Here is a 115,773-nt window from a genome sequence, read left to right as displayed (position 1 = left end):
TCTCCTCACAGCAGCAGTTTAAACCTCTGAAGTGTCTCACTTGGACGAGAACGTAATTGAATCATGGAATCATGGAGATGTTCTGCTTCACTGTTTTGACGTCTCCAATGAAGCTGACACACACACACACACACACACACACACACACACACACACACACACACCTAAAGAGGTAACAAAACAAGTAAACACACACACACACACATGCTTCCTTTCTCGAGATCACAGGTGTGCTCCGGTTGCCTACGTGTGTTACCATGGTTACGTCATGCACATGTGTCCTATATAATTACGTAGGATACCATGACATGGTTTCCTCAACAAAAACAAAGGGGTGTAAATATATCTATGTATTTTTATTTTACCTGAAAGACTTCACTGTCTCTTCCTAATCTGCAACAGTGAGCAGTGAAAACAACTTCTCCTTGTTCTTATATGTACCACAAATGTTCCCTTAAGATTGCTGTGGAACAATATACATGATTAAAACTCTCATGTGGCAAAAGATGGCACTAACTCCTTCACACTGGTTCTCACAACCTTTAACCTTTAAGTCTCAAAATGTCCCTTTTCGCTTATTTTAACCATAAAATGCCCATTTTTACAGAAGAACTTTCCATATCTGGCATTTATTTACAATTCCATGCATGTTAAAATAGTGTATTAACAATTTAAAATGAAGAAAAACAAATATGTACTGTAGTTGTTGTACATGAACACCAGATTTTGGGTGTTAAATTTGAATTTTGAACACTTTAACACAAGTCTTATTGAGTCTTTGTGTCTCAAATGTCCAAAAACAGGCCAAAAAATACAAATGGAAATGGCTTCCTGCAACGGCGTGAGTGGAATTACTGTAATAAGCAAATGTTGTCTTTGACGTGCAACTTTTCAACTTTCAGAACCTGTTTGAGTTTTTCCGATAGCACAAACCGCTGCATAATTACGATCAAACGTGTTGTCAGTCAGTGATTTCATGGTGTCTTATGATTTTTTTACGTGAAACTTTTTTTTTTAATCAAATCGCAATTTCCAAAATCTATTTTGAATATTTTCCCCAAATGGTTCACACACCGTGTTTGACAGTCATGGACATTGTTGTGTTCATCTTCACAGATCAGATTTACTGTCATCAGGGTAGTTTTCAGTGAGTGTCATGATGTGAAACACGTGCTACAGGTTTTCTGTGATCCACCTACTCTAATCTCATCAGTGCAGCAGCAGCAGTTTGTGTCCCTGAAGACACAGGAAACGGTGAGCAACGCGAAGATTAATGCCGACTAAACCGCTTAATAATTTTAAACAAACCAGATAAGAACATCTCGAACTGCGACATGTACACAGTGTCACAGCTGAACTTCTTTCTCTGTGTCACAAACACTGTAATTGATTTAGAAAACGATCTCTTTAAAAAACCCTTAAATACTTATTGTTGAAAAACTTATAATAAAAAAATAGCAACACCCATATAAATAATTAAAATTTAGCAATCGCAAACTTTCGTTTTGAGTTAATTTGGGTGTTACCAATGTAAGTAGAGACCAAAACCTGGTCCTAATGAGGCAGGAACTGTGGTTAGGGTTATTTCTCCAGGAAATGGCAATTGCGAACTTTCGTTGGAGTTCATTTAATTAATTTGGGTGTTAGCAATGTAATTTTCCACGTTTGTAGGTTTAAATCCAGGGAGATCGGTCAGTTTATCGCAGAACCTGACAGATATATACTGTAACTATATTTTAACCTGATACTGCCCCCCGGTGCTTTTCACAACTACGGAAACAGCCATATCGGACTACGGATTATTCCAGACCTGCAGTAATCTGATATTGTCAACTTTTCTGGTTCATTTATCTTTCGTCCAACTCTTTAGAGAAACCGTCAGGTTCAGGCCTTGTTGACCCGGTGACGGATCAGAACTGCGGCGTCAGTTACCTGCGGTGGCCTCTCACGTCCCATCGCGTCCCCTCGCGTCCCCTCAGGTCACTGTGACACAGAGAAAGCATTGTGAAGAGCTCACTCCTGGACGTGGAGGTTGTTTGTGATTAAGTAAAGAGTTCTCAATCAAATAGAGGATCTGTAGAGGGCAGACGGAGTTCAACTGTAACTCAGTTTGTGAGATGATGATGTCCCTGTGCAACTTATGTCCTTAATCCACAATCATTGGATCAGCAGCAACTGGACTTTTTTTTTTGTTAAAGACGTTTCACTTGAAGACGCTTTTTCTGAACGTCTGTGGTGACACAAACAGTCACTGTATCATCACTCACTCTGCTTTATCCTCCACATGACAGATAAACAATCTTTTTTGTGGATTAGTAAGGACGGGAATCGCCAGAGACACCATGATACAATATATCAAGATATTGCAATATACTAAGTATTTGTATCGTAATGAAATTGTATCGTGACTTAAATATCGTGATAGAATTGTATCGTGACTTAAATATCGTGATAGAATCGTATCGTGACTTAACTTTTGTGATATCATATCGTGACTTAAATATCGTGATAGAATCGTATCGTGACTTAAATATCGTGATAAAATCATATCATGATATTGTATCGTGACTTAAATATCATGATAAAATCATATTGTGATGATATTGTATTGTGACTTAAATATCGTGATAGAATCGTATTGTGACATAGACATTGTATTGTGACTCAAATATTGTGATAATACTGTACCGTGACTTAAATATCCTGATAATATCGTATCATGACTCAAATGTCGTGATAATATCGTGTATCGTTGCGATTCCTACCCCTAATGTTTCCAGAAAACTTTTTATACTGAAAAAGAAAAGTTGTGTTACCTGAGAATAAAGTCGATCCGTCCACCTACACAGACGTCTCATGTCTCAGTCTGACACTGAGGAACATCTCAGGAGAGAAAAGTACTTTTTCTTTTACACTTGACGTCGACAGTACACATTAACACGCAGACTTCGACTGACAGTCGCACGACTGAGTCCCTCCCACATATCTCACACTAAATTAACAGTTATCAATTACAATCAAACCACCGCAGCTTCATTCTCTCCTCTTGACACTCGGGGGCGGAGCTAAAGTGTGATTGACAAACTTCAGAAGTGGACCTGAAAGCGTCGGTGCCGAGGTCGTGTGTTAGTGAGTAATAGGCGCTATTAATAAAGCTAAACCATGCGTGACTCACACACTTTCTCTCTCTCTCGCTCTCTCTCTCCGCGGCCGCCTCTCATGGTTGACTTCTTACCCGGGATTCACATGTGTGTGAGTTTGGATCAGTCTAATCACATTTGTTTAATTAAGCACAGCTAATAAACTCTCCAGGAGATTTGGTGTCTCTCGCTGTGACGGCGGCGGCGGTCGCGTCGCAGCCTGGTTGTCGCTGCAGCTTCTCTGGTAACATCACTGACCAACATCTGAGCTCAGGGACACACTGAGAAGAACGTCTCACAAGACACTTACATGTTGTTGCTTTGCTGGAGGTTAATAACGTCATGTATGTGTTTTTTCTGACATCATGGCAGGAAATGTGACTGGCTAAAGTCGACTCTTTTTACCCTTATCGTAAACAATCTGTGCTACTAACATATAAGGATGATATTCTCAATCATAAAGCACTACATACATTATATTGTTTATTACTTTTACCATAATTTGAGTTACTGTGTAGCAATATTCAACCAATATACTGTGCATAATGCTATCTATCTATCTCAAAATGTCTGGTTTGTGTGGATAAAAAGCTTTTTGCAAATTTCCCGATACTCGTACGTTACGTTCACGCCAAAGCGCAAATTTGCACATTCTTCTTGTCCCGGTACGGTACGTTGTAACTTGTGTCGTAGAGTTCCGCATATCAGCGACGTCATCCAGAGAATCTCGACATTTTTCGAGTCGCACTGTTTTGCACAATTTGCTTTGCGAGGCGCGGCTGAGCAGAAATTAGCATCTGCTGACACCCGTGCACTCGACCTTTGCAAAAAATCGCAACGACGACGTGGCTACAGCTGTACGACGCTTTATCTCTTGTGGAAACGTCTGCAGAGAAGAAAACGGTCGTTGTTGTGAAACCGCACAAGACGTCGGTTTCTTCTCTGTAGAGTTTAACATTTCTGCGATGTGTACTCATGAGCGCTGCTGCTGTGGGTCAGCGTTTCTTATCCTGACTCTGTCTCATCTCCACAAATGGAGGAATTAATAGTGTTTCATTTGAAAGGTGAATTTCAGCTCTGATTCAAAACACAAAAGCACTCACTTGAACCCCCCCCCCCCCCCCCCCCCCCCCGGTTAAAGCCTCAGTTGACTATCGAGTCAACTGAGGCTCGGGAATCCTTGTTAATCTTTGAAAAGGTGAAACGATAATAAAAGAGCGAGTGAAGAAAGTTTGCACAGTCTAACCACAGAAACCAGGGGGGGACAAAAAGTGGCTGCGCATTCCAGATTTTCCACGAGACGTCTGTCTTTTAGCTCTCGGGCTTCTTTCTGAGACAAATTACTTTTGAGTCGTCAATAGCCTGTAATTAAAATATACCCACTTGATGGAGAGGCAAGCGTTTCTCTCTGTATTTAGTTATGGGTTGGAAAGATTAATTCTGGGGTGTGTAACCCTTGTAATTTTCCAAGTGCTGTTTATTGTTTTTCAGAGGCGACGATTGAATCGTCTCCGCTCAAGGTCTGCTTTGATTTCTCTGCACTTCACTCACACACACACACACACACTCGTCTTCTTTCTTTCTTTCTTTCTTTCCTCGTGGCCTTTTCATACTTCAGCGACATAGACGACGACGCACATTAGCAAATTTGCATTAGCGCTCTGGAACCGGTCCACGGAATAATCCTCGACGTGTTTGAATGCAGAGGTCAGGGTTTGATGCTGAATCTTAACGCTGCATTCAAACCTTTAAAAGTATAAATAAAACGTCTCACACGGACATTATTTTCCGTAAAATGTCACAGTTTCCCCAAACCTCGGTATGATGACGTCCTCAAATGTCTTGTTTTGTCCACAAACTAAAAAATGACTCGGTTTTAATGATTTCTTTGTGATATGGAGAAAAAATATTCACATTTAAAGCGACGCTAGAGCTTGAAATGGGCCACGACACTTCTTAAAGCCGACTCAGATGGAACTACGGTGGCCTAGACATGCCAGAAAAGATTGTCTCTTTTCTTCTTTTTATGGAGTAAAAGGACGCTCTCGCCTGGTTTGAGATCAACATATACAGCCTAGAAGCACATCAGAGGAGATAATATAGTGCATCGCTACTCTCAGACCTGACAGAGGGAGCGTTTGTGTGTATACAGCAGCAACACAGGGGCGGGCGGGGACATAAAACAATCTATTATTTGTAGAAAACGTTGATTTTAAGTTTCTCAGAACAATCTTTTTATTCTACTATCTATCTTTATTATTTTCGTCTACTGTCTTACTCGTCACCATGACGATGATGATGCTTCACTTTCTGGTAAATGTTCAGGACATTTAAGGCCTATTAAGGACTATCTTATCTTATCTTATTCTGGACTTACACTTAAATCTCTACTTATAAATTCAAATTAAAAAATATTGAGTGATGTTCAAGTGGCAGCCAGTTGGTCTCAAACTTGTGGTCCGCGGGCCTCATGTGTAATCAAAGCTATTTGTCCATGTTTTTATTTATTCATAAATCAATTTTGCATCAGAAATACGTTTATATTGTGAACTAGTCATCGTTCCGTGTCAAAACAAGCACTTTTATTTGAAATTATTGTTAAATATCATCCTAAACATTGTTATTTCGATATCTTTCATCAAAAAGTTTGACTAGTTGACCCATTACTGACCAAAGGGAAATCAGGGAAACACATCACACATCATATACCTCCAAAAACTATGACATTCACCCATTTACCTCTGATATATTGCTATTATATAGTATCATTAGTACTCATTTTAATACATATTATTGATATCTTAAGTTATAACACTTGTCTTCCCTGAGTTTACTTTGTTTCCAGTGAAGCTATTGTCATTTATCTTTCTGTTTCTCACACATATTATTTGGCTTATCTTAAATTATCTTTATCTTATCTTAAAAAAACAACAACCACTTAAAAGTGCTTACGCCTGAAAACAACACGAATAAAGACGCAGCGTCTTCATTTATTAATTACTCTTCACTGTCTCTGTGCTCTCTCTCCTCAACATGAGGCTCACTCGTCCCCCCTTGTGGTGTCAAGTGTCAACTGCAGCAGCTCATTTGGGGGCGACAGAGGATGAATTGTTGAATAAAAACACAAACGCACACACACACACACAGACACAGACACACACACACACACACACAGAGAAATCAGCAGCTGTTTGTCCGTAATGATGAAAACATCCTCAACACAGCGTGAATTTATAATGATGCTGAGAAAAGAAAGAAAAGAAAAGAAAGAAAGTATTTGAATTTATGTGTGTTTTTTATTTTTTTTTTAACTGGGAACTTTTCTCCACGTTCAGGTTCCCAGGAGAGTGTCTGTGTGTGTGTGTGTGTGTGTGTGTTACTGTGTGTGTCACTGTGTGTCTGTTTGAAATGCAGATCTCGGTCGCCTCATAATGAAACTTTTGTGGAGTACTGAAACCACAACAAACAAACTTTTCGGAGAAGTACGCAAACGTATGGGCTTACAATAAAGACTCGGACTGTGTCTGCGTTCACTCATCGATACGTCCCAGAGGAAGAAAATAAATACTTAAAAATAAATACCTCAAATGTCAGCGTAATCAGTGTCAAACACAACACGAGTGAATTTCTCCACTTTAAGATGTAAATATGAGTTTTACGAGTATTTTATGATCCTTTAACAAAAGAAAGTAAGTTTTTATGAGTTGTTTTAACTCCGAGCATCAAATTAAAACATTAAACTCATCATTTAGTTATAAAATAGTGTAGAAATATAACTTAACTAAATAAACTTAACTAACTACTTAACTGAACTAACTGCAACTTAAAATACATAATCTATAGTTCATTCCACTGGGATTATTCTCACTTAAACAACTTGTACAACTTAATTTATCTTAAATGTAAATGACATTCCCTTAAATGGTTAATCTACGTTCTACGTAATTCAACTCAGATTATTAAGTACCAGGAAAAGGAATTGTCAGTTTAAGAACTTTTTAGTAACTTAATGAGTCGAAATATTACATTAATATATAACAAGATTATTCTATTTTCCAAGTAATTCTCACTTTGATTTATACAATTTGAGTTAAGGTATTGAAATAATCTATACATGTAAATGACTTTGACATTTCCTTGGGATTGGATTGGATTGGAACTTGGATTAATTTAACTCAAATGTAAATTCAATTGACTCAAAAAGAGTAAGTTTACTTAAATGCTTAATATATTTTACTTCATTTAACTCAGTAAAGTAAAAAAAAAGTTACTTTAACGTATTGTCCATTAAAGGAAACTTGTAATGTGTGTTAATTTGACACAAAAAGAGTTAAGTTTTTCTTAAACGGTTAATGTGTTTTAGTTCATTTAACGCAGATTATTAAGAACAAAATCTAATTACCGAGTTAACAGCTTGTACAAATGAACTTATTGAGTTGAAATTGTGTATAAATGTAAGTTAATTTGACACAAATTATCTCTGTTTTTTAATGAAACAGAGATAATATCATTAAAAGTTGAGTTTACTCTCATTTTGAAGTTGAATTAAATCAATTTATCCTGAATTTTATTTGTAAAAACTCTTGTGTGTGTCTAAAAACACACTTGTTCTATTTTTTAAGCAAAAAAATGTATCAGTGTGTTATTATTTAGTGACACACGCACACACACACACACACTGTGAGTAAACAGCTGCGTTACCTGTGGGCTCCTGCACACCTGCCACTGCAGAGACAGTTAGTGTGTGAGTGCACAGATGTAAACTGTCAATCATGACACACACACACACACACACACACGACCAAATGAGAATACATTTGTGTAAATGGAGCTCACGAGTTCATGCACACGTTTAAAAATATGCACGGAAAAAAACCACAATCGACATAAAAATCCAGCTTTAAATGATCATTCATGCAGAAAGATGATTATATAAGATTATATATAATATATATGTAATTAAATTTGTAATAAATCTGTGAGGAAACATTTATATAAGAACACATGGACAAATAACAGGAATCTCTCATCCTTCATTTACTCAAAACTCTGAAAGTTGATATATATACATATATACTGTATACCTCAATCTCTCTCTCTCTCTTTATATATATATATATATATATATATATATAGAGAGAGAGAGAGAGCGAGGAAAAAGCTGCTCATTAACTCTGTAGGTCAGTTGTTTTAATGTAGTTCCAGCTTCTAATTTTTTTTAAAAGAAAAGTCAATTAAAAACAAACACATGAAGACAGTGTGTAAATAAAAGCTCGGTCTCTGCTGTTTGTTCTTAAACGTGTCCAAAAAAATCAAAATGATCCCATAAATATTTTTAATTTAAGTCTGTTTTTCTCTGATTGGCCTTCACTCTGAGTCTTACATGCCATAATGTGTGTCTGTGTGTGTAGATATGAAGTGATGAAATTTAACGTGTTCACTGCAGACACACACACACACACACACACTCGTGTCTCCTGGTGTTTGGAGAAACAACGGCACGCACGCAGCGCGCGTCTCTTTTCCGTCCCCGCAGCAAACCTCTCATCATTTTTGGAGAACTTTCCCGCCACTAATCACGACCACCTGCTTTAATAAACAGCTCGCACGTGAAGCGCTTTGATATTCGGCTCAGGTGTGCAGCAGGGAGCACGGCTTGGCTCGGCGCCCTTTGCTGTTAAAACAACGCGCTACAGCCACCGCTGCCGCGGTTGCCGCCGCTGCTGCCGCTGCGCGTAAAGGACTTTGTTTCTCTTCCACTTCCTCTTCTTGACATGCAAACATGTGGCGTATAAATATGAAAATGAATGAGTGTGAGGGCTCTTCTCCTCCTCTCGCTCTCTCTCTCTCTCTCCCCCTCTGTCCCCGGAGATGAGCGCGTAAGAGAAGGAGCGGCTGTAAAAACCAAAGTGGGGCAATGAGACAAGCTGCGCCACAGCTGGCAAATCATCGATTTGAGCATCAGAAAACGGGGAGGGGCGGTTCGTTTACCTGCCACCCTCTCAGAGCAGCCCTCCTCACATGCCGCCACTCTCCTCTCTCCTCCTCTCTTCTCCTCTTCACCCCCGCAGCGCACGCTTCTCTCTCTGCGCTCTCGCTCGCATCCACGGGTCTGTGCGCTCCCGCAGCTCCAGCCTCCTCCGCCTGTGTGCGGTTTCTTCCACCTCCTTCTCCTCCTCCTCCTCCTCCTCCTTCCTTCTCTTCAGGACTTTTGACTTCTTCTGTTTTTGTGACCACACAGAGACAGCCACACACACACACACACGCGCAGACTTTTGACTATTTTTGGATCTGTCGTCGTGGCGCAGAGACGAGAAGAAGAAGAGGAGGCTCAACTTTTCATGGAAAACAAGAGGTCGCGCTGACTGTTGACTTTAAAAGGTACGAGCTCCTTCATCTCCCTCACCCTGTCATCACCACATCACTACATCATTTCCTTCCTCTTAACGCTTTTATTAAAACCGTGCGTAATTTACGTGTAAATACGTGTTTTTATGGCCGGATTTCATATTTCAGACGCAGAAATGTCTTAAAAAGCGGCCGCGCGAGTCCAAATAAAGATTTAATAATTCACTTCAACAAAAAACTAAGAATATGACGCTTTATTGCACTTATTAATGTTAAAAATGTAATTAGTCATTATTTTACTTGTTTTGTGCACCAAATGTTCCCCAAACCTCAAAATAATCATATCCTCTTATTCATATAAACTGAAAATAATTGACTTTTTAATGATTCTAATGTGTTAAAGGGCAACAAATGAGACAACTATTCTAATTTAATCACGTTTAATAAGCGTAATCCAGAAAACTAATATAAATTCTAGAATGATATAAAAAAAAAATCACCGTGTTTACTGTTGAACAAACTTAAGAAGTGATGAGCTGATGCCTCACCGCTGCACTGACCCGATGAGTTTAGCAACAAGGTGATAAAAGCTTTAAAGTTCACTATTTTCTTATTTTCTGAATCCTAATCGGACCTTTTTTTGTAATTAAATGTATAATAATTAAATTGTGTGTATACACACAGTATATATATGTGTGTGTGTATATATAGTTGTAGATGGTGCAGCCTGAACTGCCCGCCGTCTACTTTTTACTACTTTTTTATTAGGGGCCATTAGAGCCACTTCATTTATTCTCTCCATATACTTACTATTTAATTACGTGTCAACTCGCCTCAGGACTTTTATGGCGACGGCACACACACACACACACTTGTGTGCACCGACGTTGGTGCAAATAAGGTTATTTAAAATATATATATATATATATATGTATATATATATATATAAACAATAACAAGAAGAAGAAGAACAGGAAATAGAGAGAAATATTTTGAGTTGTGACGGAGGAGAAGTCGACTTGTGGCTTTTTTGTTACTGCTGATGAAGTAATTTCAGGTAGATGAGTGTGTGAGTGTGAATGTGTGTGTGTGTGTCACTTGTGAGAAGATGTATCGCCTCCGTAAACGTGTGTGTGTGTGTGTGTGGGCACTCTGTGTCCTGTGGTTTCACTTGCACATTTTCATACACACACAAACACACACACACGCGTCTTATTTACACCAATCACACGTAACATTAAAGAATAATATCTGTTTAAGGGTCTTAGTGTACACTCAAATTGACAACAGCAACAAAACCCAACAAAAACAATTAATTATAGTAAAAAATGCACTAAAAACTGAGACAATATGAGCATTTTTGTCCATTTGTGCCTTATTTTATTGTTTGAAGTCATTCCTCCGTGCATGCTGCTTTAGATTTAAACATATACAGTGTGCAGGTCGCAGCACCAGCAAATAAACAGAGAATTTAAGTCAAAAGTAAACACATAAATGCATTATTTTTACTTAATATTAACATAATCTCACTAGATTTCAGGGTTTATTTTGTTGATTTTATGCAGAAATCAGCGCTTTGTGTTGGAAATGAATAACAGAAAAATGAAAATATAGATAGAAATGACCTGGAAAAGTTAGAATGTGTATTATTTCATTTAATAAGTTAGTTTTTAGTGAAAGAAACCTTAATATCTGCTTTAATGCTGTGGCTGAGCATAACACGTGTGACGGCGTGTCAACACAGTGCAGAGGTCAGAGGTCGTGACCTGAGACAAATAACAGATAAATTGTGATTCATTTCAACAAAATCTCATGAGTTTGTGTCGTTTTTGGCCTGAAAATCAGCGTTTTGTTGTTTTCTTATGCAGAAATAATCCAACAAACGTCATAAATGTTGTAGATTATGTGAAGAAAATGTTTTAAGTGGAAAACTCAAGTTTATAGAGGGAGATAAACTCGTTTGTGTTCGTCAATCAAACGACAATAAATAAACAAATGTACATAATAGGAGACGAGGGGATTATAGTGTTGGCGTAATCTGACCTGTTTAGGGTTAAAGTAGATTAAATGTGGGCAAAGACGATGTGTTTTAATCCCACGAATTAAAGATCACTTTCTCCTTAAATCACACGTCTTCCTTCCTTCACTCACTCAGTCACGAGGTCAAGCGTGGAGGTCGGAAACAAACAACAACAACAACAGTAACAAAAACCAGGTTTACAACGACTTGATTCACCGCAGCCGCTGTTTTCTTTTAATCTTTTGCTAAATCTGTTGTGGCGGTCAACGCTGACACACACACACACACACAGTGACACACACACACAGCGTCCTTCCTGTCTCACGCCGCCTTGTGTCACTTCTTGTAAACGTCTCAGTTTCAGCGTCTCACAGTGTTGTTCTTCCACTGAAAGTGGCACGAATTTAAAAAAAAAGAGATTATTAAGATAAAACTGGGGCTGCCCGTTTTCTGGTGTTTGGCATAAAAATAAAAAAGTAAACTTGTTTGACAGGAATGATAAGAATCAGAGAAACAGCAGCAGCGACGGTGATGTCGGCGGCGTCAGAGTTGGCGTTTACGGCGACGGTGAAGCCGCGCTCTCTCTCTCTCACACACACATCTGTGACATCTTATTAGTGCGTAATGAATTCATTTGAACGTGTTCTGTCGTCGCGCGTTTGCAGCTCTTACGATAAAACACTTAGGAAGAGACAGAGACACAGACCCAGATCTGGGAAAACACCTCCACGTTTCTCTCCTCTCCCCTCTCTCTCCCCTCTCTCCCCTCTTCTGAAATGATGAGTTTCCGTTACAACTCATCGAAACTAGCGTACGCAGCGTTTACTGTACTTGTAGTAAGTGAAGTGGCAGGAAATGAGCGCGTGATGTTGGTAACAGAGTTATTTTTTCTCTCTGTTTTAAATTCAAGAAGAAGAAGAAGAAAGAAAGAAAATAGACGCTCACTTCCGCCGCGCTGGGGTCGAGCGGATGTTTGAAAACACTTTAACTTACGACTTAAGTGTAAAGCAGCAGTCGAGCGTCGGCGGAGTTAGAGTTTGTCACCGTGACCTCGAGAGACCGATTAGTGCGAGAGAAGAGGTCGTGATTTCATTTGTTTTGTCGCCGTCTTCGTCGTTGTCAGGAAATGATATTAATTTTCTCCTCATCATCGTTACTTTTATTGCTTTAAGAAACATTTAAAGTAAAATAATATTTATCCAATGAAGTGAGGTCGTATTTAGAGTCACAGCTTTGAGCCAAAATAAATCCTTTCATATTTTAAATTCAAGTCACATGAACTCAAACTTTTCATTTTTAAGTAGATCTGACTTGATTTAGTTTCAAGTAACTTTAAGGTGAAAAAAATGACCGATTAAAGTTATTTTTTTGATGTTGGATAGAAGTAAATCACTAGTTTGGGTACAATATAAGTAACATTGTCTCAAACCTTTAATTTTTAAGTGTATCTGACTTGATTTACTGCGTTTATGTCACTTTAAGTTGAATAAATGTGATTAAAATGACCGATTAAAGTAGTTTTTTTTTAGGTTGTTGGCGAAAACAAACCTAAATTTAAGTCACAATAACTAAAACCTTGAATTTTTAAGTAGATCTGACTTGATTTACTGCGTTTATGTCACTTTAAGTTGAACAAACTGAAAAAGAAACATAAATCGGTCATTTTAATTAAGTCGGACCAAAGTAAATAAGTAGTTTGGGTACAATTTAAGTCACATTAACACAAACCTTTAATCTTTAAGTGTATTTGACTTGATTTACTGCGTTTATGTCACTTTAAGGTGAATAAATGTCATTAAAAATGACTGATTCATGTCGTTTTTTTTAAGTGTAAATTTATATTTCAGTCACATTAACTCAAACCTTTAATTTTTAACTCTGTGTTTATATCACTTTAAGTTGCACAAACTTAAATAAAACTGACCAAATTTGTGCTGCAAAGGATGCGATTAACACATTTTATCGCTCCGATTGTTCACAAGAACATAAAAAACACTCATTTTACTCTTGTACACAGTAAAAAATAGTGAATCTCTTTGATTTTGTTGCCCGATAATTGGTCTTTAAATGAAACCTGTTGTCATATTTTGATATTTCCCTGTAACTCGTCCTTCCCCTTTGCTTTGAATTCCTCCACAGATTATTACAGATGATTAAATAAAAGAAAAAAAGAAACCCTGTCAGTGCACGAGAGACAGAAAGAGAGGAGGAGAGGGAGAAGGGAGTTTGTTTAGATGTGCGCCGCGCCTCCCTCACCTCCCTCGCCTCCCTCGCTCTCTGCAGAGAGACTGATATCTCGCGCTAAAACCATTAATCGTCTTTTCTTTAACCGCCTCGATAATTATCACTGAGGCAAAAATAACAGCTCAGCAAACAGTGAAATTATACCTGTGGTGGAGAGCGGAGTAAATACCTGTTTAGCTGCCAGCAAATGTATTTATTAGACTGTCGCCAGTAAATAAGAGGCCTGTCTCGCTCCCTTTTTCTTTTTTTTTTTTTAATGTGTGGCTCTTTGGGGATTCCACCTCTCTCACACACACACACACACACACACACACAGATAACAATGATTCCCAGTGTTGACGACATGTCGCGACACGTTTTTAGGTGGCGGAGAAAGTAAAGTTGGTGTGTTTTATTTAATAATGACGGCTGCATTCCAGCGCTAAAAAAATTTAAGCCCACCCCCCGTCTCCGCCCCTGTGCCACCCTGTGTGTGTGTGTGTGTTACAGCTCATTTTGTCATTATCTGTAAACTCCTTTATTTAAAATAATAAAAAGAGGAGGAGGAGGAGGAGGACGGTGGTGGTGCTGGGAGTTATGTTGTCCCAGCATGTTGGACTGCTTTGAGTCTGGCACATGCTTTGCATACTGTTGATCCAGATTCCTTGGCTTAGTGATAAAAGCATCACATTGGATTTTTTTTGTTTGTGTTTTTTTTTTTACCCTCTCACCATCACTCCCAGCAAATTAAAGCACTTTCAAGGTCCTTTTTCCACACTTCCAGGTTGATAAAGCTGTTAAAATGAAGAAATACACGCTCAGAAATGATTATTTCACTCATTTTATGGCAATAAACGAGATGATGTTGCGCCGTAATGATTAAAAAACATGTTTTTTATATAAAAATCTAATAATTGAACTAGGAAACCTTGAAAAAACGTTTTTAAGAATGTCAAGCACCTTGAAAATCCATCGTGTCTTTGACAAAATAACGCCCCTTCCTTATGTTTGACTTTCTGTCAAATTCAAGCACTTTCCAGGTCCTTTTTCCACACTTTTCCTTCATCTAATAAGCAAACTATTTCATCCATTAGCTGCTTGTCTAAAAAACAGAATACAGTCACTGTTTCAAGCACCTTTTCCAAACCTTGAAAACATGTAAAATTGTGAAGAACCTTGAAAAACAAACGAAACAACAAATGACGTACGTCCTTATGTTCGTTGTTGTTTTTCCCCCTCACTATCAGCCCTGTCAAATTCAAGCACTTTCCAGGTCCTTTTTCCACACTTTTCCAATAAAAAACCAAGTTTTTTTGAATAATATATATAAAATAGCCAATTAGTTGTTGTTTGAAGCACTTTCCAAACGTGATGAAAACGTGATGAAAGTGCAGGCATTTTTCAAGCACTTTATCCAAAATCCAAGCACCTTTTTCCTAACCTTTTTAACATGAAATTAAAACTGTGAAAACAAACTGACGTCCATCACGTCTGTGACAATATGGCGTCCTTCCTTATGTTTGTTGTTGTTTTTTTCTCCCTCAATATCAGCCCTGTTACATTCAAGCACTTTCCAGGTACTTTTCCAGCACCTTAAGGCACACACATGCTTGAAAATATTATTATTTTTTTTTACAATAATAGAGATTTAGAGCTATACCGAGTAAGAAACGTGTTTTTTTGAATAATATTCATGCAGGTAAAGTCCAAGGGGGACGGGCATTTTTCAAGCACTTTATCCAAAATCCAAGCACCTTTTTCCAAACCTTTAGAAGATGAAATTTAGACGTCCATCATGTTGTGTTGTTTTTTGTATCATTTCAGAAACACACACATATATATATATAACTATAGTTTAAATGACATTATTACGTCTCAGAATGAATGAGTTATTTTTTTATTCAAAATATTTTTGATTTGTGGAGACGACGCTTGTCTTCCAACAATCTGTGCAGGGTGTTTGTGTGTGTGTGAAAATCCTTTTGTTCAGGCGAAAGCAAAAAGAAGCAGCAGCAGCAGCAGCGATTTAAGAAGGAAGCTCACGCCGCTCAGATCAGGTTGTTAATACCCGCCTACAGACACCGAGGAAACTCTTACACACACTCGCCTTATCAACTCTTTTGTTGACTGGATGGGTGGATGACGCCTCCTTTGACGAGGGATTAAAACGTGGAATTCAATACTTCTCTCTTTAAGCCTTGATGATATTTATTCTATTCTTTCCACTTCTCCTTTCATCTCCCTCCATCTTCTCTCACACACACACACACACTGTGAGAGGAAGTCACACCCTCGGCATCACCTTCACGTTCCTCAGGAGGTTCCTCACAGCTCGCTGACCTTCAGCAGCAGGAAGGTGGTGACCTTTCTCACCTCCTCTGTCTCACACACACACACACACACACCACTGTCCTTCTAACTCTGTTAACTGTTTATTTGTCGCGATCCACGAGGCTGAAATTAAGAGTTTAATTATTCGCTCATGTGACGACCGCGGTCCAGCGAGCGCCGATGGAAACAAAAACAGCTCCTGCTTCTGCTGCCGCTGCCTGTTGATTGGTTGTTTGTTTGTTCTTGGGAATAATTGATTTTATAATTTGATAAAGATGGAGATTATGCAACTTCAGCTATTTCTTTTTTTTCTATTGTCAATTCATCCGCTTCTTAAATGTGAATATAATATACAGGGGTTTTGCAACATTTTCTCACATCTTCTGAACCAAACGACGAAACAATTAATCTGGATAATAATCCACAGATTAATTAATGTACATCATCATTAGTTAATGCAGTTTTTGCATTTTCTGACTAAATTGGAATGAAATCACTTTGGTTTTGTTGCAGTTGTTGACACGCTTCATCTGTCTATCGTGGTGGTCTCAAACTCGAGGCTCGCAGACCACATGCGGCCCTCTGAATCGGTTTCACACGGCCCGTCTCTTAAATGCTTGTTTGCGATATTTATCGATTCATTTTAATTCATATCGTCACAAATGTCGCTATAGCGTGATCGTTAAATTAATTTCACCCAACCTGCCTGAAAACAGTTGGTTTTTTTGTCACGTGACCCGCCACCTCCAGTGACCCATGTGACCCCTCAGGTCATTTTAGTTTGAAACACCTGGTCAAGTATAAGGTGAAACTGTCTAATCCACACTTAAAAAGCTTTCTGTAAAAAGAAATAACGTCTTTATGTCAAAAAGATTGTTTTAAGGCTGTAGTTTCTATGCCAGGCCTGTAGGTGGTGCTGCCTTGTGTTATGACAAGAATTATTTTCCAAAAATATTTTCAGTCTTCTGACATATTAGGGCAGAATAAATCGCAATAACACTGTACTTCCGTGCAATATCCAAATCAAAAGTGAAAGAAATTGCTTTAAAAAGGCAACATTTCAACAACTTTATGACGAAATTCTTGAAATTGAATGTAAAATTTTTGATAAATGTCGAAAAGATTACTCTAAACATGCGTTCCAGTTTTGAATCATATCACAATCGCAGTATCTGTCATAAAAATCCCAGTAAGATGATTTCTTCCAAACCATTTCATGCAGTTTAAGAGTAAAATTATCAACAAAATGTTGATATTCAGCCACAAACTACAGTGTTATCTTCTGTAACGTTCGCAGACACAATACTTGTGTCTTAAAATTTTACGTTTCTTTTAAAATCCCCAAAAATTGAAGCTAAGAAAGTCGATGAAGCAGCTGAACTTGCTTGGAGTCACAGAAAATGACAGTTAACCTTAAATTAGTGCTGCCGTTTGTTTTTGTACGAGGTCAGACAACTTATTTACTTTTAAATAAAGTTTTCATGATTTGTTCTGATCTTTGTTTGAAAAATGTGTCTGTGACAGGACAGTTTTCCACGTATGGAAAATGGAAAATTGGCATCCAAATTAAAAGTAGTCGTATTTTGCCAAATGCAGGGCGTGTATGTGACTACACAGTTGCTGAAACAGCTGAAAAAGAGAATATTATTGAGGTTTTTCCCACATATTCTGACTCACGCGAGGCGTCAGATTGACGTAAACATTTGTCTATTTTTACGTCGCGCGTGAAGTAGACGTATGCACGTCTCACGTGAAATTAAAAACATAACGGAACGCAGCAGCCTTGGCATCATGATCTGATGTCCGGATTACGGGACGTGTAATCTGGACAGGGGGCCTTGTGTTTAGGGCTGAATGATTTTTAAAAAAAATATCTTATTGCGATTGCGATACGATTTGCTATAAGAGCGGTGAATGGTTATTTTCTGTGTAATTTTCATTTAAAAATCATATTTACCATGATTACTGTGTGATATTTGTGCAAATCTGTGAGAAACAAAGACAGTTTTCTTTCTTTGTGTATCGATCAGGATGATATTTCATCTAAAATTATTGTAATTGTTGATAATGTGTGATCCTGCGATTTTGATCAAATTCCGATTAATTGTTCAACCCAAACCCTAAGACACTGAATTGACCTTAGAGCTGTCGATCATTTTCTAGAGTAATCGTTAGGTTCATAAAATGTCAGAAAACGTAAGAAAACAATCAGAAATCGTTTTAATCATGAAAAAAAAAGGTTAATTGAGTAATTGTTTCCGCTCTAATTGACTTCCAGTCATTTGAGGCCTAACCCCAACCCTTAACCTTAACCACAATCCAAAACTTAGCTCTAAACTTCACCAATTTCTCAGAAAAATGAGGCTCTGCCTCATTAGGACCAGGTCTTTTGGTCTCCATGAGGACTTACTGGTCCTGCCAGGGTCAGTGAAAAATGTCTTTTCTTTCTACTTTTTTGTCCGTGGGAATTTGTGAGTTAAGTGTAAACGCAGCGATGCTCAGAACCCGGTCGGTCGGTCGTCGTCAGGGTCCACACGTGTCACGCCCTCCTGTCCGTGGCGCGGCCTGAGGTGAGGAGGGAGCGCTCACTCTGCTTCTATTTCCGTCCACTTCATGTGATTATAAAAGAATTAAGCACGTAGGAGCGGCCGACTCTCAGTTCATTACGTCCCCCTGGTTCTTTCTTTTTCTCCTGCCTGCTTTCTTCTCTCTGTCCTCCCACACCGGCGCGGCGTCGAATACGTAGAAACCACCGTATTCCACGAGTAATTGAAAACCACACTCGGTGTATTAGAGGCCGACGGAAAAACGGGGAACTAATTAGATTTGGGTGGACGTGTTTATTACGGAATGTTATGTCTATCTGCATCTATCATGCTTCTCCTCAGACGTTTAGAGGAGCAGTCGACGTTCAACCCCTGAACCTTGTTTGTGCCAAAGTTGAGCAGAAGAAAAAAACAAAAGGTGTCGCTGAGAAACAAACAGTTATTTCAGAGAAATGATGAGCAAAGTGAAACCGACAAATGATGACGCATCTTCAATATTGTTTCTCTCCTTCCTACGAATGTCTATAGTTTTTTCATATATACATATGTTTGTATGTATATATATATACATATATGTATTTGTACATATAAATATATATATATATATATATATACATAAATTCACACAATTCAGTTGACATAGATCTCTGCATTTAAGTCTTTAAGGCAAAAAATGAGAAGAAATGCCACTAATTTAAACTGTAATTTAAACCTTTTCTCATGTATTTGCTAGTGTACTTCACAGGGACAGTGCATTTTATTGCATATCAGCAATAAATACGAGCTAAAAAGCTTATTTGACGCCTAATTTGGTCACAAAATAACATTAGTAGGACATAAAATAATGTTTTTGAAACTTGCTCTTTTATTTGTTTGTATACTTCACAGGGACAGTGTATTGTAATGAATATCGGTAATAAATAAGAGCTAAAATGCTTATTTGATGCCTAATTTGGTCACAAATAACATTAGAGGGACATAAAACACATGTTTTTGTTCCTAATATGAAATCTATCACGATAAATTCCCTCTTCTTTTCATGTGGTTCACCCACACTGACGCAGGCCTGTTTTGACACGATTATTTAATCCTCTAATAACACCATTATATTTACGTGTGTGTGTGTGTGTGTGTGTGTGTATGTATGTGTGTTCATTACGGGGAAGACGAGACGGTTTGCGAGGAAAGAGCTCAGAGAGAGTTGAACCGGTGACAGCTCTCGCAGACGCCCTCTGTTTGTGTTTGTGCGTCTCAGACTCTGACGCGCAGACTAATTTGTATTAGTAATCCAAATAATCGCATTAATGCCCATTAAGGCGCGTCACAACTTAAGTGGCGAGCATGAAGACATCACAACACCTACGTTCTCCCTTTCATTCTCGGCGCGCGGCGCGGGGGCCCTTTGTGTGTGTCGATTATTAGCGTCTTTGATTTAAATTTGAGGGGGGGGGTTATTTTTTTTTTCATTCCTCCTTCATGTAAATGTGTGGTTTAAAAAAAAAAAAAGAAAGCAGCGGTGTTTGATCAGCGTGTGTGTGTGTGTTATGGTGAAAACACCTGAGTGAGGAGATGAAATGCATCTGCGGTGTAAATGCTCTGACTCCTGACATTTAAAAACACACGAGGTGTGCGCCGCTGCAGGTTTAGAGCTCAGCCTGTCATGTTTCCTCGTGTCGTTTTTCATGTTTCCTTTACAAATGTAGCCAACAGGCACAAAACAGCCGCCCTGAACAATCACACTTGTGTGCACGGCGGCACACGGCGGCGGCGGCGGCACACGTATTTTGCGGCGGCACAAAGCCGCATAGGCTTGTTTAAAAAAAAAAAAAAAAACAACAACCTCGAACGGAGCTAAATCTGCATTCAGCGCACGATTACAACAGAACACAGTTAGTATTTTTTAAACAGGCTTTCTGTGCTTCAAAACCCATTTTCCCCCTCTCTCTTTTCTTTGTCGTACAAAACGCTATATGTTAATTGATAATCAGCAGTGTTGATTCAGTGGTGCATTCAGTGCAAATCTGTGCCCTTCTGGATGTCAGAGGGTTTTCACAGCCGCGCCGGTGCCAACCTTGCTGGCAGTTGCCGGCACCTGTTGGCGGTGCCAAGGCCTGGCAGGGGTTATCGATGCTCTCTGATGGCGCCCGCCCGACAATCACAGTGGAAATGACTGCGGCTGACTTGCGTCATGCCAGATAGAAAAGAGCATTTGCCCGACAATGGCTCGCTTTCACCGGCGCTCCTGTTTTTTTTTTTTCCCCGAATGCTGTCTAACCACGGCCAAGGAAGACGAAACGAGAAAAAACAAAAACACACAGTCATAGAGACAGAGAGAGCTGCAGTGAACATCATGTAAAAATCAAACATCTACTCATCTTGCGTGGCGATACGTAAAATAATTGCACATCACAATAAGTCAATTGCTTATCGTGAATGGCGAAAATGTCTATTGGAAAATGTTGTCACGCTCGTCAACATACAGTCCTAGTGTTTGATTGACATTTTCGCCTTCTGTTGGTGCATTGTGTCAAAGCTCCGCCCCCAAAACATGTTTTTCGTAACTTTGGTAATTTGTCCGCGTAACGTTTCGTTAGTTACAACTTTTTGTGACACTTCGGCATTTTGAATTTTAGCATCAAGTGTGACTTCTACACGATACACAACATCCTCGCACAACAAAGTAACGTGAAAATGTTAGTGTCAAGTTTTTGTCCAATTAAGTTTTTGCAACTTTTAAACATTTAGTAAAAAAAAAAAGAATGTTTTTTTTTAAGAATGTTAGTGGCAAGCTTTTATGAGAATACATTTCATCACATTTCTTTATAACAATAGTAACACATATTTATAACATTAGTTAACGTCCATATTTGTGCACATTTTCTGAACACTCAGACGGAAAATTCAACCTGAATCACTTGTGAAATTTCACCCAGTCACTTCACTTTCAAAAGCTTCAGTGCTAAGAATCCTAAAATAGAACGATAACTCCACAGTTGGTGTGTGTGCATTTTTACTCGGACACAGTAACCACACAGCAGCGGCACTGAAACATTTCTATCATTTCCTGTTTAACAACACACACACACACACACACACACATAGATGTGAGACCCTTGTATAAACCCTATCACACTCTTAAAAAACTCACACCCGGTGTGAACTAAGTATGCAAGTATCGCTCAGGCATTTTTTTTTTCGTCTTGAGGTCTCAAACCTGACTTTGACATTGTATTTTTCCATGAAAAGCGTCTTTACTGCGACTAATAGCAACCTTTTGACCTCGCCTGGGTCGGCTGCTGGAACCATGATTTGGTTTCACTATGAATGAGGGGATGAATGAGACATTTTTCATCCAACCACAAGCTTCTTCTTTTTCTTCTAAACCCTCGAACACTGTCTATAAACGTGTTTTTGGTCGTTCTTGTTCTGACTGCGGTTAACGTGGAGTTGAGGACATTACGTCTCTGGTTTTGAATTGTTTGTGAAACAACAGCTTTGTGTGTCGTGTCTATTACTGTATTTACTTTCAGTCTCGCGTTGGATGAATCGTCCTCGCGTGCAAGCATCTCACGCCCACCTGACCTCCACTCTCTGGGCTTTGTCGTCACGATAGGTGTACGACACAACGCGACACACTTCCTGTTTTCTGTTGGTTTCCTGTTATTGTTCTCGCATAACCTGGACAGACGTGTTTGGTGCAGATTTTTTTTTGGTCTGTTACCCAAACAAAATACAAATCCCATTTCCAGAAAGGTTCAGAGACGTTCTAAAAATGCTCATATTGTAATGACTTGAACCTTTATTGAACAGGAAGATAAAATCTTTGCAAGACTGTAAAGGGGACACAAGTTTCCGTGCTATTATCACACCATCTATTATTATTATGTCACCAGACTTTTTCAAAAACACAATGCAGACATTTGCCGCTGTCACTCACGTCCTTGTCACACGGTGGTGCTGTTGAACTCATGACACTGAGTTTAATGCAGTTTTTACATGATTTTTAAGGTTTTTGGACGGTATCAGGTTTTACTTTTTCAATGTTTCTGACGTCATTTAGGCTTATGATGACATTTACGTTACGTGGACATTATAGTGAACATCCGTGGACACACGGATGGAGAATGTTTTGACATAATAACATAATTTGGGGCGGGACTAGAGCTGTAACTAACGATTTTTTCCACGATTAATCGTTTAAAATCGTCCATCGTCCAAAATGTTAAAAAAAACATTGATCAGTGTTTGTCAAACCTGGAAATGATGATGTTCTCAAATGTCTTATTTTGTCCACAAGGTTTTTTTTAAGGATTTCTTTGTTTTATGGAGCAAATACACTCAAAACCGATTAAACAATAAACAATATTGAGTAATTGTTTCAATCCTACTAAATATGGCATAAATGCTTCACTTAAACACGGGCAACATGCTGTAAAGACATATAGCGATGTCATATTACATATATTTTGAATTTATTTGTGCCATTTTGTAATTTTAGCATCAAGTGTGACATCTACACGATACAAAATATCCTCGCACAACGTGATAAAAAGCACTCATGATAAGTTGTCAACATTGAATTGCTCTACAGAATTATCGCAAATGACACAAATTTATTTTTTATCAACAAGTTAAACAAGTTTAAAAAAATTTTAAACAAGTTATGTTAGTTAAAAACTTTTTGTGACATTTCGGCATTTTGTAATTTTAGCCTAACAGTGAAATACCAAATCTATGGGCTACACAATATCCTCGTACATCACAATAAAAGCACTCACAATAAGTTGACGTCGAATTGCTATTCAGAATTATTGCGAATGACGAAAACTGGTCATTTAAAAACAAAAATGGGTCCCCCACATAGAAGGTTTGGGAAGTACTGATTTAGAGAGTAACTTGTGATGATGTGAAGGACGACGCAAAAAACAATTAAAGTCCACCCTTGGTTTTTAATAAAGTGGATTCAGTACCAAAAAGTTACCATACATCAATAAGCAATAATATAACAGTGTAGTGCATTGCTAAGTAATAATATTACCTTTTTAAAGGAGTAATATGAAATAAAATGTATTATATGACACTCCCCCGAGTAATTTAACACTGCTCCTGTTGTTCTTGGACCTAAAGATTGTGAGTTAAATGCACAGCAGTGTGACAACATTTACTGTTATGTCTGTGTGTGTGTGTGTTTCAGCCAGATATTAGTCTGCCCTTTGCTCACAGAGAGCGAAAACCGTTATTAGGCCGCCTTAAGGTTTTAGGGACAAACACCGTATCAGGCCCTATATTGACAGTATCAACAGAGATTAGCTTGTCTTAATATTATTTTTTATATTTGCCCCTGAGGACAAAAAAAAGAAAAAGAAAGGTTCATGAAATAATCACAAAATAATAACAAAGGCGTTGAGAGCTTGCTGTTTGTTGTTTGTAGAGATTGCAGCCTTTCACCATCGCTCCTTTCATTCCCCTCCGTCTATTGTGGCAGTTTAGGGTTTTGTTTGGATATCAACAGATTAGCGTTGTCTAATATTTTTACTTCATACAGTTTGACATCGAAGGCCATGACCCCCGTGTGAAGGTAAAGCAGTAGTCACTCATCTTTTTTAGTCATTATTTGTGTCATAAAAATAAAGCATTAAAGCATTTTTTTTGGCGTTGTACAATCACGCGCGTCATCAAATCGATGTAAGTTACGTGATAATAAAGAGCAGCAACATAAATCAACACTTTATTAAAAAACTAATTTTTTGTTTGTTTAATGATTAAACATATATGTAATATTATGAAGTATGTGTATTAATGCCTTTTAAAACAAATCAAAATAGTCTTAACCCTTAACCCTAATTTCCTTTTTTTACAGTTTTTCCTTCCTTTTTATAATAACGAGTGATTTCTGATTTAAATTCACAACGTATATGATTAAAAATTGAATGTACTGATAGTGTATAGGAGAATGTGGCTTGTGAAAAAATCTCCATTAATTAATCAAACGGTGGAGGTTCAGTCGTTACGCGGCGCGTAAAAGCTTTTATTTTGATTTAATTTGGCGAAATTCTTTTGGTTTGCCACTTTTTTTTCCTCCATATAAAAACTAACTTGTAAATAGAATATAAAATACACCAAGTGTGTGTGTGTGTGTGTGTTTGTGAGCATCTGTGTTTCCCCCCTATAATAAATGCAGGACCGCCTCACTCTAATCAAGCTGATTAAAAATTCCTGCGCGCACAGCCGGAAATCGCACCGCCGTCGCTCCACCCCCCCCCCTCCATTTTGTTTATGTGTGTGTATGTTTGTTTCTCTTACCTCTTAAGGACATTTTCTGATATTAACACTGACCAAAGTGCTGATCTAATGAGGCAAAACCCCTTGTTTTTGAGGCTCTTAGGGATGATGTGAAGATACAGTTATTTTGTCCCAATATTGGACCGATACTGATACTGAGTACCGTATCGGCTCATTTGTAGTCTGCACGCACAAATGCAGACGTGGGCGGATGATGACGTTTATGACACACGGAGTGGACCTCTGTGGACACACAGAGGCAGAATCTATGATTCTGAATCCTGAACACTTCAACAGTCATGGTTCGATTATTCAATACTGACACAAATCACTGGATCAAACGTTTATCGGGGAAAAAGGCATTCTTCGTGAACCGTAAATACCACATCAATGCGTCTCTTAAACACAGGCAACATGTCATGTGACCAGGAAGTGACAGCTGACAAATGTCTTCCATGCATTATGTTTTTACAGTGGCTTGTTATAGCGCAGTCGAGAGTCGCCGCACTGCATTTTGGGCATTATGTTGCGTCGCTTTGCTCACACTGTGTGCAACAATAGTTGAGAAATGTTCAACTTTCCAAGCGTCCGCCAATCAAATCATGTTTAACGTTTAGCTCAAACACTACAAATCCCAAAAAGAGGTTGTTCTCGCCAATACCGATGTTTTTTTTTTAATGTTGGATATTATTAGCAACTCTTGCGGGATAATTGTGACAGAAACTGCTCTGCTAACCTCCGATAGCTACCTCTAGCACCAAGCGTCGGGTGCTAACGTGGCGCGTACATGAGTCGGCACCGACGGCTAAATAATTTTAAAGATGTAAAATACAAAATTGCTTTTTGGGAGATATTCATGGTTGCAATATCAGCATCCACATAACTTCAGGTTTACGCATGTGCTATTAAAGCTACGAATCGCAGAACATTGTGCTAGCAATGTAAGAGTCCTAAGAGTCGTAATTCGAAGCTATTTCCACTAATAACGTAAACAAGGGTAAAGACGACTTTATTCCCGGTATATTACAACTTTTTTTCTCATATTACACATTGTTTTAATATTACAACTTTATTCTCATAATATTGCGACTTTTCAATAATTTTTCCCATAATATTACGACTATTTTCTGATAATATTATGACTTTAATCTCATAATATTACGACTTTTTGCTCTAATATTCCGTTGTACTGCAGCTTCTTTTATTTATTTATTCATTTATCAATGTATTCATTAATTTATTTCTGCATTCATTCATTCGTGTATTATTTTATTTATTCATTCATTTATTTATGTATGCATTCATTTATTTATGTATTTATTCATTCATTCATTCTTGCCTTTATTTATGTCGTGTATGGTACTGCACAGAACTGTGTGAGTGGACACAGCGACATAGAGCAGCTTTGAGTGGTTTATGAAGAACACAAGGACTTTTGCACATTTTTGCTTATTTTCAAGTTTTCTTGCCTCATTTTTCAGTTTTTTATTTTATTTATATATATTTTTTTAAACCCCAGTACAAATGAGGAGGAGAGGGAGAAGCTCAGGCAGCAGGAGGAGAGAGAGAGAGAGAGGAGGAGAAACAGAGTGAGAGAGAGAGAGAGGGGGGAGTGATGAGTCAATACAACTAATAATTTAATGGGGACACAGAGGGAGAGCCGGAGTGAGAGGGGGAGAGACAGAGGAGAGGCAGATAGATAGAAAGAGGAGCTCGGTCCGGACGCCAGGACAGCACCTCCTCCTCCTCCTCCTCCTCTTTTACTATCGCAGCAGGCTTCTCCTCCCTCTCTCTATCTGTCTCTCTGCGTCCGCCGCGAAGCTTCGTTTCGGCTCGACATCGGAAAGTAAACCGCACTTTTTGAACCCCTTCCCGTTTTTCTCCTCCGCTTCTTTCACTGACAGGAGCCTGTCCGTGTTTGTGTCGCTCACGCCGCGGCAGTATCTGCTATTTTTTGTTGTTGTTTTTGTTGTTATTTACCCCCCCTCCTCCTCCGTGTGTGCCGGTCTGTGGGCTGCCGCCGCTCGCTGGGGCGACGCGGGTGCTATTTCTCCTCAGAACGGGGGCTTTTATTAGGTCTCAGCGGCGGTTGTTGTTATTACAAGTGTGTCCGAGCTGCTGTGCTGCTACTGTACTCCACTCTACCGCCGCCTGCCTGCCTCTGTGTGTATGTATGTATGTGTGTGTGAAGGAAGGAGAGAGTGAGTGAGTGTGTGTGTCGACGTTCGCCGGTGTCGCGTGCATGTCGTGCGGCGAACTCGTCGCGCAAGTCGCCTCCACTTGTCCGCGGCTAACAGCTCACTTTCTCGGGCTAAATGTCGCCGGCGCCGCCGTTTTTCCCTCCGTTTTCCCTCCACTTGGACGGAATTAGCTAACATTACGAGCTACACACACACAGAGAGAGAGACAGAGAGAGAAACATCCACACAAACGCTCACCAATGTCCGCCTCTCATCACGGTCCATCTCGACCTCGTCTCCTCCACAGAGCCGCGGGGCTGTCGTTCTCTCTCGCCGCCTCCTGGAGGTGAAGTCGTTTTTTATTTAAAAGAAAAATCGTTATATTTATTTTAATAAAAAAAAAAATCATGTTCACGTAGAGAGGAAAAGAGAGGGAAGAACCTGGAGTTTTTATTTTCTCTCCTGTTTTTAAACTTGAAGAAGACGCTTGTTTTCTCCAGCCTATGCTCTCCTGTGCTCCAGTGCTGCGTTCAAGGTTGGTTGGGATTTTTCTGCTTCTTCTCCACTTGTCCTCCTTTGACTCTCTGTCCTTTAGGGTCACTGTGTCCATTTGAACTATTGTGTATATGTATGTGTGTGTGTGTGTGATGAACATGTGGTGAATGCTGGAGTTCATTATGTGTTGGATATTTTCTCATGTTCTCATGAGCACCTGCTGGTTCCAAAACTTCTATATGTGGTCACACTTTTGTTTAAAAAAACTATTGCGACCTTATGACAAATTTGTGCACAGTGTGAAATCCTTAGAAATGTCTCTACTCACTCATCTTCTAACTCCTTATCCTCCACATGAGGGTCACAGGGGTCGCTGGTGCCAATCCCAGCTGACATAGGGTGAAAGTTGGGTCGCCAGTCCATCACAAGGACACATATAGAGACACCTACGGTCAATTTAGAGTGTCCTCCACGATGTGTGTGATCCCCACTGGTTCCAAAACTTCTTAAATGTGGTCACACACATACTTTTTTAAAAATGATTAAATGGTCTGTATTTATGTAACACTTGTCTCGTCTGGATGACCCCACTCAAAGCGTCTTTACACTCGTCTTTCATACTCATTCACCCGCTGCCGACACAGCCGTCAGGAGCTACGTGGGGGTTAAGTGTCTCGCCCAAGGACACATGTAGACTAGTGGAGCCGGGAATCAAACCCACAGCCTTCGAAGTTGAAAGACAACTCGCGTCGTGAAGACAAGATGACAAGTGTGCTAACCACTACAGTATCTTTGTCTCTCACAGATCTGCACAAATATCACACAGTAGTCGTTTTAAATATGCTTTTCAAACGAAATAATACATAGACCAAACCAGTGGTCTCAAACATACAGCCCATGGGCCAGAACCGGCCCACCAGAGGGTCCAATCTGGCCCGCAGGATGACTAATCATAATGTTTAATACTCTATTTTTCATTTCCAGATACCTGCGACTAAATGTTCTGTGCCTCCGCAGATCCACTGTGATCTGTACGTTGTAATGCACACATGTAAATGCTAAACGTAAGACCCAATATTGTTGAAATTGCACTTATTTTTCCTCAACAAATTAAAAAAAATTACATGTTTTGTGAAATGATACTTTGTTAAATGTTAAACAAAGGGAAACAATTGGAGTTCTTGTTGCTTATAGGTTATTATGCTACTTTATACTTAATTCTCACGGTGTTTTCGCAGTGTAGCAGCGTTTAGATGTCGTGTCACCGGGTGACATTCCCCTAACCACACACAGGAAGTAATTTTTTTCGTCGTCAGACAAAGACGAAGCAGCCACGAAAAGTTTCAGAAGTTAATGCTCAAAAAACACTTGATTGAGCTGTTTGACAGATGAAGGATGCAACATACAAATAATGTCACATGATTATGAAGACCAAAACAAAAGCAGAATAACAACATAAACAACACAAAACACCACTGCACTTTCAAATAAAGTGCTGGGGAAAATAATAATAATGATAATCGTGTCACCTTACAGGCAGAGTACAAGTAATTCATTACATAAAGAGCAGCTTGAAACAGATGGACAGATAAAAACAAATCAAAGTTTGAGCAGATGCGTTTTCAGACGGGATTTGAAAAGTAAAAACATAGAGATAAAGGTATGGAGGACGGAAAGTGCCAAAATTAAATAAATAAATGCACCATAAAATAAATAATTAAATGTGTCATTATTTAATTAAATGACTGCACCATTAAATAATTAATCAAATTTGTCATTTATTAATTAAATAAATGACTATACCATTAAAAAAATTAAAAAATGTGTCATTAAATAACTACATTAATAAATACACCATCAAATAATTAATTAAATGTGTCACTAATTAAAATACCAATTACTTTTATGTAAAAAAAAAAAATTCACTATTTAATTAATTATTTTGTGGTCCATGTTGCTGTGCATCATTAATTGATTTTAACTGTCAAACTCGGCCATCAAAGTCAGTGGGCGGGGCTAACGCTGATCTAGTCTGATCCATTGCTTGGAGAAGGCACTGAATTGAATTGAATGTATCCCAGAATGCATTTCTGGGTGTTGCAAATGGTGTTGCCCTTATTTTTCTACTGCAGACACACATATTTTAAGAATCAGCTGTCGACCGATGCCAGGTGTCGGACCATGAAAACTTTACCCAACGAGGTTCAGAGCGCTTCAGCCTCAGTTTTTACGTACCAGTAGTTCATGATTCATCATATTTCTGACGCACTGTATGGAAAGGGCTCTGCAGTGACAGTGACAGTAATGCACTGCTAATGTCATGTTTTACGACTTAAACACCGTACATAACACGGAAATCAACACCGAGACTGAGCTTGTTTTCCCAGAGACAGTGTGGGTCAAAGCGTGTTGGTGCTTTGTGTGCGAGTGACAGACGCAGTGTATTTTTCAAAGCCTCATTGTGGTCTGATACTTGTAGATGAATATTAATTCCCTTGTGGTGTTCTGTACAATTACAAAACACAGTATATAAGGCTTGTGTTGTACAGATTTTCTTGGCCTGGTTTGGCCTTTAATTCAAGACCCAGTACTGGTCTTCAAACCTGGGGATTTGACTTTTTAAAGCCAAAGAAATCAACTTACAGGTTCAGTAAAATCAACAAAAATGACTGTTTTTTAATTTCTTTTGTCATATGGAGCCTTCTCCTTGTCTTTGGATGCGAGTCAATAATTTGTCGCACAGTCCGTAAAAAGTCCCAAAAGATTCCAGAACAACATTCTATTCTATCACTCATTATTTGCAGTGTCAATCCTTTCAGAGTCAGCTGTCGACCGATCCAGGTGTCGGACCATGAAAACTTTACACAAGGAGGTTCAGAAATATTGTAAAAGTTGGCTCCAGCCTCAAGTCTGTACGTATCAGGCAGTCTTCGTCATATCTCTGACACACTGGTGGGAGAGAGGCGACTCTACAGTCAGGGTAATGCACTGCTAATGTCATGTTTTACTACTTAAACACTCATATGGAGGAAAGAAACCAGAAGATATTCATACTGAAGAAGCTGGAAAACCCACACAGCTAGTTTTGAGTATTAAATATAACACTCAAACCAATTAATTGATGACCAAAACAAACGTCGACATAGAAGTTGGTCTATTTCCTCGCCCGTTGTCCTGAACAGATGCAGCATCATTTCATTTTTTTTACGTAGACCCAAAATTGGCCCACTTGGGGGTCCTTGAACCCCACTTTGAGGACCACTCTTGGAAATAAGCCGTCTGTCGTTCCTTCCTGTCCATCCTCGCTCTTTTATTTGAACATTTCATCACAGTACAGTGCTTCAAAATCTGCTTGCTTGCGTTGGGGGCAGCCAGGGCCAAGTCGAAAGGAGGCTTGTAATTGGAGGGTTGCCGGTTTCGCTCGTGTAAAAGCCACTGAGTTTGCGTGAACGTGCTGATTGTTCAAAGTGAAAAACTGCCGTTAATTCAAAGCCACAAGAAGTGACTCAGAAGGTGAACTACAGTACGTGAGTTCCCCCTCCTCCCTGTGGTCTCTATGCATCCCTTGTTTCTTGAACTGCACTCGATTCATTCAAGTGGAATCTGCTGTCAAATTTATGTATTTGCACTAAAAACCTTGGGCTTGTTTGCCTCTTCCTCCTCCTCCTCGTCCCCTCGCATGGGAATCTTTGCATACATAATACATGTGTTGAAAAACGGGAACATTACAGCGGCCCCGAGTTGTCATTGGTGAAGCGAAATGACAGTTTTGGTCGTAATGGCTCTGTTCTTGGAGGTTTCAGTCACTTAAAGTACCCTTTTTCCCCGCTCTATAACAACGTCCGCTTGTGTTCTCACATGTTAAGATATCAACTGACTCGCTCTCTCGCTGTCTTCCTCAGGTGATAGTGAGCAGAGGTGCTGAGAATGATGGACCATCTCAGCGAGGCGTGTCTGGGCAAGGACAACTCTGACCTGGTTAACAGCCTGGCAGAGGCCAAGGCGCCGCCGGCCAAGTTGCCCCGGCTGGAGCAGAACGGCAGCCCGCTGGGCCGAGCCAGGCTGGGCAGCACCGGGGCCAAGCTCGCCGGCGTCCCGTACAAACCCACGGGTCACCTGTTGAAGACCTGCCACAAGAGGGGTAAGAGCACCGGCCATGGACACAGTGACACGACTTTAGTTTAGAGTCACATTTTACTCCATTAAAGGCAACATACGCTGCTCCCAGTATCTGAAATGTGAAGATTTACAGATTGGAATCAATCAGTCGATCGTAAATGTTGGAAGTTTTTGGACATTTTATTGGACAGAAGAGAAGAAACGTCACCTTGAAATCCAGGCACTTTCTTATATATGATTAGTGGATTGGAGGGGGGGGATTATTAATCACTCGTTTCCACACATATATACAAAAATGTGACGATTTACTGATGGAAATCAATCAAATTGATCGTAAATGTTTGGGTTTTTGGACACTTTGTTGGACAGAATACTGGAGACACCACCTTCTAAATCTGGGCACTTTTCTCTCTCGTTTGAATTTTAGTTTGACTTGATGTCCCTTTTTTTAAAACAGAATTACCAAAAACGTCGATCGATTAGAAATGTTGAGGTTTATTGGACAGAACAATGGAGATGCCACCTTTAACTCTTCTGATTAGTTGTTTGATGCCATATTGATTCCCTTTTATTGATGATTTCATTGATTCAAATCAGTGAATTGATCATAAATCTATAGGTTTTGGACACTTTATTGGACAGAATAATGGAGACGCAAAAGTCTTGCCATTCTCTTTCTGATGGAACAATAACAATAGGTAGAAAAATATTGATTTGGTGATTAATCACCTATTAGTTTTCAAGGAAAAATACCTTGAAATCAGTGTAAAAATGTGATGATTTATTCATTGAATTTATTGATTTATTGCAAATAATCACCAGATAAATGGCTGTTTTTGAAGAAGAAACACCAAAAGGTGTATTAAGGTGATCATTTACTTATTTGAGTCAATGAATTGCTTGTAAATGCTTGCATTTTGGACAAAATGACCTTGAAATCTGGGCATTTCTTTCTGTTTCTTATCAATGTATTAGTCAATAGTGATGATTTACTGGTTTAAAAATGTTAAAAATAGATTCATTGATTAGTTTATTGACATCAATCAAACCATGTAAAACTCTTAAGGTTTTAAACAGAAATACCAAGTGTGTAAAAAAAGAAAAGGAAACATGGACATTTTATTGGACATAATGGTGGAGACATCACATAAAAGTCTGTCCACTTCCTCTCTCTTTGTTTCTGTTTGAGCGTAAACAACTTTGATAATTGATTAGTTGATTAATGGAGAATTAATCACTGAGTCGTTTTCATGCAGGGAAAAAAAACAAAGTACAAATGTGAGGATTTGGCTTCGTTTGTCAGCTGTGACAGATTGTCAAATATTTCATTACTATTAATGTTTGAACCATTAAAAAGGGACAAAACAAGTCATTTCATTTGTTTGTTTTCTGCTTTTGTGCATTTTTAACTTTTTCTTTTTTCTTTCTTTAATTTTCCCCTCCTGACATTTTATACATGAAACAATTAATTAACCTATGATGAGAATAATCACAAAGTCTCTTAATTTCTGACATTTAATCAACATATAAACCAAGAGGGGAAAAAAAATAACAGCATCTCCTTAAGACAGGTGTGTACAGAGAAACACTGTAATTATTACTTTTAATTTAATCCTTCACTTTTTTGAGAAAATGAGAAGCCATTTAAAAAAAAAGACGTGTGTGAGAGCTGTCATTAGCAAAATAAATGGAATATCGACTATAAAACATGTTTATCATGAATATAAAGTAAATAATAATACATTTTTTTTATTATTTATGAAGCCCAACTGTCTGTGCAGTCTTCTCTCCTGAGACCTTCACGTTGAATGAGGGAAAAATGCCACAAAAACCCTTATTTAAGTGGAAAAATGTGATTAGAGTAACACAAAAAACTTGAAATTTATAAAGAGTCTAATGTAGAAAATAGCTGGAATTGTAACAGAAGCTAATACAAGAGAGAGAGAGGCTGTAAAAATCAATTAATATTAATATTAATATCCCAGGGAAATGGAAACACAATGCAGGTGCAGGTTTTTGTCAGATTGTGGTCTGAATCTGACAAGACTTTTAGAAACCAAAGACGCTGAGCCAACAGAAACTAAACACCACCGGCCACTGTGCAGGTCCACAAGAGGACGTAATAATCATTAAGTGCAACGAATGTTTAGTTTCATCATCGATTAATCTGTCGATTGCTTTTTTTTTGGTCCATAAAATGTCAAATTATGACATTGTTTTGTTATACGGAGCAAAGAAACCAGAAAATACTTAAAAAGCTGAATTATTTTAAAAGAAACGCCCGAATAATTAAACTCAAACCTCTCTCTATAAAATCAATTATTTGAGGAACAGGATCAACGAATCGACAGGCGCCTGTCTTCGTTTTACAAATTCCAAAGATCATCCACTTTTAATGATTTGTTTATTTTATTGTGGAGCAAAGAGTAGAAAGAAGTTCAATCTGAAAAACCTGTTTTTAATTATCTTTTTGTAGGAGCTGTTTTTGTTGTTGTTTTATATTTGGAACCTCCCACCATTTCTAAGATGACAAAGCTCACGTTCATGAAGCGTTTGCAAAAGAAAGTTGTCATTAGAAGATAAATATTAAGATTTTTAGGAACTTTGAAGAATAACCTGCCAGCAACTGGTGTGACCCTATCAGAGTCACTACATATTTAAAAAAAACAACACACAAAAAACACTAAATTAACCCACTTTTTAATCAAAAACGTAGGCGATTAATTTAGTAATAGATTAACGTTGGTATCTTAACTGAAAAACAGAAAATAGGCATAAAGATCAGGGCTTCTTATGTGTTGTTGAGTCAAAGTTATGATTCATTTTATATCAGAGTAGTGATAATTGTGCATAAAATAAAATAAATAATATTCTTTTATTTTTGTTCATTAAAAACATGCCAAGAGAACTCTAAATTTCACAAATTCAATCCGATTAAAAACATTTTGCTTGCTTTATAGTATCTTTTTCATCAGATTGCCTACAGGTTGTGATGGGGATAAAATGGATATAAGACACTCAATGTTGCACATTCTCAGGGTTAATTAATGAAAAATATGTAACACAATAATCCAATCAAGAAGAACTTGTAACAACTTCTGCACATTGTGCGTAAACGAGAGAATAAATGCTCCAAAACTGTTTCTATTGTCACGTCAGCACACACACACACACACACACACACTCCCACTTATTTGCCCAGACAATAGCTAATAGAGTGAGAGAGTGTGAGAATGATTCCTGTGTGTCGTTGTTGCAGCGTCGCTGTGCTGTGTCACCGCTCTCTGAGTGCAGCCCTCCTGCGCCGACATTTGTTTATTAAGGGGAAAGTTTGGAGTCCTTTAAGAGCGGTTGCAGTTCAAAGGGAGCCTTTACTTTGAGATTATGACATAGCTTTTTAATATAACTGCTGTCGTCTCGTGAAATAACACGGCGGTGGGCGAAGAAGCCGTTTAAAATATGAAACCCCCTTTTTATGGGTTTCTGTTTATTTTATTTTTTTGTTGTTGTTGGAAATGAGTTTGAAAACCTGCAGGTTTGGAGCCGTAATGGCGCCCAGGCTCATCTGTTTGTGTAGTGTTCTTTGGCTGCCGCGGTTTCTCTTTGGGCAAGAGGGACTCAGGAACTCTTGGAATGTGGCTGCGCGAGTGTCCTCACATGAGCCGTTTCTCTTATTTGCTCCTTTAATGTACGCGTCGCGCGCCCTCCAGCTGAGCGAGCCTAATTTTTCACCTTCATCATCTCTGCGTCTCTTGGCCTCCTACGACGTTTGCTCCTCCAAGTCGTCGCTCTCCCCTCGCTTCCCCTCCCTGCTCCTCCCATGCTTTCTCTTTTCCTTTTATAAAGTTTCTTCCTGGGTAAAGGCTGAAGCTGCCAGTGGAAGTGGGCGGTCCGCCGCGGAGGATTCGCACAGGGCCCACAGTGGGCATTGTGTCCGAGCCCGAAACAATATTTACAGCAGCCCTCTGCGGGCTCCGTGGAAACAAAGCCGGTATTGATCCCCCAAATGAACCTACACAGCAGTCTTTATTGTTAGATCTTTATCTATTAAAATCGGGGAGGGAGGAGAAAAGCAGCGCTTTCAGCACATTCCCTGGCATCTGTCGGCTTATTGACCGCTTTGCCAGAGCTGTGTACATCTTCTGGGATCCTGGAATTGGAAAATATTAAAGTGTGAATCATTTTATTCAGCGGGGACAGTGAATGCACAGATAACCAGCGCCGTACCTGTTAAATATGGGCCCGTTTTAGCCAGTTTGTACCGATATATCGCCCCAAATTTCAAAGTCGCCACTGCACCCACTGGTGACCTTAGTAAGTCACCTGCCAAGTTTGTCGCCAAGGAGAGCTCCTTTCACTTAAATGCTCCCATACCTCGTTTTTTTGGGTTGTTAGATGTCTCTCCAATATTCACCTGCCGTTTCCCAGCAGAGATAGGTAGAAAGCGTGATGTCTCACTCCGACCAAACAAAAGGGATGTCGTTCAAGTCGTGTCATGACATAACCGACAATTGTCTGCAATTAAATTTGCCGTTGGCTATTATTAGCGTCATGTTTTGTCAAAAGTGTCGACTAATTGTTGCAGTACCACTGTCAGCGTTGGTACCGGTTATGCGAAGAACACGCCATAAATGATGGGCAGGCTTCTCACATTTATAGACAGATGTTTGCAGGTTGATGCTAGTTTGAAGACGTAACTGAGAGCGTAGGGGAAACTGAGTATGATTGTCAGCTATCTGTTTGTCGGCACTGCACGCGATGATGCCCCTTAGCAAGTCACCTGCCAAGCTTGTCAAGTGACCCATTGGGACGTTTGTGCGATTGACAAGGAGACAGAGAGGTTTCTGGCATTTATTGATAGACGTTTCCAGGGGATACTAGTTTGAAGACGTGATGAAAGTGTAGGGACACTTGGAAACTCGGATTTGTACATATTGTCAGCTATTCGTCTGTGTGTTTGTCGCATTTCTACCGATATAGCTTGTATTTCTTGTCCAAACAACGTCAAATTCAGCACTGCACACAGTGGTGCCTGTCACCTTCCAAGCCTTGAAGCCTGTCAAGTGGGATGTTGGGATGTTTATGGAATTAACAAGAGACAGAGAGACATTTCTCGCATTTACTATATATAGGTGTTTCCAGGTGATGCTAGTTTGAAGGCGTGATGAGAGAGTGTAGGGACACTGAGAATCTCATATTCATGGTTGGATTTGTACGTATTGTCAGCTATCTGTCGGTCTGTTTGTCGCATTTCTACCGATATCTCTTGTATTTACAGCGCTAAAGTCAGCACTGCGCACAGTGGTGCCCTCATTAAGTCACCCGCCAAGCGTGTGCCTTGTTGAACAAACCGGTCCATCGATATGTGATTATCAGGTGCTGTGCATGTGTTTGTGAGAGGGAGTGGAGCAGACATTTGTCTACGATGTCGCTTGCATTTCTTACTCAATGTCAAAGTTGGCACTGGACACACTGGTGTCGTCAGTAAGTCACCTACCAAATTGAAGCCAAGCAATCAAGCAAATTGGTGGACAGTTATGCGATTGACAGACAGGTGAGGTGTTTAAAGACGTACTCAAAGCGTAGGGAAACTGAGAATCTCATATTCACTGCTGCTACGCGTACAGTCCTCGTCAACACTTTGAGAAGCGTTCACCTTTGCTGATGTTTCCGCTTAGGCTTGGAAAAAGGCCATGCTGTCCTCATGCCATTACACTCTCAAACTTTCAGGGATGTTATTTTATCGGCTGATATTTGCACAGTTGGGTCCCTTGAATGTTCGGCAGTCTTTGGACAAGGATTGCTCATTTCACCTCTCAGCGGAGCGACTGTTGACACAGAGTCGTAAAACTTGGAGAGGCAACAGTGGCTTGAAATGTGCACGGTAATAATTAGGTTGGAAGGGCTAAAGTGATCCTAACACCTTGACAGTTATTTGTGCCCTAAGAGTCGAAGGATTTTTGCCTCTAAAAATCTGTAGATTTTCTTCTCAAACACAGACATCTGTCAACTGCAAGAAGGAATGGGTTGCCAACCCCTACCTATCAACACTAACTAAAAAAAGTTTGGATGTGAAGAAAAGTTGTGAACGTGTTACTTTTCTCACATCTTCAGGCAACATGCTGCCGGTGTTCTGTGTCGTCGAGCACTACGAGAATCCCATGGATTTCGACAGCAAGGAGGAGCACGCCGAGTTCGTCCTGGTGCGTAAGGACATGCTCTTCAACCAGCTCATTGAGATGGCGCTGCTGTCACTGGGCTACTCCCACAGCTCGGCGGCCCAGGCCAAAGGTAAACCACCGTCATCTCGTCACTGCTGTCCTCTGTTTTTCCTACTTTTATCTCTCTGAGGCTCATTAACATCCTCTCTACAGTAGTCATTCACAAAGATGATATAATATGTATAATAATATGGTTTTAAATGAGTTGCTCTACTATGCACAGATTTGTAAATTTAAGTGATTTGGCTTATGATAGTTTTGCCATCTTTTCAAAATTGTGTCCCCATTAAGGATGAGTGTATTTGATTATTCAGTTACTTAAATTTAGGAGGTTTCTTGAATGCATCTTGAAGCTTCTCCTCGAAGCTCAACATAGTGTAGATCCTGCAGAAGTGTTGACATTTACCACGGTCCTTGAATGCATCCCGTAAGCTCAACCCGCTGTGAACTCTGCATTACATTCACTAGTTATCATGCGCTGGAGTTTAGAATATAATTAATATTTGGGATATAATACAAGATAGGGCTGCAACTAAGGATTATATTCATAATTGATTCATCTGTTGGTTATTTTCTCGATTAATTGTAAGTTGATTGGTCCAGAAAATGTAGAAAAATATGGATTGGTGTGCTAAACCTCAATGATGATGTTCTCAAAAGTCCACAAACCAAAATTATCCAATTTTAGTTTGTTACATGAAACAAAGAAAACTGGAAAAAATACTATAAAAACGTTCACACAAAATAATCAAGTAACAAAATAGTTGGTTCAGCGCAAACAACGTCAAATATTTTAGCATTTTTGCTAGAAATGCCTATACCTCGTCCCCACATAGAACATTTTGGGAAAACACTGCGTTTTCTGACCAAAGCTGTTTCACACACACATTTTTTTTTTTTTTTTTTTTACCTCCCTCACACAATCTGTGACCATAAGAGCACAGAGCGAGCAGATCTGAAGCCACAGTAACACATCCTGACACTGATCTCAGACAGGAGACACTCACACACACACACACACATTCCCACACAGGCTTACCCAGTGAAGTGCTCATAATCACACTCACACTGTACACACACGCACAGATACACACTTGTACTGTATATATTTATATACACATCCACTCAGTGACTCAGCAGGTGGGAGGGGCCGGTGGAGGAAAGGGTCTGCTAATTGCTCTTGAGCACACACACACACAGGCCGAGGGTGGCTGTTTCAAGGTGCCTCTTAGCGTGCTTTTTTATTATAGCCTGTCCATCACACTTCAACATTTACACACACACACACGCTTGCACACATCCCATTTCGCTGCTCCCATGAGCCGTATCCCCGCTCACTTCCTGCTGTGTGGGCTGTGGCTTTTTTTCAAGGTAGTCTCGGGAGAAGTTCCTACGTGGTCGTCGTGATTTCCGTAGCAAATAAAGTTGATACAGGCCGCCTACGTCACCCGGGAAGCCTCTGAAGCAGCTACCTGTGGCTTTTTTTATGGCTGTTTTTAGTGACTTTGTACCTTGGCTAACGCCAGACTGCATCTCTTGTCTCATTTGAGATTGATTACGAGTCTGGAAAAGGGACCAACGTACGTGGACGAAGGTGCCTCTGTACTGCCAATCACTAATAATCTGGATGATGTATGAAGAGCGACGGAAAACATGTCGACAAATGTACTTGTTGTAGTTTTCTGGATGCGAGGGCTATCTAGTAAGAGCAGCTAACGTAGTTCTGCCCGGAGGAGCTGCGTGGAGCAAGAAAATGGAAGCAGCAGCTGAATCGAAAGACAACAAAAGCTGCTAGAAGTCGTGAGTTAAGCCTCTGGCGAGACGGTGCAAAAACCTGTTTTAGATCGGTTCCCCTTCGTTAGGAGATTCTGCAGTTGACGCGTGTCTACGTAACTCACGATGCCACGATACCAATGATATCACGATACAACAATTCTGTGATAAATCAATATATTGCAATACAATCAAATATCAATGCATCGCGATATCTGTCGAACTGAAGAAAACAAAACGTAAACATAACAACATAAAGAACAAAGGTCATAAAGTCTAGGTATTGAACGATACATCACGTCATGACGATATATCACCAAAATCACTGACTTTAATGATCTAAATGAACTCTTCTGTGTGTCATTTATTCCCACAGTTTGTCGACGTTAACCCCGTATATATGTGTTTGTGTCACGCTTCGTCTTTCAGGCATGATTCAGGTGGGGAAGTGGAATCCTCTCCCACTGTCATACGTGACAGACGCACCGGACGCCACAGTGGCGGACATGCTGCAGGATGTCTACCACGTGGTCACGCTTAAGATCCAGCTGCACAGGTAAGATGCACACAGACACACAATAACACACACAGGCATGTAATGTAGGGTTCTATACTACTCCTCAAAAAAAACAAAAGTTTGAAAGGATGTTGTTCTGTAAGACATTTTCTCAACTTGGCATTTTGGTGAGTTTTTTGATAAATAGCGATCATATTGTGCTTATTTTGACAGGCGTTAAGATTGCAATATGATTCATAATTGCTTGGATGGATCATTTGTGTTTTGCATCCTTACTGTCATTTTAATACAAAAGAATTATTAAAATCATGTCAACTTGACATTTTTTCCGTCTGTCAACAGACTGGCAGCACATGCTGTTTTATCTTTATAAAATAAATGCAGCGGCACTGTCAAACATTCATTCAGGATTTTTAAGGACCTATACATTCACCTAAAGGCCAACTTGTGTATATACCTGCTCTAAGAAACCTTAAAAAATTCAAACAAAAACATACCATTAGTCTCATAAATTAAATATCCTACCCTGAATCTAAAGCACAGTAGGAACCTTCTCAAATCAACATTTTGACCCCCATGTTTTGCTTTTTGTTTGTCCCCCTTTGTGTTTCACATGTGGCACAAACTAAAATGTGTGTAAATCTTCATTCCACGTCCTGTATTTCCTGTGATACATAAACCAGAAGTGAACGGCTTTTATTAGAACATATAGCAGGCACAGTTGTACCTATAAATATCCACTTCCAACAAAAGCAGGTGCCAATCTTCTGAAAGCCCTCTGCATGTTTGAGAATAGCTTGATTAGTCACTTACACACACACACACGCACACACACTTCCCTGATGTCATCGAAAGCATTTTGGGATTAGTTCATTTTCAGGTTTGATCGTCATCCGTGTGTCCGTGCTAACAGTTAATTTACACTGTGGTGAGTCATGGAGATGATTCCACCTTCTTTTTTTTTTGGGTGCTCTAAATTAAACTGCTGAGTCATGGTAAATGTACAGTTAGCAGAATTTCTCGGCAGTAATTACATAATAGCCTTTCCGAGAGCAATTCTATTGGCTGATTCAATACGGAGTTCCTCAGGGCTCAGTGTTGGGGCCACTGTCAATTTATCGTATCAATAATATAAGGTTTCCAAAACACAAAAAAATATTTTTATCCAAATCTGTTTTGGGATTATGTGGATTATTAGTGGACACACCAGAAGAAACAACCTGGGTTTGATTTAAAAAATAAATAAACTGACACTAAATTTAAGCAAATCTAAAAAAACAAACAATTGACAATCGACATAAGGGGTAGCCATCTTGAAATTGTATGTCTGGGCTGTAAAGGTACAGTTAGCAGAATTCCTCAGCAATAAATACATAATAACCTTTCAGAGAAGGAGAAAGATAATTTCTATTGGCCGATTCAATATGGTGTTCTTCAAGGTTCAGTGTTGGGGCCACTGTTGCTTTATAGTATATCAATAGTATATAGGTTTCCAGAACACACCAGAAGATACAACTAGGGTTTTATTTAATAAATAAACTGACACTAAATTGAAGAATGAATGACATAAATAATCAATAACACAACTGTTAACGCACTTGTGTCAATCTGCCTGTGCTCGTCATTTATGGATTATGGATTTGGATAACTTAAAAGGCATAATATACTAAAGTAAGTGTTTTTGAACTGAGCTCTTTCATGAGAAAGCGAATGTGGTCGGAACAGCGGCTAAAAATGCCTCTCGCCACACATGAATGCGAGCTTGTTCACCTGAAATAGTACGGCAAATAAACCGGGCTGCAGCGGCGGGCGGCTATTTTCGGACGACTATATTTCTTCAGGAGTCTCCTCCTCCTCCGGGCACATGGCACAAAAGAAAAGAAAAAGAAAAAAGGAAGACGACCAAACAAGCAAAACAAAACGACGAGCCTGCAAACCCTGCGTCGCACACACACACACTGAAGAAACCGTCCTCTGCCATCACTCACCGCACTGCAAGCTAACTGCTGCTCTGTAGGTGTGAGGCTCCGTCGTATTTATACACACTGAGAAGAGCATACAAGCATTTATAGACCCTGCGTGTGCGTGTGTGCATGTGTGTGTGTGTGAGTGGAGGCTTGTGCCAGCTGCACGCTAACCCAGTGTTCTGCAACCCTCTGGAGAGTTGTTCCCACTCTTTCCCCAACCTCTCTCTCTCTACCTCATCCTCTCTTCTCCCTCTTTTTTTTTTTTTTCTCCCCCCACCACCTGCCTCACCAGTGAAGTACACACACACACACAAGGATGCAAAAACACATCCAGCACTCAGGATACAGAAGGTTGTGTTTGTGTTTATTTCCGGCATGCTAGCCCTGAATGCATGGATGGCAGTCTTTCTCCACTACACCGCCCTGTCTCTCTCTCTCTCTTGTTCACTTCCTTCTCCCCAGAGGCTTCTTCGCTGCTGGAGCAGTTTAAGGTGTTCTGGAAAAACCCATTGTTTCCTTGTGTGTGTGTGTGTGTGTGTGTGTGTGTGTGCGCACGCTTCTCCAACAAGCAGATGTTAGCCCCCCGAACGTTCCGCACAATCCTTTTCTGCGCCATCTCCTCGCTCGTAACGCTTTCCAACGCACCAACTGACAGATTTACACACACACACACACACGTATGGAACGGGATGCACTGGATTCTTCATCTCTGTCATACACTCACACACACACACACACACAAAAAGCAGGTTTAAGTCAAACTAATTTGGCGTAACAAGTCAAACGTCCATTTGATCTTTAAATCTATTTTGATTGTTGGCTGTATTGTTATTTGTTTTGTATTTGTTTTTTTTTCCTCCCCCCCAAACCCCCCACCCCTTTCTCTCCCCCCCCCACCAAACCCCCCCTCCATCCCTTTCACACACCCCACCCTCCTCACCCCACACCCACACCCCACAGAAATCTAGCCAGTAACACCTTAAATTGTTTTGCCGAGCACAATGAGCCAGGAAGGTAGAAGTAACACGAAATAATAGTCGCCACATGCAGCTAATGTATAATTCATGCATCAATCCAGCAGATGTGTTGTATAAAGTAATTAACTAATCAGAACAATCAGGAGAGAGAGAGAGAGGGAGAGAGGGAGGATATGAAAGAGGGGGAGACAGAGAGAGAGAGAGAGAGAGAGAGAGACAGAGCAATCTCCAGATGCATCTGCTTGATGCGCCAAATGAAATCTGTCTGTCTTGGAGGGGAGCTTGCAGCAGGAAAAACGAGCAGGGCCCTGTGTGTGTTAATCTCTCTCTCCCTCCCTCTCTCTCTCTCTCTCCCCCTCTCTCTCTCTCTCTCTCTCTGTGTCTCTGTGCTGCTCTACCTATCTGATCGTTCCAGTAATTTAGCTAATTCATCAATACATCCCTCGCACAGGCTTCAACACCACAACCCCAATTTACACCTTTGTTCTAAGGAGAATAAATTGTTCCCAAATTGTAGCAGGACACGGAAATGATTATTCAATTTTATTGGACATGATATTAAAGGAGTAGTTCAGGGTTTTTGTTTTTTTGTCAGACAGAGACAAGGACGCTGGCTCTCAGTGTGAACCAGTGAGGAACACAAGAAAGGCAGATTTTAGCCACACCTGCACGAGTCTACGATCGTCTAAAACCCTCCCACACCAAACCCCAGAGAGAAAACCAGCGATTTTACGTTGTTGATCCACCGCTGCTTCACCTCAGAGTCCAAACGCGTTATGTTGTCACTTCGGTGTTTGGAAAACTTTGTTCGGCGATACGTCAGTGGCACAAAGTGTCCACACGAGGCAGCAGTAGACCAGCAGCCCCTGTGTCCATGTGAGCTACGTTTTTCTCTATGGACTTTGGTGCGGAAGAGGGAGTGGTTTACAGAACTTGAGTTTAGCTGTTTAATGATGAGTTAAAGTTTTAGACGTCGTAGACGTATTAAGTGAGTCTTGAGTTAATTGCTGGACGTGAAAATGTAAGCAGTCGCCGTTTCCGTCTTCTTAAACGTGACAAGTTTTTATTACTCTTTTGGGATCAAATTCATCAGTTTTAGGTTTTCACATTTTTCATTTTGACATTTATTAAAGGAAACTGACTTATAGAAGAAACACAGTGCAGCCGTTTAAAAAAAAACAAAAACAACACCATTGCAACTGCTTAAACGTATGTTATATGTTTTCTGTTTTCAGTTAATTTTAGGAGCAGGCTGTTGTGCCAGATTGAGTCAAAGTCTGTTGTGGATGTTGGACGAGATAGAGACGCAGCATAACTTGTCCCAGTTGTTTCTCCCTCACACACACACACACACACACACGTGCCTCCACACAAATACAGAATTAAAGGTGTTTGCTGAGCACATGAGAAATTCCCAACACTTAGAGTCCGATTGAATGAGTCCAACATTGTGTGCTTTATCGCTGCATTTAAGAAACCATCACGGCTGCCGGCGTTCCTTTTCTATCTCCGTCTCCTCTCCATCTGAATTGTTTCTCATGCTCTCCCTCCACCCCCTCCTCCCCTTTCTGCCTCCCCTATCTCCCCCCGCCCCCCTGTGTATCTCCTCTCTCCCTCTCTCTCTCTGTCCACAGTTGTCCTAAGCTGGAGGACCTGCCACCCGAGCAATGGAGCCACTCTACAGTAAGAAACGCCCTCAAGGAGTTACTCAAAGACATGAATCAGAGCTCTCTGGCAAAAGAATGTCCCTTATCACAGGTGCTGAAGCCCAGTCTGCTTATTAAGAAAAAAAAAGGCAAACCCCCCCCTCCCCCCCACAACCTTTACTGCCTTGCTTCCACATCACACAACTAAACAAACTCTCCTCCTGCCATCACTTCTGTCCTTTTATCCTTGACTTAGCAACTTATCAAATGCCCTGAGTTTGGTCGAGTGGAGAAAGAGAAAACGTGCGTCGGGAATTGGATCGGATTTTATCGCAAATTCTACGTTTCTACGTTGTGTCAGATATCGGGGGTTAGGTTGCTGAGATAAGCAGAAGGAGGATATGAAGGCTGTTGTTGACGTAAAAGACAAAGTCGTGTTTCTTTCATTTATTGTCGTAATATTTGCTTCTCTCCTCCACTGATGGCGCTATTTGGGGTTAGCAGAGTTAACCTCACAGCAAAGAAGGTGCTGGGTTTGATTCCCGGGGGTGTGGGACCATTGCGTGTTCTCCCCCCCGTGTAAGCGTGGGTTTCCTCCCGCCGTCCAAACATGTGTGAACGTTATGCTGCGTTCACACCGGACGCGATGCAAGTTTGTCGCGTGACAAGTTCACACGAGTGCTTTTTTATCGCAAGATTTACGTTCTTTTTTGGCCGAGCAAACTTTCTCGTTTTTTTCACATGCCGTTGCAACAACTAATAACGTTACACCACACCAGATCTAGCTAGACCGGAAACAAAATGACAGGCGCGCTGTGAGCCGGCTAGAGAGTGTAGTAGGCTAATAGCGGATGGCGAGCGTTGTGTGCTTCTCCGTATCCAACGCAGCCTGGATCATTTCTTGACGCACTCCCCACATCCAAGTAACGATGTATATACCAACCAGGCTGGCAGACCCCCGAACCGTAGTAAGAGACCTCAAAAGACCGCTAGCTCCTTTAGCTCGGATTAGCGGCTGATTGTGCGGCTCTCACAATAAGAGGAATAAGTGAAAATATGCAGGGTAACAGGGATATTGTCTCTTTGCACAAAGAAAGCAGATCCACTTTTCTATAGTATGTGAGCATTAAAATGAGAAAGAATACATTTTAGAATAGATAAAAATGTGCGATGAATTGCGATTAATCGCGAGTTAGCTATGACATTAATGCGATTAATCGCAATTAAATATTTTTAATCGTTTGACAGCACTAGTTCATATACAAAGTCAACATACAAAAATTGCGATGATGCGATGGCCAATCGGCGTCGACATTCTCCGGATGACGTCGCAGTTTCACTTGGAGTGATTATTATATCATTCGCACAATCGCGAAACACCATCATTTCACTTTTTCCGCTTCTAATCAAAGGTGAAAAAACTTAAATGCGACATTTCATTCACGCACAAGTCAAAAACAACGCTGATAGAAACCCAGTGGTAATGGCTATTGTCTATTGTTTGCTGCATGATTTTATTTCACTCATCCTCACACACACACACACACACACACACTTACCCAGATTTATATGCGACGCCAGCCAAAAAAAGCAGAAGTGTTGCTGCACGTATGGTCATTGTTGGGTAAACATTGGCCCCAACCCAGAACCATCGGGATTGTTTTTCTTCTTCTTGTAGTTCATTGTCATTATTTCACAGCACGTTCACATGTTAGGTGTTATACTCTGTGTGTGTGTGTGTGTGTGTGTGTGTGTTGTCGGCTGGGAGGCCGTATAGAAAAGCAGCAGCTCTGATATTGTATTAACAGGCAGTGGAGTCAGTATATCACACAGGCAGCTCTGGAGTGAATGGAAGGAAACGGCAGTATATCTCTCACAGGGGGCAATAATGTGTGTGTGTGTCTGTGTGTGTGAAAATGTATATCAACTTCCAGGATGAGTCGTGTGTGTGTGTGTGTTTAGTTCCAAGCATGTGCGTAGGAGCCTCCAGTATGAAGCCAGATCTCCTCCTAGGCCACCGTATGGTCACCTGGAGACCCTCATTTGCAGCGTATGTGTGTGTGTGTGGTGTGTGTGTGTGTCTGTGTTTGTGTGTTTGTGTGTTTAGCCGGGCATGAGCAGTGCGCTGATGATGTAAAGAGTCCCTGGGTGGCGTTCAGGCGGAGCCCAGCCCGGTCTGGTAATCACCCTGTTTACGGTCCATATGTGAAGACGGCTCAGAAGAGAGAGCAAGCGCACACACACACACACACACATTCTGCTCTTTCCACGTACACACACACACACACACACACACGTGCGGCAGTCTCAAATGAGAGCGTAGATTGTTTCAGCTCTCCACTGAGGATGAAAGATGCTCCTGGAAATATCTAACGGAATATGTTTCTGTCTTTATTCACTCTGTTGTAAACCAGACACACATTTAAACGTGTGTGTGTGTGTGTGTGTTGGTTCATTTATTTATTTATTTACCGTTACACAGAATCTGTGAGCAGCCTGCGATACATTTGGTGGCGGCTGAAGTCTTTATTGTTAATAATCAGTGCGGTCGATTGATTTCTGTCTATTTTTATCTAACGTTTGTGTTCTCGGAAACTTAATTATTTCACCATGAAGCGCATTTGACAACATTTTGCTGCCTCTATAGTGTATCTGATATTTAATTTATACATTATTTACTTTAAATTCAAAATATACTGTAGTGTGGACAAATAATAGAGATTGGAGAGTGTCGTTCAACTCGTTCTCTCCAAATTAAACCATTTTATTTATCATTTTTTAATAATTGTTGATAATAATTTTATGAAAATATTTAAAAAACGGTCATAATTAAGTCATAATTACAGAGAGGCCGAATCAGCTGATTATTATTTCTAAATATAAATCACCTTTTTTATTCTTAGAAACTTTATAAATGATGCTACGTCACTCAAACTCTATTTTTTCATCCATTTTTAAAATTGAATCCTTCGTTCATACATTACTTTTTTCCTGAAAATACTGTCAAACACTGACGGGAAGCACAATTATTCATTTTTCTATTATCTCTGATCATTAAAGTCATATTTTACTTATATATAAGTCATATTTTATCAGACGGAGGGAGAATCCGCATCAATTATTGACTGTGAGCTGCCCTGAATCTAAAAAAATCAACATCAGCCAAAGAGAAGAAACGACCTCTCGTCATAATTAATTCATTTTTGCTCAACTCCAGTATTTCTTTCTGTGCATTTACTCGTCAGAGAAATCGTGTTTGTCTCCTCATTCGATGCTGCTGAGCGTCGACATCCGTGTGTGTGTGTGTGTGCGTGCCTTGTTCAAACATGGCTGCCAGGACGGTGTTTGACATCTGTTCCTCGGCGGGGTTCCTCGTGGCCCGCTCTGCCCCCGCGCACACAGACGTTTGTTCCTCTTGAACCCCCGTTGGCTGATGGGGACGTGTCGTCACATGTGAGGTGGCGTCCCCGCGTCCGCCCTGTGTCCACGCGTCTTTCTTTTTCTTCTCTGCGTCTCATGAGAAGGTGAAGACGCAGGGCAGGATTTGGGAGAGTTTCCCTGAGAGTGGGAGGAGGAGGAGGAGGAGGAGGAGGAGAGGGAGGGGGAGGGATTGGCATTTCCTTGATATTCTGCAGCGTAATCCCAGTCGGAAAAGAGAGGTTAACAGATGACAGCGTTACAGTGAGTGAGTGAAAGAGAATTAGCCCACCTCTGAACACAGAGGGGAGGAGTGGAAGAGCCACAGAGAGGGTGAGGGAGGGAGGGCGATTTTGTGAAATGCTGCTTTTGTCCGGCGCCTTGTCAAACACTGAGTTTGATTCTTTTGTCGCGGGGGAGTCCCGTGTGCCTTGTGTGTTTTTGGCCTTACAAACTGCACAAAGACGCTCGCGGCGAGAACGTATTGGAGCGAGGCTCATTGAGATTCACGGTGCTGACCTGCACGCGTGAACACGCACGGTGGTGACGCGGAGAGATTTACGATCATCACATATCGAGATTTTAGTTCACAAATGACGGCGCTGGGCGTACCTCTAGGACGGACTACAACCAACGATTCTTTTTAACGATCGAGTAATCTGTTGGAGTCCTTTTGTCCGTAAATGTAGGAAAATGTTGAAAAATGCCGATCAGTGTTTACCAAACAAAAGAAAGCAAAGAAACCAGAAAATATTCACATTTAAGAAGCTGAAAAACCGGAAAGCTTGTATTGATTGTTGAAAAAACAAACAAAAAAAACTCAAAATAGTCATCGATTAATCGAATAGTTCTTCCAGCCCTAGTGTCCTCCCTCAAATGAATGAGTGAAAGTTACCCCGGCAGAAAAAGAGGGCGTTTACAGCGCGATAATAGCAGAGAAAGTTGCTCCACCCACTTTATGACCTTTGTTCTTTATGTTGTGAATACATTTTAACGCTTCACGTTGTGATGTATCGCGATACGATTGTCTCGCAATATGTTCAAAGAATTGTCGTATCGTGAGGTAATCTGTGGTTCCCGCCCCCTAATCTGGAGGCAGTGTTAGATCATGGGAATCGTCTCGAAAACTAAAATGCGTGGATTGACATATAAACAGCTTTTTAATCGTGTTGGAAAGCAAAAAAACCAGCAAAATGTGGCCCGATCGGTGTCTCTCTCTCTGTGTTTGTTGTGACTGCAGATAAATCAGCTGATAAGCAGTGAAACTGCCGCAGATTAGACGACGTTTGAGGACACGTCTAGTTTGTGTCCACGCGTCCTCAAACCACCTCCAACTGTGGTTTTCTGTGATCTGTTGTCTTCTCGTTTCCTTCCTCTGAGAGTTATCGCTCTTACGGGGGAAAACTTTCGGCAAGTGTTGAACACAACAGCGGAAACGCGAGTTATCCTTCCTCGCCCTCAGGTTTCTCTCGGGCAGTTTGTTAAATGTGGATTTAAAGAACCTTCTGGCTCACGTACGTCCACCGTCGGACAACGTTTCCATGCAGAGACACGGTGGTGACGCATCTTCACAAACTCGCCGCAGTCAGCCAGGATTATTCTGTCTTTTCTTAGGTTGCTACCAAGCTTAGCAACCCCCTTTGCCCATCCACACAGAAACTATGGCAACAAACGACATCTTGCTCCCCCCCCCACACACACACACACACACCCTACCCCACCCCACTCTCCTCTCTCTCCCATTGCCACCACCACCAGCAGCACCACCTCGCTCTCACTGGGCGGCCTCTGATGCACCAGCTGCTGCGTTGCGTAGCAGCAGATAGTCATCAAAATGCCATCTTCACAGGCCTTTCACCACCTCTGCTGCCACAGGCACAACCTGGCTGCCAGGGCGTGTGTGCGTGTGTGTGTCTGTGTGTGTCTGTGTGTGTGTGTTAGAAGGTGGGGAGGAGGTTACCCCTCTTGAGGTGGACGTGCGCCATAATTGAGCTGTGTTTCCATGTTGGCGAGAGAAGAGGAAGTGTTTTTTCTTCTTCTTCTCCCCCAGCTGATTCAAGACATCAGGCTAAGTTGTAATGTGTGTGTGTGTGTGTTTATCTGTCGGGGTTGTACTTTCATGTGTGTTTGCATTTGCTACACTTAAAAGCTGGCAGCTGGGTGCCTACAGTACCTGCCTGCTGCACCGTGATGCTCTCACACACACACACACACTCTCTCGGTGTCTTCCTGTCTCCCATGATGGGGTGTAGAATAGATGTTGGGGACCGATAGTCGCCCAGTGCCACTTCCTGGTCTTGCTGATAAGAGCTCTGTGCTGCAGATGGCTATCACTTAAAGGGTCCACACACACACATGCTCATACACTCTCACACACACACACAGCTGTTCTTCTCAGGACTCTGCGTTTGTCTCGACGGCCTAAACAAAACATGAATCCCTAACCTAATTCAAATCTTAGTCCCTAAACTTAACCAGGTTCTGCGTCATTAGGCCCAGATTTCGGTCTCCGCGAGGACGACTGGTCCTGACAAGGACAGGTTTTTCTTTTCTTTTTTTTGTTTAGTCTTAAAGAGGCAACTAATACGAGACCACACACACACACACACACACACACACTCATGCTACCTGTTGACGAGCCCGAGCTCTGCAGTGGCAGCGGCAGAGACTCTGCTTATTTGCTTGATTTCACTTAGTGCGGATGCATGTGTGTGTGACAGAGCACCGGGGGGGGGGGGGGCAGAGAATAGGGGTGTGTGTGTGTGTGTGTGTTGTTTCGTTCACACATACACTCTGGGCCCCCTGTGAGAGGTAGAGTGATGTATTGAGGGAGAGGGCTGATTAATGAGGAGCGTTTATTAGAACATCTGTGTCAAAGATGGCGGGGAAAAGAGGGAGCGAGGGAGATACGGAGAGAGGGAGAGAGAGAGAGAGGGAGGGAGGCACACCATCTTCTGCAGGCCTCTTGTTTGTTGCCTGGAGCTGCTTTAGCCCAGATATACTGTAAATAAAACATGGCAGGCAGGAGGAGAGGAGTTCATTATCCCCTCGTATTCAAGGAGAATTCTTTGCACTCTTTCAAAATATATGGTTTTCAGACGGATGTTTGGCTCCCGAGAACCTGGTTGAACAGGAATTTGTGGTTTGCTGCTTTTTTCACGAATCAGCATCACCCAAATATTCACCTTTCCCCCCCCCCCTTCCCCCTCCCCCCGCCTCGGGCAGTAAATCAAAAAGCACATCCATCGGGAGTCGACTGTGGGTCTTAAAACTCACATTAATCTTGGAATAAAACAAGCGGCACTTTAAGTATAAATGTTGGTGACCCCATTAACATTTGATTTTTTTCCCCCCTCATAACTTCCTCACGCTCTCACCTGGAGCCCTGTCACTGACTCTGTGAAAGACTGTCGTCTGCAGGGCTCTCACAGACTCCGTCGTGGTGCACCACAGCAGAGTTGGCACACATTCACACCCAGCTGCAGTCGCCAGCGTGACTCCCGCATCACTTTCCTGTATGACTGCGCTAAAAAAAAACCCACACAGGCGTGACAGAAAGCAGCCAAACTCGACCTGGTGGGAGCATGTTCAGGGCGGGGAGGGGGGGTGATGTGTCGACGAGCGTCTGTGTCTGCAGGGATTATTCGCCGCGTGACCGGCGTCTTCCTCGGCCGCATGCTTTTGTTTTGCTGTGAAGTGAAGACTCGCCTTGAAAAGCTCCGTCTCTCTCAGATCCTCCCATTGTTTGTTGTATTCAGGTTAAACGTGTTCGACTTAGGAGTCGCGTTATGTGCGTGCGGTTCCTTGGATAGAGGAGGTCAGGAGTTCAGTGCTCGGTTTTGGGCCCTCTTGTCTCCTGTGAGTGCGTGAGATCAGATCTTGCTTCACTTCACCTTTTATTTTAAAAATGGAACAGCTTCAGAGTCATTGTGATGGTTATGTATGGGCAAACCCATAAACCCAGCCTTGCAAGGTCAGGGCCGCCGACCTGGAGTCCTCAGAATCAGGAGGTCTCACGAGGAGCCAGGTACCAGGTAAGATCAAGGCAGAGAGCGTTAATTTAGATGTTCACTGTGGCAGAACCGGTGAAATAGAAGCAGAGAAAACAACAGTGTTGATAAAGAGGTAGACAATGGATGGATGTTTGCGTTGGTGTTGCAAAATTACGTACTGTTGGGGGAGCTCCTTAGAGGAAGAAGGTGGGGGAAAAGTGACCAGACTGAATTTGTGATGGAATCAGTCAGGACTGGTCTGTTTGTGAGAAGAGCAAAATCCCCGCTTACGCTGCTGTAACATAAAATATCCGGTTTGGATTCGGAGCGTTCGATCTGCACATGATTGGATCCCTGTGGTTGGATGAAAGTCTCACGTTTAAACATGTTCTCACGCCCAGAATACACTGGTTGAGGAACGGTTGCGTCGTGTCTCCGATCCGGCGTCGGAGCTGACACGCATCCATTCTCGTCAGCGCGTCAAAATTCACTGGTTGCGACCGTCTGTGTGTCGGGTCCGCTCAGTCGCAGCAGAGTTGCTTTAATTCAGCAGAATTCAGCACAAGTGGGTGAGGAAGTGGGGAAATAAAACAGCACATCATACTTAGAGCTGCAACTAACCATTATTTTCATAATTGATTAATCTGTCGATTACTTTCTCGATTAATCGTTAATAAAAAATAATAATAAAAAATAATAAAATGTCAGAAAACCTTAGAAATTGTTGATCAGTGTTTGTCAAACCTGGAAATGCTGATGTTCTCAAATGTCTTGTTTTGTCCAGAAACCAAAATGATTCTTTCTTTGTTATCCAGAGTAAGAAATGAAGAAAATTCTCACATTTAAGAAGCTTAAACAATCAGAAATCTTGTTTTAATCATGAAAAAGGCTTCAAACTGATTAATCGAATATCGAAATTTAGTAATCCATTCATTGATTAACTGTTTCAGCTCTAATTGTACTTCACTTAATGGCATCACATCATATTTTACACTTTTCAAAACATACAAAACTTCTTCTCACACGCGGTAAAAGAAGAAAAGAAAGAATCCTTGCAAGCCCAGCGTGCTCCTATATCTTCGCTCGGCAGAAATACGGCTCCGTTTGTTGTGTTTTACGACACATGCAGTTTATATTTCGTGCGAGAAGTACCGCCAGAAAATGCGACTCCTAAATTGGCGGCGTTGTGCGCAGCGCAGCAACTCCCACCGCACGCTTTGCTCCTGGAGCCGCAGAGAAACCAGGATCCTCATTGTGCTCCCACGACCGCGCTGCTCTGCCAGAAGGTTTCCCCTGCCGCCCCGCGTGTGCATAATATTACAGAGAAGTGATAAAGATGGCATACCTGTAATTTGAAAACAGATGGTATGGTTCTTTTGAATATTTATAACAATCAAAAACAATTTCTCCTGCACCAACCTCACAATTCGCCCGGAGGCCGCCAAGGTGTTAAAACATTCATTTTAATGAAACTGGAAGAAGAAGAAGAAAAAAAAAAAGAAGGAAAATGAATCCCCGTGTTTTTCTCAGGCAAAGGAGGTAAATATGGAGAGGGCAAAAAGTCGACTGTAAAGGGAAAATATGGGCGCGCGGAGGACGACATGCCCGGCGCGGCCTCTCAATCTGCTCCTCGTCGCCCTCGTCGTCTTTAACAGATTGTGTAAATAAAGACCTGAGAAATAAAAAAAAAAACCAGCTTTATCTGTTTACATCGCCCCGACTCCCCAGATGCTGATATTCAATAAGCCAGTTTTTTTCCCTTCTCTCCCGTTTGAAGGTAAACATCTCCATGTCAGCAGAGGTAGAGAAATCAGCTGACCTTATTATCTGATTATCTACCCACTCTGAAATTAAGACCATCACACAAACTCAACGGCATTTGATAAAAGAAAGAAAAGGAAAGAAGAAAATAAAGCTTTGTTTGATTTAATTCACCCTTAGACGACAACTTAACGGGAATTTCTGCATGTCTTTTTTTTTTAACTGCTAAACCATATCTCCCCCCCCCCCCCACCCCCCTATCTTTTATTTGTTTTGACAAGCTACACTGTTACCGCATGTTTCACAAGCTTTAATATTATGTCTGCATTTTTTTCCCCACAATGGGAATCTAAAGTCCTCTCTCTCTCTCTCTCTGTCTGTGTCTCCCTCTCTCTCTCTCTCTCTCTCTCTCTCTCTCAATCAATCTCTCTCTTTCAGAGTATGATTTCCTCCATTGTGAACAGCACTTACTATGCAAATGTGTCGGCGGCGAAGTGTCAGGAATTTGGGCGCTGGTATAAACATTTCAAGAAGACAAAAGATATGATGGGTAAGCAAAATGGAGGGGCGCAAAGTATGGCGCTCACTCACACTTTTGTCTCTTCTCTCACACACACACACACACACCATTACAATATGTTCCCTAACCAGCCGATGCTTTGTCTTGCTGCTGCTGCTGCTGCACGAAGCAGAAATACATTTTTATCTTGTTATCTAATAATTCAAGATTGCTCCGCTGAGCACAGTGTTATCTTTGATTTATCCATTATTGCTTTAACTAACGCTAGAATCAAAACCGAGGCCTCTCTCTCTCTCACACGCACATTTATTTCTTTATTTATTTTTGTGTTTGTGTCGAACAAAAACAAAAAAAAAGAAGAACTTCAACTGGCCAAGATTCAATTAAATGTTTCTTATCAACCCTTATACAAAATAAAAAATAAATACCCTTTGACCTGCGGGGAAATGAGGTTATATAACGGCCATGTTGCCCCAGCTGCAGATAATATCTTTTGATGAAGCAGAACCCGCGACTATGTCACAGCGCTCATAATGCAGTTTAATCTGCAGATATTAGCTACCAACAATCGGCTGAAAAAATCTCCCTTTTCTTTACTTTTTTTCCCTCTGCCGCCTGCAGTGATGACACGCGAGATATTATATCAAAAATGTTTTCACTACGTCGATGCAAATAGCGTGTTATGATCATATCTGATGGCTTTTTCTTTTTCCTTAATCTGTTAAAGTGGCAGCGCACACGCTGACAACTTTATTTACTTCTGACCTGCTGCTCCTATGTTTTTCAGACACTTCTTCTGTTTGTTTGTTTTTTTATATACACGATATATATATATATATATATAAAAATAGTTGTGTGTGCATTCTCTTAAAAAAATAGGGACATTTGCAGCTGCAGGTGTTTCAAGTTTTATATTTTTGCCGGAGTGTGTGTCTGTGTTTGTGTGAAGTAATGTAGAAAGAAAATCCTTAACGCTGTGTTGTTTTCTCTGTGTGTGTGTGTGTGTTTGTGTGTGTGTGCGTGTCCTTCCATCCACCTGCGCAGGCATGCGCCAGCCCTCCCAGCTGGAGGGCTACCTGGGTACGTGTGTCCTCCGTGAGAGCCCGCGTGCCAATGCACTAGGTATGTATGTCTATACATAACATGGACACACACACACACACACGCACACACATGCACACAGTTTCCATGACTTCAGAGGACATTGCATTGGCTTAAATTCATTTCCTGGAGACTCACTCTAACCTTAACCATAATTGCTACTGACCCTAATTAGAGGTTAGGGTTAGGACCCTAATCCTAACCTCAACCTAACCTTCAAACATGTATTCACCTTAAAATGTAGTCATTTACATTATAAGGACTTGCTTCAGGAAGACAAGTCCCCATAATGTGAGTGTGTAAACAGATTTAGATCCCCACAACATTAGTAATACCTGTACACACACACACACACACACAGATTAACACAGCTATCCTTGACTTCAGGACATCCTTACTCAAGTGTAATCCCTCACTTTAGGGCCATAATCTTAGACCTAAACTTAACCAGTTTCTCAGAAATGAGCTTCTGCCTCATTAGGACCAAGTTTTGGTCTCCATGAGGACTACTGGTCCTGACTTGGTGTTTTTTTTGCCATAAAAAAAAGGTCCTAAAGAGGCAACAGATTCAAGAAGACGTTGAAAAACACAAGTCACTACATATCTAACCTTATTTAAAACACCTAAACCCTGAATTATACTGCTTTATGTTACTGTAAGATGTGTATTTTTACCCTTAAAGGTCTAATGCCGTGGTTCTCAAGCTGCTGTATACACACAAATGCTCCCTCAGTCAGGTCTAATAGTTTTGCTGTTTTCAAATAAAGTAAACATTGTTACATTTACTCGTTTTTGTTTACAAAGTTAAAACAGAGGCTCGAGAACAACAACAATAATAATAACGGTGCCAGTCAACTCATCGTAGGCACTGGGTCAACTGCATTCATGTGAAACACTTGCATCACATGTCATTCACTGCTAAACTGTTCATCTGAGGAAATCGGGCACTGATAAGAATAAAAAACCACAGCAGCAACGATAGCTTTTGGAGATGTGTTTATACACCCTCACACTGAGTCATGTGTCACGTTAGAACAAACCTCAGATAACAAAACCCTGGCACGAGAGCCTCTGAAGTCTGCTGTGCCCACACGGTCAAATAAAGTGCAAATCAGCGAGGCGGTGTGTCCACGTCGGCCCTTTTTTTGTACGATTTGGCCTCGAGGTCACATGTGACTTTGCTTTTACTTCATTGCTTTGTGTTTAACAGTTTGTAACTCATAGCGTGTTCCATTTAGTGAAGTTGTTACTACTCTATGAGTGGGAAATCTGACTTAAGGATGCGTTCCAGTTAAAACGTACTTGGAATTGGGCAATTTGTACTTCCCACTACAAGAAGTTGTTAGTCGACAGAAGAGTGGCAGCCATATGTGTCGGGGTTTGTGAGATTGTTACTACTTTCTTTGAAAGTTGGACATCTGACTTCAGGAACTGTTCCAGTAGAAAGACCAAGTAGGAACTGGGAAATTTCCAACTTCTGAGAAGCAAATAAGATAGAAGTGCAATTAACAGAAAAAAGTAGTACTATTGACGTAAGTGGCAGCCATCTTGGTGAGGTTTGTGAGGTTGCTCCGACTTTCTGATTTGGAAATCTGACCAAAGGGGGCGTTCCAGTTGAAACTTCCGAATAGAAACTCGGAATTTCTGACTTCCCACTACAAACAAATATGACAAATGTGCAGTTAAGAGTAAAAGTAGCAGAGTGGCAGTCATCTTATAATTCTGTTAGCAAGGTTGTTACAAAGTCATGAGTTGGACATCCGACTTGAAGATGTGTTCCAGTTGAAAGCCTGACTACAAACTGGGAAATTCTGACTTCTGAGTACAAGCAAATAAGTGTCATAAATAGTAAAAGTAGCAATAAGTTTTTTTTATTGTTGATGCAAGTGGCAGCCATCTTTGCAAGGTTTGTGAGGTTGCTCTGACTTTTTATGTTGGAAATCCGACCTGAAGGGCGATCCAGTTGAAACTTCCAACTAGGTACTGGGAAATTCCAACTTCTGAGTACAAAAAAAGTAGTACTATTGACGGAAGTGGCAGCCATCTTGGTGAGGTTTGTGAGGTTGCTCCAACTTTCTCTGTTGGAAATCTGACCTAAGGGGGCTTTCTAGTTTAAACATCCAACTAGGAACTTGGAAATTCTGTTTCCCGACCCCAACTGGAATGCACCATAAGGTCGAGAGTAGTGAAAAAGTGTTTTGATGCACTTTTGATGCAAGTGGTAGCCACGTTGGTGAGGTTTGTGAGGTTGCTCCGACTTTCTGAATTGAAAATCCGACCTGAGCATGCATTCCAGTTGAAATCCCGACTAGCAACTGGGAAATTCCGACTTCTGAGTACAAACAAATACGACAGAAGTGCAATTAAAAGTAAAAGTAGCAAAGTGGGAAAGTTTCCAGTTGAAACCTTCCGACTAGGAATTTGGAAATTTCCGACTTCCGTCTCCAACTGGAACGCAGCATGAAGTCGAGAGGGAGAGAGAAGGACGTGGTCACAGGTACCAGCAGCAGCCTCTTGTGTCTGAACAGCCTGTCAGCGAAAGTAGCGCTGTGTCTCTTGACGTAACAACACAGGAGAGAGTTAGGTCACTTTGAATGTCTCATTTTCCCTCTCTCCACATTGTTACACACACACACACACACACTCCCTCCCTCAGCCCACATCCCATTCCCATTGTGTGTTTAATCCGGGGCTCTTTTGTGGCAGGATTCCACACGAGGACTCCCCGCTTCTGTGGCAGCCTTTTTCTCCCAGGGCCTGCCATGCTCTTCTGTCACCCCTTCTCTTTTCAATTTGCATGGAAATGCCTCCATGTGTGTGTTTGTGTGTCATGAGCATGCCCCCCAGCACTCCGCATACACACACACACATACACGTATGCAAAAAAAACCACATTCACATATGAGTGAATAGGCACGCCATACCATCAGAGACAGGGAATGCCAGGGATTATGGGAAGAGATGTGATTATTACCAAGATTTTTTTTTTGTTTTGTTTTGTTTCTTTCCCACCACCCCCAGAACCCCCCCCACACACACACACATACACCCCCCCGCATCATTTGTTTTCCACAAACACTCAATAGAAGCGCATTGGCCGCGTGTTTTTCTGTCACTTTGACAAACAGGCAGCAGCTCAAACACACGATTATTGAGGGTATTTTTTTTGGACAACATCCATGCACTTAATCTTTCATCTGCTACAAAATTCAGCTTATTGAAGAACACCCCCCCCCCCCCCCCCCCCGCCCTACACTATAAGAGCCATTCACGCTTTTCACAATCTCGCATGACGCTTCTTCAGAAGGTGTTAATGTTGCCATCCCGCTCGGTATACGTAGATTTCCTTAAAGTAGGAAAAAGAAACGTCGACTCGGCCGCTCCCTCCACTTCGCTGTGGGTAGCACTTTGAATGCTAAATCATTGTTTTCGCCCTCTTTTAAGCACATAATTTAAACCTGTGATCAAATATTCCCCAGCAGCCATTACGGACTTAACGATTCCCACAACAAGAGACGCTGCAAAGATCTCTTTTAATGCCATTAAATGGCAGAGATGGTGGTGGATTCTTCTTCTGCTCACTGCACCTCTACATTTATATTTACACCACCAGCCCCTAAAAACATCATGTTGTTGGCTGGTGTTCCTTATTTTAGACTTTCAGTATATAAAGAGAGAGTGAGATTTATCTGCAGAGCCTCTGCCTCACACACACACACACACATTTTTTTTCACATGATAAAACCAGACGGTCTGAACTTAATTTCAAAGGCATGGCTTGTGGAAGACACAGGTCAAACACAATGAAGCCCTTTTATCTGCGTCTCCCATCTTTTTCTCTTTTTTCTTTAAACTGATCAGCTGGAATGTTTTCGCCGACCCACTCAGATTCACTCAAATTTGATCTGATACCGAGAAGATCTGTTTCTTTGCTTGTGATTAGAGACGATAGCGTTTTTAACCGATGGTCATGATTCTGAGATTAGCATTTTTATGACTCTCCCGCAAGTCCTTTTGGTGTTTTTTTTTATTTCCCCACTTTTCTTTTACTGCTACTCAGAACAGCGGTGTTTCAGTCTAGTGTCGCCGGGTGACGTTCAGACGCTGCACACAAGAAGTAGTTTTTTTTTTTATGACAACAGAGGCGACAGCAACACTGTGAGCTAGTAAAGTGGAAATACAACAAAAAGAAGTGTCCTAGAAAAGTTTCAGAAGTGCTAAAGAAACAGTTTCATGGGATATACACTTCTTGTCTCCGCCCCCGCCCTTGCTCTGTGCTCCCTCAGTCAGGTCTGATAGTTTTGCTTGACAGAGCCTGTTTTTTAGCAAACGTCATTTACAGAGGCAAGATAACAACAACGTTAGACACTGTAGCTTTAAGACCAATCTTATTACACTTATTACTTATAATTACTTACTCATTACTTACCTATAACATTAACTGCATACCAGACAGAGGCAGAATACTACGTAGAAATGAACGTAATCTACTGCTTGCAAAACAAACAAATGTTCAGAGAGTTTCAGAAGCTTCTACCAGACCTTCAGTGACACTGGTGGACACTCATATGCGCTGTTATCATCTGTTGTTATCATTATCATCTATTTTCCTGTAAATGGGAGCAATCAGCGACTTTCTCATAAAGATGTTTACTGCCGTGATAGATTGTGAGAATTGGAGGCTAATCTTTCCTTTTCACAGTGGTTGTCAAACTTTTTTACGCCAAGTATCACCCGAGAAAATATATAGAGCCCTTGAAATAACAACATTATCACCAACGTTGAAATAAAATACAGCGTAAATAGACTGTGCAAAGTCACCGGAGGCAGATTTTTATTCAGATCCTCCACTTCCTCACATATGCTTCACACACCGGTGTAGGGTAACGAGCGATAAGGTATCTCCGATCACATACTGATTTTCCTCCGAGTACCACCGGAGGAAACTTGCGTACCACTGGTGGTACACTTACCACAGATTGAGAACCATGGCATAAGGGGGGGAAAAAAATCTTATATTAAACTAAAGTATTAAATGAGGTTAGATATGGAGTGAAATGTAGAAGTCATGTTTTTCAATGTGTTTTTTTTTTGGTATGAACACTGACCTTGTCAGGACCAGTAGTCCTCATGGAGACCAAAACCTGGTCCTAATGAGGCAGAGGAGTTTAGGACAAAGGTTAGGGGATGACACTTTATTTAGGTTGTCCAAACAAACGGAAGTCAACAAGAGATGTGTGAAGTACACGTACCACAGTTTGAGAACCAAGGCCTGAGACAAGATGAGTTCTTTTTGCCTCCATCAAAGGTTTCAAAGTGGGAGACTGAATCACCAGTGTTATCGCCGCAGTTTTCAATGAAACTTGAATAATTCTGGTTTTGTTTCAGCGGAGATCGACAGCCTCGCTGACCTCTCCCCGCCCAGCTCCAACCACACCCACAACCACAACCACAACCACAACCACCTGGGCTTCTCCCAGCAGCAGCAGCCCATCCCCGGCAGCACCGCAGAGCAGACGCCGTCCTCACAAGTGCCGCCGCTGCCCCACGCGCCGCCGTCGCACGGCGGGCAGACGGGCGGCCGGCAGCCGCAGCTGCCCGGTCTGCACCACCCGGGCCTGGTGTCCACGCCCATCAGCCCGCAGCTGGTCAACCAGCAGCTGGTGATGGCGCAGATCCTCAACCAGCAGTACGCGGTGAACCGGCTGCTGGCGCAGCAGTCGCTGTCGCAGCAGTACCTCAACCACCCGCCCGTCAGCCGCAGCTCGCACAACAAGCCCATGGAGCCGCAGGTGGCGTCCAACACAGAGGTGTCGTCCGAGATCTACCAGTGGGTGAGGGACGAGCTGAAGCGAGCGGGCATCTCTCAGGCCGTGTTCGCCCGCGTGGCTTTCAACAGAACCCAGGTGAGCAGAGAACACACATACATTTGTGTCACTAGTAATTATTATCATCATATGTTTGTGTAATCACATTTTTTAATCCTCCTCCATGTGCTTTTGATAAAGAAGCTCAGATTTGGCTGCAGCGCTGGACCAAATACTGTCTAATCAGATTAGGTTCAATGTCGCAGGTCAGTGGCTTTGGGGCTGCAGTGATTTATGGATTATTAACTGTAACTACTCAGTTTGTTTTACTTTTCGATTAAAACAAGTTCACTTGGGTTTTCAGCTTCTTAAATGTGGACATTTGCTCCGTTTAACACGTTTTTATTGGTTTCATAGAAACTAATCGATCAATCGCAGCGCGGCTGACAGATTCATTGATCATAAATAAAGTAAAATTAGCTCCAAACCCCAAATGATCAGTGTGGGAATTATTTTGCATCATCTGAGGTTTGAGTTGAAGATTCAATTTATTTATTTTTCTTAAATGTTAATTTAATTTTAAAAAATTTCCCCCCAAGTCTGACGCAAAAAAAAAAAATTCACAAAGTAATAAAAGGTTTTTTTTTGTGTGTTGCGTATAAACACTACCTTTTTGGAAAATATCATAAAAAGTAAAAAGGGAGCAGGGAGCGACTGCGACGAGAACATTTAAAAGATTTATTAGTTTAGTTGACAGGGACAGTGTGCAGCTTTGTGGCTGCATCAAAGTTGGCAATAAGTTAATTTTCATCTCTCGTCCCCCCGCGGGCAAGAATCAAGAGAATAATATCTCTGTTTGGAAAAAGTCAACAGTTGAATAAAGAATAAGAAAAAAGAAGACACTTAGAGAACAAAACACGATTTGCAACAAACACAAAAACATCACCAGAGACGACGACAACACAGCAAATCACACATCGACACAAGTGTTTGCGTCCGTTTGTGTGTCCGCACATGGTCTGATATCTTATTCATAATTCTCCTACACTCCAGTGATCCAGCACTTCTACTGTACTTGAAGACAGTTGGCAGGCTGCCACGTGGAGAGGAGAGAGACCCAGGCTGGGTCACGGTGTGTGCTTTCCCTCTGCCAAAACATCTCACACACACACACACACACACACGGAAAAGAGAGTGATAATGGCTGAAGATGTACGGCGTGTATTAGAGGGGGTTGAAAGGAGGTGACAGCAAACCTCATTAAGACTCCATTCATTCTGACGGCGGCGCGTATGAAAAAGATGGAAAAGCAAGAAACTGATAGGGATCAATGAGTGTATACAGTGTGTGTGTGTGTTTGCTGGTATAAACACCGACCCTGTGAGGACTAGTAGTCCTCATGGAGACCGAAACCTGGTCCTGTTGAGGCAGAAGCTCATTTTCTGAGGAACTGGTTAAGTTTAGGGCCAAGATTTGGATTGTGGTTCAGGTTAAGGAGAGTGGTTTGGCTTTGGTTTGGTTGTTGAAATGAATGGAAGTCAAGGCGGAGTTTGAGTGTGTGTGTGTGTGTGTGTGTGTGTGTGTGTGTGAATGGCAGGAGGTTTTAAAGTTTCAGTGTGTGTCAAAATGTCATTTTTAGATGAATGAATTGTCTTTGCCTTTTTTTAAGTATGTTTCTCGAATGGAAAATGAGAATAGTGATGTAAAGAATTGACCACTCCCTCTGATATCGCAATCCCAATTCCTGTCAAAATAATCGTAAATTAGATATTTATTCAAAAACAGCCCGAAGAAATTAGGACATTTTGTGAAAGTGAAGATATTCTGTCACACCACCAACGGGCTTAAGACTTGGTTTTAGGGTTAAGGGTTAAAGGTTAAGGGTAGCCTGGCTAACTCTAACCAATCAGACCAATGATCTGGATGAAAACACGTCAGCAAACATGCTCGGTGTAGTTTTAGGAGCGATGGTCCCAAAGTCGTTTCAAATCCAATCCAACTGTATTTCTAAAGCACTTTAAAAACAAAGTGTTGCACATAAAGAACCTAAAAGAGCTAAAAACAGACAATAGTACATTAAAATACTGTAAAGTGGAAGCAACAGCTGAATCCAAAGACAGCTGCTGCTCTTCGGCGAAAAGTATAAATATCAGAAAAAAATAATTGAATGAATGCAGGAATGTGCTGAACGAGTGGAACATTCAATTTAATTGTATGTATTTTTAAAATTGGCTGTAAAAAAAAAAAAAAGTGGGAGGAAATAACGCCAAAAATGGCAGAAACAGTGACTTCTTTTCAGTGAATCTTTCCCAAAAAGTCTATAAAGAGCGTTAAAAAAAATACTAGTATCAGGAATGTGTTAAACGAGCCGAGCGTTCAGATGTGTGAATTGTTGACCAGTGTTGTCCTAATAACAAAAACTGCTGACTTGGCATTCCCAGTGTCCAGATTTAAAGGAATTAGTTAATCTAGGAACGCACGATATTGGACTTTCACACGTACAGCTCATTTAGTGAAACCGATATCTTATATTTTTCATACTCATGTCGCCGCAGATGTAGATGAGCCTGGTTCACACCGGACTGCATGACGTCTGGAAAAGGTGTTCCAACATGTGACCAACAGGTCAAAGGTCAAAGGTCATAATGCCTCTGCAAGCAATCGGATAAACCGACAACCAATCAGACCAATCTTCTCCAGGAGCGTTGGCCTTCTTCGGTGGCCGCCGCGTTGCTCTACGTCGTAACCCCGCCCCAATGTTGTGATTGGTTCCCTAAGAGATTCTGAAGTTGGCCACAGCGCCGTCCTTGGCCAGACGTGTCTGCCGAGATAAATCAAAATCGCTGGCAGATTCAGGGTTAGGGTTAATGCTTTGTTGAGGAACATGAATCTGAGTCGGCAGGGTGGCAGGGTCCTCAGAAAAGTAGCATGTGTGTGTGTGTGTGTGTGTGTGTTACACCGTCCAGTCAGACAGTGGCGTTTTTGTGCAAATGTCTCCCACGCACAGTTATCTACGGCTGATATGAGGAATTAGCCCAATGGAGAGTTGGAGAGTTTGGCCTTCAGAGAATCTTTTATTAGTCGTCGTGTTGTGTTGAGAGGGGGGGTTTTGGTGCTGGTGCTGGTGCTGGTGTTGTCAGGTGCAGTGCACGAGGTGGAGAGGAAACGGATTGACCCACAGATAGACAACACAGTGTGGCGTTGATGGCAAAGACAGATAAGCGCACACACACACACACACACACTCGCAGCTGAAGAATGCAGACACACACACACACACAAACATAAAAAAGAGCCACTAATCTGTTCCCTGAATACTAAACTCTGCACTTGACGTACAGTATATCAAGTGCACAGTCTCCCCTCATCGTAAAAACGTCTGTCTGCGAATCTGTCCACACTCGTCTGAACGCCACAAACCCGCCCAGCGAAGCGTGACACACGCACTTGCATACGTTTTTAATAGCCACTCCAGTGACATCAAGCACATATTTGCTGCATTACTCATTTTCACACACACACACACACACACACACACACACACACACAAGAGCTCCTCGCATAAAAGAAACAAATAAAAAAAAAAAAACCTCCACGATTGCTCCATCACCTTGTTTGATTACCAAATCACACCTATTGATAGCGAGAGAAGCAGCGTGATGGTTAGCACAGTGTGTGGCCAAGAGCTGATGAAAAGGCCCAATCACACGTCTCCGATAATGGAGTCATCGCCGCCTCATAATGACGGAATTGAGGCGCTATTGAAAAGTAAACAGAGGACGCGCTGATTGCTCGCCCATACAAGATCGCAGGCAAGTGAGGGGAAAGCGGCGCTGAGGGCGCTGAGGGCTCTTTATGCCGAGTGACACGCGCTCGCACGTACGTACGGACGGACGGCATCCGAGAAAACGTCCAAGAAGAAGAAAATCTGTTGAGTCGAGGTATCGGTAAAGATCCAGGGATCACGTATCGGTGGGAAAAGGAAAAACTCACACACACACACACACACACACACACAGAAACGAATATTACATAAATGCTTCACTAAGAACAGGCTGTGAGGACAGACGCCAACGTCATGTGACAGGAATGTGAGTGAGGAATGCACACGTCTGCCACGCCGCAGTGATCATGTGACCTCCGTGGACTTTATTGTTAGATAACGTGATGAGTCATTGTAAGAAGTCGTATCAGTATCAGACATGAAAGAGTGGTTCTTTAAATTGGAACTTGTGTTTTTGTGAATGTCGAGAACTTCCGACGATTGTTGATGAAATGCTGAGTCAGCGATTACCAACATTTCTTCCTTCTTCCTCCTGTTCCCGACAAACGTCTTTTTGGGTTGCTAACTACAAGAGTTGAAATGCCGAGTCAGCAATCCCCGATGTTCAGTAATTCCTCTGGATCGTTTGCTGGGAATGCTGAGTCATTATTATGATTTTAATCGTCGTCTTTTTGGTCATTTTTCCAACAGTTCATATCAAGACAAGGCAGACAAAGCTTCCAATCATTTCCAGATTTAAATGTTTTAAAAAAAGTACTTTTCATGGTAGCAGGAATGTCTAAAATTCGGAAAAAGAAGTAGAATATTTTAGAAAGTATAAAGAGCAGGAATAAAACTGACTGGGAATCGCTGACTCCGCATTCCCAATCAAAGAATTTTTTTTAAAAGTATTGGTCGCAGAAACAAGCTGTGAAAAGTAGGAGGAGACAGCGACCAAATAACGGCAGAAATAGGAAAACAAAAACATCTCATTTTGGTGATAAAAGTGATGATCTGACCGACTGTCCTAAATTGTCTGCTGACTCAGCGTTCCTGCTTGGTCGCTGAAACCCTCCGACTCCACCTTCTTCTTCTTCCCCAGCAAAAAAAAGAGGCATAGCTGGAGTAAATATGGAGTCCCTGAAAGGCTTTATTAGTTGAGAGTGTAAGTGGGTGTAAGACAGTCACATCTCCAGTGTCATTAGCGTCTTCATTTACTCTTATGGCTCTTTTACTGTCTTATTTAAGAATCCTCTTAATGTGCTGATTCTCGCTCGCTCCTCTGATGCCCGTCATCCCGGGAGCTGTGGACCTTTTTTTTTTTTTTTGCACCCGGCCGTCTCCATCTCACCAACTCTCCTCCTCCCTCCCTCCTCCCTCGTTCGTTGCTGCAGGGGCTGCTGTCCGAGATCCTGCGCAAAGAGGAGGACCCTAAGACGGCGTCCCAGTCGCTGCTGGTCAACCTGCGCGCCATGCAGAACTTCCTGCAGCTGCCCGAGGCCGAGCGAGACCGCATCTATCAGGAGGAGAGGGAGCGCAGCCTGACAGCCGCCTCCGCCATGGGCTCCGCTCCGCTCATCAGCACTCCGCCCAGCCGCCCTGTCCAGGTTAGACACGTTTGACTTCTCTCTCCACGGTTATTCATTTATAACACGCAGGGGTTTTTAAGTTTCTGAGAGGAAGGACTTGTGCAACGACAGGAAGTACAGCAGAATACACACGGATGTCTTCACAGAGGAGAACAGCGATTTCTGAGCGCTAAAGTCCCAAAACAATCGTCTTCTTGTGTCTTCTCTGGTCTTGCTGTGTTTCTGTGGCAGCGTCACAGCGCCACATACAGGCCTGGCATTTATATTTAGACTACAATCTTGAAAAGATGTCGCGTTTACGGAGCAAAGAAGAAAAATATCGGATCGTGGACGTTTTTTTCCCAGCGTAGGAGCTCGTTTCGACGAGTCAGTCATGGGACGATAGGAAACATTTCTTGCCACAATGACTCCGATACCACTTTTTCATGTTTGATACCATGACGTTATCACAAACTCGAGTGCCTGACGATCCCGATATCGGTCATTTTAGTCCCTTTTGTGTCATTGGGTCATGATTCTCTGAGCCGGACACACACGGTGAAACTCGCGTCCAAAGTTGTGTTTTGGGCGCCGTATGGTGTACAGCTCCGAGTGTCCACAAACTACATGACGTCATTCGGAGAATCTCAACGATTGGCCATCGTGTCGTCGGCAGTTTGTGTTGCACCTTTTGAGGGAAGTGGGTCCTGGAAAGTCCTTGAATTTGATGTCAACCAAGGTGCGGGGAACCCTGTAGTAAATAATCTCAAAACATACTCGTACATATTTAATGTACAATATATTGGCAAAGACATCCTTAAAATAACTTTGTTGCCAACTCGTTGAACAGTTGGCGTAACGTGGTTTACAGTCGTTCATTACACAACAACAACACAACCTGTAACAGAGCGGGCCCTTTGATGACGAGTGGGGGAGAAACTAAATGTCCTGCACAAACAAACTCATATGTACTCATAAGTACAGTACACTGTGTGTGTTTACCTGTGAGTGCGCGGCGGCTCCGCCCCCGCAGCTCCGCCCCCGCAGCACGTTGTCTGGCAACATGCCTCACATTCCCTCTCTTATTGTGCGCGTGTGTGCGCGACCTGTCTGCAAACATGTAGGGGAAATACAGTACATTCCGGCTCACGGTGCATGACTGTGCAGACGCCGTGTGTCCCTGAACGCCTCACAGCTGCTCCCACACACACACACACACACACACACACACACAGGTGAGTGGTAGTGATATTTGTGCTAATTTTGACCTTTTCCTTTGCATCCGGCAGCATTAACAGACGACTGAAGCTCCATAAGAGAGCAAACATAATTATGTCCGTATTTGTTTTAAAATCACTCCACGACCACTTTATTCTCACTGCAAATCACATTTCTTTTGTTTAAAGTTAGAAACTTTCTACCAGTTAAGTGTGGATCTCCCAAAGTGGGGGTCGGGACCCACAGAAGGGTCACGGGAGATTTCTTTGGGGTCCCCAAACAAATTGTCAGAACCTTTCAAACCTTTAACCCTTTAACACGTGTACGTCTGGACTTTTTTGTGCCTATTTTAACCATAAAAGGGCCAGAAAATGTCCTGTTAGTCTTTGTCTCAATGTCCAAAAACGATGCTAAAACGGCGCTGATTCTCCAGCTTCCTGAACTTTTTAAGAGCGAAAAGGAAAAAAAATGTATCGGGAAAGTTGCCTTAAGCCCCGCCCCACACGGGAAGACAATTGGCCAGATTTTGGTCCCGATCTGGCACTCTGGAAAATCGTGGGTGTCTTCTGATTTTAGGATGATTTGATCAGATTATCTGGCCAAATTATCCTGTCGCGTGAGGGATTAACGGACGCGATTTTATTCCAAACCGCAAGGATTAAACATGTTTGATATTTTATGACTTTGAACAGCGATGGAGGGGCGTGACCAGAACCACGTAATAATCAATGAGAGCGAGTGGACCGGGAAACGGACATTACGAACTTTAGTTTAGAACCGTAACTTGCTTCTTAGCCGTGACTTCATCCACAGTTTATATTCTGAAGTCACGTTATATCACGCGGATTTCCGTGAGATCCCAAATCCCTGGAATCTCCTCAGGTGTGTGGTCCTGGTGTCTTGACTGGATCTGGATCGTCTAGTCTTTGCTTTCTCTGGATTTTTTTTTTTAAAACCCTCCAGTGTGGAGCAGATTTAAGAGATGTTGTAACTGACATTACAACATTATTCTCAGTGCAGTCAGCAGCGTGTTGTGAGGTGACAAGTCCTTTTCTGTCGTGTTTTTGTCTTCTGTGAAACAGCTGGAAACACCGACGAAAAATGCCGGCCCACCCAGATTTAAAGAGTCTCATTCAGGCAGGGCGACGTCACACTTCACAGCCCGTCTTTACAACCACAGGTCGTGTGAACGCATGACAGAGATGAGATCAGACGGATGAATAACCCAGTGTTAATGCTTTTATTAGCATTAGCAGCGTAGCAGAGACACGATCAGGTGAATCACCGGGAACAAAAGGAGGCTTTTATATATCGCGCCGCCAGACTCTTGTCGCGCTGATACACAACAAAACCACATATAAATTCTCCCCCCGTTCCAACAGTAAATAATACTGTACGGGGTTTTTTTATGTCGTGTAGTATTTATTTCAAACATGATCAAAAACAGGAGGGGGAGAAAAGAAAAGAAAAGAGAAGCCGCAAGAATATCTGGAGGCCCAGTATACCTTTACCTGTATGACTTTAACCCATTAACATTTATCATGTCAGACATTTATCACGTCAGACCTGTTCCTAGTTGAAGCAGTTCTCTCACACACACACACACACCTGGCCATCTGCCAGCCTCTCCGATGGAGCAATGCGGTGTGAATTTAAGCACATAAATCAGCCAGGGTGGCAATTGAGCCAGAGACAGAGGAGCGTTTTTATTGGCCTCATAAAAACAGATGCAGAGGTATGTTTCTATCACGTGTTACTCATGGGTCGCCTTCACTCTCTCTCTCTCTCTCCTCCTCACCCTCCTCCCACCACCACAAAGCCAGTGAGTGCACGTCCCAGCCTTGACAATTAGCTCGACACGGTTACCCGCCGAGCGCCCGCGCTGACGGGGCCCCGCGACGACGTCAGGAAAAACGAGAAGAAAATGAAAAGCTTGAAAAGGCTCAGAGATACATTCCAGTGACGACTGCGCGGTAAAATAGTGCATTTACAATTTAAAATGAAGGGAAAACGAGACGTTTAATTGAGGGAAAACTCTGTAGTTGTACACAAACACCAGATTTTTGTGTTCAATTTGAAATGTGAACAGTAAAAAACATATTTTTTCTCAATGTTGCAAAAACAGGCCACTAAAAAACTCTCTCCACTTCCTGCAATGGCGCGAGTGAAATTACCGTAGACTTTGGATCTCCCAGAGTGGGGGTCTGGACCCACAGAAGGGTCATGGGATATTTATTTGGGGTCCCCAAACAAATTGGCACAACCTTTCAACATTTGGACTTTTTTTTTGCTTATTTTAACCATAAAAGGACCAGAAGATGTCCTAACTAAGAATAACTTTTAATATCTGGCAGTTATTTACAGTTTTACTGCATGTTTAAATAGTATATTCACAATTTTCAGTGTTTTATTTAGAAAAAATGCTGTAGTTGTATTGCTATAGTTGTTAAATTTGAAATATGAAACCGCAATAATCATATTTAAAAACATTTGCTTCAGTTTTAATGTCTCAAATGTGTCTCAAATGTCAGACTAGTCAGTATCTGTTGGGGTTATTGCGGTTTATTTGCCCCTGCGTGACGACGTCTGCTTTTTTTGGGGCTGGTATGGAATGATTCATATGCTAATGGCTCTCGGGTAATGCTTTTATTAGGGTTCTTGTTCCGTCGTCAAAAGGATTTTTTGTCAAGACGCAACAAGACGCTCAATGACGATGATTTGATTTCATGTGACTGGCATTTATTTTTTAATCACCGCCTTGACGCGGGGGATAATAGCGTCTCTCCGACAACACATTCAAGTGGTTCACATTCATGGAGTGTGTGTAGGCTGTGCCAGATCCTCCCCCCCCCCGTATTTATTTATTTCTTCATATATATATATGTATAGATGTGTGTATACATGTATAAGTTCCTGTGAGTGTGAACAATCATGGTTGTGTGTTGTTGTGTGTTTGTTCCTCAGCCCCGGCGGGAGGACTGCAACAGCGTCAGGCCTGAGGACTGGAATCCCCGGATCCCTGTGGGCATTTCCCCTGTGAGCAAAACACGGCACCGTCTCCACTCCACTCACACATGACTTTAGAGCAGTAACATTCACATAGGGCTGCATTATCAGCTATTTTTTACAAGTTCTCTGGTTTTTCAGCGTCTTAAATGTGAATATTTCTTAGTTTCTTTGCCCAGTTTTTGCAAAATAAATAATGAGAATGTCATTATTTTGAGTTTTGGGACACACTTATCACTGTTTTCTGAAATTTTATTTACCAAACAATTACCTGATTGATCTAGAAAATAATCTGAATGAATCTGGTGATTATTATCTTGGTGTTTGGTCCATAAAATGTCAGAAAATGTTTCCCAAAACTCAAAATAATGATTCTCAAAGGTATTTTTTTTTGTACACAAACCCAATTGAATCAGTTTTAAGGATTTCTTTGTTACACGGAGCAAAGGAACCAGACAATATTCACATTTAAGAAGCTGAAAAAATCGATTATAAACATGGCGATTAACTTTGCAATCGATTAATCAAATAAGTAGTGTATTTATACTACTACAAAATAGTAGTATACTTTAATAAAATGAAGTTCTGAGTTACTGATCAGTCATATCTCCTAAAAATGTGTAGTTTATCCATTTAAAAATGAGTCAGAAATTTGCTATTAAACACGTTTTTTCTTGACCCAGTTGTCTCGCCTTTAAAAATGTGCTTATAAGTTTGTACGAGGACCCAGTTTTTAAATAATCTTGGCCCAAATAACTAGATAACTAGATTAAAGTCTAATAACGCTTTTTTTGTTTGTGTTTATATTATACCTGATGCAGCGTCAGAACGTCTTATAATTAATAAAGATCGTGTTACATGCATTTAGTCACAACTTAAATAGATTTAAATAGGAAAACGTGCATTTATTTATTAACTTACTGTTTTCTGTGGTTGAAGGTGAAGCCGTCGCCTCTGCCGAGCGAGTGGAACGGCAAGACGGAGAGCTGCATCCTCAACATCAACTCCACCATCTACGACGAGATCCAGCAGGAGATGAAGAGGGCCAAGGTTTCCCAGGCTCTGTTCGCCAAGGTGGCCGCCTCCAAGAGCCAGGTACCAAGACACACAACGAGAGAAAAACACACTTCCATACTCTTCTATTGTCTTTTAAAAACACATAAATGCTGCTTCATATGCTCCTTTTGTCCACAATAACTCGACTGTTTGCTGTCAAAAAAGTTCAAAAGCTCCTTTAAGTTTTCTCAGGTTCTGTTTGTGAAGTTTTCAGCAAATTCTATGCTTAAAAAACTTTTATTTTTTGTAAAGGCAAACATTCTGTGCGCTGTACGAGAGGCAGCAGAAGCGGCGTTTTAGAGCCCTTTTATAAATACCGGGGGACACTGTTTTAGTTTGAAAACTCCAGGGCTGCAGTTAGAGACAGACAGGCCACAACAGAGGCCTTCTGAAATGATGATTAAAAATATTCCTCTCTTTGAAGGAAAAGCTCCTGTAATACGTCCAAAGTTACCCAAGCTCTGTTTGTGAAGGTGACAGCGTCTAAAGTGACACCTGAGTTTAAAAAACAGAGATGTTTTTGGCAGATTTGATGTATAAAAAACATGTTTGGATGGATTTTCATATTCATACTACTAAGTTGGCTCTTGAAGCAAAATATCTGTCGCATTTCTACTGATGTCTCTTGTATTTCTTATCCAGACAACGTCAAAGTCAGCACTGCACACACTGGTGCCCTTAGTAAGTCACCTACCAATTTTGAAGCTTGTCAAGTGACCCATTGGACAGTTATGTGATTAACAGTCAGACAGACAGACTGACGTTCCTTGTTTTTGTAGAGAACCAAGACACTTGGCCACAATGTGAAGGGAAAGCTCCTTTTAAGTGGACCAGTTTCCTAGGCTGAGATTGCAAAGGTGAAGGCCTCTTGTTTTGGCAGATCTGATGCATAAATAACATTTTTATATTCATACTACTGCATTTTCATTTAAATACAACTATTTCTTATCCAAACAATGTCGGAACTACACACACCGGTGCTCTGAGTATGTCACCTGCCAAGTTTGAAGCCTGTCAATTGATTCGTTGGACAGTTATGTGGTTAACAGACAGATGGACGTTCCTTGGAAAACATGGCACACATATTCTCTTCCTGGTTGGTTGTTTTTGGCCACAATGTGAAGGAGAAGCTCCTTGAAGATGAGTCAAAGTTTCCCAACCTCTGCTTATGAAGGTGACAGCCTCTGAAGTGACACCTGAACTTAGAAAACAAGTAAATTCTGCACTCTGTGGTGGAATTTGGCTCTCTGTCGCATTTCTACCGATACCTTTTGCATTTCTTATCCAAACAACGTGAAAGTCGGCACTGCCCACACCGGTGCTCGTAGTATGTCACCTGCCAAGTTTGAAGCCTGTCAAGCGATTTGTTGGAGAGTCACGCGATTAACAGTCAGACTGATCGGTTCTTTTTGGCCACAACGTGACTATTAGGTGTGAAGAAATGGTAACAGACACACGTTGAAACAACACCTGCGTTTAAAACAAAACAATCGTCTTTTATCGTGACTTATTCGGCATCTAAAAACCTTGTCCTGATCCTGGGGGAGTGTTGAAACTCTACAGAAATCATCAAAATGGAAAGAAAGAAGCCAGAAAATCTGTCCACGTCCGTGCGTCGGCGCAGTCACTGCTCTGTCATAATGACACATGTCTGCTTTTATTATGGGTTTTTTGGGGGCTTTAACAGTCCACACTGTTTCAACACCAAACAAACCTGTTTATATGAGCTCAGCACGGCCGATGAGGGCCCCTGTTATCTTCTCCCAGAGAGCAGCGAGCTCACACAATACACTGTCTGTGTGTGAAAGACAAACACACACACTATCAGTTTAAGTCTTTATTAAAAGCAATTTAAAAATGAAGCACCGAGGAGCTTTTATTACAGGTTTTCGTGTCTCTATTTGAGACCGAGTTTTTCCACAATCGTGCATGACGATGATGATGATGGTGATGATGGTGGTGGTTGTGGTGGGGGGGGAATAGATCACCAAGGGCGGAATAATCTGGAAATATCTGCAAAGGCTTTATTTTTTTCTTGCTGATTAGGATGATTATAGCCTCAGATAGCTTTGTTTTACCAAATTGCAGTTTGATGCACAAACCACTGTTTTTGTTCAAGAGTTCAAAGACTCCTTGGAAAACGCTGGAGAAAGAGAGACAGGGGGTGGGTGAGGGGGGGGAGTGAGGCGGTGGTAAATGAAGGTTTGTGTGGGAACAGGTTTCCACACCGTGCCTCCTTCTTCTTCTTCTTCTTCTTCTTCCTCAGTCTCTCTCCGTCTTGCCCCCTCTGCCTCTCGACGTCGTTTCACCTCCTCGGTTTTTTTTTTTCTGCCTCTCTTTCACGTTCCATTCATGGCAGACGAGAGTGAATGTGAATTGAGCAGCAGATAAGAAGTGTGCTAATTATGCCTGTGAAAGGGGGCCTGGGAGAGCACTTATCTCTGGCTCCATCTCGTAATGGGCGCTCCCCGGGCAGCTGGTCTCCCCCCTTACTACCCAGCCGGCGTTGCCACATCTACCCGGCGCTGCCAGGCCGGCGACCGCTCCTCCACCGCCGCCGTCACCTCTGAACCCCCCCCGAAAACCAGACGCTGCAGCACCCGGGATTCACTTACAGTATCCTTAAAATATCTGTTTTGTTATTACTCCGAGTGAAGACTGATAATCTATCCACCAGCTGCATTTTCCCGTACATACACAGATTATCACGTCACCGACACTCACAACAAACACACATTTTACGTTGTTCCGCAGAAAGAGCTGCAGCGATCTGTCGTATAATTGATAAAAAACTTGATTGTCAGGTTATAAAAATGGAAGCAATTTTTTTTTAATTAGTAATTTGATTTTGAGAGAGAGAAAAAAAAAAAAAAAACCCGGCCATTTACTGCCTCTGAAATGTGAGAATCTGCCGCTTTTTTATCAACGTAAAATGGATATTGTTGGGTTTCGGTCCAAAGAAAAACAAGCAAAGTGAATATCGTGGAAATGAGAAGTAAAAACTGGCAGAAAAGATAATGGCAATCATACAATGGAGCAGTTGTTTCGCGCTCGCCTGTTTCTGCCGTCCCTCAAATTTCCTACGTTTACAAAATAGTGTCTAAAGTCAGTTGTAGAAAAATATATAGTCATTTAAAAGCCTTCCTTAATAACACAGTCTTCATTTATTTATCAAACACATACCTCCTGTAAAATGCATAAATGGGGTAATGTAGTAAAAATAATAGGCACGGTTGCAAATTTGGTCGTTATATTTTTGTTATCTTCAACATCCATCGAATTATTTCACATATGAATGAAAATATTCTCATTTATATATTCTTCTGAAAGAACAACAGCAAATGTTTATTTAAACAAAAGCGTTTAAACGTGTCACAAAAGCGTCCCAGCTCCACAGAGGAGGGTGGGGGGGGGGGGGGGTGTAAAAACAACCACCATCCGAGGAGCTCCGCGTACCATGCCAGCACTTGGTGACTGTGGTGGGTGATCGGGGGAGTGGAGGATGGGCTCAGCTGGCTGGATGCCCATATGGGGTCCAGGGAAGTAATTGTAGGGAGGAGGGGGTGGGGGGTGCCTCGAAAGCTCAGCTCAGGGTTTCCCAGGAATCAAGATAAGGTGACCACAGGATCATTGGTACTGCTCGTATATGTTTGCGTACTCAGGATACATCAATTACACTCAACTGTTTTCTTTTAAAAACACATCAATTCTGCTGCAGATGCTTTCATGGTGCTTTTCCATTACTTCTAGCTCTACTCGGTTCTACTTGACTCAGTTTTCATAGAACGTCATAGCACGGCTGCGTGAAACTGCCGTGACGTGGTTTTATAAGTGACACAAACACGCAAACACAGTGACATGTAAAGCAGTTGTTTAGGGTGTAACTGAATCATGAGAATCAGTTGATTAAAAATGACTCATTCACAGAATCGGAAAAGCACCATGAAAGCATCTGATTCACAGAATCGACTCATTCACAGAGTATTGACATTTTAGACGTTTCCTTTGCTAAACGTTGGGAGATTAACGTTAATGTTTTTGGGGATTTTTACAGTGATGAAACTCTCTGACCAATCAGTGGCCGGCAAACGACTGTTTCCTGTCATTTTGGGTTGCATGCGTTTTATAAGCTCCTTAATGTACATTGGTTTGCTTTATTTTTTAGCCTTTTTGCTTTTAGAAAGTGCAGTAATTCTGTCGACGTCACATAAAGCACGAGGTACCACATAGAGCCGAGTTGAGCCAAGTCGTGATATAACTGTGTCGTAGAAAAGCGCCATGACTCAGCGTTTTAGAGGCCCAAAATGGAGAAGTTGAAAAAATACTGTTTGAAAACACTGAGGCGGCATTTTTCTGGGCAAAATTGGAAATTTTTAGAAACAATGACACAGTTATATTTGCTTCATGATCGGTTCTTGTTAGCCACATCTCGACTATTAGCTATTTAGTCTCACTTTCTAAAACGTAGTAAACATTCACGTGCCGTGTTCCTGGACAATCATGTGACACAGACTGTTTTTGTCTTAAAATGTCATTATTAATAAATAAAAAGTGACTCGTATATGGAGCCGATTTACATCCCAGATCACAAGGTTTAAGAGAGGAAGGAGAGGAACTGTGAATGGAACAGGTAAATCATGTGCAGGCAGATTTCAACGCCCGTTGGTGTCGATGTGTGGGTTTTTTTTTTTTTTGTTTAGTTTTTTTGAGTTAGGGAGGGCGGTTTGTTCCTGGACCGTCGCCATCCCGTCCTCTCTCAGGGCTCGTAACCACAGCAGGCCTCTGCCAGCCCTTAACTGCCCCATCTCCCATCCTCCTCCTCCTCCTCTCATGTATTCAATGTTGCATTTCAATCACACTTTTACTGCCAGAGTAGTAACTATAGAGCAGTGACTCTAACCCCATCCATATTACTCTATCAGATTAATTCTTGCTCTTCACTCTTCGAGCCTCAACATGTCCTTTATATAAACATATCTTTAAAATCTTGTTCTTCTGATTTATCATCGCACATATTTCATTCACACTTTGATAAAGTTACAATCGTTGTTCATTGGGCGTGGTTTAGGGAACCTGACCTTCAAATAGATATTTCATGACAAAGACAAGAGAATCCTAGAATTTTTAATTCAAATTTTTAGGACAAAAATGAACTTGAATGTTAACTTAGTTAATCCTAACTTGTTAATGTCTGAATAAACATTTTTGACATTGTAAATATAAAGTGAAGCTCAGACAGAGACGCTCATGCACGTAATATTTAAAATAAAATGGCATTTCAGGGGCATTTCATTTTCTCATGTCGCCGTGTGTTACGTGCTTCAGACAAATAATTTCAACTCAGGATTACAGTAAGGATAGTAGTCAATGTTATAGAAGAAAATATTGACTTTAGTTGTTGATAATTGTCCGTTATGTCGTTACGTGAGTGAGTCGTCTCGCTTTTCTTTCCTGTCTCTGCTGAGAGCGCCAAAAACGGCAACAGACTATTGTGTTGTGATGCGTCCGCCGACTCTGTTAGCGCCGCTAACTTCCCTTAACTGTCAGATGGAGCTAACAGCTGAGTCAGCAGATTTTTCTCCATGATTTTGCCATCTACTGTGTGGAACCACATAAATCCTAGAAGCACATCAGTCTATTTGAGGTGCAGTATGGTCCGGTTTGGAACGGCAAAGCCCTGAGTCAGGCTTTGGTTTGTCAGCGAGATATGTAGCAGACGGTGCGACACAACGGTCAACGCTCAGTTTGTCCCAACAAGACGTCAGACTCGGTATGAGAATAGCGTCAGCTGACTGTCGTAGGTCTAGCCCCACCCATACCAAAGTTGTCTTCTTGTGACGCCATCTTCAAAGTCCGTAACAGTCGATTGCAGAATGCTAAAGCGACTGTTACAGACTTTCAAGATCACAGGAAAAAGACTTCTTTCTTAATGGCTTCATAAACTTCTATCGAAGCTGTCTGTACTCTTGCAAATTCTAGACACTTTGGTTTTATCTGTAGGAACCGTCTCCTCACTACCACAGATGTGAAGTATGGTTTTGAGCCTTTGTCTCGATGCGGTGCCCCGTGTGCTGCCGCCAAAGCTCTTTCAGTACACAAAATTTCTCAAAAATCATCCGGTGGACGTGATTGTGATGCCAAGACAAACGCATGAACTCGTTATTATCCGAAAAGAGACCTAGAACGTCTTTAACTCTGGATCCAAGTCTTGCGAGATCTGTTTTTGAGTGTCTTTTAACAGCGTCATTAAACAGATTTAAAACAAATCAAAGACAGGACATTGATCGATTCATAGTAATAACCGATTGCCGATTGGTATTAGGGTTCTTTTTTTTCACACCCCTATTATTCGTGATCCGTAGCCCAAACACCTCAGAATTTCCCTTCCTCCACTTTTGCTCCAGGAAACGTCAGACTTGGAGAAACAGCTTTGTGTCACTTGCTCAGCTGCGGTGATGTCACTGGCAGACGTTGCTGTATTTGCCAAACGGTCCATTTCATCTCAGCTTGCAGAGGTGGACACTATGAAGCGGAACGCCTGCCGGTTGATGTCAACAATATTAACTGGCTCAGTCGGACTAAGAGTGCTATGTAGCGAGCGCGGGGGGGTGGGAGGCGTGCTTTGTCCTCATTCACGGTAATGGCGGAGGCTTGCTGTGTTGGCTAGCCTGGCAGAGAGGGCGGCTAGTGTTCGGCTGAGTGATGGGAGGTTAGCTGAGGGTGGGATGGCAGAGCAGCTCATGGCGGGGAGTGGGGGTGGACGGGGAGGGGGAGGCCATTCCTTTGACACAACTTTTGTGTCTAAACATCCCCGACGCTTGCTGAGAGGAATTACGCAGCGGATGGAATCAGAGTCCCCGCTGTCATAAAACAAGCACCCAGGGAGCCCGGTGCACCGCGGGGCTCAAAGCCCTCCGACTCCTCAATGACCAGTCGAGTACAGAACACAGTCTCCGCCGCCACCAACACCGCCCTCCCTTCCCTTCCTGTGTGTCTCTCTCTCTCTCTCCCTCATTCTCCCCTGGAAGAGGCTACACTAATTAGCCAGGCTCTAATGAGACAGAATGGCACTGATCTGGTCCGCCGCTGCGCCACCGGGGGGGCCAGTCAGGGGGGCTGGTGCAGTAGTGGGGGGGTGGGGGGTGGAGAGAGTGGTGGGGGAGGTTGGTGTATGCCATCTGTCACCCTGCACCCGCCTGGCACGGCAGTCCTCAGAGGGGAGGAGGGGAGAGGAGACGGTGGTGGAAACACCGAAGGGAAGGTGACACGACAACTGCTTCCTGTCTGCGTTTTAAAATGGCTCATTTCCTGTCGGAGGTGGAATCTGCTTCACAGTCGTTTCTTGTATGTAAAAGGCTTGAATCTCACGTACACGCACCATGCCTGTGTCACCCGGCTCCATCCAAGAGTGGGGGGTGGGGGGGAGCGGGGCAGATGGCTGACCTTTCTGAGTGTCTGTTCTCGTCGGTTGTCGCTGAGGTTTGTCTGTGAAGAGCCACTCGGGCTCAGAGTCGTGTTTAACATGAACAATCACGGCGTTAAAGGTCCGCAGAAATTAAATGTACTTGCCATACTAATAAGTTTGTGCTACTATACTAGTATAGTGTATATACTATATTTGTACATACTAATATGTTTGTATGTAAGTCTCTGGACAGGAAACCTATACATCATCGTCATAAGTAGGTAGCACACTCCGGGTGTTGCCATGGATCGGCATCTTTTTGTTTGTTTGTTTTTTTTTAAACGGGCTTCACTTCCCACCTTTTACTGATTTCATACCAAAAAAAAGAATCAAATATTAATAGATACAACAGCGGTGGAGGCTGTAATGTGCCGCGGCGCAGGACTAAATTTAGTCAAACGGCCGTTGCCCGTCAGAGACTCACATTCATGGAACAAACTAGCGGCTCATATTACCAGGGACCTTCAAAACACTGGCTGAAAACAAAGAGCATTCATGTTTTCATACATTTACATACAGTAACTCTCCTCTGAAGCCTCTTCTCAGGGCTTACGACACATCTTTACCCCGTACTGTAGGTTGTTCTTCTCTTGATGTCCCGCCATCGTCTTAATTCCAGCATATTTACGTTGACGCTTTCTGCCGTTTTGTAGATTAATGTGCGACGTACTAATCCAGTGAAATGGCCTTAGAATACACTTTAATTATGTACTGTAGGCAGCAGGTGGGCCGAATAATCCCGCCAATTTTTTGCACTCTGAAACTTTGACAAAGTTTTTTTTGTGATGACCTAATAGTTTAATTTAATTTATGCGCTATTTATATATGATATAAAAATAACCAATAGTGCGGTGCACTCACAGTGCATTTATGGTCTGTGAAGGCCACCGTATCTCACACTAGACCTTTGAATCACAGTGGGAGATGTTATCAGACGATGTCTGCGTGTCGAGCTGCTGCTGCTGCTGTGAAATTCCTTCATCTTCGTCTTCATTATGACGGGACGGGGCTCTAAAAGCGTCTGTAATTTCTCTTGTTTGTGGACTCACTCCTTCTGAAATCAGGCAGATCAGAGTGAGCGTATCACGGCCCTCAGGGATCTAAAAGGGGCCATGACTGTTTATTAATTGATTTATTTATTTATCTCTCGTGCCTGCTTGGTTATTAGGTTGCCATGGGAAACAGGCTGGGCCAGATCCTCTCTATTATTAAAGACACAATTTCTTGAACCGGAGACTGAGCTGTCTGAATAATTAATTTAGCGAATGAATTATCTTACAAACAGTTAAGTCGCCCCCCCCCCCTTTCCTCTGAAATGAGCCTTTCTCTTATTGTTTAATGGACAGTGGAATTCCCACCGGTCGGTTTCCTCCTCCTCGTAGCAGGAGCACGGAGGGTCTCACTGACTGAGCATGCCCACAGCACTTTGTGCCTCTCCTGCCATCTCTCTCACTTACGCCTCACATGCCACCTCTCACCCCATCTGTCTCCAAACGCACAGCTCACTCTCTCCTCCTCCTCCTCCTCGCCTTCCTCCGTCTCCACTGTCCAAAGCGAGAGGACGCCGGATTGTCATATCTACAGCAGGCGTGCGCTGGTACAGTACAGTACTGGTCAGAGTCACTGGCTTGGATTTCTTAAAAACTCCAACACGACCCCAAAAACACTTAATTTCACATAATTGCTTCACTAAGCACAGTCTGTAAAAAACGTGCTGCTTGTTATTTCTTCCCTTTGGGAGCACAAATGTTTTTTTATACACTTGGATTGTTGTGTTTTTAAAAATAGTTAAAAATGTGTTATTAACTCAGGAACGTCCAAACCCGACACGTAAAATCCCAATTCAGCCTCGAAGTGCATCAGACCATTTGAAGTAGGGGCGGGTCAAAGTATTGGTTTGGTGATATATCGACGTCCTTCCTTGTACAATATGCTAGGGCAATTATCGATATTTTAAATGAACGAATTAAGGCGTTCTAAAGTAAACAGTCTCTGCCAGTTTCACTCGCCTGGCATCGCTACTTCACGTCTCCTCGCGGTGGCGCTGCTCAAATAAATGAGGGGAAACTTGGAAGTTACCTGACTGAAGAAGAGGCAGTTTACAGCGGGATAATGGTAGCGAAAAGAAAGCTACGTTAGAAGACTTTATGCACTTTGTTACTCTGTGTTGTGAATAAATAGAGAAATCCTATCGCTATGTGATTGTCTCGCAATATACTGATTGTCACAGAATGGTTGTATCGTGATATTATTGGTATCGTGAACACATAATAAGAACACATTTTTTCCTGTAAAGTGATGAATAAAACCACATTTGTGTCTTCAAATATCTTCATCTAAGACAGGAGTGTCCAAAAACCAGGTCCAGATTTGATCATGGGAAGGTTCCCGGGGGCCGACGGTCCCTTCAGACCTTTTTTTAACAGTTACATACTAATACACTGTTATTTTCATTGTCACAATTATCATTTTAAGCCACAAATCTCAGATAACACAATAAGTGGTAAATGCATCAGTCTGTCATGACTGCGTTGTGAATCCTGGACTTTGCTTTCAAAGCACAACTCCTCACCAGCTGAGCTAACGTAGGGCAACACATGGGACCAGGGCTGGTTTTCTGTCCCACTCTGTCCCTGGCCATAAATAATACATTATAAAACTGATTTTGGACATGCCTGATTTAAGATTTGGAAGTACTGACAAGTGTGGAGCCATCCTTAATCCACTGCGTTATCGCAGGACAAATCGTCTCTGCTCTGGAGCAGGTGTTTACCAGCTAACCGACCTAGCGGTTAATGAAGTGGTCACTTTTCCTTCCTCTTAGGGAACCGCTCTCTGAACCCGTGCGCGTCCCTCTCACCCCAACCACCCCCTGCACTTTTGCTGGCTTGTTAGCAGATGGCGCGTCTGCCCCGGTGACAGGCGGCGGCGGCGGTGGCACGGTGTCGAGTAGACGCTCCCCTTCCCTGCAAACGTGTTAGCTAGCTAACCCGCTCTCCTCTCACTGTCTCCTCTCCTCCTGACAGACCACACAGGGCTTGTTCTGAGGCCCATTCTCGCTAATCTGATCAGGCAGGCAAATACGCCGGGAAAAGCGCTTTAATGATCCCCCTAATTACCTCAAGTCAATACCAACTGTATTATTAGACTCGGGGAAAATATTCCATTAGGGTGCCCCCCGTGGGAGTCCCCCCTGTGCGCGCTGATGTCACGCGCCGCGCGCCCCCTACGCTTGTAATTAATTTTATTTACACACGCAGGAATGCACAAGGTCGCACCTGCAGCCCGGAGCCGCCCGACTCGGCCCGCCTAATCAGATCTGTCATAATTACCATTCTGCATGCTTCTGACACACGCCGGGAAATATTTCAATTTAACTACAGCCACCAGCTCCGGCAGATGCAGTCTGAGAGAGAAGGAGAGAGTCTCTGTGTGTGTGTGTGAGAGAGGGAATTACATGGGGAGATATTAGGAGCTATCTGAGTGCTGCTTGTGTGTCTGTCCTGAGTTTGTTGCAGTGCACCGAGCTCTGACTCAACTTTTACCTCACACACACGCACATTCCCGTTGTAGTTTGAGATGATTTCAAAACAACTGTAGCTGCTGTAACGAGCAGCAACTGCTTTTATTTCTCAACTTCTCTTTCTTTCTTTCTTTTTTAAGGGGATTTGAGAATTAGTTTCATTAGTATCTGAAGCAAACTTGTCAGCCAATTAAGAACACTTATTTAGCTGACATAGACAATTTGCCGGTTCTGCGCTATTTCAATCCCTAATTCAATAAGATCAGTCATGATTTATCAGCTTAATTATGCTTTGATATTAGCAATTAAACCCCAGCTTTGAATTAAATCTCAATCAAGCTCTTGTAATTGACGGAATCAGACTTCCACGTAGGTGCTGCGCCGTGTTTGCCGCCCGCCCGCCCGCCGCTGTTTATCTCCCGTCCATCCGCAGCGTGTTTGTTGTCTTCTGTGCATTCATCCTCCATCTGCCTGAGCAGTATCGAACAGAAGAGATTATAAACAAGGAGTAAATTATTGGGTGGGAGAGCCGTGTTTGAACATGCTGTGTTGCCGCCGCCGCCGCCGCTGCCCAAATATCAGCCCACCACCAGGCGAAACTGGATTATGGTGCAATTTCAACTGTACTAATATTTAATACAAAGAGGCGTTGTGTACTGTAGCATCATCAGCGACTTGATTTCCTGCCATTTCCTACGCGCGCACAATCCCAAGACAAAGAGAACAAAATGTCACTTTAATTATGATGTATTCAAAACGTGATTTTTTTTCTCCCCCTTTTTATTTTTCATGAGATAAAGTGATGTCGCTCAATCTATAAATCATGGCCGTGTTTGTACGGCACACACTCAGTCATTACAATCTGCCTCATAGGGATTAACAAGGTGTGACAAAAAAAAACTCTGAGGTTGTGTTACCGCGTTGTGCGACAGCACTAAACTTTGCTGGAAAAGAACAAAACGTGCGGCTGAAAAAAAAAAGAAAAAGAAAAGAGGAAATTGTGGCCACACAGATGTTTAATGTGCTCCATTTTAGATGGACTGGTCATTTGCCTTTGGTTATTCTTTATGCTCCATCTGCCTCTGTTTGGTTGCTGGAAAATTCCCTGCACACTTTATCGGTTTGCCAGCCAATGACGTAAACTGCCACACAGAACTGGTCGGCCATTGTTTCAGGGAGCAATTGCTGACACACAGAGGGAGAGAGAGAGAGAGTGAGGGGGGGACGTTTCCTGCACAGTCATGCCTCGTCCCTCCACAATGTGCGCCGTGTTAGCCGTCAGTCTGTTATTGTTGTCGACTTGTGGAATTGTTTCTGCAGAGGTCGCGACCTCCCTCTTCAGGAAAAAACGCTGGCTGTTTGGCGAAGACTTCCCCCGTGTCGCTGCTCGACATAGAGATTAATTGTCTGGCATGTATGATTCACACTGGCAAGATTCTCTCTCTCTCTCTCTCTGCCGAAGCTCCGCCGCTGACATCCTCACAAAAGAGGACGGAGACACAATCTGGCAAAAACAATCCGCTCTGATAAGAAATCACACTCACATCAACAGGATTTATTTAATATAATAATAATAATAATGTTATAAAGGCAATAATAAAGGCCCGTTTGAAGTGATTTAAAAGTTTTGGGAAGAAGGAGACAAATAGCTTAAGGCTGAAACAATGAATCGATTACTTAATGAATCGTCAACTATTTAGATAATCGATTAATAAGTTTGAGTGATTTTTCAGCGTCTTCAACGTGAATATTTTCTTTGCTCCAAAAAACAAAGAAATCCTTCAAACTGAGTCATTTTGGTTTGTGGACAAAACAAAGACGTTTGAGAACATCATCTCTTCCAGGTTTGAGAAAGAATGAGCAATATTTTTCAACATTTTCTGACAGTTTATGGACCAAACCATTCATTCGTAATAATCGATTACGGAAATAATCGTAAGCTGCTAAAATAGCTGCCGTTCCACTGTTTTATTTCAATTTTTTACTAGGACTGCCACAGTTAATTGATTATTAAGTATTGTTCAATTATTAAAACAATACATTTGAATATTTGCTTTGTTACTCAGCTACGCATAATCAAAAAAGTTGAAGAACTCAAGTTTTTATTATTATTTTAAAAACCGAACAGAACGACAAAACATTTTTAGTTGAGTAAATAATTTACAGATTCATCCACTTTGAAAAGAATCATTACTTTTCAAAGTTTTTTTTGTTTGTTTTTTAATATTTGGCTGATTTTCATGTCAGCAGCAGGTGGAGATTGGAAGTGGAAATCTGTTTGCTCTGAGCAGCAGCAGATAATTTTATATTATTATCATCAAAGGATGAGAAGATGCTAAACTCATATTTGGGCTACGTTTAATATCCATTTACAATGTGTATGAGAGAAGCACTGACGTTCTACATAACGAAAAGTAACGAAAAGTAAAGAAAGTGCTAGGAGTTGCGTGGCAGTAGGTGGAGCAACAGACTAAACACCAAACCAGAACAATAAATTAAATAATCTGCTATCTCTGACGACACACAGTAGTCATTTTACGACATTTTGAGCAGCTTTCGTGACCCCCCCACCCCAACACACAACAATTTCTCTCTTCGTATGCGGGGAGCTGTTACGGTAGGTTGCCTTGCAAAGATGCTCATTTGATCCATCTGTTTTGTAGCCTGCCTCGCTGTGGAACGCTCAGGACCGTCTGAATCAGATGGTGAGGTTATGAAACGCGATTCGGAGGTAAATAACGACGAGGCTCAACAAATAAACTCCACTCTTTGAAGACCATATGGCGAACAGCTTTAGATACAGTGCAGACAAAGTGGTATATTTTATAGGAAAACTTTAATTTCTTTTTATCTGTAACATTCTTTTGGATTTTTTTCCCCTTTCTTTATAATCATGATGTGAAATAATGGCTGTGTTCTTTCCATCTGTTGCGTGGCGTCAATGTCATAGTTTTGAGGGCGGAAGTGGTTCAAGAAGAGAGCTTATTGCTACAGTGTCACTAGTTTGAATTTGCAGAATTGTTATAAATAAGTGCTGTAACCATTCAATACAGCTCTTTTAGCCATTTCTACTGATATCTCTTGAATGTCTTAGCCAAACAAACCATTTTTCATGGCATTTACAGATAGATAAGCATGAATGAAGACCTTTTTTGATGGATAAGCAAAAACTGAGACATTTGGAAACAATGACACAGTTAAAACAACGTATGTTTCCCGATGGGTTCTTATCGGCCACAACTCGCTGTGAACGAAAAAGCTCCTTTAAGACGGCCAAAGTTTCCCTGGCTCTGAAGGTGACAGCCTCAGAGAGCCAAGTACCTTGTCGCTACAGTGTCACTAGTTTGAATCTTCAGAATTTGTCTAAGGTAAACCCATTCAATCTTTTGCCAGCTTTGTTTTGCCACAACTCAACTATTTGTTGTAAAAAAACTCCTTTAAGACGTGAAGGTGACAGCTTCTGAGAGCCAGATACCTTGTTGCGACAGTGTCACCATTTTAAATCTTCAGAATGGATATAAACCAGCACTGTAACCATTCAGTATGTCCCTCTTTAGCTATCCATCTGTCACATTTCTACCAATATATCTTGCATTTCTAATCCAAACAACGTCAGAGTCAGTGTTGCACACGGCAGGTGACTTACTAAGGACACCGGCTTAGTAAGTCGCCTGCCAACTTTGAAGCCGGTCAAGTGAACCGTGGAGGGGGCGGAAGCGGAAGCTTTTAATCAATGTCTCTTGCGTTTCCTCATCCAAACGCGACCACGGCAACTTCTGTCAGAGGATCCACGGCATTGACATGACATGTTCAGTGTCAGGAAATCAAGACGCTCAGTAATCTTCTTTTTCAGCAACATGAGACTGCAAATGAGTATGTTGTGATCGCTCTCACACAAACCTTATCCTCGCTGTGCTCTAAGTCAATGAAGGGATGCAAACGTGATTACTTTGGCCATATAATGAATGCACAGTTTTGGTAATCTTCTCCTTTCCTGAACCGAAACGTTTGTGTGTGAAGACCTCGCTGGCTGTAATTTTGCGCCGAGACCTTGTCCTTGTTTACGAACAACACCATCGCTTAAAGGGAATTTAAACAGGATTACTGAGGATATAAAAATGAATGCACAGCTTAGCCTTACACTTTCATATAGGGTGATGCAACGGGGCTGCGACAATCAGCGGTCCTTATTCTCCGACACAGCGTCGGTAGGAAGTGATGCTTGGACCACCAGAACACCTCCACAGTGGAGCAAAAATAATAATACATTTCATTTATAAAGCACATTAAAAGATTGTCAAAGTCGGTTAAAAGAACATCACACAGAAAAATTGTTTACCCATTATACTATAGTAGTTCAAATAGGTGCGTTTTCTGGTAGGATTGTTTAATAATCATCAACTAAATGAGTCCTTTACCAACCCTGACGCATTGATTAATAGTTTTTTTATTGATATGTATAAAAACGACTCCTCTGATTTCAGCTTCTTGAATGTGAATATGCTGTGGTTTCTCCGCTTCCCTGTGACAGGAAAACTTAATTAACTTTGGTTTGTGGTCAAAACAAAACATTTGAGGACATTGTGATTTATAAATGTTTTTTCACCATAATATGGACCAAATAACTCATTCATTAATTGTTTTAAGGATTAACATTTCATACCCTTTCATGAATAGTCTACATAGATCTTCTGGAATGTTTGGGCCCCTGGTCACCTGACACATTATTGCCACAAAGACATTTTTTAATGAAGACACTTAATAATAAACAATAAACACAACTTTTGTGTTGTCATTGTTTGTCTATTAGCAGGTTGTTTTCCCACATTTTTTTGGGTACATAATTGCCATCCTTCCAAATGCCCAAATGCCAGTGCAGTTCATTAGGCCACTGACCCCATTTCCAGTGCTCAATCTTTTTCACACTTGGCCAAAGACAATTTGCACAATGTTTTGTTTGCACATAAAGACTTTTCCTTTCCTCCTCCTCCTCCTCCTCCCCCACGTAAATAATCAGGGCTTGAATTTTGCAGTCAGGTTTTTCCTTATTGGCACAGAACAGTTGCGTAAGCCAGAGCATCGGGGACATATCAAGACTTCACTGTCATCAGCATAACGGGCGCCTACGATGTCGTAATGTGTTTACAACAGAGTGCATGTTCGTTACCTTGTAGGTTAAAGGTGAGCAGCAGTGGTGCGGCTGTTCCCTGAGAGGAGAAACAGGTTTTTTAACGTGCTATCAGCTGCACTTATCTGCATACTGGTGTCTGCCAGTGCTGGTTCTCTGCCCAGGAGGAGGAAAGACAATGAGACAATGATGCATTAATTTTCTCTCCTTTTACTTTTACTTTTTCAGACAGTGGGGAGGATTGTCTGGCTTTCTTTCCCCGACTATTAGCTTTATTCTTCAACCGCCACAATCATTTCTTCATCATCATTTCTTTTGTCACTTTGGCCTTTGATCTAAAATTAGCGGGGATTTTTTCCCCGGGCAAATTAACACTGTTACAATTGCCAGTGGTCGTTCAGTCATGCATGAATGTTGACATCACAAAGACACTGCTTACTAATATGTATATTTTACGTAGCTCCCTATTTTTTACCCAATTGATCCAAATTATGAAATAGAAAATAATTAAAGTTGTGAAACAGCAATTTTTGCTACAAATGCTAATGGCTAAAAGTTTCCATGGTTCCTTGAAATCCTTGAAAGTTTGAATTTGGGAAAAAAAGGCCCTTGAGAGTGTTTGAAAATCACCCTTTATAATCATGGGTCATTGAAAGTGCTTGAATTTTGTGCAAGAAAGAAGTTAACTGAGTCGTGTTGTGGACACTGTCCACTGTCTCTCTCCGTCGTTGACGTGAGATTCCGTGCAGAACAATGAGCGAGTAGTGAGATGACAACATGATGCCTGGGAAATGCAAATTCCAAGAATCTCTGTCTCACCATTGACAAAGACTGACTTTGACCAAGATCCCAAAAAGGACAATCACTTGTCCAGATGCAGAGTGTGCAAGTTGCCCTCCCGTCTAAAGCTGTGTCAGCACATTTAGTCCTTGAATTTGAGGGAATTGGTCCTGGAAAGTCCTTGAATTTTGTGTCAACCAAGTACCCCGCAAGCTGAAATGACATTGGACAGTCACTGGGGATTATCTGAAAATACTCCAGCGCATGAAACTTAGTGTGAGTAATGCAGGGTTGACAGCATTGGAGATGCATTCAATGACTCTGTTAAATTCCATCACTTCTGTAATTACATGTGCAGTCCACGAACCAAACTCCGCCTGCTACTTCTGCCACCTTGTGGTAATAGATGCGCCACAAATTGGGTCAATTAGTCATTAGCTCATTCCAAAAGATGCAGTCATTGTCTTTCATGACTAGTTTCGGTAACTGAACATGTTTTTTAACAATCATGTTCCCATTCCTAGTATTAATAATACTCACTTCCTGGGTTTGAACCTGGGCCATTTGTTTTAGACACAGTAACATGAGGAAAGAATGGGGGAGGGGGGAGGTGGGGGGAGTATAAATGACAAATTGATGAACATCTGTTGGCTTATTTGATTTATTTATTTCTGCGGTGGCCGAGGTCAGTCTGATGGGACTGATACCGAGCAAATGAGATTAGAGAGAAGGTGTTGACCAGACCGTGTGACAGACCTCGGACTGTCTGTCTGTCTGACCGTCTGTCTGTCAGTCTCTCAGTGGCACATTAAACCCTCTCTGAGCCTCCATGTTGAGGGTGAGGGTGGGGGGGGTATTTGCCACTGGAGCTCGGTGGTGAATGGGTGAATGGGTGGGTGGTTATGGGCGGTGAATACCATGCTGTTCTCTGACAGAGCAGGCCTATGCTCTCATTGGCAGCTTGTGACTGCTGCACTCACAGCCACGGTGTACCGCATGGCATGGCCGGGCCCAATCCCGCTCATGAATTCAACTATTGTGTTTGCGAGGAAAATATTTTTTTATCAGAACACCCGGCTGCTATTTATACCAGAGCGGCACAATGGAGCTGCTGAGGAGTTTATTACCCTTTTAATTTGGCACCTTATGACCCTGAAGCCCCACAAGCTTCTGGTCAGATCAGTGTCTGCTGTAAAACAACACAAACAGAACAACAACAACAACAACAACAAAGAAGGGCTGCGGGTACTTGATTGCTCGCCACGTTGTTTGAAACCAATTAATAATTAATCAACAGTGACCCAGAGGCAGCGGATTATTGGGCAGTATTGTCGCAGGTGTGTGTGCCAACATAGCAAGATAATCCTATGCCTGTCGGTACTTATTGCTTGGATGAACCTGTTTGCGGCATCTGTGGTTTTAACTGGGAGATTTATTTAGCGTCGACATTAAACTGGCTCTCCTGTAATTTAATGTAGGTCGGGGGAAAAATGCGTCAGTTTACAGCTTTTAGTTCAGATCTTTTTTTGTTTTTGGTCAGAATCAGTAAATGGAAATTATTAGTAAATGTGATTTCCTTCCCGGCCTTGCCAAAGTTTCTTGAGCAGTTTCATGAGGTTGTCATGCTGTGATCTGCTAAATAAACCACACTGACACCCATTCATCCATCCATTATCTGAGTCTGACATGTTTACAGTATATTGTTCTTCTTTTATACCAACATTTTAGAAGCCGTAAAATACACATTATCTTTAGTAGAACAGTTGTTGAACTTTAGTTGTATTATTTGTTTCATTATTTACTTTTCTCCAATGTTTTTCTTAGTAATAGCACCTTAAAAGTAATTAATCTGCTCTTCATTCTCATCAGAAATTAATTTGTTTGTTAAAAAAGAGTGAAAGGAAAAAGCTGTCACCATGTTTACAGGATTTATTTTTAATCAAGTCAATTTGAACAAAATAATTTGGCAAATTAATGTGACGCGAAACTTGAGGTGCAGTCAATAAATTCAATAAATTTATAAAAATAGAAAACAGATTGTTTAAATCAATCAGACAAATAGTTCAGCACATTGTTGTTGACAATGTTTTCAACCAAAAGGTATAAAAGAGAGTGTGTTTTCAATTTTCCAAGGATAGAATAAATTATTATTATTTAATTAATCACATTTCTCTTCTCAGAAACTTGGTAGTCTCTAAAAACATTATTTTCCATCCAAAAGTTTATTCAATAAAGTTTAGTTTTCTGATTACCTGCTGTGTCAAATTTTTGTTTGATACATCATTTTTTACTTAAAATATATAAGTGTACAGGAGTGAAGACACAACATGCTGTTTGTAGAGGCAAAGCTCAAGTGATACTTAATAATTGTTTATTAAATTTAAACTATTCTGTGTATCGTTTGTTATTATTAAGCTGTTGTATTTTATCAGAGGGAGAGAGAAAAAGTCAGATTTCTTTGGCCTTAGAAAAACCCATATCCGTCGACCTCTAGTTTTTATGGTTAATATGTCTGCAAACCTTTTTAAAATCCATTTACGTATAAAACAGACTACCATTAACTGCGCTTGTTTGTTATTTCATGTTTTTAACTTTAGCTTCTCTGACGTTATTTGCAGTAAGTGGCTGTCTGTGGTTTTTGGAAGAGCAGCTGATGACGTGTGTGAGACTTAAACATACAGTCTACAAACGCACCACAATGTTCATTTACAGGAAAAGAATCGGTTATATCAAATTATTGCTCCTGTTTTTAATAGTCGACCTTCGGTGATCCTCAGCCACACTTGGCTGTAGCTTTGGTTCAAACATTTCCTCAATCTGTCTTGTGTATTTTTATTTAAAGTGAGCAGGAGACGTGTGTTTTTGTGAGTCACAGTTTAATAAGTGGACAGGAACATAATATTTACTATTTACAATGAAAAGTATAGCAAGGTGTATTAGCACAAAGGCTAGTTAGCTAGCCACCTAACTGCTCTAGTTACGACATGAAAAATATAATACATGTGTTTGTTAGCTCGCTGGCTAACTGAAGATCTGTTTTTTTTGCTAGTATTTTGGCCATTTTTAGCACTTAAGCAAATAGTAGCCTGCTTGTAACACCAATTGCTAACAGTTATTTTACTTACAGCGTACGTACGCTTGTATATACAGACATTATTACACAATATTTATACACAGTGCTTTGGCTCAGCGACTCACCGCAGGCACATCTCTCATAAAACCACCCCTAGTTACATGGAAAATATAATAAAATACCAAAATGTGTAACTCGGCAGGAGCAGAATATGGCTCAGTAACATTGCTAACAACTTTAGCACTTAACCAAATAGCTAGTGACACCTGTGGTTAGCAGTTATTTTGCTAACTCACCTGTAGCATGGGTTAGGGAGAATTTAAATTTGAATTTTCAAAGAAACTCTTGTTGTTAACATCCGGACAAATGTCATCATTAACTTTTTATGCTGTTTTTCCTGGGGTATCCCAATTGTAATTTGTCAATTCTTTAGATTTTTATTTTGCTGAATTTATGCTTTGCTTACGAGATGTTATACTGACCTTTGAAATATTGTTATTATCTTTTGTTGTTGTCTTGCTTACCTGCCCAGGGACAACAAATGCAAACAAGCAGCTACCTTAAATTTAATTGTGCACTGTTCCCCACAAAAAAAAACAAGTAAATGATTGTAAATAAGTAAAATAAACCTCTAGGAGAGGGCGCCCTTTTAGCGAAACTTCCTGCAAATATACAGCATGAATACCACATTATAGCAAGTGGGATAATATACCATATAAACTATGTTTTCACTGCTGCCGCCACCACTAAAACTACACAACAGACGCGAGAGAACGTCTTGACTGAGTAGCAGTTTGTTGTGAAACACACAGTGAGTGCACTACAACGGCCTGTTCTCAGCTACCTGTGCTATTTATTTATAGAGAGTCCTTAATGATCTTCAACAAAAACCACAGAGTACACTGCACTGAAGAGCCCTAGATTTTTGTTTTCTGGACTGCGTTGGAACACTCTAGCAGCAGGGGCAGCCACGTCCGTGATCCAATCAAGAGCGGTTGGTGCTTGTCAGCTGCGGTGGAGAGGCTCTGCAAATCACATTAAACAATAAACGAGGGTGGGGGGGGGGGCAGATTAGCAACAGTACGGTAATAACAGCAGAGTGCAAGAATGTTCAACATAAAATCTTGTTGATTTAGCCGTTCTTAAAATAAATACTGATGAATGAGAAAGTTGTGTGTCAAATAAATGTCACACTGCTTTAACTTTGTGAAGGAATTTAGAGCGAAGAAGTTTTATGCTTTGATGCCTTTTTTCCCCCCCGCTTTCCTTTAAACTGAGTTGGCAGCAGTTGAGTCAGACTCGGTCCTTTCTGTGAATTCTCACCATCTCTCTCTCTTCTTTTCTCTCTCTCTCGCTCTCCACTCCTCCTGCCTGTGGCCGGCCTGTGGAAGCAATGCAATTAGACAAACACAAACAAAGCTCTTGAATCGGCCATGGAAAACGCTGACTGTCCACTGTGTGTCCACGGTGCAGGCCAGGAGCGGCGCTAACTGCTGTTCAAACGCGCGTCACGAGGCAAAAACAAGCTCAAATCAGCCTGTCCACGGCTGTCATCTGCAAGAGTGTTTACCAAAGACTGGGTCGTGACCCAGGTCAATTTTTCTCTGGCTCCCAAACTCATTTTCCAAATTTTTCCCATTAAATAACGTGTATAAAAGTAACATTTTTTTGGAAATAGTTTGTTTAAAATTCAAAATGACAGGTGCAGCGTACCTGTTCTCTTGCATTTCTTATCCAAAACCAGCACTGTACACACTGGTGGCTTTATTAAAGTGTAACTAAACCTCTAAACCACATTTTATTCAGGTGTAAACCAGTGTATATGTTATTTATTTATTTATTATTGATTGTTTGGTGATATATCGTAATATTTCCTCGTGCAATACGATAGTCGATATGTCAGGGCAAATATTGATGTTTTGATTCATAAATGAAGGCGCTCTAAAGTAAACAATCCCTGCCAGTTTCACTCAGGTGTCGCCATGAATGAGTGGAACTTGGGTGGAAGTTACCTGGCTGAGGAAGAGGGAGTTTACAGCGGGATAATGGTGGAGAAAGCTACGTTCCACGTTCAATACATAGACTTTATGCACTTTGTTCTCTACGCTGTGAATAAATAGAGAAATCCTGCACTTCTAACGTTTCACGACCCATATGATTGTCGTTATATCGTCGTTATATCGTGATAGTATTGGTATCGCGGACCATGTATTGCGTATCGTATCGCAACAGTTATTCACTGTTACAGATATTTGCTCTTATCACGATTTATATTGTGATTTAAAAAGTTTGTCCCTTCTACAACTTAAATGCTCTACATTATATTCACCAAACCTCCTACAGTAAAAAAAGAGAAAGTTTGATTTTGAAGCTGCAAGTAAGTCATGAACGTGTCATTATCGATTTACACAACCATCGTTCTCTCTGTCTATAACCAGAAAATGGTGAAAAAGTAATTATTTCTGAGAGACCTAGGTGACGCTGCTGTGGATGAAACTCTTGTAGAAACGATTAAAAGAAGAAGAAGAAAAAAAGCCACACAGAAGCACAGATTCACACTCATGAACTAATAAACTCCCTCGACTTTATTTCATCAAATGGACTTCCTGGCACTGAGAATGGGGTTCACGTCGTGCTTTTGTTTGACTGGCTCTGCTACTTTGGGTTTAATCCTGCTGGTTTGGGGAGTGTTTGAGTTGGATTACTCCAACGTTGGGCCGGGGTACTGTTTCCCTGGCTTTGACAAGATGGTGTGTGTGTGTCTGTGTGTCAGTGTGTGTGTGTGTTCTCACTCTCAACCGAATCAGCTGAAACCACAGACAGACCCAACGAGAGCGCCGTCCAAATCCCTCTGCATGCAAATTAAAAACGCAACAATAAACGTGGCAAAGGAACAAGGTGGGCATGCAAGCCTGCTAGCTTTACAGCCCTCTCTTCCTTCTCTCCCTCTCTCTCTCCCCCTCTCTCCCTCTCTTTCTTCATGTCTCTCCTTCTCTCTCCACTTCCTCCAAAACCCTTCCTGGGTTTGATGTGGCTTATGGGAGGAGTTGGGACAGGGGACAACCAAACTGCTGAGTTATCTCTTGTATGCAGTGTGGTGATGTGGCTCTGCCCTCTGTGTGTGTGTGTCTGTGTGTGTGCATGTGTGAACATGTGTGTGTGTGTGCGTGCAGACCAGCAGTGCGGTGTAATCCTGTGAAAATGAAAGGTGCTGCCGCACACTGGCCGGGAGATTACAGTGCCACTCTGTCACTCTGCCAGCACAGAGTAGCCCTCTGTAACACACACACACACACACACACCTCACTGCCTCTCCACGCTGCTCACCCTTCTCAGTCACTCCCTCGTCTTCATCCAGTCTTGTGCGGTTGCACGTTCGTCCTAACTCTGCGACAGATTCCTCTCACCTCAGACCTTTCCCTCTGAAAGGCGCTGATGGATGTAACATGATTCATGTGCTCATATATTCGATACAAGACAAGAGATCATAACATGATTTAAAGAGATTAGACTTTTTCTGCAGTGGCCTCTAGACTGACTTAAAAGAAGTTGAGCCCGGTCTGGTTTCCTGCAGAAAAAAGTTCCTGTTCCTGTTCCTGAGTGGGTGAATTATTTCCTTGCGTAGCCGCTAATTAGGTGTGGGTGTGATATTTAGTATTGAACGATAATTAGTCGCTATTCTTATATCAATGGACGCGATGTTTCAGGAGGACAACCCTTATTATGATTAACCCTTCAACGCTTGGTAAATTGTGGAGGGGATAATACACAACTCCTTATATGGACATCCTGGGTGTGTGTGTGTGTGTTTATAGGTCACATCTTCAGGTTTTACAAAATGTTTTGTTGAGTCAAAGTTATGATTAATTCTACATTGGAGTAGTGATAATTGTGCAGAAGTCACAAAATAGACCATTTTTATTTTATTTTTGTTCATAAAAACGCCAACTTTGAACTGTGACACATTTCCAAATTTGACAAATAAAAGATATTCATCAAATTGCCAAGGTTGTACTGAAAAAAAGAATATAAGACACTCTGTATTGCACATTCTTATAGCCTCTGTATATACGTTTTAACATGGAAAAAAAGCATCCTAAATTTTAACTTTTTAAATGAAGTGTAGAAACATTAACTCTGGGTAAAAACTCTGACGCTCTGCTGTGAAAGTAAATAAATGTAGCAGCAAACAAGCAAGAGGAGATAATAAAACAAACAGTTTTGAACAAAGACGTAGTCGCGGTGGTCAACATGTTTCTCTCCGTGTTTTCTCCCTGGTAACATAACAACCATGTGGCTGCTAACTGGTGCGACAGGGAGGATGCTAGCAAGAGGTCATGTGATCACATAGACCCAAAGAGTGGTCACGTGACACTGAATCTTACTCACTACTGTCGGTAAAAAGTCAACGAGTAAAACACAGCTGCTGCCAGCATGGGTGCAGTATACGTTATGTCCACATGTGTCACTGTAGAGTACAGGTTATTGACCTAACCCCGTTTACGGCCTTTTGTGAGCTCTGAGGTTGTTCACCAGTAACATTTTTGTCACTTTTGTTTATATTTTTAAGAAAAATCCATGTCTCTTTGTCGTCCTGTCACCTAAAACCTTAAGGTCCCGACTAATGAGGTGAAAAATCAACGGATATGAAGACAAAAGGGGACAAATCCCAAAAAAAATGAGACGCCCAGTGTTTTCTATGTCTATGATATAAAAATAGTGCATTTCCAAGAGGCCCGAGGCGATTGTGCAGATTATTTGAACTTGATTTATCATGTAACGTGGACACAGATGCAGAATGTAGGTCACAGGTTTCTTTGTTAATCAGAGGCTGTTTGGCTTCACCTGTGTCGCTGTGACACAGCTGAGGTCGATCAGTGTGACTGGGAGTTAATGAGGTTACATAAACAGGTCGTCGTTCCCCCGACACTTCACTCTTTTATTTTGAAAGAATGTGTCGGTGCCTGTCCCTTATGTCGCGGTGTTTAAATACTGATGAAACCACTTGTTTCATTATCTTGTAGGTTTCTTTGTCACTGTTTTGTTTAAAGGGATGATTGTGTGTTTTTCCCCACTCTATATTTTTAATACACTTTGCTTTAAAATTCGTGAGAATTTGAGAAATGTGTCAATCCATGAACTCATTTAAACGATTTAGAATAAATATCTGATTGAGATTATTTTGACTGTTTTTGCGATATGAGAGGGAGTGGTCATTTTTACATAATTATTCTCTGAATCACAGATTTAAAATGATTACTGTTGTGATATTTGTGCAGATCCGTGATGTTTTCTAAAGTCTGTCTCTGTCGGGACAATATTTCATCTAAAATGTTAATTTGACACACATTTTTGACTTTAAGAAATATTGTAATACAGTTTTGACTGATTGTTCAACACATTTTCATCCCTGTTATTTACATCTTTATCATTATTCAATGCTTTTATGTAAAGTCTAAGTCATCTAACACCCCAACACCTTTTACTCTTAAAAGAAATCATGAATTCAAAGGCAACTTTGTTAGTGATTCTTACTTTAAAGAATATTTTTCATCATATTTATATATATATATGTATATATGTGTGTGTGTGTGTATATATATATATATATGTATATATAATCATTAAATAATCCCACTTTACACGAGAGCTTGTGTGACACGTAAACAAAGAGATATTACAAGTGGGTTCATTCAGTTCAGGCGTCTCACACTCAATCCTTCAGTTGTCAAGGTCGTTCTCACTTGAGACAAACACACACACACACACGTTCACGCACACACATGCTCACACACACACACACACACACACAGCACTTATCAAATAGAGTTTGTTTAAGGTTTTCCTTCACTCCTCCTCTGCTCTGTCTTTCATGGCCCTCTGCTGGAGTCTTTCAGAGTCTCTTTCTTTCTCTTGAGAAGCTGCTGCTGCTGCTGCTGCTGCTGCTGCTGCTGCTGCTGCTGCTCAGTATGCATGTGTGCGTGTGTGTGTGTGCATCAAATTGTTGCTCGACCTTGGCTAATTCACGTCTTCAGCTGCAGCAGGAAATAAAATGCACAAACTGCAGGTGCAGCTGTTGTGGAATCATCATCTGTGTGTGTGTGTGTGTGTGTGAAGCTGCAGTTTTATTTTTTGAATTTGAAATATTTGAGTTGTGTTTTTGTGTATTTTTTATTATTTCAGTGACTTCGATCATTGATGTCACTGGATGAAAAACTTTACTTTTCCCTTATAAGAAACTTTCTTACTTCACTTAAATCATGAAATATGTTTAAATATCACAGTTATAGCTGATAAGACAACTTTGAATTCTTCTTTATTATTATAGTGAAGTTCATTTTTATTCACAGGAGGCATCATGACACATAAAATCATTAAAAAAAAACACACTGAAGCATATTAAAAACAGTATAGTAGATAAGAAAATCAATAATTGTCATGTAAAGTGTTACAGTTCAGTGGCAACAGGTGAGAAAACTGAAATGTAGCCCAAAAATGTTAATAAATGAAGAAAAATAAACTTTTCAATGAGAGCACAGAATTAAAAATACTAAATGAATCGTCAACTATTTCTGATTGTTTGAGCGTTTATTCTTTGATCATCAAATTCCATATTTATCAGCTTCTTAAATGTGAATATTTTCTTTGCTTCATATTAGAAATAAATCATTAAAACTGAATATTTTTTGGTGGAATTTGGACAAAACAAGACATTTTTAGAGTTTGACAAACATTGATCAACATTTTCAGCTTTTCAACATTTCATGGACCAAACAACTCCAGATTAATAATCCTGTTTTTGTATTTATACTTATTCTAAAATGGCTACTGAACGTGTCTTACTTACACTTACTGTAGTTTTACTGAAAATATCAACACCTCATGATAAAGTATATGCACAGGTAAACTTTGCTAATATTGATTCAGATGTTCTTAAATGGATTTGGCAGCAAATGCTTGGCTGGTAGTTTTGAGACACATGCGTCTACAGAAGGAAACCATTAGGTGGCAGCAGAGGTCACTTGACACGATGTCGCACGTTTTTCTTTGCTGTTAAACGTCAATGAAGCAGCTGTTGTCGTCAATTCTGTGTTGGATGTGATCATTATTCATAAAACCTGAATACTTCTCGTACATCGTATCGTAAACTTGTCGGAAACATTCCGAGCTAGTTATTTGCTACTTTGTTTCCCTGGTGTCTAACGACCCTGGTGTCTCTCTGTGTCTCCGTGCTTCAGGGTTGGCTCTGCGAGCTGCTCCGCTGGAAGGAGGACCCGTCTCCGGAGAACCGGACGCTGTGGGAGAACCTGTCCATGATCCGACGCTTCCTGAGCCTCGCGCAGGTCGAGCGCGACGCCATCTACGAGCAGGAGAGCAGCGCCGGGCAGCAGCAGCACCACAACGAGCGGCCGACGCACCTGATGCACGTTTCCCCCGACCACTTACAGGTGAGACACACACACACACACACGTGTCCTCACAGGCTTTTTAATGGGTTTTATGACGAATCTGTCGAGTATTTCCTCAATAAATGGATTAGTTTTGTCCATAAAATGCAGGAAATGGTGTAAAATGTGGACCATGAGGTTTTCAAATGTTTTTTTGTCCACAAACCAAATATTTTCAGTTTTACTGTCGTAGAAGAGCAAAGAAAGAGGAAAAGATTCATATGGAAGAAGCTGAAATGACAGAAAAGTCTTTTTCTTTTATAAAATATTTGTATCTTTTTAAAATTATTTTACAATCACTTTTCATCAATGTTAATTCTTACAGTCCGTCAATTCATGCTAAAATAATCTGACCTCAGATGTGGATTAAGGAAATTCTGATCATAATTTGTTTTTTCTTTATGAAATTAGGATAAAATTAAAAATAAATATAAAATTATATGAATTAAAAACCACTCTTTTGACTTATTCTGCCTCACAGTTTGAGTTGTGATGGTTTAATACTAAAATAATCTGACTTCTTTTCTTCTGAGATTAAAAAAGATAAAATAAGATAAAAAAAAATCTTTTACAGCAGCAAACTAAGAGGATATAAAATCTGTGAATGTACAATATAGAAAAATAATCAATACAAATCTACAGTTTGGTTCATAATATGTTGATGAAACCTGGAAATGATGATGTTTTCAAACGTCCACAAATCAAAAATGATTACATTTTAATGATGTAGGGAAAATATTCACATTTAAGAAGCTGAAAAATCAGAATAACGTGTTTTAATTCTTAAAAAAAAAAACACTCAAACCAAATAATTGATGATCAAAACAGTCGGCGATTCATGTAATAATGGATGAATGGATTAATAATGAGTGTATGATGTGTGAAGCAGGGACACAGCGAGCTGTTGTTTCATTCCCGCACAAATGAAACAATTTCCTCTCCGTTTCATTTAATCTTGGCTAATTTTCCCAGGAATCCGTGTAATAAACAACACTCAGGAATTTCACGAGCTCTTGTTAATTTGAAACACGGCAGCACTTAAGAAAAAAGTTCCACTTCTTTTTCCCTCTCTCTAACGATATCATCAGCCTGGACTTATTTAACGAAGCTGCTTTTATAAGAGACATCTGGCACATGAATTGGAAACAACACACGGCCTCGGCGAACGGTCGAAACATCTTAATGAAGTACAATAATACTTCTATTAAAAGTCTGAGCCGCAGCCGAGCGCTTGATTACTTATTTGGTTACTTGGTTACTCGCGGCGCGGCGTTCCCCACAAAGGCTGCTGCCATTTACTGGTGTAAATCAGGTAATAGGATTTCTCTTAGAGAGAATCAGCTTCTCTTTTCTGTTGCTGCCGCAGCAGCAGATGTGGTACGGGGGGGGGAAAGTGGGCGCACGCTCGTGCAAACAGACACGGCGGCGTTAGATTGATAAAATGGGATTTATTCCTGATTTAATGGCGCCGTTTCGCACACCGGCCACCGGAGATTAGCGCTTTTGCCACGACGCAAATTAGCTCACATTTTACTCAACAAGGACGATCACTGTGTGTGTGTGTGTGTTACAGTACAATGATATCTGTGGGTGCATTTATGCAGCTGCCAAACGAGGGTTGATTTTATTTTTTATCAACTTTACTTCATGAAACACCTCTTTGCACCGCGTCTGAGTCAGAGCATGAAAATAAATGCCAGTTTCACCGGGTCAGCGGCGACACAAGCGCGATCCTCGATCTCACACTGCGGCAAAAATCCGCCGGGACATCGTGAGAAACGCTGGCTTTTGAACCCTGAGTGCGGGAATGATACACTAATATTAAGAATTATCAGATTATGTGTTGTTGAGTCAAAGTTAGGATTAGCAGACACACTTTTCCGACCCAGTTGATTTTCATGAAAGTCCTTAATAATGCGTCCCTGTTTCCTCCGTCACTGCAGGCTCCGCCTTCACAGCAGCAGCAGCAGCAGCAGCTCCAGTCCTCGCTGTCTCTCCAGCATCCGTCCCAGCCTCTCCTGTCCCAGCAGCCCTTGCAGCAGCAGCACCACCACCAGCCCACCACGGGGCCGCGTCTGCCGCCGCGTCAGCCGTCCACGGCCTCGCCGGCCGAGACGGAGGACGAGGGCAGCCGCGCGGGCGGTTGCGGCGGCGGTGGCGGCATCAACAAGTCCCGTACGGGCGGCGGCAAGATCTCGCTGGAGGCTCTGGGGATCCTGCAGAGCTTCATCCAGGACGTGGGCCTGTACCCGGACGAGGAGGCCATCCACACGCTGTCGGCACAGCTGGACCTGCCCAAGCTCACCATCATCAAGTTCTTCCAGAACCAGCGCTTCTACGTCAACCACCCGGCCAAGGTGTCCAAGGAGATCAGCGCTGGCACCATGGCAACCACCACCACCAACAACAACAACAACAACAACAGCAGCAGCAGTAACAGCAGCAGCAGCAGCAGCAGCCCGGCCTTCGACGAGGAGCTGACGGACTTCAGGGAGAGCGGCGATCTGCTGAAGGAGCTGGACGAGAGCACGCAGACCAACAACACCATCTTCTCCATCAAGATCGAGGAGCAGCTGGAGCGCGGCGTGGAGGCGCAGGCGGAGGCGGAGGCGGAGCGCGACGCCAAGGAGTAGAGCCGTTTGAGTGACTGAGTGACTGCGTGAGTGAGTGAGTGAGGGAGTGTTCACACACTGGAGGAAAAAAAAAAAAGACTATTTCAGACTCAAAAGTACTACTTTTTGGATTTTGTAAAAAACAAACAAAAAAAACTTGTATTATTCACTGTAAAGACTGATGCATCATTTAAATAATCTACACACACACACACACACACACACGTTGCCGTGGATATTTGCTGACTGCACTTCTCTGATCTCATCTTTTTAAGAAGCTACTGATTCTATTTAAAAACAAAGAAAAACAAAACAAAAAGAAGAAGAAGAAGTCGTCGTCGCCGCCCTCTTCCCGGACGTTCGTAGGTGTTTACGTAGTTTTACTTTTACCTTTGAGAGCAGTTGAAATTGAGGACCAAGTGTGTTTTTGTGTGACAAAAAGGCCTTAAATCCTGAGGTATGAAGTCTGCAGCCTGCTGGCACATTACAAATGAAATAATAATAATAATAATAATAATGATAATGATAATGATAATAATAATAATAATTAGAGCACGAGGTGACGACGGAACACTTCACACACATCACGGGAAGGGAGGAGGAAATATAAATAAATGAACATATATATAGATATATACATATATTATTGTAACTGTAAAAAAAATGATGATGATAATAATGATGAGAAAATTAAAAAAAAGAAATAAAAACTATGCCAACAAATGCCTTGTACTATACGGCACCGACTGCCGACGTTCCATTATTTTGCAAAACCTTTGTCACTGTAACGAAAAATGGTTTAAAAAAAAAATGTGAATTTCCACACGTTTTATTATATTATTATTATTATTATTATTACTATTCTCCTTATGTTGTCCGACCAATTTATTTATTTGCAGTTTATGTTTTAACGTAGCGCTTATGTTATTAAAAAAACAACTATTTTTTTTTTGTATTTATATAAATGTGATTTTTGACGAGGGCCGTCGAAAACATGAAAGTGTCTTAAACGTCTTTAAATGGAGAAAATGTGCTTTAATTAATGAATTAATTAATTAAAAAAGAATAAAAAAAAAAAAGTGCTGTATGTCGAGCAACTCACGCTTTCACAAGCTTCACGATTTCAATGTTGTATGCAAAGATTTTTACTCTCATGCAAATAAGCTTCGGTTTTAAACGCGACGACGACGTCGACGACGAACCTAGAGAAACAAACGTTAGAAAGAAAAACATTATGCAATCTGTGTGAAAAAATCAGTGTCTGCGATGTGTCTTCCTTTTTTGGTTCAACGGTTCCAGTTCAAGAAGAAGAAGAAGAAGAGAAAGGACGTTGGTGAACAAAATAATCCTCTGTACAAAAGTCTACTTTTCTTTTTTTATTTGGATGAGATGAGAACTCCAGTTATTTTGTTACGACTGACTGTTTTATAAGTGTTTCTTCTTCGGTTCCCTTTTCTTTGGTTTTTTTTTCTTCACAAAATGTTCTAACTAGAAGTGGTTATTGATTGTTGATTACACAATTAAACTGTTTGTATTGTACCACCCGCTTTCCTGGCATTAACTCCACCACATACTTTATTTTATGATTTTATTTTTATTATTTAATCGTCTTTTCCACCTCTCACGGACTCCTTGAGTCCAAACTGTAAATATCAACATCTTATGATGAATCATTGTTTGATTATTGTCAATGGAAACACTTAATAAAACTGTAATTAACAATTAATAAGCTGCTTATTACACCTTTATAAAGATACTTCAAGAAATATCATAAATTACAGTTTGGTTTTGGCGTTCAGGCTCTTATTAGAAACAGTTATAAACAGTAATACGGTGTTAATTAACTATAATTAACAATTAATAAGCTGCTTATTACACCTTTATAAAGATGCTGATAACTAAAAAGACGTCATTAACCTTTATTTTTTGCTTTAAAACACTTTCAGTCTCTTATTAGAAACTTATAAACAGTTAATATACCTGTCATCAACAGTAATAAGGTGTTTATTAACAATACTGAACAGTTAATAAACCACTTACTGTGCCTTATAAGATGCTTATAAACTTAAATGGGTCCATATTAGTTGCAATTAAAGCTTATTTAAAACCTTTTAAAACACTTTCCGTCTTTTATTAGAATTTTTTGTGTGAATATACCCGTCATAAACAATAATAAGATGTTTAACAATAATTAACAATTAATAAGTCACTTATTGGACCCTAGAAGATGCTTAAAACAGTATAAATGGGTTTAAAGTATAAATGAAAGCATTAATGTTTGACATTAGAACAAATGCAGACTCTTATTAGAAACCTGTAAACAGTTAATATACATTCAAAAATAGTAATAATATGTTTATTAACAATAATTAACATGCTTATTAATGCTTATGGACATAAATAGGTCCATATTAGTGTTAATAAAAGCTTATATAACATTATTTTCTTGCTTTTAAATCACTTGTCCGCTCTTATTACTTTCTTTCTAGAAACCTTCATGAGGATTAATAAGATTAAACAAGTGTTAATTATAGTATAATTCATGTTTATCATCAGCCTATTGAAAACCTATCAATTAATAATGATTAATGACAATAATAAGACTTTAAAAGGGTTCATATTTATGCTTCATAAAGGCAAATTTATTTCTCTATTCTGCTCTTATTAACTGTTGCTTATTATGCAGAAACATTTTAACACCTAAAATACAATTAAAGGTGTCTTAAAAGCAATAATAAATGTAATATAATATGTACAAAATTGGGTTTAGAAGCATCTTATAAGTGTGTTATTAGCTGTTAATTACAGCTCATTATAAGGACTTTGAAATAAAGGGTTTATGTATATATATATACACACACACACACACACATATATATATACTGTAAATGAAGTTGTGGAGAGAGTGGATCCTTTGCTGTCTCACTGTTGTCTTTCCTCTGCGTCTTCACTCGTGCTGCTGAGTCTCTGTGATTCCTGAAATAAATAAATAGATAAATAACTAAGTGTTGGGTGTGAACACATGAACACATGGGGCCGCGGTGGATCAGCGATGGAGCAGCAGACACAGGTGCAGATGTGTGTGTGTGTGGAGGCTCAGGTGAGGCGTTCAGAGGCGTTCAGAGGCGTCTGCACCTGGAGGAAACGACTGTCACCTGTTTAACACCCGCAGGTTCACGTGTCACTCAGCGAAGCCGAGCTCACGATCCCTCGATGCTCTTTTCACTGAGTGTGAGTTTGTGTTAGTTCAGAGGAGAAGAACACACACACACACACACACACGTGTCAGACGCGCTGAGGACGACATTCATGTTTTTATTATTATTAAAGGTTTAGGCACAAAGAAACTTCACTACATCCTGACTTGACATGATTCAAACTAAAATACCAATTTGTGGCCACGAAATATTAATTATTATTAAAAAAGTCAAAGATATTCACAGATTTAAACTTCTACAATCAATTACATTTAAATGACACATTGTTGAAACACATATTTAAATACATATAATTTAAATAATAATAACGTTCACAGAAATGATAGAAAAGTTTCTTTTTTGGGAAAAGAAAAGGAAGTTTTAAGGTAATACGCTGTATCATGGTGCAGTTAAATATATACTACTTTACTTTAAATATCTTTTTCGGGTGTCACACTTTGTAGACGTTCCCTCACTGACACAGTGCGCAAGGGTGCGCTTCATTAGCTTAACTAGCTATCCCAGTTGTTGATGGGAATGATATTAAACACACACATTTTTATAGGCCACAAATGAGTGTTTATTGGCCACAAATGTATATTTCATGGTCACAATTTAGTGTTTCTTGGTCATGAATTAGTATTTTCTGCCACAAATTAATATTTCCTGGTCACAAATTTGTGTTTCTTGGCCACAAATTAGTATTTCATGTGCACTAATTAATATTTTGTGCCTACAACTATTTTACCCCATGTCATGTCTGGGTCTCACAAGTAAAATATTACATATATACATTATATGATAATGTGTGTTAATATTAATGTATATTTATATGTTAACATCATTTGGCAATATTCCACATTTTGTGTAATTCTACATATTAACACATTATAGAAAATTAGAATTGTTATCATTACACACACATATATGTAAAAGATTACAAATAAGAGGTTAAATGGGTTAAAAATACTTAAATGGAACTATTGAAATGTCTCAAAAGTGTATTTTAGTTCTGCACTACAGGGAACTTGACTAAATTAATTATTTACGAAATTAAATTATTGCTAATAGTGAAAATGTGTCCATTCCAATTTGATGAAGTCCAACTTCAAAGACTTTTATCAGATTTTCTTTCTTTCTTTCTGGATAATCTTTTTCTCGTTGCATAATCTGTGGCATGTGATTCTTCAGCCTCATTTCAAACAATTTGTTTAAAAAAAAAAAAAAAACTCTAACAGCATCATGAGGGCGAGGTTTTAACGTCGTTACAGGAAGCGGATAAATTATTAGGAAAGTGGACATGACATGAAACACGAGCTGATGTTCAGAGGAAAATAAATCAGGTCAAAACTTTTTTATTTTTGACAATAATGAGAATTTATTTTCTTCAAATTCAGATAAAAAGAAAACTGAGTTTCTTTGATTTTTTTCTGTGGCCGTTTTTAAACAAAAAAACATCCTGAAAGTAGAATCAGGACCTGATTCACCGGTGACCCTCTTGCTGTGAGGCAACAATGTGAGCCACTGTTTCACCGTGTGTCCCGTTCCTTTCAAAATAAAGCTCAAATTGACCCATCACAAGAAGAATTTAACATTTTCAGGAAAGTAACAAACTCTTTTGTTTTATAACATCCTTGTGATGTAATTCTGAGGCAGATTGAAGATTAAATAATCTGTAGATTACAGTCTCCAATCTCATTGGAAGCAAACATTTAGGGATTAAGGCACTTCATGATGTCATTTACTGACTTTATGGTGACGTCAGTGTTGTGTTCAGTGTGCGCTGTCAGCTCTGTGCTCGAGATTATGATTGACGGTTGCTAATTGTGTTAGCTCCCGTGTGTTAGCTCCCGTGAGAGTATTCTGCGATACATGCTGTCGATGCTGAAGAGAATAAACGGTCTCGCCTACATCAAAGATCAACTCCCTGAGTCTCCCGTGGTTCTTTTACGAGACACACTTCACCCCCGCTGGCAACAATAACAACACCTAAACACAACAACGCAGAGTAGCTAGCGGTGGGCGTAGTGGCTGTGGGTGTGGCTTACATATACATCATATGATTGATAATCACCAAATTCAAGCACTTTCAGTGACGCATGTCTGTGTAGCGTGATTGAAAGACTACGTCCACATTATTGTCAGTTTAAACGGCAAACGTGGGTTTTTGTTTGTGACAGAAGACGTTTTAAGACACTTTGTCTCGTGTTTTGGCTCAAATATTCAATCGCTTACAAAAAACCACATTTACTTGCTGATATCTGGTGTAGAACTTTATCGACTGCTAACAACGACGAGGCCGATATGTGTTTGAGTCCATGAGTGCAGTGAAGTCGGAGGTGTGGCGCCGCCAGGTCCGACTTGTGATGTAAATGACAGTGTCAGGGGTCTGTCATGGCGTTCCTTCCTGTTTTATTTTGAAATTTCTCTCTCCTCTCGTTTCAGGTCACTTGCCCCTTCCCCTTGTGTTTTCCCGCCAGTCTGATCGTCTGCCCCGCCCTGATTGTTTCCACCTGTTCCCCATTACCGTGTGTGTATATTATGGTCTGTCTCTCTTTCTCTGTTGCCAGTTTGTCTTGTGAACCAGTGAAACTCCTGTACCCGTGTCTCAGTATTTGTTCTTTGCTACTTTGTCAAGCTCTTGGTTTTTTTAGTAGTTTTTCCCTCAAAAGAGAGATTTTGTTTGTTAGCTTTAGCCATTTTTTGTTAGTTTTTTGTTGCACTTAAATAAAATAAAAGTTTATTTTTCACTTTGTCTCCCGAGTCTTGCAATTGGGTCCAAGTCCTTGTCCCGGTGACTGTCACACGGTGACATCGTGGTGCGTTCAAAGACCTGAGTTCCAGCGGCTCTGGAATATCTTTTTAATCAACCGATTCTAATGATTCATTTGCACCGAAAACAACTGCTTTACTAGTCACTAGTTTTTGTGTGCGATACTGCGTTACTCTCAGGTTTGCTGAAGCATAAACGCGGGGCAGCTCGGTCTTGGTCCTCGTCGTCTACTACACGAACCCCTGGGACTGCGCAGTAAATCGAACAGGAAACGCAGCAGAAAGCCTAATAAAGTTATTCTAATGATAGCAATCTCGACGGGATTCTGCCTTCACTGGCGTAAAATCTGAAACCTACAGTCTCTCTCTCGCTCTCTCTCTGTGGGGAAAGAACCACACATTTTCCAAAGAAAAAAACACCCAAATAAATAAACATGTGTATTTTTTTTTTTTTTACCAGCGTTCAAACGTGTGGAAGCGTAACGAGAAGGTTAGAGGTGTGGAAATTAATAAGATTAATCACGGCGTCGCGTTCGCCGCTCCTCTCTCTCACTCTTTTGCCTTCCGGTTTCCAGGAGACGAGATTAAACAAACTCAGCTGGGATTGAGACTGTCCCTCTGATCACATTAATTCAGCAACATCACGCGCACATGAATATTCATGCTGATTTCTGATGAGAAAAAGAAGAGGTGTGTGTGTGTGTGTGTGTGTGAGAAAACACACTTTTGTTTTAAACTGATTTATTTTTATTAACATTTCTTCAGAATCACGTGCAACACTTTGACACAGGAGTCGTCGTGTGGACACAAGTTTGTGTCCGGGTCACGTGACCTCAGCAGGTTAAAGGTCCAGTCTGTAACGTTTTATTGGCTGAAATTGTTTGTTCGTACAAGAGTGAAAAAACATTTTGTTTTTGGAGCTTTAAGGCGCTTTTCCAATACATGGTCTCGGCACGGCTCGACTCTTCGCGGTTCGGTTGGTTTTCCATTACTATAGGTCCTCCTCAATGTGGGCGGAGTCATCACTCCACAGGCTACGCGGCACAAACACAAAAACTAGTGACTAGTAAAGCAGTTGTTTTCGGTGCAAATGAATCATTAGAATCGGTTGATGAAAAAGAGTTGTTCAGAGAACCGTTCAGTACGTCACTGAACTGAAATACCACTGAACGGGTCGTGATCACCGGCTTTCACCACAACAGACTCCTCTGTTAAATATTGACATTTGAGACATTTCCTTTGCTAAATGTTTTCAGGGATTCTTTTTAACTTTGATCTACCGTTCGACATTGTTCGCTTTTGATTCTTGTGTCGGACGTCGCGCTCGTGACTCTTCCAGTGACGACACTCTCTGACCAATCAGTGACCGGCAGTCTGTTGATATTTTAGTATCGGCTCAGCTCGCTTGGAACCTTGTCAGAGCAGGTACTAAAAAAGTACCAGGTACCATCAGTGATGGAAAAGCAACAAAACATGAGTCGAGTGAAGCCGAGTCGCCCTAGAACTGACACATAATTCTAGGACTGAGGTACAAACATGGACAAGTTCAGCTTGGTACTGATGAGTCGGACCATGCAACGCTTTACAAACTAAAAAGAGAGTTTTTTACGTGGTCTTTTCAAGGACTTTCCAGGAGCTATTCAAATTCTAGGACTGAATGTGCTGTCACAGCTAATTTTTTAAAAAAACTTCAAGAGACTTGAACATGATTTTATCAAATTCACAAACTAAATTCATGCACTGATGTACAAATATGGAGAAATTCAGCTGGTCGGACGGCTTTAAAAACAAACGAGAGTTTTTTGAAATAAACCCTGAACCACTGCTGTGATGTGGTCACGATTCTCAGCGCCGGTCAAGAGAGTTTGGACCAGCAGAGTTCTGTTGAAGCCGCAGACGTCGATGAGAGGCGAAAGCACTCTTGTCGCACCTGAAAAATCTGTGATGCAACTTGTTTTTTTTTGGGCTGTTGAGTCTGTTTTGGTCAATGCACGAGTGGAGCCATCGTGACGAGTGGCGTCCGCTGAGTGCTGTTGTTCAATCGACGAGTTATTGCTTTAAAATGAAAGTGGTGAGACAGGTTTGGGGGAAAAAAAGGAAAACGGGTTCAATGAGTGCTTCAGAATAACAAGAGGCCACTTCAGCTAAATTCATAGAAAATGAACAACGGGCTGCAGACTCAATAAATAGAGATGAGATCATTTTTGCTGGCTGCACAAAGAAGCTAAATTAACCTGTTTTTTTTCCTTTTCTAACGTCTGTAAAACGTCTGTTTCTCAGATTTCCCTCTAAATCTGTCCATCTCGCTCAGTCAGGTGGAGGATTCGGGGGTAAACTTTGGATCCATTGGTCCTCGTTTTACAACATGAAATGCATGAATTGACATTTGAACTGTAAACAGAGGTGGAAGCGTCTGAGTCTGCTGTGTTGTGTCTGTTTCCAAGCCGTCAAACAAAAGCTGTTTTGTCTGAGGACGAGGAGCGAGAGAAAAGGGCAGGGCGGAGGTGTTGGGCCCCCCAGGAACCAGGAATGTGAAGACTTAAAGCTGTAGCATGCGAGATCTGTGGAAATGTCTCGAGGTCGACAGTTCAGGCCGGTGAGGCTACAACACGCCTTTAAACAAGAGCTTCAAAATAAGACGTACGACACGTGGACAGACGACAAGGTCCAGGCTCGTTTGAGCGTGTTTGCTGAGGAGGAGGAGGAGCTTCAGTGGCACTTCAAGTCCAAATAGCTGACAAGCTAGCAGGACTTTGAGGTGCGGCGGAAACGCAAACTACTGTACACAGATTACCGGGGATTCTCTTCCCCAGGTAAATAAGTTTGTCTTTCATTGACGGTGATATTAACACATAAATAATCTACACTTACTTTTATATAATTATATATATACTGTATATACAGGCATTACGGTGTTAACGTATCACATATCCACACTTAAAAGGACGTTTTTGAGAAGGTGCTGAGGCTTTTTATGTCCAGGTTTGTTCAGTAATTGAAGTGTTGAAGTACTAAAGTGGGTGGAGCTTATGGCCTGAAATCAAAATTGGGTTTGAATTTAACACGTTTCACTCAACAATAATAATAACAGTAATATAATAACAGTAATACTTTTTTAACAATACATGTGCAGCTTGTGCCTGGACAGGTTGTGGTGAAAGGAAAAATAGGAGATGTATGTTAGAGAATATTAGAACTAAATCTAAAAAGGAAGGTTGATACAGAATGACGAGTGGAAATCAGGGTTTGAGTTTAACATGTTTCCTTAACTAATTGTGTGAATTTCTGTCAGATGAATAAAGTATCTTATCTATCTATCTATCTATCTATCTATCTATCTATCTATCTATCTATCTATCTATCTATCTATCTAATCTCGGATGTCACATCATGGTACACGTCTTACATATGGCACCTTTAAACCTGAATCAGCAAAATTCAGTGGATTTAAAATGAAATAATTCAGTTTATTTAACATGTGAACGCTGTGATGTTCTGCTCCATCCATGATCACGACCTGCACGTGAGCCGAGGTTCACGCCCGTCTCTCCTCCCTCCTCTCGCCATAACTGCACACTGACAGATGGGCAACACTGTCGCGCTCACGAATATATATAAAAAAGCTTGTTATCTCCAGGAAAAAGATGGAAAGTTTGAGGTTGTAAATCTCCGGTAGAGCGGCAGAAATCGTGGCCTCTCTTGAATCAGAGAGAGCTTCTCCGAGCAAATAATGGAGCTTCTTTTCTGTGAGGCCTCTCACCGACTTTTGCCTCCTTGACATGTTAGTGTGGCAGAGGAGGAGGAGGAGGAGGAGGAAGACGAAGTGAGAAGAAGCAGTTAAACTGCCTTAACAGCTGTGCAGGGTATGAATAACTCGTTAGCTGTGTGCATTTTAAGTCATCAAATCCCGAACCCCCTCACCTACCCCTCATTTGCAAAAGGGGACAGGAGGGAGGTGCTAATTAAAGTGATAAAGAGAACAAATCTTATTAAATGTGGTGTTGCAGTTGTTTTATTTTTTTTTTTATTTAGGGGGCGGGGTGGAGGTGTCGAGAACGTGTGTGTGTGTGGAGGAACCATGTTGTTGTTTTTTTCTACATCTGTATTCTCCAACACTCAGAGAAGGTGCTATTTCATGTTTAATTAATTAAGCACTCGCTTTAACTGTATCTTGACAAATGTGATGCCGATTAGATGGTGAGGAGAAATAGTTTATTGTTAATTAATGGTTGATTTCAGGGGAGAAGACGTTAAATCCTCTGGTATCATACCTTTTTTTTTTCTTCTTCAGTGTGAATAAATGAGCATCTACCTGCTTCTTTGTGGTGCAACAGGAGCAGGAAAAAAAGGAGCAGGTGAAGGTGCAGGTGTTAAAAAACATCTTAAAGGGTTATGTTATGATTTTCTGACCAAAGACAAACTCCTGCTGTACAGATGATGAGATTTAAGTTGAATATTTTATTATTTTCGAAACATGGTCTATGGGTCATACACATACTGATGCGGTACCCTGGAAGAATAGCATAAATGTAAACATTAATTGAAATTAACTATGATTTAAGTCATTGGAAAAAACAGTTTTTCACTGGGAAAAAGGTCTATTTGGAACACTCTTAGTTTTGCTTTTCTTTTTAATGTGTCCATGTCTTGTCACTAATTCTCCTGTCATTTCAGATCCTGCCTTTCCTCCATGCAGTGCAATCAACTCATTTCCCTCACCTGGTTTTCCCCGCCCATCCCCTCACCTGCAGTCCATTTGCTCTTTAGTCCCTCTGTGTATATATACTAGTCCATTTTCATTCGACCCCTGCCAGATTGTCTTGTGTATTAGTTTTCTGCCAAGCGTTCCAGCATTTTCTAGATTGCCTTTTGTTCTGCCCCTGTTTGCCTGTCTTGGACTTCAGATTACTGCCTGCCCCTTGTTGGATTTGCCTGTTTTTGGACTGATTTCCTGGTTTTGACAAAGTTAAGTGCCTTTCCCTCCATAAATGTGACTGCCTTGTTGTCGTGCTTTTGGGTTCTCCCTTGCCTGTTCCTCAGACCGTGACACTATTACACCAAGTTTATTCAAGACGTGCTTCAGTATAATAATGATAATAATAATAATAGAGTCTCCTGTCTATATCTAATCTGATCTCTAGGCCAGGTCACCCTTTGAAAAGAAATTTCGATCTCAGTGGGTTATTACTTGGTAAAATAAAGGTTATAAAAAAGGTCTATGGTTCATTCACTAATATCGTACACTTGAACAGCAGGACTCTGCTCTTAAATTGAATAGAACTATAAGTAAATGGCAACTTTGAACAATAATAATAATAAACTTTATTTTATTTATACAGCACTTTTCTTCACAAAAATTGAAATAAACAAAAACAACTTTAACAGGAAGAAATCCCCCTCTAAAAAAACATTCAGCCATGTGCAGCATGTGCCTGGACAGGTTGTGGTGAAAGGAAAAATGGGGGAGCAAGCAGGAGCAAATATGTGAGAGAATAGGAGAAATTAAGGCTGATTTGTATATCTAGTTTGTATAACAGCAGTTGGGCTACAATGGGCTAATACAAAAAAAAAAACTGGGTTAATTTAAAGGTTTAAGTTGAACTATGTTAAATTAAAGTAACATTAACTTAAAATTTAAAAAGTAGAGGTGTCTGAAATGAGTTTTTTCATATAATTTTTAACTTTAAGTTGAACTAACTTAATATAAGTGCATGTTATCATGATGTAATATTTTTAAGTTATTCATTTTATTAATTTAGATATTAATTTTCCTCATTGTACTAGAGTTTTGCGGGAGTGGTAACACTGTCAACAGTGAATTGACGATATATAGATGACAAGACCTTTTACACAGGACTGTGTGTTGCCTACCGCAGCTTTAAATCACTTATCAAATCGTCCCGTTCTGAGGTTTTAAATAGTTCCAAATTGATCGTTATCTCGTCAGTTTTCTCTGGCTGAACAAATAAAAACCCCGTTGCCCCCCGTGTTGTCATGTTGTCACTCATGAGACACTGATACTGGATCAGCTCTGACCTCTGCACGCGCGCTGATTTTCACACTATTCAGCATTAAAATGCCCTTTGTTCCTCGACACTTCCTCCCATTGAAAACACTGGTGAATTCTCTTTTCCCCTTTGTCGCCTCGTTTCCCAGGCTGCAGAGTCGTGCCGTCATCTTTCAATTACCGTACGCTTAAGTGAATGAGTGCTCTTGAAATAGCAGCATGACACACTGTGTCACAAAAAAAAGAGAAAGAGAAAGAAGTGTCGCCATCTCTTCTCTTCTGACACCGGCGACTAAACTTTTTTTAAACATTTCCTAATGGCTGATTCAAGAGAGCGAGGGAGAGTTGTTCGTAATGAAAGTACAAGCTCGAACAAGGCTCTCGTGGTCAGTGTCGCACCAGAGAAGAATCCTATATGTGTTTAATTTATAGGCGCCGGGGTGCTTAATTGCGTCGGGAGCGAACCTTACAGAATATATTCTGCATATAATTTAGAAGAATTTACAACTTCTCTGAAGAAGCGGGGACAAGAGAGAAAAAGAGAGTGTGTGGATTTTAATTGCAGCGACACAAACACAGACACACGAGCGTTCCCCGAGGTATAAAAAATTTAAAATCAACTAAGTAAAAAGGAAAAGTTGCTTTGAATGAGGTGGAGGAGGTGGTTACATTGAAATGAATGAAGAGACACAGAGAGACAGACACAGAGGGAGAGAGGGACTCAATTCCCCGAAGATGGTTTATTATTCCACGCTGAAATGAAGTGGGAGCAAGGAGTGGTAGTCAGCGATGCGTCAGAGTTGCTCTTTGAAGACATTAAAAAGCTGAACGCACAACAAAGACCAGATGTTCCAACATGCCTTATTTATGCACCCATCAGCCCGCCTGCCTCCCATGTCCACAAAACACCAGCATAATTCTACCTTCTTAGAGTCGCACACTCGCACGAGCAACACTGGCACACGCTCGGTGACAAACTCATGCTCCTTCTCTTCTTCTTGTATTTGGAATTTCCGGGGATAATCGGTGAACGTTCCCGGATTGACTGCAATCATCGCCTGGTTCAGGTTTTTTAACGAGAGAGAAACCAGAGGATCCTGTGTTTGTGCAACACGATGGGATGGTTTTTAAAAGACGTCGCAGTCGCAGAATAAAAGGACTGTGTTTGTGTGCTCGTCCAAGTCAGACTCCTGCTCTTGTGCTTCTGTTGCCATATGCTACTCAAAACTACACATTTATAGTTATGTTAGAGGTTGTAAATGAGCAGCGGTTTACATTGGTCTGAATCCACGGTTCTCAAACTGGGGTACGTGTACCACCAGTGGTACGTGAGCGTCCTCTGGTGGTACTTCAGAAATCAGAAATACATTCTACTGTTTATACTAGGAAATAAAATAATAATAATTAGAGTCTAAAGCAAATAACTGGTTTTAGATTGAACTTGAATTACTAATATAAATGTAACTAATATTAATATAAACTTTTGTTAGGAAGTTCTTAGACTAAAAAAGTAGCTATAGCTGAAATGAATGTGTTCATACAACTTTAAGTTGAATAAATGTAACCTTTTCTTATTAACTAAAGTATCTTTCCACGCTCCCCGTCGCCCTTGGCCATTTAGTGTAATGTGGTAACTTTGTCACCAGTGAATAGGTGACATATAGATGAGATGAGATGATAAAAAAATAACACTTACATTTGAATCTAAATAGAAAAACATATGTGCAAAACCAATTTAGTTGTTTTGTTTTATAAATAGAGATTTGAGTTCCAC

General features: G+C 41.1%; 1 protein-coding gene across 7 annotated transcripts; it reads left to right on the top strand.

Moving 5' to 3' along the window:
• Nucleotides 1-8,983: 8,983 nt before the first annotated feature.
• satb1b (SATB homeobox 1b) lies at nt 8,984-103,757 on the top strand. Of its 7 annotated transcripts, XM_058648043.1 has the most exons (15): nt 26,547-27,416; nt 27,551-27,605; nt 31,468-31,706; nt 37,799-37,975; nt 40,108-40,234; nt 43,123-43,176; nt 44,774-44,897; nt 54,394-54,505; nt 55,520-55,597; nt 60,965-61,482; nt 66,541-66,753; nt 70,897-70,968; nt 71,878-72,033; nt 99,202-99,411; nt 101,355-103,756. In XM_058648043.1, exons 3-15 carry the CDS (start codon nt 31,493-31,495, stop codon nt 102,042-102,044), a joined length of 2,745 nt encoding a protein of 914 aa, XP_058504026.1. In that variant the 5' UTR covers nt 26,547-27,416; nt 27,551-27,605; nt 31,468-31,492; the 3' UTR covers nt 102,045-103,756. The 7 variants fall into 7 exon arrangements, with proteins under 7 accessions (XP_058504025.1, XP_058504031.1, XP_058504026.1 ...); XM_058648042.1 differs by lacking the exons at nt 26,547-27,416; nt 27,551-27,605 and adding an exon at nt 8,984-9,521; XM_058648045.1 differs by having other exon boundaries at nt 26,547-27,605; nt 44,774-44,822.
• Nucleotides 103,758-115,773: the final 12,016 nt, after the last annotated feature.

This window comes from Solea solea, chromosome 13 (assembly GCF_958295425.1).
Source record: "Solea solea chromosome 13, fSolSol10.1, whole genome shotgun sequence".
NCBI lineage: Eukaryota > Metazoa > Chordata > Actinopteri > Pleuronectiformes > Soleidae > Solea > Solea solea.
This window is presented reverse-complemented; position numbering and strand designations above follow the sequence as displayed.

Excerpts from the sequence above, each read along its gene's own strand:
- satb1b (XM_058648042.1), top strand. The coding sequence starts at position 31,493 with ATGATGGACCATCTCAGCGAGGCGTGTCTGGGCAAGGACAACTCTGAC. Across the intron at positions 55,598-60,964 it reads CCCGCGTGCCAATGCACTAG|CGGAGATCGACAGCCTCGCT; the intron begins GTATGTATGTCT and ends GTTTTGTTTCAG. Across the intron at positions 99,412-101,354 it reads TTTCCCCCGACCACTTACAG|GCTCCGCCTTCACAGCAGCA; the intron begins GTGAGACACACA and ends CCGTCACTGCAG.